This window comes from Lynx rufus, unplaced genomic scaffold (genome assembly GCF_022079265.1).
Source record: "Lynx rufus isolate CCGP_SWC_20201006 ecotype Redwood Valley unplaced genomic scaffold, mLynRuf1.p SCAF_8, whole genome shotgun sequence".
NCBI classification, from domain to species: domain Eukaryota; kingdom Metazoa; phylum Chordata; class Mammalia; order Carnivora; family Felidae; genus Lynx; species Lynx rufus.
Window position 1 is genome coordinate 25,597,550 of NW_025814896.1, and position 105,315 is coordinate 25,702,864.

At 44.1% G+C, this 105,315-nt stretch overlaps 3 protein-coding genes and 1 non-coding gene across 5 annotated transcripts; 2 read left to right on the forward strand and 2 right to left on the reverse strand.

Annotated features, from left to right (window-relative positions):
* Window positions 1-249: 249 nt before the first annotated feature.
* On the forward strand, window positions 250-27,363 carry SNTA1 (syntrophin alpha 1). Its single transcript, XM_047068704.1, has 8 exons — window positions 250-649; window positions 4,407-4,592; window positions 19,796-20,000; window positions 22,871-23,078; window positions 23,222-23,352; window positions 25,324-25,520; window positions 26,468-26,655; window positions 26,740-27,363. Exons 1-8 carry the CDS (start codon window positions 340-342, stop codon window positions 26,830-26,832), a joined length of 1,518 nt encoding a protein of 505 aa, XP_046924660.1. The 5' UTR covers window positions 250-339; the 3' UTR covers window positions 26,833-27,363.
* Window positions 27,364-32,011: 4,648 nt separating this feature from the next.
* CDK5RAP1 (CDK5 regulatory subunit associated protein 1) lies at window positions 32,012-69,295 on the forward strand. Of its 2 annotated transcripts, none has more exons than XM_047068896.1 (14): window positions 32,012-32,082; window positions 34,897-35,211; window positions 38,712-38,815; window positions 39,572-39,606; window positions 40,605-40,705; window positions 43,476-43,686; window positions 45,617-45,737; window positions 50,293-50,523; window positions 52,146-52,243; window positions 53,701-53,756; window positions 55,582-55,712; window positions 58,378-58,527; window positions 66,044-66,184; window positions 69,014-69,295. In XM_047068896.1, the coding sequence occupies exons 2-14, from the start codon at window positions 34,920-34,922 to the stop codon at window positions 69,092-69,094; spliced, it is 1,752 nt and encodes a 583-aa protein (XP_046924852.1). In that variant the 5' UTR covers window positions 32,012-32,082; window positions 34,897-34,919; the 3' UTR covers window positions 69,095-69,295. The 2 variants fall into 2 exon arrangements, with proteins under 2 accessions (XP_046924852.1, XP_046924853.1); XM_047068897.1 differs by lacking the exon at window positions 32,012-32,082 and adding an exon at window positions 37,707-37,844 and having other exon boundaries at window positions 35,144-35,211.
* On the reverse strand, window positions 63,294-63,427 carry LOC124504480 (small nucleolar RNA SNORA42/SNORA80 family). Its single transcript, XR_006960453.1, has one exon. It is a non-coding gene; the product is annotated as a small nucleolar RNA SNORA42/SNORA80 family (small nucleolar RNA).
* Window positions 69,296-81,584: 12,289 nt separating the features above from the next.
* Window positions 81,585-95,347, reverse strand: LOC124503681 (vomeromodulin-like). The gene is made up of 14 exons (XM_047068898.1): window positions 95,095-95,347; window positions 92,406-92,889; window positions 91,978-92,079; window positions 90,343-90,498; window positions 89,355-89,433; window positions 88,964-89,021; window positions 88,192-88,262; window positions 87,634-87,780; window positions 86,653-86,775; window positions 86,040-86,107; window positions 85,725-85,755; window positions 84,083-84,143; window positions 82,861-82,940; window positions 81,585-81,608 (listed from the first exon to the last, which is right to left on the reverse strand). The coding sequence occupies exons 1-14, from the start codon at window positions 95,345-95,347 to the stop codon at window positions 81,585-81,587; spliced, it is 1,737 nt and encodes a 578-aa protein (XP_046924854.1).
* Between the last annotated feature and the right edge of the window lie 9,968 nt (window positions 95,348-105,315).

Genomic DNA, 105,315 nt, shown 5'->3' on the forward strand with positions numbered 1-105,315 from the left:
CCCGCCCATCTCCCCACTCAACTGCTTCTCTCCTTACCTATTGACCCCTACCCCACCTGCACCCTTACGACCGCAACCCCGAAGTAGTCCCACACTGCATCCTTTAGATGCAGGGTGCAGCCCCAGTCCTCCAGCCAGCATGCCTGCGGCCCCGCCCCTCGCCGGTAGCCACACCCCCTGACCAGCCCCGCCCCCGAGGCTCCACCCCCAGCGGCCGGGGGTAGGGTGGCGGCTGGCCCAGCCGGGCCCCCGCTGCCCTCTGCCCTAGGCGCTCGGTCGGAGCGGGCCGGGCACTGCGGGGCTAGGCGAGCTCGGCGGCCCGGGGGCTCGGAGGCGAAGATGGCGTCAGGCAGGCGCTCCCCGCGCACCGGGCTGCTGGAACTGCGCGCCGGGGCTGGCCCGGGGGCTGGCGCCGAGAGGTGGCAGCGGGTGCTGCTCAGTCTGGCGGAGGACGCGCTGACCGTGAGCCCCGCCGACGGCGAGGTCGGCCCGGAGCCCGGCGCCCCACGGGAGCCGGAGCCCGCGCAGCTCAACGGCGCCGCCGAGCCCGGCGCGGCGCCCCCGCAACTGCCCGAGGCGCTGCTGCTCCAGCGGCGCCGCGTGACGGTGCGCAAGGCCGACGCCGGCGGGCTGGGCATCAGCATCAAAGGTGGGCGCAGGGGCACCGGGGGCACCGAGGGCACGGGGTCGCGGTGTCTGTGGGGCCGCCGAGGGCGCAGAGGTCGCGGGGGCTGGCAGCGTACGGAGGACATAGAGTTGGAAGATTTCTGTCTGGGGGCAAGGAGGGTGTCTGAGGGGACAGAGGGAACGAGGACACCTGAGCACCAAGGTCGGAGGGGTTTTGGGAGTCGGAGGCCTCCTCCGGAAGGCACAGGTGGAGGGGGTTGGGGAGCACCGAGGACAGGTGGGTGGGGAGTTCTGTGTGGAGGCATAGAGATGTCAGGGGTTGCATGGACATGAAGAATAAGAGGAGCCCCAGGGGAGCAAAGGATGGAGAAAGGGGATTGAGGCCTGGGAAGCTCCTAGGCAAGGAGGAGGAAGTCCCTGGGACACAACCAAGGTGGAGGGGAGGGGTAAGGCCCCGAATTCGGAGCACAAGGGTGGTTTGGAGACCTGGGTAGACAGGCTGGGCTCACAGACCCGGGTCCAGAAAGGATCTAGAAATCTGAGGGTCCGGGGCCCTGTGTACCTAGGTGGAGAGTCCTGACAACTGGGTTTGAGTTTCCTGATCCGGCCACCTCCACCTGGCCCAGAATTGAGAGGGGGTGGCCATAGAGTTGCCTCTCTGAGAAATCTCAGCCCCAATACAGAGAGCTTTCTTTAGGTTGCAACCAGGTTATGTTTGAGTCCTGGATCCATGTGAACTTAGACAATCACTTCCCATCTCTGAACTTTAGTTTCCTTACTATATAATGAGGATGATGATAGAGTTGTAATGATTCTCTGAGAACAGGAGTCTGAAGTACTCACCCTGTCAACACATAGTAGGTTCCTGGTTAATTTTTGGTGTTAGATGAGAGGAAAAACAGAACCCAGGAAAGACTCCCAAAGCAACTAACCATAGTGCTTAAAATCTCTGCGTACTCCCAGCCGCTGGGTTTACCATTCCTACCCATCTGCTTCTCAGGTTGCTATCTGTCTTGGGAAGGGGTGTCAGCCCTTGTATCATCTTGGATATGCACTGGTCTCTCTCCCTGGTGCTGGGTCTTATTCATTGGTGTCTCCAGACCCTTTGGCCTGGGTGTCTCCAGACCCTTGGCTGGGGATGGTAGTGACTCAGCTACCACTGTGTGCTGAAGGCTGTGCCCAATACTCTAGGTTTATGATCCGTTTCATCCCAGCAAGAAATGGTAACAAGTGGGGAGCATAATCTCCATTTTGCAGGTGAAGAAAGTGAGACTCACAAAAGTAAAACAATTTTCCCATGCTCACACAGTGAGTGACAGTGCTGGGATTTGAACTTCAATTATCAGGCCTCTAAAGTGCCGAGGGGTTTTGGTTCTTCCCCGTGGAAGGGCAGATTCCTAGGGAGCCAACCAAAGGAATCTAAAAGGGAGAAATGGGGAAGACAGAGAGTGGGCACCAGTGTTGTCCCTAAATTCCAGAATGGGAAAGGGCAACAGATCAATCCAGACATTGCACACTCAATATGTCAAAGGAGGGAAGAACTTAGAGTTAATACAGAGTTCTATTTTACAGATAGACTAGCTGAGACTTGGAGAGAGTGTGGACTTTCCAAGGTCAGGTAAAGTTACGCCCTAGCTCCATAGTTCTAGGTGGGAAGGTACTTTTAGGAGGGGTCAAGGAAAAAAAAAAAGGAAGGGTCAGGGAAAGTGTCAGCTCCATTCAGTTCTTCCTTGGTAGAGACTGAGCTCCTGTTGCCACGATAACCTCCCTTCCAGGGTCCAGACCAGCCTGGGCAGCCTAGAATGATCATAGCTTCAAACTGGACTGAAGTCCCTAGTTTCAGGTGGAGAAGAGCAGGTATAAATAGAAACCCATTCCTTTCTAGGCTTCAAGCTCTGTGCAGTGCAGTGAGCCTGTGTGGGGGTCAGGAGAGGCATTCTGGTCCTACCTTTGCCATCAATTTGTTGTGTGACCTTGAAATAATGACCTTCTTTCTATGGGCAACTAGTTCCTTGTCTTCAATATTTTGGGATGGACCGGTGATATGATATTTGAGGGCCTGCCTTGCAGTCCACCATAGGGTTAAGAGTGTTGGTTCTGGAGCCAGGAGACCTGGGTTCAAGTACTGCTCTGCGGCCACTAACTAGCTGGATGACCTTGGGCTTCTCTCCATACCTCATTTTTCCTGATAGGAAACTGAGCATGCATGTGTGATTGGGGTGTTGTAAAGATGCAGTGAGACAACAGTGAAAGCATTTAGCACAGTGCTTGGCACTTGGTATGTGGAACAAATGTGAACTATTATGACGATTCATATTTTAAAATGATATTCAAGGGGCTCCTGGGTGGCTCAGTCGGTTAAGTGTCCGACTTCAGCTCAGGTCATGATCTCACAGTTTGTGGGTTCAAGCCCCACATCGGGCTCTGTGCTGACAGCTCAGGAGCCTGGACCCTGCTTCGATTCTGTGTCTCCCTCTCTCTCTGCCCCTCCTCTGCTCACACTCTGTCTCTCTCTCTCAAAAATAAATAAACATTAAAAAAAATTTAAAAAAATAAAATAAAATGATATTCAAGAATTTATCATTCAGTAAGATGTATTAGCTTTCTTTGCACCAGAGATGCAATTTGGATAGGCTTTTGAAATCTAGACTTAAAAATTTTTATTTTATTTTATTTTATTTTATTTTATTTTATTTTATTTTATTTTATTTTATTTTATTTTAGAGAGAAAGGGGCGCCTGGGTGGCTTAGTCGGTTAAGCATCCAACTTCGGCTCAGGTCATGAACATTGTGAGTTTGAGCCCCACATCAGGCTCTGTGCTGACAACTCAGAGCCTGGAGCCTGCCTCAGAGTCTGTGTCTCCCTCTCTGTCTGCCCCTCTCCCACTGGCGCTTTGTCTCTCTTTCTCACAAATAAACATTAAAATTTTTTTTAGAGAAAAGAGAGAGTGGGCGGGGGAGAGGGGCAGAAGGAGAAAATCTTAAGCCATGCTGAGCGTGGAGACTGACGTAGGGCTCGATCCTACGACCCTGGGATCATGACCTGAGCTGTAATCAAGAGTCATATGCTCAACCAAATGAGCCATCCAGGCATTCCTGAAATCTAGACTTTAAGGCCTTGGTTTTCAGCTGGGTCCTAGATTGTCAAACTTTCTGATTGCTAAAGAGGACCTTGGGGGCCATAGCAATAGCTGACTTCTATCTTTATTCCAGATTAAGGAGTATCAGTGGGTTCCCCCATTGTAGGAAAATTACTTAAAGTCCAAAATACTTAAGAAAAAACTATTGAAGCACTTTGTAAGTTACTCAAACACTGGCAAACACCCAAAGTACCAGTGACCAAACTACCTTATGAATTTAGAAAATGATTTATTAGTGTTCCAGACTTCTAAGACTAATTTCTGAGATTCTCTTAACTCTCTCATCCCCACCTTCTTGGCACTGGGATGGGCACTGAGGTAGGCCTTCAGAGGTAATTCTGCTTTGGGGCACCTAGGTGGCTCAGTCGGTTAAGCAGTTGGCTCTTGGTTTTGGCTCAGGTCATGATCTCATGGCTCATGGGTTTGAGCCCTGCATTGGGCTGTGTGCTGACAGCATGAAGCCTGCTTGGGAATCTTTCCCTTCCTCTCTCTGCCCCTCCCCTACTCATGCTCTCTGTCTCTCTCTCCAAAGAAATAAACTTTAAAAAAAAAAAAGGAAAAGAAAGAATTTTGCTTTCGTGTGACTCTCAAGCATTGGAGCGTCTGCCTCAGTTTTTTCCTCTTTCTGTGCCTGTGCAGGGGGCCGAGAGAACAAGATGCCTATTCTCATTTCCAAGATCTTCAAGGGCCTGGCAGCTGACCAGACTGAGGCCCTCTTCGTGGGGGATGCCATCTTGTCTGTAAATGGGGAGGATCTCTCCTCTGCTACCCATGATGAGGCGGTGCAGGTCCTGAAGAAGACGGGCAAAGAGGTGGTGCTGGAGGGTAAGCACCGGGGACCCCAAGGATGTTCACTTCTTTCCTATTTCCCCCAGGCTTCAAGTGGCCGCAGCCCAGCAGTGGGGGCTGGGAGGTGGGCAGAGACGAAAACAGAGACAGAACTTGGGGACCTGCCTTGAGACAGTATGGCGTGGTGGTGGGAGAGCCGGCCCAGAGCCAGACAGACCTAGTTTTCATTTTCTCTCTCCTGTTCATTAGCTTTGTGGACTTGGACAAGTCATTTCATTTCCCTGAGCTTTAGTTTCCTCACCTGTAAAATAGGGATTTAACTTCTGGGTTATTTCTGTAACCCTTGCTGGGTTGTGTGATCAGGACAAAAGGTACATGGCAGGATCCTCCACCCAGTGAGTGAATCAGGGAAGGAGGGGGCAGGGCCTGGGGAGGAGGCAGCTAATATTCTTTCTTGAGGAAACTGGAGAGCTCCCAGCTCTAGGGTCCTTAAAACCCTGAGACCCATCCTCCCTTGGGAGAGGACTTGGCCTTTACGTTGCAGGACATCAGATCCTTCCAGCAAGGATCAGAGAGGAGTTTTGGAGGAGGGACCTTGGTGGTTCCTCTCCACTATCCCCGCACTCTGTGGTCTTGGATGAGACCTTTGTCTTCTCTGGGCCTCAGTTTCCCCATCAGTTGTTGTAAGTCTCTTGCTGTGACTGTCCCATATCTGCCTTTTGTCATCTCACTCAGGAGGTTTCTGTTTTGCTCAGCCCTTTCTTCAAACTCCCCTCTGTCAGTTCCGGAAGCCGTGGGGGCCTGAGGAATGTGTGTTTGGCTCTTGGCCCAGAACAGGCACAGGGAGATGGCGGGGGTTGATGGAGAATGCCATGGCTAGCAAAGCTGCTGAGCTGAGCCCCAAGCCTGAATCCTGATAGGTGGCCCTTGTTTTCCCAAACAGGTCTCCAAGAGGCCACAGAAACAAACAGGCTCTGGGTGATCTTTGGCATTCTTGTGGCCCTGACCTCAGTTCTTTCTCACTTTTGTTTTTATTTTTACATTTTCGATGTATCTATTTAAATGCCACTGGTGCATTTTTTAAATGTACACTTTAAAAAAAGTCAAGTCTGCAGTATTGGCCCTTGAAGCTTAAGTATAACAGTCATAGTTTAACAGCAAGGTTAAATAACAAGATCACTCATAAATGATATGGGTATAAAAGACTCCACTACCCTATGCCTCATTACTTTGGTATTTATAGCCAGTAATGCAGTTGAAACTCATCAAAATGTCATTCTTTGGTTGACTTGAGGAGCTCTTTTAGTTTCTGCTATTTGAAAGTTTAATCTGTAGATGGTAACATTTCTACTGCAGACACATTTCTAATCCACGCTGAGGTCCTCCTCATGCTTTCATCTTTGGGGTGAGAATGTCTATCTGGGCTCTCAGCATGAGTCATTCTGAGAAGATAACATCTTTGAGTGTTAGAAGCTTGAGGTATCTCCTGGCTTCAGGAGCTAATACCCAAGCCTTCTGTATAATTCTTGTACTCCATTCCTGCCTTACTAAGCCAAGAAACATTTATAGACACCTACTGTGTACCTGGTGTGCAGAGCACTGGGTCAGAAGCTAAATCAGACCCAGGTTTTCTCTTGCAGGAGCTCACTATCTGGTGGAGGAGATAAAACATAAACACTGTCTCATTCATACAAATATTTATTTATTTATTTATTTATTTATTTATTTATTTATTTATAGTTTACTTCTTTATTTTGAGAGAGAGAGAGAGAGAGAGAGAGAGAGAGCAAGAGCGCATGCAAGCGGGGAAGGGGCAGAGAGAGAGGGAGAAAGGGAATTGTAAGCAGGTTCTGCACAGGTTCCGTGCTGTCAGTGCAGAACCTGATGCGGTGCTTGAACTCACAAACCATGAGATCATGACCTGAGTCAAAATCAAGAGTTGGATGCTTAACTGACCGAGCCACCCAGGGGCCCTCATAGAAACTATTTAAAAATCAGTTTCTAAAATTCTCTCTGGGTGATAGGTACTAAGGAGGGCACTTGTTATGATGAGCACTGGGTATTATATGTAAGTGATGAATCACTAAATTCTACTCCTGAGACCAATATTACACTATATGTTAACTAATTAGAATTTAAATACAAATTTGAAAAAAAATAATAAAAATGAAAAAAAATCTGTCCGCTCTGTGATGAATCTCTGGCCTTGGGTAAGACCCTTGTTTTCTCTGGCCCTCAGTTTCCCTATCAGTTGGGATTAGACCAGATCAGAGATGATCAGTAGCTTTCATTTTGAGTGCCATCTTCCCTGGTAGCTACTGGGAGTCACGTATTTGGAAGGATTGGGACGTCTTGTCTGGGCTCAGCAGAAAGGAGCTGGAAGTGATTAACAATGTCTATCATGGATACAGTAGGGAAGAGAAGTGTACCATTCCAAGACTGGGAGTCCTCAGCTGTTAACGTTTTTTGAGACTTTTCCTGGGGTAAGATCTTTCCTTGGCAAATCTTGCCCCAGGCCTCTGGCTGGAGTTTGGCCTATCTCTTGCCCCAAATAGGATGTGGCACATAGTAGGCACTCAATAAATGTTAGTAATTACCCTCCTGTCCCATCACATTTATAGAGAATTGATATTATTTCTTCATGGAATGTTTGGTAGCATTCTCTAGGGAAGCCATCTTTATGGAAAGTTTTTTAACTGCATTTCCTGTGTTCTTAATAGGGCAATTTTGATGATCTATTTTTTCTTGAGTGAGCTTTGGTAGTTTGTGTCTTTTAAAAAATTTGTCCATTTCATCTAAGTTGTCAAATTTGTTGGCATAAATTGTTTATAATCTTCCCATATTATTCCTCCCTTTTGGATGAGAGTGTTCTCTGCTTTCTCTTTCCTTCTCCTTTTATACTAGTCTACTCAGTGGTTTTGAGGGGAATCTCAGTCTAGTGGGGTGGGGGGACAGCTGAGCAAAAATGCTAGATTACCAATGTGTCACAGGTGCTGAGATGGGAATCTGTCCATGGATCAGAGGAGACAGTGGTTACTTCTCTCTGGATAGTCAGGAAAGACTTCCTGGAGGGGCGGGGGGAATGCTGGCACTTTATGAACCATAACAGATGTGGGTATGGGGTTGGGGAAGGGCATTCCAGGCAGGGGAGCTGTGTGAACAAGACCTCAGGTCTTGTCAAGTCAATGACTTGACTTACCTGGGGAGCTGCCTGGGAAGTAATTAGCTTTATCCTGAGCCTACGGTATAAGGAAGGGAGTGGAGAAAGAGGAGAGTATCCAGACTGAGAGACTTCGGAGCCTTGAATGCCAGGCTAAAGGCATTTGGACTTCCTCTGGAAGGAAACAGAGAGCCATTAAAGGGGATTCAGCAGGAGCAGCACATGGGCAGATCTGGGTTTTAGCAGCACTAGCCTGGCACTCCCTTTGGAGGGAGGCAGAAATGGATGCAGAAAGGCAGTGAGGAAGCTGGGGCCGTGAACAGGAAGAAGATGGTGATGGTTTCACCTAAGTAGGCTTGGATAAGAGGAAGAGTCTGGAGGTTGTGGCCTTCTTGTTGTTTTTTTCCAGCTTTTTCTTATTTGAAGTCTCTTTTAAGGTGCTCTCCTAGTGCAGCATATTTGTGGAAGGATAATTCCACCCAAGGCAGAAAAGGCGTGGGGGCAGGCACTGGGGTCAAGAGTCTGAATTGCAGGGGTGACCCTAGAAGCCTGGAGGACATGAGGCAGCCAGGATGCTGGCATGTGGTTGGTCCTTGAGATCTGATGGAACTTATGGAGAAGGTAAGGGTCTGGTAGCTTCACCAGTCTGGACTCAGGGTTCCTGGGACCCTCTCTGGGCCTGTGTTCTACCTATGTTCCAGCCTAATTACTAGCCACATCGTTCAAAACTTTCCCACCCCCATCCCAGTCCTGGGGCCACATCCAAGGGGCCATGGAAAGATGGCTTTTCCTTTGGATGTGAACCTGGCGGGGCAGCTGGGCATCTTTCCTGAGGCCTGGGGTTCAATGGGTACAGAGTCCCCAGAGAACGTCCTAGAAGGACAGATGTCACTAGCAAACTCTGGGTGCCAGACTTACTTCTCTGACCTAAGTCAGGGGTTCAGCTAGGCCTCGGTAACCCTAGCCTGCCTTGTAGACCTTTTCCCCTGCTAGTTCAGGGGTTTGCACAAATGTCTTCATCTTATTCTCAGCCACAGGGATGTGTTCGCAATCGGAATCTGGGCCCAAGCTGGCAGCCAACTGTCTGCTGCTTAGAGAGGCCCATTGTGTCCACGGACCTGGAGCCTGGGCCCTTGGAGACAGGCCTGGGAACAAAGGGAGAGACAGCCAAATGCCTCCCCTCCCTCCGCCCACAGTGTGTCTGGCATGACGGGAACAGCAGTGACCCTGTGATGCCTTAAAAAATAATACTAAACGACAGGGACGTCTGGCTGGCTCAGTCGGTAGAGCATATGACTTTTGACTTTGGGGTTGTGAGTTGGGTGTAGAAATTGCTTAAATATAGGGGTGCTTGGGTGGCTCAGTCGGTTGGTTAAGCATCCGACTTCGGCTCAGGTCATAATCTCACAGCTCATGGGTTTGAGCCCCACATCCGGCTCTGTGCTGACAGCTCTGAGCCTGGAGCCAGCTTTGGATTCTGTCTCTTCATCTCTTTCTTCCCCTCTCCAGCTCATGCTCTCTCTCTCTCTCTCTCTCTCTCTCTCTCTCTCTCTCTCAAGAAAGAAAGACATTACCTAAAAATAATTTTTTTAGGGGCGCCTGGGTGGCTCAGTCGGTTGGGTGTCCGACTTCGGCTCAGGTCACGATCTCACGGTCTGTGAGTTCAAGCCCCGCGTCGGGCTCTGGGCTAATGGCTCAAAGCCTGGATCCTGCTTCCGATTTTGTGTCTCCCTCTCTCTCTGCCCCTCCCCCATTCATGCTCTGTCTCTCTCAGTCTCAAAAATAAATAAACATTAAAAAAAATTAAAAAAAATAATTTTTTTAATAAGAGGTTTTTTAAAAAATTAATTTATTTATTTTGAGAAAGAGAGAGAGAGCAAGCAGGGGAGGGGCAGAGAGAGAGGGAGGGAGAGAATCCTAAGTAGGCTCCGTGCTGTCAGCACAGAGCCTGACTCAGGCCTCGATCTCATGAACTGTGAGATCATGACCTGAGCTAAAATCAAGAGTCAAATGCTTAATCGACTGACCCACCCAGGCGTCCCAAAAATCAAATCTTTAAAAAATAATAATACTAGAGGACAGTAAAAATTAAAGTCAGTTTCAGTACTTTGTACAAAGTAGGGAAGGTACATTCCACATAACGGTCGAGTTTTAAAAGATAACAGGTGTAGGAGCGCCTGGGTGGCTTAGTTGGTTGGCATCCGACTCTTGATTTCGGCTCAGATCATGATGTCATGGTTTGTGAGATGGAGCCCTGTGTTGGGCTGTGTGCTGACAGCGTGGAGCCTTCTTGGGATCCTCTCTCACCCTCTCTCTTTGCCCCTCCTCTACTCTCTTTCTCTCTCTCTCTCTCTCAGAAATAATGAACTTAAAAAAGAATAACAGGCAGAGAGTAGCATGTCCATAAATATTCATGATAAAAGGCAGTATAGAGTAGGAATTGCTATAATTCCCATTTTACAGACAAGGTCACCAAGGTTTGTTGAGAATAAATAACTTTCTTCAGGTCGTATGACTAAGAAATTGACAGATTCAAACTGAGCTCTGTCTGGTTGCAGAAGCCAATATTGTTTCAGCCTTGGGTAATACCTGCCTTGCATGGTTATTTGCAAGATTAAAAAATAAAACACCAAGGGCAGTGCTCATAGTAGGTATTTGATCATTTAGTTTATTTGCTATTTTTAAGGATGAGACAATGCATTTGGAGTGCGTAGCACAATGTCTTTCACATGCAAACATTCAGTGAATGTCAGCCTTTATCATCTTTATATCAGCAGCAGCCATCATTACTGTTTTCTCCAGTATACTTGAAGGTCTTTCAGGGCAGGACTCATGTGTAGTTTGTCTCAGAGCCCTATGCCTGGCACACATTAGCTTTTGGCCAGTAGGGAATGATCTGTGGGGTACATCTCTGACCCTTTCTACTTTACCTTAACCATGTCAGTTTCAGTTGACTTTCCTAAATGTTTAAGATGGGGCTCAAGGCTCAAGCTGGGCTTGACTAAGTCCTGAGAATGTTGGTTATAAGTCCTTGGAACTCCTGCTGGGTCCTCCCCTGGCAGATGGGGACTTCCAAGTGTCCAGCCCCAAATTTGGCTTAATATATCACTACCGTTAAAAGAGGGATGTAATTAATGGATGCAACTAATATGAAGCTATCCTGCTTGGCTTAGCCAAATGATGCTGTGCCCCTGAGGTGCCTGAGAGATTTCTGACCTGGGAACATAGTCACGAATGGAGCCCCCGCCTAGTCCTCCCATGGCCACAAACACCTATTGTTCCAATCATTGTTCTCAAGGAAACATTTATTTGGACACACACACACACACACACACACACACACACACGCACACACACGGCTTTGGGCCATGTGACTCCTATAGATAAAACTTGGCTTAATCTCTGCCTGGATCTTGATTAAAATGCCGGTGGGGCTCTGGAGACAGGTTCTGGCCCCAATTAACTGCATGAGTCTGGCTGCTGATGGTGGTGGAAGAAATAATAATGATAATAATAGTGATGATGGTGTCTGCTTTTTATTGAGCACCTACAGTGTGCTAGGCACTGTGCTAAGTACCTTCCATATATTTTCTCATCAAATCCCCAAAACGACCTCTATGAATTAGGTTTGTTATTCATCCCACTCTGCAGATGAGAGCACTGAAACTCAAAGAGATAAAGCTGTTTTCCCGAGGTCACACAGAGATGGAATTTGAGCTCAGATCTGTTAGAGGCAAAAACTTATGTTCTTAAATATTTATACTGCACTGCAAGTCATGTTACATAAGGATCCAGACCCTTCTCATTGAACTGTTGCAGTTAGGTGAAGATGTTTTTGTGAGGGTCAAGTTTGGTGGTTGGTCCATAGTGGGCACTCAGTAAGTGCTTCTTTCTCCCACTACTAAGGTCCTGAAACCCTTTGCTTATTGAGTTGATGAGGGTTTCAACTCTGAATCCTTCTTAGATGGTTTGGGATGAGGTGCTATGTATTTTTCTTTTTAAAAATTTTTTTAAAATTTATTTTTGAGAGAGAGTGAGAGAGAGTGAGCAGGGAAGGGGCAGAGAGAGAGGGAGACACAGGATCTGAAGCAGGCTCTGCGCTGTCAGGACAGAGCCTGATATGGGGCTCGAACTCATGAATGGCAAGATCACGACCTGAGCCGAAATCAAGAGTCAGACGCTTAACCGACTGAGCCCCCCAGGCGTCCTGAGGTGGTATATTTTTTGAAGTAAACTAGATTTTAAAAAAATGTAAAAAGTGGGGCGCCTCGGGGGCTCAGTCGGTTAAGTGTCCGACTTCGGCTCAGGTCATGATCTCACGGTCTGTGTGTTTGAGCCTTTCGTTGGGCTCTGTGCTGACAGATCGGAGCCTGGAGCCTGCTTCGGATTCTGTGTCTCCCTCTCTCTCTGTCCCTTTCCCACTCACTCTCTGACTCTGTCTCTTTCTCTCTCTAAAAAATAAATAAACATTACAAAATTATAAAAAATGTAAAAAGCAATATATGCTTAAAAAAAACCCCAGGAGAATGTAAGGCAATTCTCTTTTCAAAGAGATAACCATAGTTGATATTTTCACACTTTCAGAAAGTTTCCATATTTGTTTTTATCATTTAACAAGTTGAGGAGGACATATTTCCAACTCAGTACATGTAGCTCTATCTCATTCTTTTTCTTCTTTCTTTCTTTCTTTCTTTCTTTCTTTCTTTCTTTCTTTCTTTTCTTTCTTTCTTTCTTTTGAGAGAGAGAGAGAGGGAGGGAGGGAGGAAAAGAGAGAGAGAAGGAGCAGGGAGGGTCAGAGGGAGAGGGAGAGAGAGAATCCCGAGCAGGCTCCATACCCAATGTGGAGCCTGACATGGTGCTTGATCCCATGAGCCAAAATCAGGAGCCGGACGGTCAACTGACTGAGCCACCCAGGCACCCACCCCTCTGTCTCATTCTTTTTAATGATTGGGTAATATCCCATTATTGGGATTCATATATTTATTTAGCAATTTTTTTTAAAGTAGGCTCCATATCCAGTGTAGGGCTTGAACTCATGAACCTGAGATCAAGAGTTGCATGCTCTACTGACTGAGCCAGCCATGCACCCCCATTTAACGAGTATTTACTGAACCTCTGCTCTGTGCCAGGACTCGATGGAGGCACCATGGATATAGCCATGCACAAGACTGAGCGGTCTGCTGATCAGGGAGCTCACGTCTTGTATTTAGCCACCCCTGCTCATGGACATTCAAGTTGTTCTTACCCTTTTGCCCCCAGACAGTGGTGCTGTGAGCCCTCTGTGCACCCGTGAGCATTCATATGAAGCGGGGCTCCTGCAAAGGATATTGTTAAGTCAAAGGGTTCACATGCCTTTAGGATCTTGAGAGATGGTATCCCCTGTACTGCACAAGGATGCAGTAAGGGGAGATTTTTATGCCCCAGAGTGTAGCAACTCAGGTTCTGTTGGTCAGCCCTAATGCAGGGCCTGCCAGGGGCTGGGAACTATTTATAACCTAGCCTTGCTGGACCAGCAGGACCTTAAAGGTCACTCCTTCCAGAGCCTGTTGGAACCCCATGTCCTCTCCACACCATCTTTGGTGGGCCAGTGGGCAGCCTGGACACTAATCCCCATAATACCTTACTCTGAGAGTTGTTGCATCAGTGCCCATTATATAGGTAAGGAAAATGAGGCTCAGAGAGACCTTGGGACTCGCCAATGCCACATAGCAAGTGACAGGGCCCGGATTAAAATCTTTGCCTATCATGCTTCCTGTGCCCTTCCCCTTATACAGTCATACTGAGAACAGCCGCGGAAATAATAACCACACTGCTGTTCATTGAAGACTTACTCTATGCTAATCAGGGCAAAGTGCTTTGCAGGTATGGAGTCTCAATACCCTGGGAGGTAGATATATTTTACTCCTATTTTAATGATGAAGAAATGGAAGATCTTGGATATCAAGTCACTTGTCCAGGGTCACAGAGCAACGAAGTTCAACCCAAGCCTCACTTCAGAGCCCACATTCAATGTTTTCTTTCCAGGATGAGAAGCCTCAGGCCTGTCTATATTCATTCATTTAACAAATCTCATACTTCCTGATTACCTGGTATTATATGTCAGTACCTGATTACCTGGTACTATACTAGATTCTGAGGATCCTCTAGTGAACAAGAAAATAGGTCCCTGCTCTCATGGAACTGACATTTTGGTTGGAGGAGAGAGTATAGCCTAGTAAACAATTGGATAGGCCGTGTACTTTCTGGTAGGGGCAAGTAAGTGACCACCCACTGAACAGACAAGGAACAGCTTGAGCTTAGATGGCAGGCTTCAGCCAAGACTCACAGCCAGCACATTCAGTCACAAACATTTATTGAGCACTGGGATACGTGCTGGGAATACTATGTTGAGCCAAAACAGATGTATCCCTGAAGCACATATGTTCCCTCCCAATTGTACTGGGCCAGGTGAATGGTCCTGCCCTGTCTCAGTTCCTTGTGTTTCTAGTAGAATCTTTTGGGGCCAGGGCTGGGGCCTGTCTTTTGTTGGCAGAGCAGGAAGTCCCTGGGAACTGGGGCCTCTGCAAGGGGCAGGGTGTTCTATGTATGTCTTAGCTTTCTTGGGGAGGAAAAGCCCATGTGTCACTGCTTTACCAGACTCCTGGGGCTCCTGGGCCAGGAGCTTGGCTGGGGAGGGTGTAGATACCAGCTGGGCTTATCTTTGGAGTCTCAAGAATGCTGACCACAGGGCCATCACCCCCCAGGCCACTGCTTTTGGATAGCCCCACCCTGCCTGGTCGGGTGACTCAGACAGAAATCAGAGCAGGGAGGAGGCCTCAGAGCTGGGCTATTTATGGCCATACTCTGGGGCCCCCAGCACCCCACCCCCAACTCTGGGACAAGCCAATTAGTTTGTGAAACCCAAGCCCTGCTTTGGGCACCGGCTGGTAGGCTGTCCATTTATAGTATGTTTCTGTGGGAAAGGAGAAGGAGGACCCAGTTCTGGGATGGCCCAGACGGGTGAGCAGGGGCTCTAGCAGTTTCTCTGGCTTCAAAGTTGACAAATGTTCATCTGCTGAACACGTAGCATAGGAGATCCCTGCTGGATTCTGGGGGCACAGAGATAAGTCAGATGAGGTCCCTGCCCTCACAGTGCTCCCAGCCTGGTGGGGCCCACAAACTCCCACACAGACACATAGCGGAGTGTGGTCTAGGGGTCTGCAGAGTGATGGGTGTGGTGGATCCAGAGTGGGCATCTGGAAAGGCTTCCTAGTGGGGTGACGGGACTGGGCTGCGCTGGGCTGTGGCAACTTCTCCCTCTTGAATGAACCTGTCCGGCCCTGGCATTCGTTTCTCCATTCATAGAACATTAACTCTGGGTTCAAATCAAGTCCAGCTTCTGTCCTCTAGGAGCTTCCATTTTGGTGAGAGAGACAGCCTCAACCCACAAAATCACAGCAGAGTTCTACGAAGGGCAGGGGTAGCTGATAGGTAAGAAACTCATGTTTCTTGAGTCCCCGACTTGTGCCACATGTTTTATGGCATCTCATTTAATTCTAACATCTCTCTGAAGTAGACATTGTTATTCCTCTGTTATTAACTTGCAGACAACTGAATTTCCTTGTCCGTGGTCACACAGCCAGACAGTGCTGGAGCTGGAATGCAAACTCAGAGTGCCTGCCTCTAAACTATGTACTAAGGGCATTCTGTGCAAAGGGAACTGCATTTTGAAAGGTGTGGACATTTGGAAACTCATACAGTTTCTTTGAGCTCTGAGAAGGCCAGGATGATTAGACTAGAGAGTGAGATTTGGGATGTGGCAGGAGGTAAAGCCAGGTGTAGGCAAGGCCCAGGTCCTGAAGAGTCTTGGATTTTGATGATGGGAGCCAGGGCAGGACTTTGGTCAGGGGAGGGATGTGGCTGGTTACAGTAGGGGGATATATCAGTTGTAGCCTCCCCATGTGGTGTAGGGGGCGGGAGGACTGTATCAATCAGGGTGCTTTTCTCTGCAAGTAACAGGACTCAATTCAAAGAGGTTTAAACATTGAAGGAAATGAGTTTTCTTCCAGAATACCTAAAAGCAGCATGTCTGTAGGGTAAATTAATTTAACACCTCACCATTCTTAGTGTGTTTAAGCATGCTTGTACTTAAAAAGTGACTATTGGGGCACCTAAGTGGCTCAGTTGGTTGAATGTCTGACTCTTGATTTCGGCTCAGGTCATGATCTCATGGTTTGTGAGTTCGAGCCCCATGTCGGGCTCTGAGCTGACAGTGTGGACCCTGCTTGGGATTCTCTCTCTCCCCACCCCTCTCTCTGTGTCTCTCTCAAAATAAATAAAATAGTAAATTTAAAAAATTAAAAAAAAAGTGACTATCATTGCTTTGGGACCAACTTCCCTCCCAGCAACTTTTAAAGGCTAGAGGAGAGGAAGGGAAGGGAATATACTTTCCCTCACTTCTCATTGGCCAGAATTGTATCATCTGCCTCTATCTAAACCAATCACAAGCAAGAGGGATGGAAAGATCATGATTAACTTTGACCAATCATGATTTTCTTCCTTGTTTGGGGAGAAGCCCAATCTGTAGGGCTCAGAGTTCTGTTAGCAAAGAAAGGGGGAAATGGTTTGGCTGTCAGATAGGCTGTGATGTGTCCCAGCTCTATCACCCCTTGAGACATAATCCAGTAGTCAGTCCTGGGGTAAGTCACTGCTGTAATGATGAGGATGAGTCATTGAGTCAATTTTAGTCCTAGTTCCCAACTTTCAGACCTAGTCTTGGTTCTCTCAAAAAAAAAAAAAAAAATCCTGCACTTATTTTCAACTTAACTGCTCTTCCAACCCCAATAGGGTTTGTAACTCCCTTTCATTCTCACTGCTATTTGTCTTGGATCCTGTCTGAACCTGAGGGACAGTCTTCTGTGATAGAAATAGCTTCTTATCTGTTTTTTCCAGGGAGCTGGGCCAAGAGCTGCTTCCTCACCCCTTCTTGGCTTGTCTGCTCTCAGGCAGAGCATACTGGCTGGGCTTTGACTGCAGAAGTCAGATGGCTAGCAAGTCAGATGGCCATGAGGGCATAGTAGTTGAGGGGAGAGTAATGGAAGCTTCTCAAGGGCTAGCAGGCATAGGCACCTCTTAGTGGATGAGGAGACTGCTACTCATCAGAATTGGGAAAGTGGTGTCTGGGTTGCTCAGTCTGTTGAGTGGCCGACTCTTGGTTTTGGCTTAGGTCTTGGTCTCATGGTTTGTGGGTTCAGGCCGCACATCAGGCTCTGTGCTGACAGTGTGGAGCCTGCTTGGGATTCTCTCTCCTTCTCTCTCTGCCCCTCCCCTGCTTGGTCTCTCTCTCTCAAAATAAATAAATAAACTTAAAAAAATTTGGAACAGTCCAGATACTAGGGCAAATCTACCAACTATTTCCCCTTCTTCCTTGCTAATAGAAGCCTGATTTTATTGGGTGGAAATATGCTCAGCTTCTGAGGCTGAATTGTGATTGGTCTAAGTCATGACTATTCCCTTTTTACTAATGATTGTGCTAGAAGTGGGCATGGAGCCCAGTCAGGCCAATGAGATAAAAGGCTTCATGGGAATATTTACCTCTCTGATAAGGGAGTTGTGAGGAGAAAACCTTTTACTGCCTGTCTTCTCCCTTCCTGCTTTGGGTTTTGTCATGTAAGGAATGATTGGCTTGAGCTGTGGCAGCCATCTTGTGGTCATGAGGGGAAGGCCAAGAGAATGGCACAGAGGTCTACCCTGCTTTCAATTTAATTGAGTCACTGAACCAATCCTAGATTGCCTTCCTCTAGATTTTTTTTTAATAGCATTTTATTTAATTTTTAATTATTTGTATTTTAGTAGACTCCACACCCAACATGGGGCTTGAACTCACAACCCTGAGATCATGTTCTACCAACTGAGCCAGCCAAGTGCCCCTAGATTTCTTGTTATGTGAAATTATAAATATCTTTATTTCTTAAGGCACTTTTATCATATATTCTATTATTTGCAGCCCAACTCATCTAATAAATATAACAAGAATGACCAAAATATTTATTACCAATTAGCCTTGATGGATTGGTAATGGCTGCCATAAAGCACTATGATTGATTTATGGTGTCTTCCATGAGCAAGGGACAAAGAAAGGGTAGCACAAGTGCATATGTTTACCATTCCAGTCCTACCTAGGGCCAGTCCAATACCCGGCACATGGTAGGTATTCAAGAAAACTGACTTGTTTCTGAATCTGTACTCCCACAGGCTCTTCTTAGATCAACCTTCTCATCATGTTGCCTTTCACTTGTAGCTGCATTGTTAGCGAGATCTGCCTTTTCTAAAAAGGCATTGGTCGAGGCCCCAGTCAAGACTCTTTTGGTTGCAAATATCACAAATCCTGTTGGGATGACAGTTTGACATTCTAAAGGACGAGTATCAGAAACAAGAGCGTTAACCGGTGATTGGCAGGGCCTTCCCTCTGTCTCTCAACATGCATCTCCACTAATTTTCTCTCTTATAAACCAGCTTTCTCCTCTTCACAGCAGAAGGTGGTTGTCCCCATAGCATTCAAGTTTGTTCAAGATACCAGCCGAGGATCTCTCCTACTGTCAATTTGGGTATACTAGTGTGGGTCAGGTGTTCACTCTGGTCCAGGCAGCATATCCAGAAGGGCAGGATCACATATCTGAACGTGAATTTCTGGGTTCATTGGGCAGAGAAGTAGATCAAAGCTGTTATCCTAGAACTCTGCTGTCCAGTGTGGCCACCATTAGTTCCAAATGGCTATTCGAATTTAATTTTAAACTAAGATTAAATAAAAGTAAAAATTTAGTTCCTCACCTGTACTAGCCACATTTCAAGTGCTCAATAGCCACATGTGGCTAGTGGCTACTGTATTGGACAGTGTATATATGGAACATTAACATAATCACAGAAAAATCTGTTGGACAATGCTATTTAAAATTTTTTTAACGTTTATTTATTTTTGAGATGGAGAGAGACAGAGCATGAACGGGGGAGGGTCAGAGAGAGGGAGACACAGAATCTGAAACAGGCTCCAGGCTCTGAGCTGTCAGCACAGAGTCCAACGCGGGGCTCGAACTCACGGACCATGAGATCATGACCTGAGCCGAAGTCGGCTGCTTAACCGACTGAGCCACCCAGGCACCCCTGGACGATGCTATTTTAGAAGGTGTCTACTATACTTACTCAATGATGTTTGGTCAGAGCTAAGAGCACCTATATTGGTTAGGGTACAAGTTATGCTGCTTGTTTCTTATGCTATGTTTCTTAGGTAACAGTCCAAGTCTGACATGGCATCTCCAAGGGCCAGCATACATTTGTTTCTGTTTTGTGGTCAGCCTCCCTTAGACTGTGGCTCATGTCCTCATGGTCAAGATGGTGCTTCACCAGTCTGTGTCCCAGCTAGCTCAACTCTGTCAGGGGAAAAGAGGAGGAAAGGAAGGGTATGCCCCTTTCTTTAATAGGCAGAATGTGGTAGCGGCACACATCCCTTCTGCTCTCATTCTATTGGCCAGACTAGACCACATAAGCACGTATAGCTATAAAGGAGCCTGGAAAATGAAGTCTTAAGCTGGGAGGCTATTGCTATATCGGATGACAATTGCCAGCCTATCCCACAGGACTATCTCATTCAATGCTTCCTCTTTGCAGATGAGCAGGCTGAAGAAATAGAAGCAAACAAGGGGCCTGTGGCAGAGCAGTCACATCTCCTGACTCCTGTTCAGTGCTCTTTCACTGCCTTGTTGTAGCTGTTGTCCATTCCCTTTAGGCAGTCATCCCCAAAATCCAAACGCTTCTGCTTACTTGGTTAGATTTAGTCACATGGCCACACCTAACTGCAAAGGAGGCTGGGAGCTGTGGTCTTTCTTCCAGGTGGCATGGATCTATAAACCAGGGGAAACATGAGAGCTTGGATGTTGGCATGCATCCAGTATTTTCTACCACACTGCTCTGTCAGAGACTTTGCCCTAGAGAAGGATAGTGATATTGGACATAAATTAAACCCTTATGAATTACTGACAGTTGTGATGTGTGCCACATGGGAGCCCATGTCACAACAGTAACTACTGACCTGTGCTCTGACCAGTCAAGTACATGAAAGAGGTCTCACCGTATTTCAAGAACTCTGCCGGCGGGACTTCGGTTGGCTGGGACTCGCCTCCTGCTTCACCCCTTCAGCGACAGCTGTCTTCCCCTGGCCCCCCACCCCGGGACATCAGTGATGCCAAACACATATCCTTGAAGATGGCATATGTCTCGAGGAGGTGCACCCCCACTGACCCGGAGCCCAGGTAAATCTGGGGTGGGGAGCAGCTCAGACGGATATGCCTTGGTGTTAAGTGGTGGGGCCAAGGGAAAGATAGCCCTGTGTTGCAAGTGGGCAGTACAAAGTCTGAACATAGTGGGGCTTGAGAAATGTTTGTTGAATGGATGTAAGAGTGAAGTTAAGGGGATGATGGTATGCTTTGCTTCTTTCTTCTTCCTCTGAGCAGTTCACATCTGAGAAGGAGCTTGGTCTGCGGAAGAACCCTGGGCTCCCGTCCTGGTTCTCCGTGGACTAGTCCCTTTTCCTCACTGACCTGTAGCTTCCTCACTGGGAAATAAAGTTTTCAGACCCAGTGGTCCCTTCAAGTCTCTTCTAACTCTGCTGAGGTTCTTAGATGTCTAGTAACATTCGTGTCAGGGCCATGGAAAATACCATCCTTCACATATGAGCAGCCCTTAACAGGTCACTGATGGTAAGATTGGTAACAACCAACAATATTGAGTGTTTACCATGCACATTTTAATTCAACTCTCACAGCGACCCTATGAGCAAAGTCCTATTATTTCACCCCCATTTTGTAGATGAGAACAGAGAGAGGAAGTAACCTGCCCAAGATCACACAACCAGGAAGGGATGGAACTTGCCTCATTCCAGGTAGCCCTCTCTGCTTTAGAAATTGTAGGTGCCTGAGTGATGGTGGTGGGTGAATGGAATATATGTTGATCAAGTGGGGTATGCAGTATTGGGGGTAGTGTGTATATGGCATGAGCATAAAAGGCTTGTGCTGTGGGTCCTAGTTACAGCCGGGGTCAAGGCCAGGCAGATGCCCAACATTGACCTGGAGGTTCAGCTCCAAATCTTCTAGCACTACTCGATGCCCCAGCCCCAGACTGCCCCCATGAAGCAAGAACTGGTGATTCACAGGTCACTTAAGGTGTTCCACCAAAGGGGCCTTTTGTATTGAGTGAAGGTAAGGTGGTATTAGTCCTTCCTGAGACTTACTTACATGATTAGGTTAATCGTGGTTTCCAGCCTGATCCCAGATATCACACATTTCTGTGTGTGCACATGTAGTTGACGTGTAAACGCAAAAACTTTGTGTGTATATGTACGCATTTGCATGGCTGTGGGTGTAGATTTGTGCATACGTGTTGGTGCATGTTTGTGTTAATATTCATATGTGTATGTGCATGCATGCACACGTGCTCGACCATGTGCACATATGTAATGTGTGTAACATGAATATAACTGTGGTTCCATATTGGCACAATGTTCCAGTCAAAGGAACACAATCTGGTAACCAAAATAAAAATGAAAAATATTTCAAGCTTTTACTAAGTTTTAGGATTATGTTGGGCTACAAGTATCAGAAATGCGAATCTGCAATGACTTAAATAAATGAGGGATTTATTTTTCCACATGTTTAAGAAACATGGGTCAAGAATGCCTTTGAGGAACCAGCCTTCCAGCTTCTTCCTCTGCCATTTTTATTGTGTATTTTCTTCTTGGAGGCAGAATGGTGGCTGCATGCCCAAACATGTGCCCATGTTCCAGATGGGAAGAAGGCAAAAGGGAAAGGAAATTTTCTCCTTGCATTTTGTTCTTTTGCTGCATAACAGACCATCCGAAAATTGAGTGGCTTAGAAGATAGCAGTTTATTATTTCTTACAATTCTGTAACCCGGGCTGGCTCGGCTGGCCAGTTCTTCCGCTCTATGTGGCACCTGCTGGGCCTGGAAGTACAAGATGGCCGCTTTGCCTCCATGTCTGCTGCCTCAGCTGGAACGGTTGGAACAGCTAGGGGCTGGCTGAGCATTCCTCTTTCCAGAAGTCCTTTCCACATGCCTTGTTTGTTCTATCTGGGTAGTTGGTCCCTGGGTACTTGGATTTCGTGGTGGCTCAGGAATGCCAGAATGTCACTTCTGCCACATTGTATTTGTCAAACCAAGTTACAAGGTCAAGGAGAAGAGAAATAAGCTTCACCTCTTGATGAGAAAAGTGGACTGGATGTTCAGAGAGGGATGGATTTGGTGGAGGCCATCTTTGGAGAGTAACCACCACATCTAGGGAAGCTTTACCTTCCCTTGGGAGGGGGCACCCTCCCCAGAGACTTCTGGCTGTATCTCATGGTCAGACCTGGGTCCCCTGGCCAGCCCTGGTTGCAAGGGAGGTGGGAATTCAAGTATCTTGCTTCCTCGCTCTGCAGTGGAGGGAGGCAAAGGTGAAGGGGGTTGGGTATTGTGTGAGCCATCTTTCAGATTCTGCCCTGCTTCATCTGTTACAGAAAGGCCAAAGAGGAGTGAATCTTTAATATTCCACATAACATTTTAAAATCCTTTCCCTGTCACTAGTCCTCTTGGTACCTCCCTGAAACTCTTCCCCCACACTTGTCCACAATCCCTCCTCCCTTCTTCCTCCTTCACTCCTCCAGCTCTAGCTCTTTCTGTGTAGACTGACTTGGCCTCTCAAGCCTCTCCAGTTTCTGTGCTCCCCACCCCCCCTTGCAGTATATCACTTTGCTCCTGTGCCACAAAGGAAAAGCTGGGAGCTGGGAGCTGGTCTAGCAGGAGAATCCTTCTCCTTAGAAACCAGGAGAAAAGAGTAAGATCACGAATCCTCACACAGTGATTTTGGCTCCTATCACACATGTTTGAGTATGTGTTTAATTCGTATGTATATGGTTCTGTGTATGTATGTCGTAGTCTCTTGTCCCTAGACCCCATGAAGCCCCAGTTTGGGCTGGAGCCCCAGCAGTGAGTATCGCTCCCGACTGTCTCGTGGACACCCTGTGGTTTCTCCTGGTCTTGCAGCGAATGGGGTTTCGGGCCAGATTTCAAGGTTGGGCAGCTGCAGCCTAATGGACTTGTCCTCCCCTCCGTTCTATTTGTGCCTGCAGGTATTTGGAGATCTGTTCAGCAGATGGCCAAGACACCCTCTTCCTGAGGGCCAAGGATGAGGCTAGCGCAAAGTCGTGGGCAGCTGCCATCCAGGCCCAAGTCAACGCTCTGATGCCTTGGGTCAAGGACGAGCTGCAGGCACTGCTGGCAGCCACCAGCACAGCTGGGAGCCAGGACATCAAGCAGATCGGCTGGCTGACTGAGCAGGTGCCTGCTGGGCCAGGCATCTGTCCGCTACCTCTATCTCCTCCCCTGGAGCTAACCCCATTCCCATTTATCATCTCACTCCACCCTGGCCCTCTGACCTCTCCCCTCCCTGCCCCACCTCACTGTTGCCTTGCCCCCTGCAGCTGCCCGGTGGGGGCACGGCACCTACCCTGGCCTTGCTGACCGAGAAGGAGCTGCTTCTCTACTGCCATCTACCCCAGACCCGGGAGGCTCTGAGCCAGCCAGCCCGTACTGCCCCACTCATTGCCACCAGGTATCCATGGGCAGGCAGGGGTGTATGTCTCACCCAGAGGTTGGGGGATGATGCTCTCGATGGGCCTCAGAGGTGGGGGACCCCAGCCCCACTCTGCCCTGAATTATTTCCCACGTGACCTGAAGCAAACCTCTATCTTGTCTGGGCCTCAGTTTCTTTATCTGTAAGATGGCGGTTTGCAACAGAAGGATGTGAGGTCCCACCAGTCACTCACTGATTGACACCTACTCTGCCCAACCTAGTGGAGCATAGTTCAGGGGACAGGGAGCTGATCCCAACAGTCTGCCCTCAGGGAGTATCCAGTCTGGTGGGGGAGGCTGACAGCCTTCAAGCGTGGAGGTGAAGGAACCACTTAACTCTGCCTGGCCTGATGGGGAAGGCTTTAGCTGGAGGTGATATTGAGCTGGACTTTGATGGTTGAATAGAAGTTTGCTCTTTAAGAAAGAGTGGAAGGTCATCTCACACAGAACAACATGGTCAAAAGTACAGAAGTATTAAGGGCTGGTGCATGTTCATAGATCTTTGAGTGTGCTATAGCCAGTATGTAGAATCTGTACAAGAAATGGAGAGAAATGAAACAGAGAGTTGTCAGGGCCTGATCTTACAGAACCTCTAGTCCCTGGTTAAGGAATGCTAGTTCTATCTTAAGAGTTGTGGCGGAGTGGAAGGGTTTTAGCCTGGGAGTGAGGTGACTTGGGTTGTGTTTTAGAAGACTCTCTGTGGTTGCCATGTGGAAAATTCAGTGGAGGGGGCAGGATGGAAGCTGGGAGGCTGGCGCAGTCATGCAGGAGAGATGGTGGAGGTGGGTGGAGGCAGCAGATGGAGAAGAAAGGCCGCATTTGCATTGGAAGACACACGGGTGGTAAAATTAACTGGGCTTAGTGTTTGCCAGATGGGGAGGGTGAGGGAGGTGGACAGGATGAATGGATGAATGGGGGGAGGTTGAAGTTGGGGTCCGGTGGGCAGTGGGACTAGGGGTGAGAGTGCAAAGCGGGGAGGCTGGAGCAAGATGCTCCAGTGTGTTGGGGACAGAGAGGGGCTTAGATAGGAATCTTGGGGACTTGTGGGTTTATAGTTCTGGGCTGGAAGATGGAAAACTGGGTGTCAGCAGCAGCTCTGGGGGGAGCTGAAGCTACAAGAGAGAGTGTGTGTGGAATGAGGAACTGAAGAGGGCTAAGGGCCAGAACTCTGAGGCTGTTGCCCAGAGAGGGGCAGTAAGCTGCCCAAGGTTACACAGCAAATGGGAATGAAACTGAAGGCCCAGGCCCTTGCTGCTCATGCCTTTTCCTCTGGGTGGGGCTCTGGCCTATGTGTTAGGAGCTGCCTGTCTGCCAAGGACAAGCAGGTCATGGATTGCCAAACTAATCAAGTGACTCATGAATTCAGGTCACAAGAGTTTATTTAAGATCTACTATATGCCCAGCATTGGTTTAATTGCTGAAAATAGAGTGGTGAACAAATAAGACAAAAATTCGTATCCTAGAAGATATTCTAGTGAAAGAGACAATCAAAAACCAATGGAAACAAATAAAGAATAAGTATAATTTCTGGTATCATGATGAAAAGTAAGGCTAGTGAGTGCCAGGGGTACTATTTTAGACAGGAAGTTTAGGGAGGGCTTCTCAGAGGAGACGACATTTGAGCAAAGATCTGAAAGAAGTGAGGGAGTGAGTCGTGCAGATAATCGGGGAAGAGTGTACTTGATGGAGGGAACAGCATATGCAGAAGTGCTGAGGCAAGAATGTGCTGGGTGTGTCTGAAGACACTAGTATGGCTGGAGCAGAGGGATCAAGGGGGAGGGTGGCAAGAGGTGGGCTCTTGTGAGTCAATCGGGGCCCTTCTGGAAGTCCTGTTCCCTGATTATATGGTAAAGGAGTCACAGGTCCCTTCCCAGGTCACCACCCCCTTGGCCCAGAACTATTTCCTGACTGTCTGAGGCCTTATACTTAGCCCTCTGCCCCCTGCCCCTAGGCTGGTGCACTCAGGCCCCTCCAAGGGTTCGGTGCCCTATGATGCAGAGCTCTCTTTTGCCTTGCGCACGGGCACACGTCACGGTGTGGACACTCACCTGTTCAGCGTGGAGTCACCACAGGAGCTGGCTGCCTGGACCCGCCAACTGGTGGATGGCTGTCACCGGGCTGCCGAGGGTGTGCAGGAGGTGTCTACAGGTGGGCTGGGTGGACCTGGGAGTGCCTCTCTGGTAATGAGCCTCTTACCCCCAGAGGCATTCAAACTTTCTTCTTCAGGTGCTTCAGGAGGGGCATATAAAGTGGGGTTTGGGGTCTCCACAGTCTCTTTTTTTTGGCTGTGCAGGTGCCCCGGTGGGTAGTGAGACCCTTTTCCCTGGGTTTTCTTGCCCTGGCTTTGTGATTACAGTGGTTAAGTTGTGAGAGATTGTGCCTGGAGTAGGGTTGCCAAATAAAATATAGGACACCACTTAAATGTGAATTTCAGATAAACAACAAACACCTTTTTAGCATAAGTATGTCCCAATTATCCATTGTTTATCTGAAATTCACATTTAATGGGGCAATTCTACAGGTCTCTAAGGTCTTCAAGGGCCATGCTTGGTGGGTCTACTGATACCTTTATAGGGAGGGAGGGAATGGGCCTTCTGTACATGGCAGAGTTTAAACTTTCCCTTTCCACTTTTTTTTTTTAAAGTTTATTTATTTTGAGAGAGAGAGAGAGAGAGCAAGCGCAAGTGGGGGAGGGGCAGAGAGGAGAGAGAGAATCCCAAGCAGGCCCCAAGGTGTCAGCACAGAGCCTGACATGGGGCTCAAACCCACAAACCATGAGATCATGACCTGAGCCGAAATCAAAAGTCTGATGCTTAGCCAACTGAGCCACCCAGGTGCTTCTTTCTGGTTCCACTTTTGTTGTTGCTGAAAGTGGGACTAGAAGTGGGGTATTGTTTCTCTGAGGGCCCGTTTTCTGTATTTTAGGGTGGGGGCAACTCCATGCAGGGTGAATATACAGATGACATAATAGGCAGTGAGCTTCCCATCCCTGGTGGTATTGAAGCCCCATTTTCGGAGTTGCTGGTGAGGGTTGGAGGTGGGGCTTATGGTCCCTGAGGTGCTGGCTGTGCCTGTGCCCACATGCCTCCCTGCAGCCTGCACGTGGAATGGCCGTCCCTGTACCCTCTCTGTGCACATCGACAAGGGCTTCACGCTGTGGGCGGCTGAGCCCGGTGCGGCCCGAGCTGTGCTGCTCCGGCAGCCCTTTGAGAAGCTGCAGATGTCCTCAGATGATGGTGCCAGCCTCCTTTTCCTGGACTTCGGGGGTGCTGAAGGAGAGATTGTGAGTAGAGGGTGTGGGGGGCTTTGCTCTCCTGGAGGCCAGGCCGGATGGGGCTCCTGACCCTTCTTTCCATCCACCCTGCAGCAGCTGGACCTGCATTCGTGCCCCAAAACCATGGTCTTCATCATCCACTCCTTCCTCTCGGCAAAAGTCACCCGCCTGGGGCTTTTGGCCTAGAGATCACCGGATGCACTAGCCCTGAAGAGAGGGTATCTACCACATGGCCTGACCTGGCCCTCCGCTGACTGCCTGCTCACCACTGGGCTGAGGGAAGGGAGAGGAAAGGAACAAGAGTGCAGTGTCCCAGCTTCTAAGGGAGGCTGGGATAGTCTTGGGACTGGGACCCAGACTCAGGACACAGTGGATCCTGCCTGTGATGGGGTAGCCTCCCAGGTGCCCCATCATCTCCACATCAGTGCCTTTTGCAGAGAGATATTTTGTGTACACAAAAGCCATTCCGAGCCTGGGACCTGCCCCTGTGGGGATCCTGACCCCAGACAACAACTGCCAGGCCTCCTAGAGGCCCCTAAGCCACCCTCAGAGGCCTCATCTGAAGGGAGTTCCCTGGGGTCCATGGCAAGAGAAAGAGGAGGAACCTTTCTGTTCATTTCTCCCCTCAGCTCCACCACCTTGGGGCATCTGGTTTTTCTCTTCATCCTCTCTCCTCCTTACTCTTGGATAAATAAACAGCCTGTGAGTACATAGGCAGCCTGGCCTAGTGTTTGTGGTTTGTGCCTTGGCCTCTGGACTCTTTGGTGGCTCCCACAGTCCCAAGATGGACCAGACCCAGGAGTGGGACTCCTTTCTCTGGAGGAGAGCAGACTTTAACCACAGGGCCATAAAGAAAGTCTATTTGTTATCTGTTATTGTGTGACAAATGACCCCCAAATCTAACAGCTTAAAACAGTGAATGTTTATTATTTTTCAGGTTCTGTGTATCAGGAATATGTGAAAGGCTAAGCTGGGATGTTCTTGACTCAGGGGCTTTTACGAGGTTGCAATCAAGGTATTGGCTGGGGCTGCACTCATGTGACAGCTTGACTGGGGCTACAGGACCCATTTCTGACATTGCTCACACATGTGGCTGTGGGAAGGCAGCCCCAGTTCCTCACCACCTGGGCCTAACCATAGGGCTGCTTGAGTGTGCTTATGACAATTAAATTAGCTGCATATCAAGTGCTCAGTAGCCACGTGTGGCTGGTGGCTATTGTGTTGGACTAAGCAGTTAAGACTGACAGGTCCCCATGCACAGGGAACAGAAATTCAGTAGGATCTCCCACAATCAAATGTGTGATTCAGTTTGGGCAGACATGGAAATAACAGAGGGGCCAGTGGGGACCTGACCTACTCTAGGGGTTTACAGGAGGTTTCTCTCGCAAAGAGACACGGAAGCTGGTGTTCATCTAAAGGAATATGCTAAAATTCAGCTCTTGTTGCAATAATGCTGTGGAAAAAAATACCCAGCCTCAGGGGCCACAGCCACAAGCATTTATTTTCATGCTCCTGGGGCTGCATGCTCACTGAAGTTTGACTATTATAAGCTGGGCTTGGCTGGGGGTGTCACCAGGGAAGGATAAGGGTCATTGTCCACCCGTGGCAGTGTGAAGGCTTCCTCTCTCAAAAGAACTCACACTGGGATATAGACGCTGCCACCATGGTGGGGCTCTGTGTGGCACCGGTGCCCCTGTGTCCCCTGCTCCATGGCCATATTAGGACGGGACATCTTCCCTTTGCAACTTGACAGTAAACCTGAATATTTTTCTAACTGGAGTCTTTAGATCCCAGAGTATCCAGGGACTTGTCTGTAGAGTTTAAGCATTTTCCAGGAATTCTGGTATACTTTCATAGTACTGATAGTTACCCCAAATAATCAGATCACATTCTAGGTTATCTGGAGAACCACAGTCAAAATCAAGAACCATGATACGGTTTTCGGCCTGTGTTTGCCTTTGTATTTTTGACTGAATTGGTAGCCAGCAGTCATCTAAGTAGACAGTGTGAGCTTAATTCCAGTATATCCCAAACTCCTGAAATCCAGGTTTGCTTCCATCATCCTCACCGCCCCAAGACAGCACGATGGTCCGAGACTCCACAGTCTTTGGGCAACTGCCACAGCCTCCTAAATGCTCTCCTTATTTGCCTCTTCATCCTCTTACCCCCAAAGCAGTGTATTCTCCACATGGCAGCCACTTAATAGGCAAAGAAACTGGGAATCAGCAGGGATGACTAACTTGGCCTTGACTATCATGGTAAGTGTCAGAACCTCAATGGGAACCCAGCCAGTCTGACTTTCACTTAGTTAGTCAGTGGTAAGAATAGCATTTTGGGATCAGCCTGGCCTGTGGGTGGATCCCAGTTCTGCTATGCAGTAGTTGTGTGAGCTTCAGCATGTGATCACCTTTTGTATTTTCACTTTTCTTGCCTTAAAGTGCGCTAATAATAACCTCATAGAGTTCGAGTGAGGAGTTAGAGAAGTCATTGGAGCGGGGGCTGTCAGGGCCCCCAGAGCCTTACAGTTCGGAGTGTTGGGGCCAGTGCCTTATCGACACAGGACTTTCTTCCAAATCACAGATCTCCTTGCCCAGACAGAGCTGAAGTGCTGAGGAACTAATACACATAGGAGCATCTTTCTACCATGACTGCTGGCATATAACTAGTCTAGCTTCCTCTCCTCTTGGGTGTAATAATTCTGAGGTATGTGTGCTACACGGTTTCCCAGAACTCCCCAACAGAATTAAACCCCAGATGGCCACCATGGTAACATTCTTTATTGGCCATCTCCCCTACCCTGTCTCCTTCCCTGACTACCCTGTCAATGTTTCCTGAGACCTCCTACCTGCATTCAAATCCTTGTCTCAGGGTCTGTTTTTGGAGAACCCAGACTAAAACACAACACAATAATTTATTCATTTAACAACTATTTATTAAGCTCTTCCATGAGTTAAGACTCTCTGCTAGATCTTGGGGATGTTGCAACGGACAAGACCGAACGTATCCCTGCTCTCAGGCAATGGCAAGTAAATAAATAATGCCATCATTTTGGATAGTGACAAGTACCGTGAAGAAAATGATGGGATAGTGATGGGAGCAGGTTATATGGAGTGGTCAGGGAGGGCCTCTCTGAAGAGCTGATATTTAAGCTGAGACCTGAAGAATGAGAAGGGACCAGCCAAGAAACAATTTTGGGAAAAAGCATTCCAGAAAGATAATTGTTAAGTAGATTCTGACATAAACATGTGCTTGGAGTATTTATTGAAAGGAGCAAAATAAAGTTACAGAGTTGAGGTGTAGTCAACTAGAGAGAACATGTTAGAAGTAAGTTGGGGAAGTAAAAGTAAGCAGAGGCCAGATCATGCAGGCCCTAGGACATGGTAGGAAATCTGGATTTTATTGCAATGGTAATGACAAGCTACCCAGAGTTTTCAGCAGAGGAATGGCATGATCTTTGTCAATAAAACACAAACAAACAAACAAATTCTGTTAGGCTCGGTATGGGAAGTAGTCTGTAGGCGACAAAGGCAAGGGCAGAAGCAAGGAAACTTTGCTGGCTATTGCAGTAGTTTCTGATGAGATGTTGGTGGCCTGGGCTAGAGTTGTAGCACAGGAAGTGGGTAAATTTTAGACATTTTTAAAATGTTTATTTATTTTTGAGAGTGAGAGAGTACGAGCAGGGGAGGAGAAGAAAGTGAGGCAGACACAGAATCCGAAGCAGGTTCCAGGCTGTGAGCTGTCAGCACAGAGCCTGATGTGGGGCTGGAACTCACAAACAGTGAGATCATGACCTAAGCCAAAGTCAGACGCCCAACCCACTGAGCCACCCAGGTGCCCTGAGACATTTTTGAGTTAGAGCTGGCAGGACTTGCTGACGGATTGAATCTGGAGGTTGGGGGAGAGGAAACAAAAATGGCCCATTTCAATTTCTCCTAGTGCAACTGGGAGGATGGTTGGGTCATGTACTGAGATGGGCTACCCTGGCAAGGAACAGGTTTTGGGTGAGGATGTGAGTGTGGAAATGAAGAGTTCTGTATTAAGGTAGAGTCGGTCATTAGATACCCAAGAGGACGTGTCCCTGTAGGCAGCCGAACTATGGATCTGTAACCACCCTCTCAGGGTGGGGGTTCAGGCTGGAATGGCAATGGGAAGTCTTTAACCTCTAGCACAGCGCTGTCCAATAGAAAGAGTATGTGGGCCATGTATACAAATTATTCTTTAAACATTTATTATTTTTTAAAAATATTAATTTTGGGGGAGAGTGCAAGCGGGAGAGGGGCAGACAGAGGGGGACAGAGGATCTGAAGTGGGCTCTGCCCTGACAGGCTGATGGCAGTGAGCCTGATGTGGGGCTTGAACTCACAAACTGTGAGATCATGACCTAAGTGTAAGTTGGAGGCTCAACTATTTATTTATTTTTGAGAGAAAGAGGGAGTGGGAGAGAGGGAGAGGGAGAGAGAGAGGAGGGGGAGGAGGGGCAGACAGACGGGGACAGAGGATCTGAAGCAGGTTCTGCACTGACAGCAGCAAACCCACAAACCATGAGATCATGACCTGCGCGGAAGTTAGTCGCTTAACGGACTGAGCCAATATACAATTTAAAACTTCCCAGTAGCCACAGTAAAAAAGTAAAAAGAGGGGCGCCTGGGTGGTTCAGCCGGTTAAAGGACAGACTGTCTCAGATCAAGTCATGATCTCACAGTTCCTGAGATTGAGGACTGCGTGGGGTCTGCGCTAACAGCGCGGAGGCTGCTTGGTATTCTGTCTCTCCCTCTCTCCCCCAAAATAAATAAATAAACTTAAAAAAGTAAAAAGAAACAATTTAAATTGTTTATTTAGCCCAGTATATCCCAAATATTATTTTAACACGTAATCAACATAAAAATGGTTGATATTTTGCAGTCTTTCTTCCACATCCGTTGTGTATTTTTAAAAAAAAAGTTTATTTATTTTAAGGGGTGGGGGGGCAGAGAGAGAGAGACAGAGAGAATCCCAAGCAGAGGCTATGACAGCGCAGAGCCCCATGCCGAGCTCCATCTCATCCATAGAGAGATCGTGACCTGAGCCAAAATCAAGGGTCGGATGTTTAACCCAGCGAGCCACCCAGACGCCCCTCCGGTGTATATTTTACATTTAGGGCACATTAACTCGCACTCACTCCATTCCAAGCGCTGGGTTACCGCAGGCCAGCTAGGGGCGAGCAGACAGGTCAGCACCACAGCGGTTCCCCAAGGCGGGGGGCGTAGATGTGGGGAGCCGGGAGCCACCGGGCCAGCACAGGAGGCGGCGCTTCCGGTGCACCGTCAGGGACGGAAGCCGAGGCGGACCGGAAGTCGCTTGTGCGCGCGCTCCGTGGCGGCGGAAGGCGGAGGTGGGGGTCCAGGCCGCTTGAGGGGAGCTCCTGTTGCCGGTTGCTGGGTTTTCGGGCTGCGGAAGGTGAGCGGCCGGGGCGGCGGAGGTGGCCCGTGTTTGGGGCAGGAGGGCGGCGGGGCCCCCCAGGTGCGCGGCGCTCAAAGGGAGATGGCGCGGGCCCTGGAGTCAGGCTGTCGGGGTTCGCGCCCCAGCTCCGCTGCCTGCTCGCCTATGACCTTGGGCAAGTCACCCCTCCTTGCCCCCAAGCGTTAGCCTCTTCACCTGTGAAGCGGGGCTGATAGAACCTGCTCTACGCTGCTGCTGTGAGGATTAAATACTGTAATCCGTGGGAAGGGCTAAGCACCGCGCCTGAAGCCTGGTAACCACCCAAGAAAATGTTTGGGATGTTTATCGTTTATGTTCACTTTTGTTGAAGTGAGGTTGCCGTCTTAACGTTATTGGCGACTACCAGTTTTTGAGCCCCGCCCCCCCCCAGCCCCTACATTGTGTTCTGCAGACATTTTGCTTGCGTTATCACATTTGATGCCCCCAGCATTCGAAGAGATGGGTACTATTGAGAAATGGAAGCCCTCCAAGTTTAAGAAGCACCCCAGGTGCCCAAGGTTACCTGGCTAGGCAGCATGTGGGTCAGACTACGACTCCAGAGCTCATGCTCTTAACTGTATTGCTCTGTACCTCCCAGGAAAGGGAGTGTGGGCTGCAAATGTGCAGTTATTGAAGACTTACTGTAAGCCAAGTTGGGTTTTTAATACTTCTTTAATTGTCACAACACCTCTGGGACACAGGTACTGCTTTTAATCCTTATTTTACAGATGTGGAATTGGCAGCTCAGAGATGGGAATTTGACTTGTCCAAGGTCACACAACAAGTAAGGGGCAGAAAAGAGTGACTTTAAAGCTCTCTCTAAAAGACTGCTGTTCTCTGATACTTGAATGTAGCTTAGCATTGCTCCTGCCTAAAGTGCGGGTAGCCTATATGGCAGGTGATCAAGTGAGAGAGGTCATCGGCCACATCTGCTCATTTTACATGTACGGCTCCTGCCAGGAGTCAGTTACTGAATGGGAGATGCTGAGAATGTAGAAATGAATGAGATTTGTTCCCTGCTTTTAGGAACCTGTAAGGGATGGCAGAAGTGTAAGTAGTAATTAACAGCAGAGTGTGATGAGTCTTGAGATAGAGATTAGAAGGAGGCTTCCGGAACCCAGAGGAGGACCCCAGCCTAGACTTTGAGGATACAGGCTTCTAGGAGGAAACAGATCTAAAAGCATAGGAGTTGGCTCAGTAAGTATATAGAAGATATACTGGGCAGAGAGAACAGTGTGTATAAAAGCCTAGAAGCTAGGGAAGATCAGTACAGAAATGTCTGGTATGACTGGAGTGAGGCAGTCAGGCTGGAGACCCTGAAGGGGTCTGAAGTCCGTTAAGGACATGTGGTAGAAAGAATGTCTCCATCTCATACTTTGAGTCATCTAGGTTACTTCCTGGGAGACATCCACTGTTTCTTTAAAAAAAAAAAAATTTTTTTTTAATGTTTATTTATTTTTGAAGGAAAGAGAGCGAATGGGGGAGGGACAGAGAGAGAGGGAGACACAGAATCCAAAGCAGGCTCCACGCTCTGAGCTGTCAGCACAGAGCCTGACCCAGGGCTCGAACTCACGGACAGCGAGATCATGACCTGAGCTGAAGTAGGACACTCAACCAACTGAGCCACCCAGGTGCCCGCAACCACTGTTTCTTATGCATTCTGTAGATACTATGTTCATTTATAAGTGTGTACCTTAATATTCTTGCCTTCCTTCCCCCACAGATTAAAGTACAGCATGTTATAGGTACTATTGAACACTGTGCTTCCTTGTTTTTGTTATGTATAGATTCAGCCTTACTTTCCAACAGTTGCATTTTATTCCATTGTAAGGATGTACCATGTCTTATTTAACTAGTTCCCTTTTGATGGCATTTAGATCTTTTCCATTCCTTTGCTATTAGAAACACTGCTGCATTGAATATCTTTATACATGGGGCATTTTGTACATGTAAGACTGTATCTGTAGGATAAATATCTAGGAATGGAACTGCATCTGTAGGATAAATATCTAGGAATGGAACTGCTTGGTGAAAGTGTTTGTGTAATTTTCATGGAAAGTGGCAAATCACCCTGTGTAAAGATTTGCAATATTCCATCCCCCCAGCTGTGTGTGAGAGGGCCTGGGTAGGAACTTTGAAGGCAGCAATTTGAGATTCTTGGAGGGTGGGAGGAGTCACTGATCAGACATGGTGCCTCATGTTAGATACTTACCATTTGAAGGAACTCAAAGGAAGATGCCTTCAGACAGTGGTTTTCATAGAAACAGGCATTGTAGCAAGGTGGCTAGGAGCCGCCGGCTTTGTAGTCCTATAGACCTTCATTTGAGTCCTGGCTCTGTTGCTTAGGTGGAGCTTAGGTAAGTTCCTTAGCCTCTCTATGTCTGTTTCCTCATCTCTGAATGGGGTAACAATGGTGTCTACTGTCTATTTTGCCAAGGATTGCTGTGAAGATTTAATGCATTATTACATGGAAAGCCCTTGAAACTGTTCTAGCACAAGGTGCTACTTTGTTATTTTGTCACACCATCTCATCTCTCTACCACCCTTTTGTTTTGAAAATTGCCTGGATTTGTATCTTATCTCTGGCACCCCTTTGTGTGATCTTGGGTAAGTTGCCCCAGTTTTTTTTTTTGTTTGTTTGTTTTTTGTTTTTAACCTGTAAAATAGGGATAATACTAAGAGTATTTTCTTGGGTTTTTGTGTATTAAATGTATTAATACACTGGAAGTGCTTACAGCGTTGCCCTGTGTGTCGTGTTAGTAAACATTGGTGATACCTGTTCTTCTTTTGCAGACTTTGGCTGTTGGTTTAGTGCCATGCATCCTTTACAGTGTGTCCTGCGAGCACAGAGAAGGGGCCCCTGGGCTTCTGTGTCCTGGCTGCTGCTCAGGACCTGCAGGGCACAGAGTAGTGTCCACGGCACCACATGTCCCGGTCCAGAGAGGCAGCAGGAAAATGGAGTTCGGAAGGATTTCAGCTCTAGGCTGGCTGCTGGCCCGACTTTTCAGCATTTTTTAAGAAGTGCTTTAGATCCTCAAGAGAAGCCTGATGTGGAGGACCCACCCCCCTATCTCACAGTGGATGAACTTTCTGGGAGGCAGAGAAAAGGTTGGTTTTATTTTTCTTTTCTCTTTGGACTTCTGCTTTGCTCCTTTCCAGCATTCCTGATTCTTAATTGTTCTTTTATTGCAGACCTGGCTCTGCAGGGTTAATAGTATGGGAAGGCTGCTGGCTTATGGAATTGTCAGACTTTATCAAGTAACATTAAAGAAACTCATACTTTTGGTCCATGTGACTGGGGGTGGAAGTCCTGGGGAGTCCTCTCTTTGGTTACTTTTGGAAACCCTATAGTCTCTGTTCTGATTTTTAGATCGTCTTAAGTCATAAGGCACCTTTCATTATTGGTGCTGTAGAAATTCACTTTTTATGCTTCAATAAAGGTTTTCTGAGAAACACTATACAGTCAGTTAAAATACCTTTTCCTTTTTTCTTTTTCTTTTTTCTAAAGTTTATTGGAAGAAACAGAGAGACAGAGAGACAGGGAGAGAGAGAACCAGTCGGGGAGGGGCAGAGAGAGAGGGAGACAGAGGATCCAAAGCTGGCTCTTTGCTGACCAGAGAGCCTGATGCAGGGCTTGAACTCACAAACCGCGAGATCATAACCTGAGTAGAAGTCAGACGCTTAACCAACTGAGCCACCCATGTGTCCCAAAATGCCTTTTAAAAAAAAAGTTTGAAAAAATAAAAAACAAGTTTGAAGAGACATTGAAGGGCAACCAGATCTCTCCCCCTTTGCTCTGTTTCAAAAAAAAGATTTCCTTCTATAATTCTTTTTTTTCCAAATGTTTAAATATTTGTTTGCTTGTTTATTTTGAGAGAGAGAGAGAGAGAGAGAGAGAAAGTAAGTGTGTGTGCCTGAACAGGGCAGGGGCAGAGAGAGAGAGGGAAAGAGAGAATCTCAAGCAGGCTCCATGCTGTTAGCGCAGAGCCGGATGGGGGGCTCTGTCCCACAAACTTTGAGATCATGACCTGAGCCAAATCAAGAGCTGGATGCTTAACTGAGCCATCCAGGTGCCCCTCCTTCCATAATTCTTAAAGATTTGGTTGCAATCATATAGCACAAATCATTTGTAACTTGATGTTTTCATTTGACACTTTTCTAAATACTGCAGTCTTCATAATCAAATTTTTAAAAATTGGTACAAAATATTACATTGTGCTGTACTATGATGTACCTGTTCCCTATAGTAGGACATTAGGTTGTTTCAAAAGTTTTTATAAGTAATGCTATAATATGTATCTTTGTATATGTACACACACACACACATATACATATAAGTGGGTGTATATATTCTAAGACCTTTTTTTTCAGAGTAAATATCAAGGATTTGAATTAGTAAATCAAGGAGTGTGTACATCTTATGACTCCTGCTAGGTATTTTGTAGTCTTTTTAAAATTTTTTTCTTTTTAAATGTTTACTGATTTTTGAGAGAGTGAGCACAAGTGGGGGAGGGGCAGAGAGAGAGGGAGACAGAGGATCTGAAGCAGGCTCCAAGCTGTCAACACACAGCCCAATGTAGCTCAAACCTAGGAACTGTGAGATCATTTTATTTATTTATTTATTTATTTTTTAACATTTTTATTTATTTTTGGGACACAGAGAGACAAAGCATGAACAGGGGAGGGGCAGAGAGAGAGGGAGACACAGAAGCCTGACGCGGGGCTCGAACTCACGAACCGCGAGATCGTGACCTGGCTGAAGTCGGACGCTTAACCAACTGCGCCACCCAGGCGCCCCAGAAACTGTGAGATCATGACCTGAGCCAAAGTCAGGTCATGACCTGAGCCTCAACCTGCTGAGCCACCCACACACCCACTAGTCCTCTTTTTTTAGACAAGGAAAGTGAGCCAAAGAGCATTAAAAAAAGCCCAAAACCTGATGTTTCTTTCTTTTATAAATTACTGCTCTTTTCTGTTGGTTTTCATAGGATTTTTTTGTCATCAACTTTTAACTTCATTTTGACTTTATTTGGGTCTGTGGATTAAAGATTGCCAGTGGGGATAGGGGTTGATAGAGGAATTTAGTTTGAAAGGGCTTGCCAGAGTGTGAAATTGATGTTCCTATTTTTTTTTTTAAGTTTATTTATTTATTTTGAGAGGGAGAGAGTGCAGCCAGGGGAGGGGCGGAGAAGGAGGAAGAGAGAGAGAATCCCAAGCAGGCCCCATGCTTTCTCATGAACCGTGAAATCATTACCTAAGCTGCAACCAAGGGTCCGACGCTTAACCGCTTAATGGACTGAGCCACCCAGGCACCCTTTGATGTTGTGAAAGCTTTGGGTGGCCCAGCTGGTTAAGCATCTGATTCATGATTCCAGCTCAGGTCATGATTTCACGGTTTGTGAGATTGGGACCTGTGTTGGACCCTGTGTTCACAGTGCAGAGCCTGCTTTGGATTCTCCCTCTCCCTTTTTCTCTCTGCCTCTCCTGCACACTTGCTCACATGCTTTCTGTCTCTCAAATAAATAAACATTAAAAAAGAAGCTTTATGCAAATGTGTTTTATGTCATAATACAGCCATACTTTTTTTTTTTTTTTTTTTAAAGGTTTTATTTTTAAGTAATCTCTACTTCATCGAGGGCTCTACTTCAACCTGAGGCTCAAACTTACACCTGGAGATCAAGAGTCCCATGCTCTGCTGACTGAGCCAGCCAGGTGCCACAATGCTTGCTTTCATTTGAGATGTATGTTTGTAGTTTGTAGTTTGTTTGTAGTAGGAAGTTCTCATTTTTATTTTGTGGCTTTGTGTACCCTCCTGCCATTGTTGTTATTTTCAGAGGTTGGAGAACCTTGTTTTGAGAAGGAGGAGTGTAATGGATTTAAATTTATTTTTGGGGCGCCTGGGCGGTTCACTTGGTTTAGCCTCTGACTCTTGATCTCAGCTCAGGTGTTGATCTCCGGGTTGTGAGTTCAAGCCCTGTGTTGGGCTCTACACTGGGCATAGAGCCTACTTAAAAAAATTTTTTTCGGGGCGCCTGGGTGGCGCAGTCGGTTAAGCGTCCGACTGTAGCCAGGTCACGATCTCGCGGTCCGTGAGTTCGAGCCCCGCGTCGGGCTCTGGGCTGATGGCTCAGAGCCTGGAACCTGTTTCCGATTCTGTGTCTCCCTCTCTCTCTGCCCCTCCCCCGTTCATGCTCTGTCTCTCTCTGTCCCAAAAATAAATAAACGTTGAAAAAAAAAAAAAAAAGGCATTAATTTAAAAAAAAAAAAAAATTTTTTTCCCCCTAAGTTGATAATCAACACTATCAGCTAGTCCTCCCTTTTCTGTTTTTATAACCACGTTGCCTTGATTCTCAGGTGCATGTTTCCCCTGTATTTTAAATGACATGGCCTGTAATTATGTATGTATGTATTGCAGTGTTTCTTTTGTTCTGAAAGGCTGTTGTTAATTTGGCAGTACCTCTGGCAGTTAATGGTATCTTAGAATTGAGGCAACAGGGGACTTGGATAACTGGTTGCCTCAGATGTTTCTGGGGCATTTGGGAAAGAGACCTTTTGAGACATACGGTCCCTTTTAGTCTGCCTACTGTGGAATCCTCCTCTCATTGCAGTCTACCTGGAGACCTATGGCTGTCAGATGAATGTGAATGACACAGAGATAGCCTGGTCTGTCTTACAGAAGAGTGGCTACCTGCGCACCAGGAACCTCCAAGAGGTACGTGGGTTTTCTGCTTCCCTTGCTTCCTGGGCCTGGATGAGACTGTGCATTTGTGCCAGGACTTATTTTTTTAATTTTTATTTTTTTAATGTTTATTTATTTTTGAGACAGAGAGAGACAGAGCATGAATGGGGGAGGGTCAGAGAGAGAGGGAGACACAGAATCCGAAGCAGGCTCCAGGCTCTGAGCTGTCAGCACAGAGCCCGACGCGGGGCTCAAACTCACGGACCGTGAGATCATGACCTGAGCTGAACTCGGACGCTTAACCAACTGAGCCACCCAGGCGCCCCTGTGCCAGGACTTAGATACAGCTTTAGAAACAGGGTATGGCCTGGTGAGAGTGGGTTTCCTTGAGTAAAGTGTGTAGCATGGGACTAAGGTGTATTTTTGTTCTGGTTATTTTTGAAACTTTTATGGTGGTGCTCATTTTTAGGCAAGGAACTAGGTTAAAAATGGGCTGTGAGGTGGAGGGGAACGGAGGAGTTAGTGTTTAATCTCTGAACCCAACAGAGGAGATTTAGTTGGGGAACATGAAATGATTCTGGAGCTTGATGGTGGTAATGATTGCACAATAGTGTGAATGTACTTAATGTTCCTGAACTGTACACTTAAAAATGGTTAAAATGGTAAATTTTATGTATGTTTTTACCACAGTAGTCGGAATAATAGGAAAGAAAAAGCTGTGGGTAGTGATTCTACAAGGCAGATTTCAGAGATTGTAATTTTCCCTTTTTTTCCTATTTTTCCACTCAGGCTGATGTGATCCTCCTTGTCACATGTTCTATCAGGTGGGAGTTTGTTCTTTACCTAGAGAGTGAACGTGTTTTGTGTCAGAGTTAGCAGTGCCAGGCTGGCCTACCTGTGGAGATGAGTCAGTGGACTTGCAGTTTTACAACATGGGAGATAGCAGCGATGGAACTGGGCTGACATTTGCCGAGCACGTGCTGCGTATCCTGTCTCGTGCTGAGCACTATACATACACTGATTTAATTCTCACAACCACCCTATGGGGTAGGTGCTATAATCAAACCCATTTTATAGATGAGGGGTATGTTGAGGCACCCAGCTTTTCCTAAGGTTTCTCATGCAGGTAATGGCACTTGTTTAGGATGTAGCATCATGAGGGTTAGGGTGCAGTCAGTGGCCGGGTACAGGGTTCTTCTGAACGGAGATGGGTGGCATCCATCGGAAGTAAACATATTCTGTTTCTTACTTTGTTTCTGTGTACAAGGCACATTTGTGTTAGTGTTTCCTTAGTGTTAATGGAATCCAGCATTTTTGTTGAGGGTGTTTCTGCTGTAAGACACTGAACTAGATGGCTTTGGGAGATTCAGAAATGAACCCTCCTCCATGGAGCCTTGCTTTAAGGAGCTTAGTCTGATATGGGAACTAAAGCAGAGACACAAATAGCTCTAACATCTGGCAGAAAGCACTATATAAAAAAATCAAACAATAAAAGAGAAGTTGCTAAGTATAGGGCAAAGTATAGTTATAAGGCAGTTAAAGGGCGGACAGACTGTATGAGGCTTTGTGAAGTAGATTCTGAGTTTGCCGTAAAGGCTTGTCAGGTGTGGAGATATGCAGGAAGGGTGTCATTGTGGGAATGGTGAATTGTAGCAAGTGGTGCTTCTTCAGTTGGCTCCCTGCCTGTCTTCCCTTAACTTAAAAGGTAGATAGTCCTTTAAAGGGTTGAAGTTTCTTTTGATTTTATTTCCGTTGCCCCACTCTTTTAGCTTGTGGTATAGTTGATTGTCAGTTTCAGTTATACCTCTTTTGATCTTTGTAGGGAGAAGGCTGAACAGACCATCTGGAATCGTTTACATCAGCTTAAAGCCCTGAAGACAAAACGGCTCCGCTCCCGAGTGCCTCTGAGGATTGGGATTCTAGGTATCCGGTAATTTGGAGATTTTGTGTTTTGATACTTGGGCTCCATGAAAATTAAAAAAAAATTTTTTTCTTTAATGTTTATTGATTTTTGGGGAGAGAAAGAGAGACAGTGTGCAAGCAGGGGAGGGACAGAGAGAGACGGAGACACAGAATCTGAAGCAGGCTCCAGGGTCTGGGCTGTCAGCACAAGAGCCTGATGCAAGGCTTGAACTCACAAGCTGTGAGATCATGACCTGAGCTGAAGTCAGATGCATAACCAACTGAGCCACCCAGGTGCCCTGAAATTTTTTTTCTTAAGTTTATTTGTTTATTTTGAGAGAGATAGTGCATACACGTGCAAATTGGGGAGGGGCAGAGGGGGGGTGGGGAAAGAGAGAATCCCAAGCAGGCTCTGTGCTCATGAGATCACAGGTCTCTTGAGCACAGGTCTCATGAGATCAGGTCTGAGATCATGACCTGAGCTGAGATCAAGAGTCGGAGGCTCAAGTGACGAGCACCCAGGTGCCCCTTCATGTAGCTTTGTATGCTAGGGTTTCCGTTAGATGCTGGATTCCCAGCGTTTGAAGAAATGTCATGCGTCCCATGTAACTTTTGTATTTGATGTCAAAGGCTGTAGCATGAAATAAGCTAAAGCCCATAAAAAGGGCTTTTCATAGTGCCTTGAAGTCATGGGTACTCAGAATATGGTCTGTCCTTGTTAGAGTTTAATGGGGCTGATGGTGGCAGAGTTATGGATAGGAGAGAGTTTGGCGTCTGAAGGAACAGCATGAATTTAGAGTGTAGGCACCTTTCGTCTTGACTCCTGAAGTAGAGCCAAGTGAGGATCGAGATCTGCACTGACCAGTATGGTAGCCGCTAGCCACATGTGGTTATTTAAATTTAGCTAAAATTGGGGCGCCTGGGTGGCGCAGTCGGTTAAGCGTCCGACTTCAGCCAGGTCACGATCTCGCGGTCCGTGAGTTCGAGCCCCGCGTCGGGCTCTGGGCTGATGGCTCAGAGCCTGGAGCCTGTTTCCGATTCTGTGTCTCCCTCTCTCTCTGCCCCTCCCCTGTTCATGCTCTGTCTCTCTCTGTCCCAAAAATAAATAAACGTTGAAAAAAAAAAAAATTAAAAAAAAAAAAATAAATTTAGCTAAAATTAAATAATATTAAAATTTACTTTTTCACTCTCACTAGCCACATATTGACTTCTCAGTAGTCACACTTGACTAGTGGCTACCATTTTGGACAGCACAGATAAAGAATATTTCTATTATTTGAGGAAATTCTGTTGGACAGCTCTGATCTAGATAGCTGGAAAGCATATCTCAAAAATGAATATTCTGTACCCTCTTGGTCCCAGAATATAATGTATTTAACTTTAAAATTGGCTGTCCATTGTGGAATGATTAAATTAATTCCTCTTGATGGGTCAGAACATAGTTGGAGCATATCCTGTTATACAAATTAATGTACTAAGTGACATAGGAGGATGGAAGGATTAGCTGAAATGTTTTGTTTCTTTTTTTATTTTTTATTTTTTAATGTTTATGTATTTTTGAGAGACAGAGAGAGACTGAGTGTGAGCTGGGGAGGGACAGAGAAAGAAGGTGGCACAGAATCCCAGATAGGCTCCAGGCTCTGAGCTGTCAGCATAGAACCCGATGCGGGGCTCAAACCCACGAACTGAGAGATCATGACCTGAGTTGAAGTTGGACGCTGATCTAACTAAGCCCATCCAGGTGCCCCTGAAATGTTTTGTTTCATTTCAGTTCCTTCATTATAGAAGCCCCTGGCTATATCTTTGTTAGGAATTTCAGAAATCCCCCCAATACTTTGTTTTTTATTGTGGTAAAATATAGGTAACATGAAATTTATCATTTGAGCCCTTTTTTAAAATGTACAGTTCAGTGGCTTCAAGTTTAGTCATATTGTTGTGCAACCATCACCACCATCCATTTCCAGAACTTTTTCATCTTCCCCAGCTGCAACTCTCTACCCATTAAATAACTTCCCATTTCCCTTCTCACCTTAGCGCCTGGCAACTTACCATTGTACTTTCTGCCTCTATGAATTTGATTATTCTCGGTAACTCATACAAGTGGAATCATGGAATATCTGTCCTTTTGTGAGTGGCTTATTTCATTTAGCACAATGTCTTCAAGATTCATCCATATTATAGCATATATCAGAATTTCCTTCCTTTTTTAAGGCTGAATAATATTCCATTTTATGTATACACCATATCTGTTGATGGACACTAGGGTTGCTTCCACCTTTTGGCTATTGTGAATGATACTGCTATGAACATAGGTGTATAACCAAGAATAGGTTTTTTTTTTTTTTTTTTTTTAATGTTTATTTTTGAGAGAGGGAGGGGCAGATTGAGGGAGGACAGAAGATCTAAAGTGGGCTCTGTGCTGACAGCAGTGAGCCCGATGAGAGGCTCAAACTCATGAAACCATGAGATCATGACTTCAACCGAACAAATCAAGAGTCAGACCCTTAACTGACTGAGCCACCCAGGTGCCCCTGGATGATGGTTTAATTTTTTTCTGAGCATTTAATTGATTTCTTTAGTTGCTTGCTTCCTTTGGTTTTCTCATATAGGAAGATGCAGGTTCCAGTGCTATGGAAGTACTGGGCAAATTTGGGGAATGATGATGCTAAACTCTTAAGAGAAGTTTCTGTGCCCTGGTCTCTGAATGTAGCTGGAGGTAATGTGTACTGAGAAGAAACCACGAGACCAGATGCATTTGTGAATGGGTACTTATTTTGTTTTTCTTCCTCAGGCTGCATGGCTGAGAGATTGAAGGAGGAGATCCTCAACAGGGAGAAAACGGTGGATATTTTGGCTGGTCCAGATGCCTATCGGGACCTTCCTCGGCTGCTGGCTGTTGCCGAGTCAGGTCAACAAGCTGCCAATGTGCTGCTCTCTCTGGATGAGACCTATGCTGATGTCATGCCAGTCCAGACAAGCCCCAGTGCTACATCAGCCTTCGTGTAAGACACTGCCCAAGAGACAGGGAGTGAACTTCTCCTTTCTCACTCTTAAAATAATGTTAATTTTGCTACATTAAAGCAAATTAATACATGCATATAGGACAAAACATAAAAAACAAAAAACTGATAAAGTCAGACTCCTTCACATCTCTTCTCCCCGGTCTTGTAGGCCACCTCAGAGGCAGCCATGTTAGTAGTTTCTTGTATAGTCCTTTTAGGAGTGTTCTTTCCATATCCATTCATACATGTAATATGGGATCTTTCCTACCATTCTTTCTGTATTCTAATTTTTTTTTTTTTTAATTTTTTTTTTTAACGTTTATTTATTTTTGAGACAGAGAGAGACAGAGCATGAACGGGGGAGGGGCAGAGAGAGAGGGAGACACAGAATCTGAAACAGGCTCCAGGCTCTGAGCCATCAGCACAGAGCCCGATGCGGGGCTCGAACTCACGGACCGCGAGATCGTGACCTGAGCTGAAGTCGGCCACTTAACCGACTGAGCCACCCAGGCGCCCCTGTATTCTAATTTTTTACTTAGGAAAATATTTTCAGCTTTCCTATGCCTTTTTTTCTTCCCCTGAACTTTAACTGAAAAAAAGTAGTAAAATCTGGTGACAAAATAGTTCATATTTGTTGAAGAATACGTGGAAAAGATTAAAAAAAAAACATAAAGAGGAAAGTAAGAGTCACCAATATTCCAACCACCTAATGATGAACACTGTTATCATTTTGCTATATTATTCCTGTCCTTTCCTGTGTGTGTATGCTTTGTACCTGTGTTTAGTTGTAAAAATGGGCTCTTGATGTACTTGGTTTTATAACCTTACTTTAAATGGTGAAATATTTTAATTTTATGTAATTAAATTTTCTATAACAGAGATTGGCAAATTGGCAAAAAAAAAAATTGCAGCCTGTTTTTTGTAAATGAAGTTACTGAAATATAGCCTTACCATTTGTTTATATATTATCTGTGGCTGGTTTTGCCATTACAGTAGCAGAATTGAGTAATCGTGACACAGACCGTGTGGTCTGCGAAGCCTGAAATATTTACTGTCTGTTTCTTATAGAAAGTTTGTCAACCTCTGTCATTTTAATGGCTATCCCACACTTCTTGGAAAGCTTAATAAAAACAATAGCTAACATTTATTTAACAGTTCTTCAGTGAACATCTTTGATATTCATAATTATTTCCTTAAGGTAAATTAATGTTTTCATATACAGGATGCAATTGGAAGAGAGTGATTTAACTTAGAAACCTAATAATTGGATCAGGAACGAGTGAGAACTATGAATTCCTGTTTTAAATCTGAAGTTTCTCAGGGGCGCCTGGGTGGCTCAGTCGGTTGAATGTCTAACTTCGGCTCAGGTCATGATCTCGCTGTCCATGAGTTCAAGCCCCGTGTCAGGGTCTGTGCTGACAGCTCAGAACCTGGAGCCTGCTTTGGATTCTGTGTCTCCCTCTCTCTCTGCCCCTCCCCTACTTGTGCTCTTTCTTTCTCTCTCTCTCTCTCTCTTTCTCTGTTTCTCTGCAAAAATAAAAAAAAAAAAAAGAAAAAAGAAATCTGAAGTTTTTCCTCCCCATACACACTTCATAATATATGTATTTTTCTGGTGTAGATGTAAAACGTTCAAACGTTTTCTATTTATGGGGCATACTCCTGGTACATCTGCACCCTTTCCCTCACCACTGTGCTCCCTCAGGGTAACTGCTCTATCTACCAGTTGCAATGTGGTTTATATCATGTGCTTAGATACTAGTTTTTAGAGATAAAAAATGTCTGCCTTAAAAATGTCTCAGATTGGTCCAGTGTGAATATGGTGCCAAGAGGATTCAGAGCCAAAGGATAACGTCTAGGGAGCTCTGACCTGCTCCTTGGGTGGGAGCAGGTGTCCCATTCCTCTTACTAAGTTTTGGTGCTTTTCCCCCAGGTCTATCATGCGAGGCTGTGACAATATGTGCAGCTACTGCATCGTCCCTTTCACTCGTGGCCGGGAGAGGAGTCGGCCTGTTGCTTCCATTCTAGAGGAAGTGAGGAAGCTTTCTGAGCAGGTGAAAAGTTCTGTTGGCTTTCATCTTATAAGTGTGTTTTTAGGAGAATGAGGACAACCTTTCTAGTTTTGCTTCCTGTGCTGTCTCCGAGCTGTAGAAGTTTAGAACCATACCTGGCCAGGAAGAAATACTTGGCTGAACATCTTTGATTTGCTGCCCGTGTGAAGTCTGCTTCAGAGGCAGCATAGTGGAATGGAGAGAGCATGAGTTTACAGTCAGATGACTGAGTGTGAATTCTGGCTGCACCATTCTCTGGTTTAGTGCCCTGGCACAGGTCATGTAACTATCTTCTTTTAGTTATTTATGAAAAAAAATTTCTTCTTAAGTTTTGTTCATTTATTTTGAGAGAGAGAGAAACAGAGTGTGAGTAGGGGAGAGGCAGAGAAAGGGAGAGAGAGAGAATCCCAAGCAGGCTCCACACTGTCAGTGCAGAGCCTGATGCCAGGCTCAGACTCACAAACTATGAGATCATGACCTGAGACGAAATCAGGAGTCAGATGCTTAACCCACTGAGCCACCCAGGCGCCCCCTAACTATCTTCTTTTAAACACAGTTTCTTAATCTATGAAAAGAAGATAAAATAGTAACTTTCATTCTGGGTTATTGGAAGGATTGTCCTAATTTAAATGGTTTTTTGTTTTGTTTTTAATTTTTTTTTTTTTAACATTTATTTATTTTTGAGACAGAGAGAGACAGAACATGAACAGGGGAGGGGCAGAGAGAGAGAGGGAGACACAGAATCCGAAGCAGGCTCCAGGCTCTAAGCTGTCAGCACAGAGCCCGACGCGGGGCTCGAACCCACGGACCGTGAGATCATGACCTGAGCCGAAGTCGAACGCTTAACCGACCAACCCACCCAGGCGCCCCAGTTTTATTTTGTTTTTAAAGTAATCTCCATACCCAGCATGGGGCTCAAACTCCCAACCCCAAGATCAAGAGTCACATTTTTGGGGCGCCTAGGTGGTTCAGTCGGTTAAACATCAGACTCTTGATTTTGGCTCAGGTCATGATCCCAGGGTTGTGGGATTGAGTCCCTCACATTGGGCTCCATGCTGGGCATGGAGACTGCTTAAGATTCTCTCTCTCTCTCTCTCTCTCTCTCTCTCTCTCTGTCTCTCTCTGTCACTCTTACTCTCAAATTAGAAAAGTCACATGCTCTACTGACTGAGCCCCCCCATAGTTAAAAACTTTTTTAATGTTTGTTTACTTATGTTGAGAGGGAGAGAGAGAGAACGAGAGCGCACATGCACTCGTGGGGCAGGGGGGCGTGGGGGAGGGGCAGAGAGAGAAAGGGAGAGAGAGAATCCCAAGCAGGCTCTGGGCTGTTGGCGCAGAGCCCCACATGGGGCTCAATCTCATGAATTGTGAGATCATGACCTGAGTTAAAATCAAGAGTTAAACGCTTAACTGACTGAGCCACCCAGACACCCCAGTTTAAATGCTTTTAAACTACCTGGCACTCAGTAAGTTTTCAGAGAATGCTTTATCTGTCCATTCTAGGAAACCTCCCAAATCTCTTGTTCATTTTATCACAGAGCCAGCTCACTAGTTGAGGGACAGAGAACAGATGAGGGTAGTGAATCCCATCAGAGGCCAGAGGGGAGATAATTGCTATTTTCCTGCTATTGGGAGCTTGTCTCTCCCCCAACTCTAGGCCTGGATCTGCTAGCCCTGAAAAAGAGGACAGTAGGTGGGAATATGGAGCTTTTCTTTCATTAGAGTCTCCCTGTTTCCTTACTTGCTTGGCCCGGGAACTGTGGGAGGCTAGCCTCTGCTCCAGTTTTTAGTCAGCAGTTTCTTCTTACAGTCTGGCAGTGCTCTCTTCTCATCTCCATCCCTTAGTTCTCAATTCCCTGTTTGGTCCCTGGCTGCTCTCCATACCCCACCTCTGCAAGTGCTTCCTGGTCTCCAGTTGTCTCCTTCTCCCCTTCCACCTCTCCCACCATAGCAGAACTCTTCAGGATAGAGACATTCTGTTTATTTATTTTATTTATTTATTTTTCAAATTTGTTTATTTATTTTGAGAGAGACAGAGTGTGTGAGCAGGGAAGGCAGAGAGAGAGGGAGAGAGAATCCCAAGCAGGTTCCACGTCATCAGCACAGAGCCTGACATGGGGCTCGAACTCATGAACCTCGAGATCACGACCTGAGGCGAAACCAAGAGTTGGATGCTTAACAGACTGAACCACCCAGGCGCCCTTGTTAATATCTTTTTATATGTGTGTATATTTTCTTTAGTTTTATATATATATGTTTTTATAATATAATATTAATATGTAATATTAATGTTAATTGTCTATATATAAATATATAATAATATATAATATAATAATATATATTACATATATGTAATATATAATATACATATTATAATGTATTATACATAATATATATAACAATATAACATAATATATAATATATAGTATTAATATATAATATTAATATATAATATTATTATTTAGTCATCTCTAATATTAAGGCACTCCCTTGGTCATGCCATTGTTAAACCAAATTAAAAAAAGTTACAAAGGACATTATTTGGACCGTTGTTAAAAATTTGATTTAGGGGCGCCTGGGTGGCGCAGTCGGTTAAGCGTCCGACTTCAGCCAGGTCACGATCTCACGGTCCGTGAGTTCGAGCCCCGCGTCAGGCTCTGGGCTGATGGCTCGGAGCCTGGAGCCTGTTTCCGATTCTGTGTCTCCCTCTCTCTCTGCCCCTTCCCCGTTCATGCTCTGTCTCTCTCTGTCCCAAAAATAAATAAACGTTGAAAAAAAAAAATTAAAAAAAAAAAAATTTGATTTATAGTATGTGGATATTTAGGGGCAAAAGAGCATGTTGTTTGTAACTTGTTCTCAGAAGGCTCAGAAAAATATGTGCTTGCATGTGTATGTGCAGAGAGAGGGTGTATCTGAGTGTGAGCATGTGAATGATAAGCAGATGGTGTGCAGTGTTAACCGTGAACCTGGGCAAAGAGTATATGGGAGTTCTTTTTACTATTCTTGTAATTTTTCTGTAAGTTTGAAATTGCATCAAAATAAAGTTAAAAAAATAGTCTATTTATAGCAACTTTTTTTTTTCTTAGTGAAGTTTTATAATGCAAGTTTTCAAACAGATAATTTGAAAGTCTAGTACAGTAAGTACAGTTAATAAACTTGTCATATTTGCTTTATCTTCCTGTCTTTATATATGCATAAATACCTGTTTTTTGAAACATTTCAAGGCTGAATTGTAGATATCAGGCTTCTTAACCCTGTATATTTCAGTATGCATCTTCTCAGAATAAGAGTTTTTCCATTCATAATACCATTATTACATGTAGAAAATTGAACAACTAATATTATATGATATGTAACTCATATTCAGAATTTCTCTTTTTTAAAGTTTATTTGTTTAAGTAATCTCTTCACCTAATGTGGGGCTTGAACTCACGATCCTGAGATCAAGAGTCACATGCTCTTATAACTCAGCCAACCAGATGCCCCTCAAAATTTCTTAATTGTCCAAAAATACGTATGTATGTATGTATGTATTTATTTTTAGAGAGTATGAGTGGTAGAGGGAGGGAGAGAGAGTCTTGAGCAGGCTCCAGTGTGGAGCCAGACATGGGGCTTAATCTCATAACCTTGAGATCATGACCTGAGCCAAAATCAAGAGTTGGATGCTTAATCTACTGAGCCCTCCAGGCACCCCAAGAATATCTTACTGCTTTTTTATTTTTAAACTAAGATCCAGTCAAACTTTGTGGTTTTATTTGTTGTTTTTTTATATTTTTTCATTCTCTCTTAATTTAATGTCATTTTTTTTTGTTTGCTTTAAATGATACATTAGGTTTTTGAAGAGATCAGATACATCTGGATTTGTCTGATTGCTTCTTAATGTTGTCATTTAAAATATTCCTCTGAATTCTGATAAACTGGAAGTTAAATGTAAAAGCTTAATTCAATTTAGACTAAATACTTTGGGAAGAATACTTTATGGGCAGTGATTATATAATATTCAACTGGCAGAATGGTGTCATAATTTGATTTATAGTGTTATAGATTAACCATTATTGCTGAACATTGAATTTCATCCAGGTTTTTGCTATTCTGAAAAATGCTTTGGAGATTAATTTTTATGTAAGGTTTTATATTTCTAAAAATTAAAAAGTTCTTTTAAGGTTTATTTATTTTTGAGAGAGAGAGAGAGAGAGACAGTGCAAGCAGGGGAGGGGCAGAGAGAGAGGGAGACACAGAATCCAAAATAGGCTTCAGGCTCTGAGCTGTCAGCACAGAGCCTGACGCAAGGCTCGAGCCCACGAACCATGAGATATGACCTAAGCCGTTGTTGGATGCTTAACCGATTGAGCCACCCAGGTGCTCTTGTAAAGTTTTATTCTGAAGTTCAGTTCTTCAGACAAGATGCCCAAATATGAAATTACTGGGTTAAAATACAGAGTAGAATACATTTATGAATGGCTCTAGGTGGGTTGAACTAATATCAATTAGTGATTTGGCATGAAACTACCAAAAAAGTTTTAAATTGCTTCCAATATATTCACTTTCCCTTTCTCAGGGGCTGAAAGAAGTGACGCTCCTTGGTCAGAATGTTAATAGTTTTCGGGACAGTTCAGAGGTCCAGTTCAACAATGCAGTGTCTACCAACCTCAGCCGTGGCTTCTCCACCAACTATAAACTCAAGCAAGGAGGCCTTCGTTTTGCTCACCTTCTGGATCACGTCTCCAGAGTAGATCCTGAAATGAGGATCCGTTTCACTTCTCCCCACCCCAAAGACTTTCCTGATGAGGTGAGTATCAACAGTGAACCGTGCCAAGCTGTTATCAGTATGTGTAAGCTTGCCAAAGGCTGGACCCAGTGGGATACAGCAGTCCTTGAATCTTGATCAGGGGATCTTGTGGTGTATTGCCCTTTGATTCCACCAGAGTTAAAGTCCACCAGTGTTGGGGTAGAGATAGGACTGATATATTTAAAAAAAAAAATTTATTTTTTTTGGGATTGATGTATAGTTGACACACTATATGTATATGATGTATAGTTTCAGGTGTACAACATAGTGATTTTGGCAAGTTTTATGTTATGCTGTGCTCACCGCAAGTATAGAGATAGGACTGATATTCTGGGAAGTTAAGGTCACCTGGGACCATGAGGACTCTGCGGAGAGAGGTTTTATTACAAGATTTTATGGGAAGGACAGAAAGGGAGGCAATATGTTGCAGTGGGAAACAGTCCAGACTTTGGCCTGTGACAAGATGTGAGTTAAATCCTAGCTCTTCCCTTGCTTTATTAGTAGGTATGACTGTTTCATCTTGTCCTCTTCGTCTGTAAAATGAGGTTAATAATAACCTCCTGCTTTTTGGGGGGGTTGAGAAATAGGTATATTGTATGGAAGGTATTTACCAAGTGCTTTAATTATAGCCTACATGTGAAACCTTTTTTAAAAGTTTTTAAAAAATTAAAAAACTTTTTTTTTTTTAAATAATGTTTATTTATTTTTGAGATACAGAGAGACAGAGCACAAGTCAGGGAGGGGCAGAGAGAGAGGGAGACACAGAATCCGAAATAGGCTCCAGGCTCTCAGCTGTCAGCACAGAGCCTGATGCAGGGCTCGAACTCAGGAACCACGAGTTCATGACCCGAGCCAGAGTCAGACACCCGACTGACTGAGCCACCCGGCGGCGCCCCTTAAAGTTTTTTTTATTTGGTGAAACATCTGTCTTTTTGCCCCACTGCTACTTTTTTCTCACTGGATTGTCTTCTTACTGAGTTGTAAAACTTTTTTTATGTATTCTTGATACAAATCCTTTGTCAATGTATTTTTTCAGATATTTTTTCCTCGTTCCAGTTTCTTGATGGTGTCTTTTAAAGTAGCTAATTAGTTTGGAAGTTAGATGAAACAAATACCAGTTTTCCTTTCTTGTCCATGTCAGCCCATGGCTTGAATCTGACCTCTGCTTGCTTGCTTCACTTTTTGAAAGCGGAGATGCCATCAGGGGAAATGTCTGGGACAGACAACATGGCTTGAGCAAAGGAAAGGATTTGGGTAATTCATGTGTTTGGTTTAATCAGCCTGTTAAGAGGGGCACCTGGGTGGCTTAGTCGGTTGACCATCTGACTTCAGCTCCTGTCATGATCTCACGGTTTGTGAGTTTGAGCCCCACGTTGGGCTCTGTGCTCAGAGCCTGGAGTCTGCTTTGGGTTCTGTGTCTCTGTCTCTCTTGGCCCCGCCACTGCTCACACTTTGTCTCTTTCTCCCTCAAAAATAACTAAATGTTAAAAAAAAAAAGAAAGCATTAAAGTTCTTTAAAAAAAAAAAAAGTCAGCCTATTAAGAAACAGTGGGGGTGGTATTCCTTTATGCAGGATTCTTTGGTGAGACTGTGATGACCTTTAATGTGTTCTGTTGGATCAGGTTCTGCAGCTGATTCATGAGAGAGACAACATCTGTAAACAGATCCACCTACCAGCCCAGAGTGGAAGCAGCCGTGTATTGGAGGCCATGCGGAGGGGGTCAGACTTGCTTGGGGGAGGGAGCATCCTGCACCTTTCCATGTTTTCTTAAGGACCACAGAGTGTCTAAGAACCAACATAGTGTATAGCACATAGTAGCTGCTCAGTCAATATTTGTTATATGAATAAACCCATGGACATTATAACCTGTTTCTATTTACTCCCTAAGTATAGACTAAGGACTGGATCACTCATTTGTTTAGCATGTTTTTTATTAAGTATTTACTGTGTGGCACACTCTTTGAGATATTAATCCTTTAGCTTTTAACATTAAAGTTTTTTAGGCCAGGGATGCCTGGGTGGCTCAGTTATTTAAGCTTCTGACTTAGGCTCAGGTCATGATCTCACGGTTCGTGAGTTTGAGCACCCCACCAGGGTCTGCACTGGTGGTTGGAGCCTGCTTGGGATTCTTTCTCTTCGTCTCTCTCTGCCCCTTCCCCACTTGCGTGTTCGCTCTCTCTCTCAAAATAAATAAATAAACTTAAAAAAAGTTTTTTTAAGTGTTAGAATTTAAACACGTCTCTGGTTCACTTACTTTGGGACTAATACATACTGTAGAGATAAGACTGAAAGGATAAGGTGACAAATGGCAGGCTGTGTGGAACTAGTGCTTTGCCTTGTTTTCCACATTGGCAGTTTTAGAGATCCTTTTTTTTTTTTTTTTTAAAGTTTATTTATTTTGAGAGAGTGAGTGCGTGCGCTCGGGCATGGGATGGACAGAAGGGGGGAGAGAGAGAGAGAGAGAGAGAGAGAGAGAGAAAGAGAGAGAGAGAGAGAGAAAGAGAGAGAGAGAGAATCCCAAGCAGGCTCCAGGCTCCATGCTGTTAGTGCAGAGCCCCACACAGGGCTTGATATCATGAACTATGAGGTCATGACCTGAGCCCAAACCAAGAATCAGACACTTAACCAACTAAGCCACCCAGGTGCCCCTAGAGATCCTCTTAAATATTTAATCTGTCTTCACTTATTAAATCAAAGGCTATTGGGGCGCCCAGGTGGCTCACTCAGTGAAGTGTCCAATTTCAGCTCAGGTCATGATCTCACGTTTTGTGGGTTCAAGCCCCACTTCAGGCTCTATGCTGACAGCTCAGAGCCTGGAGCCTGTTTCAAATTTTGTGTCTTCCTCTCTTTCTGCCCCTCCCCTGCTCGCGCGTGCTCTCTCTCTCTCTCTCTCAAAAATAAATAAACCTTAAAAATAAAAGGCTATTTATTTATATTTTTAAAAAGGCTATTTAAAATAATGTATGTTCTTGAACTAAAGAATCATGGGCTCTAGATTAGGTTACATTACAGGATTAGCATCAAAAGGACTGTTCTGGATACTTTAACCTACGCTTGTACTGTCCTATGTGGATAAGAAGTGATTATATGTGGTAATGCATAATGTTATCTTTTTACAGCATTCATTTAAAGAAGATTGGTTCATCTAAGCCTTTTCTTTTTGTTCCTTCTTGCAGATATTCAAGAGAAGCTTATGTGGAGTTAGTTCATCATATCAGAGAATCTATTCCAGGTACATTTAAGAAATGTATTCTGCTGAGCACATTACTGTACCAGTGACCACAATGCTTTTTTCAGATGCAGGCAATGCCTGTGGTACTACTTTAATGAAAAAAAGGGACTACCTTCTATACTTCCGTTCCTCCTCTTTATTTTTCTCTTTCTTTTATTTTACTCTTTTTTGGTTTTTTAATGGCTTGGTCTTGCTAGATATACTCAAAGGTGTCAGCTTGTGGCCTCAATGCTAAAGAGATTTCTCTCTTTTTTTATTTATTTTTACTTTATTAAAAATTTTTTTTAAATGTTTATTTATTTTGGAGATAGAGCGAGCAGGGGAGGGTCAGAGGGAGAGGGAGACAGAATCCCAAGCAGGCTCCGGGCTATCAGCACAAAGCCTGATGTGGGGCTTGAACCCACGAACTGTGAGATCATGACCTGAGCCTAAACCAAGAATCAGACACTTAACCAACTGAGCCACCCAGGCGCTCCTATTTGTTTATTTTGAGAGAGAGAGAGACCGTGTGCAAGCAGGGGAAGGAGAGAAAGAGAGACTCCCAAGCAAGGCTGCATACTGTCAGCACAGAGCCCAATGCGGGGCTCGATCTTACGAACCGTGAGATCACGACCTGAGCCGAAATCATGAGTCTGACGCCAACCAACTGAACCACCCAGATCTCCCAGAGATTTCTTTTCTACAGTATTTGTGTTTCTGAACATATGGGAGAGACCTTGTTCCTTCTTTGTTAGCTGGCAGGTATGGTCTACATTAGTTCTGATTTGGGGACAGTTGATATCTTTAAAACTGTCCTTAGAGGTAATTCCTTTCCTATTATCATAACTTCTTTTTCTCTTTTCCCTTCTAATAGAATTACTTTGTAGTAGTCTTTTAATTTAGATTTGGTTGACAATGTTTACATTTGTTTCCAAGTTTCTGATTGTTGTTAACTTGTATTATGCATAAATACTTTTCATTTTGGAGGGGCAGGATAGCGTGGAGGCTTTCTGGGCTGCAGTTTCCTCATCTATCAAATAAAGTTAATAAGGGGTACCTGTCTGCCTCATTCGGTAGAGTAAGTGACTCTTGATCTTGGGGGTCTTGAAGTCAAACCTCATGGTGGTGTGGAGTTTACTTAAAAAAAAATAGAGTTGATAGTATGTTATTGGATTGTTGGAATAATTAAATATATTAAATAGGAAAATATAGCACTTAGTACTGTTTAGTAACTAGTAGTTATTGTTTATATGGTCTTTTAAAAAAATTTTTTTTTAAGTTTATTCATTTATTTTGAGAGAGAGAGACAGCGTGAGCAGGGGAGGGGAAGAGAGAGAGAGGCCCAAGCAGGCTCTGCACTGTTGGAGCCTGATGCAGGGCTCGAACTCACGAAACCGGGAGATTATGACCTGAGCTGAAACGGAGAGTCAGACGCTTAACTGACTAAGCCACCCAGGTTCCCCTCTATGGTCTTAAATAAACTTTGTGTTAAACTAGCTTCAAAAGTATATGTTTATATGAGATATTGCAAAGTTTTCACCATTAAAAGCAGGACCAGTTTGAAAATGTGGAGTTCCTGCTGTGTCCCTAAATCCAACATGTGAAGTAAAAATATCTTATCTTGTGCTGAGGGGAATATAGACTGAGAAGCCAGGCTTTGCCATGGTAACATTGTAGTTAAGCAGGCCTTGCTCCATAGTGACTGTTCTGTCACTTGCATATGGACTGTCACTTTGTACTCCAAGGAAGGTGTACAATTGCTGTCTCTCTCTCTGTAACCCACAAGTGAAAGGCTTTTCTTGAACATAAGCTGCAGTGACATGTTGTCTTTTGTCATGTGTTGCAGGTGTGAGCCTCAGCAGCGATTTCATTGCTGGCTTTTGTGGTGAGACAGAGGAAGATCACCTCCAGACGGTGTCTTTGCTTCGGGAAGTTCAGTATAACATGGGCTTCCTCTTTGCCTACAGTATGAGACAGGTCAGCCCTGGGATGAGGGAGAAGCTACTTCTGTGCTGGCACTGACAGAATTCCTGACCGGTGTCTGGTTGATTGTAGACAACTGGGAAGAAAAGAAAGTGGCAGCAGAGCAGTCCTTGAGAAGCTACAAGGATCTTACCACTCATTCTTTTTTTTTCTAGTCAGCCTATATTATATAATTCAGCAACTTGAGATGAAAGTGGATCAGTTGTGACAATATTTGTCTTCATTAAAATATTTTAAATTATGTTTAGATCGTCTAGAATTTTAATATGAAGGGAGGGATGCCATTGTGGAGGGGGGACGCTGTTCTCTTTATAAGGGTAAAATAATTTCTCAACATGCAGAACGTTTTTGACTTACAGATGTGATTTGTCTTACAAATGCATTTTGTTGCCCTCCTAGCCATCCTCAGCTATTTTTAGTTTTCATTTTTGTAGGCCAAGTGAATCTACTGATACCACTTTAGAGTTTTTCCTGTAACACAGATTTCCAGGAAAACAAAGCAGAAGGATATAAGGAAGGAATGGGAGAGTAATGTGTATTTCTTGCAGAGAGGGGATAGTTCCGTTCTGCTGCCATTTTCTTGATGGTAGGGATGAATTTCCATGGGTCATTCCTCATCCCTCCAGTCAACTCAGGGGTGTCTTTCCTTGTGTTTGGGCTGGAGGCTGAGGAGGATGGCCGATCAGGAGGGCTGATTGATGAATGATGGAACTCATGATCTTCGCCACCACTGTCATTCAGCTGCCATCAGCCAACCTAATTCATGTCTTTTATTTTTTTTTAATTTAAAAAAAATTTTTTTTTTTTTAACGTTTATTTATTTTTGAGACAGAGAGAGACAGAGCATGAACGGGGGAGGATCAGAGAGAGGGAGACACAGAATCCGAAACAGGCTCCAGGCTCTGAGCTGTCAGCACAGAGCCCGACGCGGGGCTCGAACTCACGGACCGCGAGATCGTGACCTGAGCCAAAGTCGGCCGCCCAACCGACTGAGCCACCCAGGCGCCCCCTAATTCATGTCTTTTAAAGCCCACTGCCTAGTGTTCTGTAGGCAGTGTAAGTAGGCCATTGTATATATTTAGGTCTCTTACATAATTATTTCAGAGATGAAGCTTCAGAGTAGATGTTGGGTTCCATTTTGTTACTCTTCCATGGACATAAATATGTAAGACAAATTTTTTGTAATGCTAGAGTTGGGAAATGGGTTTTCATTGTGTGGTGGAAGCATATCTTATGGGCATTGAATACGAGTGTTTACTTTGGGATCTAATTTCTAGGTTAGGATTAAGGTTATAAAGATTGAAGTCGTCTAGTGGATGAGAGCAAGCACTCAAATTGTACCTTTCTCACTTAATAACTGTGTGATCTTGAGAAAGGTCCTTGGTCTTTTCACCTGTGAAATGAGAATAGTGCTTGGTAATGGTAAATGCACAATAGGGGCAAGTTGTTGTTAATAAGACAAAATAGAGTAAACCCATTTGCCATTTTCCTCTGTGGATTTGGTAGTTGTCTCAAAGGCCAGTTGGTTTAAATGTCCTCACTTGGATGTATAGGTTTTCCTCTTATTCCATACTTTTATCTAGCTCAGTGGTTCTCCCAACTGTGTTATATAAGCTTGCGTACATAAAACCTTAAAAAATAGGTGTATACACACACATATACACACATGTATGCATGCCATGATTTTAAACAATTTAAAGGCTTTTCAAGGATACATTTCCTTTTTTTTATAGGTACTTTTTTTTTTTTGAAATTTATTTATTTATTTTGAGAAAGAGAAAGAGAACCAGTCAGGGAGGGGCAGAGAGAGAGGGAGACAGAGGGTCTGAAGCAGGCTCTGTGTTGTGAGATGATGACCTGAGCTGAAGTTGGATGGTCAACTGACTGAGCCACCCAGGCGCCCTTAGGATAAATTTCCTTTTAAAAAATGTTTTGGACTAGGTAATATGAGCTCATTTTAAAAAATTCAAAAGCTCAAAATAGTATGCAATGAAAAGTTCTTGTTCTTCCTTCTTCCTAGGTTGCCTGGTTTTTCATTCCCTTCCCTGAAGGCCATCACTTAGGAATTTCTTCTGTAAACTTCCAGAGATATTTCATGTATTTATAAACATACTTATATGTTGATCTGTACCTTATTTTTTTTAAGAGTATGTTTTGGAAAGTAATCATATCAATACATATGGAATTATCACAGTCTTTTTACAGTAGTGCAATATTCTGTTGTGTGGATAAAGCATAATTCATTTACTAACAACCTATTGGTAAATGTTTAGGTTGCTTTGCATCTTGTGTCTTATCTATAAACAGTGCTGCTGAGTAACCTGGTACATGAGTTATTTAGTATATGTTACATTTGTCTAAAGCTTATATTTGTATCCTATAAATACATCAAGAACAATTTTGAGTCTACAATTTTCATGTGCTAAATTTAGAATTTAACCCTTACAAAAATGTGACTTTATTGCATAGTAAACTTCTTGTCTTAGAATGCTCTTAGAGCTAGAGAACCCTCCTGGTGTGGCTTGGGTTCTTGTACATATGTCTGTAACTTACAAGTGGAATGAACCTGGTCCTCTGTACCTTAAGAATGGATTCAGTGGGGGGAAAAAAGGATTCTATGAGTCCTTGGTGACCTCCATCTCTCTTTTTATTTTTATAGAAGACCAGGGCATATCACAGGCTGAAAGATGATGTTCCAGAAGAGGTGAAATTAAGGCGTTTGGAGGAACTTATTACTGTCTTTCGAGAAGAAGCAACAAAAGCTAACATGGCCTCTGTGGGTTGTACCCAGCTAGTGCTGGTGGAGGGGGTAAGGTCATATGTATATACATATATATTTTTGTGTTTTGTTTTTTAAAGTTTATTTTTGAGAGAGAAAGAGAGAAAGAAAGAGTGCATGCAGGGGAGTGGCAGAGAGAGAGAGGGAGAGAGAATCCCAAGCAGGCTCCATGCTGTCAGTGCAGGGCCAGATGCTGAGCTTGAACCATGGCCTGAGCCCAGATCAAGAGGCACACACAATGTTTTTTGTGTTTTAAAACACAATATGTCTCCCTTTTATTTAGATCATCTTTGATTTATCAGAGTTTTTGTAATTTTCAGTGTACAGGTCCTATATGTATGTATTTTGTTAGATTTATGCCTAAGTGTCTTTTTTTTTTTTAAGCTATTTGCTCCAATAGCAAATAGCTAGTTGCTATTGTATTTTTAATTTCAGATGTTCATTATATTGTACAGAAATAATTGAATTTTGTATGTTTATCTTGTATTCTGTGACCTTGCTGAACTCAATAGTTCTAGGAGTTGTTTTGGCAGTTTCTTTGGGATTTTCTACATAGGTAATCATGTTTTTATGTTTTTTTTTCCTTCCTGATATTCCAAGCTTCCTTCTTTTATCTTTTCCTGTCTGTTTAGACAGCTTTTAGACACTCTGGCAGCAGATTCTCTGGTTTTTTTCATCTTAGAATGTCTTGATTTTTCCTTCATTCTGTTTTTATTTATTTATTTATTTATTTTTGAGAGAGAGTGAGAGAGTGTGGGGGAGGGACAGAAAGAGAGAGGGGGACAGAGGATCCAAAGTGGGCTCTGTGCTAAAGTAGAGATGTGGGACTCAAACTCATGAACCATGAGATCATGACCCGAGCTGAAGTTGGCCACTTAACCGACTGAGCCACCCGGGCACCTCTCTCCTTCATTCTTAAAAGATATTTTTGTGCTTAGCAGCAGAAAGATTAAGGAAAAGTGTGTCTGCTCCATCTTTCTGGAAGCAGTATCATATGTATGTTTTCAGAATCAGTTTATCTGTAATCCTTCTTTTTTAATTTTTTAAAATGTTTATTTATTTATTTTGAGAGAGAGAGTGTATGTGCATGCATGCATGTGAGTGGGGAAAGGGCAGAGAGAGAGAGGGAGGGAGAGAATCCCAAGCAGGCTCTGCACGGTCAGCACAGAGCCTGATGCGGGGCTCAATCTTAGAAACCATGAGATCATGACTTGAGCTGAAATCAAGAGTCAGACGCTTAAGCAACTGAACTATCCAGGTGCCCCAAGATCTTATTTATTTATTTATTTTTTAAGTAATCTCTACACCCAACGTGGGGCTCACCCACAACCCTGAGATCAAAAAGTTGTATGCTCTACCAACAGAGCCAGCCAGGCTTTTTTAAAAATCACATTTTTTAAAATCACATTTTTTAAAATCACATTTTCTTAGAAGTGTACTGTATTTCAGAAAGTTTGGGGTTCCTATAGGCATCTGTGGTCAAGCTGGGGAACCTAACCGTCAAAGCACTAAACACATGGAATAAGGGGTAAGTTTGGGAGCTGACCTTTTATGAAGCTACATGCTGCAGCCATTGGAGAGGAAGGGAAGGAGAGAGATGGGCTCTTTCTGTGACTCCTAAGTCCTGGATTGAGAAGAGAGAGTCCTGTTTCATGCCTTAGGATATGGTAGCATCAAAGCCACCAATTACCTGGTATCTGTGTTTGTTAGGACTCTTTAGTAGTGAGTAACAGAAATTTCTTTAAGCCATTCAGCCTAAGCCAAAAAGAAATCTTCTTTTGTATAAGACTTCAGGGGTGTCTTGTGGAGCCCAAGGGCAGGAATACTGTAGGTGTCTAGAAAGGACTGTACCCAGTCTGGGAAGCCCTTCCGGCTTTCTTGTCTACTTAGACCAGCTTTTCCTGCTTCCTCATCTTTGTTGCAGAGTGAGTACAGCAGCTGTGTAGTTCCTATGTTTACATGTTACGGTTCTCGTTATTCATGGGTCACAGTTGTGTCTCTCAGCCCCAGCTCAGATTTCCAGGACGGGTACTTGGTCAGCTCATCTTGGGCTAGGGGATCTTCCTGTGGTCTAGACCAGCAGTTGGCTGATTGGTGATGCTGAGCTAGTGTAATACCCCAAAAGGTTTTTGCCTCACTAAATACCTTGTGATTTAGGGTGTCAGCTGTGATTCTGGAGATGTGTACATGTCTATTAAGCAGTCTACATTTTATCCAGTAAGAATTAGGTCTTGTTGTATTCCCAGCTCTCTTCACGGAGTCTGGCACAGAATAGCGTACTTATCTTTTGAATGAATGAGTAAGTACTCAAAGTTTACTATTCTGTGTCCCTGACTTCATTAGCCTTGCAGGAAACCTGTCGTAACTAAATAAATCAAAACAAGATTCTTTCTTATGCGTCCAGCATAAGCCATGACTCGGGGTTAGAGAATAAACGGATTTCAGGGCTAGCAGTTGGGAGTCTTTACTTTCTCTTAGAGGAGACTTTCTTTCCTCTAGTCCTGGCTGGTTTAAAACATCAGGTTGCTATCTCCAGAGTGGCAGAGAAGTTGATGATAACTCATGTATGCTGAGCATTTACTGTCTGCCAGGAACTGTGCACTTTATGTCGTTGGTACATTGAGTCCTACCACGGTTGTGGAGGTAGTGCTAATTATTAGTCCTTTTATGAGATGAAGAAACAGAGACTCAGAGAAGTGGAATAACTTTCTGAAGGTCATACAGCTTGTGTGGCAGAGCCAGAATTTGACTCAGGGCTATTTTGTTCCAGAACCTCTAAACAACAGCCTTCCCCCTTTTTTAATTAGGGGAATTTAAAACATATATGGGTATAGAGAGAACAGTATAATGAATGCCCACATACCCATTAACCAACCTCAACAACTGTCAATACAGTGTTAATTAATCATGGCTAATCTTTTTTCATCTTTACTGTCCCCATTGGATTATTTTCTTTTAAACCTTTTGCTTTTATTTATTTTTGTTTATTTACCTATTTGGACAGAGAAAGTGTGTGTGAGCAGGGGAGGGGCAGAGACAGAGGGAGAGAGAGAGAATTTAGCCACCCAGGTGCGCTGATTTTTTTTTTTTTAAGTTTATTTATTTATTTACTTAGAGAGACAGAGAGCCCAACCGTGAGTTGGGGAAGGGCAGAGAGAGAGGGAGTGAGAGAATCCCCAAGCAGGCTCTGTGCTGTTGGTGCAGAGCCTGACATGGGGCTTGAACCCACGGACCATGAAATCACCACAATCAAGAGTCTGAGGTCTAACCAACTGAGCCACCCAGGTGTCCCCCCTCCCCCCAATTTGGATTGTTTTGAAGCAAGTACCTTATACATCATATTATACATATACATTGTGTTTTGTCAGTAAATATTTCAGTATATATCTTTCGAAAAGAGAAGGACTCTAAGAAAAAAAACCAACATTAGGCTATTATCATATGTGAAATAATCGATAATTGTTAATATTGTCAAATATTTAGTCAGTGTTCCAATTTCCCTTTTTGTTTCATAAATGTTCTTTTATGGTTGGTTCAAATCATGGAATCATGCTGTCTTTTTAAAAATTTATTATAAAACAATCATAAGCTTACAGAAAAGTTGCAATACAGTACCAAGAATTTTTTTTCCTTGACTCATTTGTGAGTTAGTTGCTGACCCGATGATGCCCTCACCTCCTCTCTAATACTGTAATGTATCTCTCTCTCTTATAAACAGGGACATTCTCCTACATAACTATAGTGCAACCACCAGATCAGGAAATTTACCTTGTTAGATTTCTGCGATCCAGTCCCCCCACCCTGTTTAAGTTTCTCCAGTTGTCACAGAACTGCCCTTTGTAGGAAAAAGAGTTTGTTCGGTATCATATGTTGCATTAATTTCATGTCTGTCTGGTCTCCTTCAGTCTAGAAAAGTTCGTCAGTCTTTCTTTGACTTTCACAATCTTGACACTTGATGATTATAAGCCAGTTATTTATTTACTTAAGTTTTTAAATTTATTTTGAGAGAGAGAGCGAGAATGTGTATGCTCACATGAGCAGAGGAGGGGCAGAGAGAGAGGGAGAGAGAGAGAATCCCAAGCAGGCTCTGTATTGTCAGCATGGAGCCCAATGTGGGGCCCAAACTCACGAACTGTGAGATGATGTCCTAAGCTGCAATCAAGAGTTTGACGCTCAACCCACTGAGGCACCCGGGTGCCCCTATGGGCCAGTTATTTTGTAGAATATTCCTTAATTTGAGTTTGTCTGAAGTTTCCCTGTGGTAAGATTGAGGTTATGTATTTTTAGGCCGGAATGTTAGGGAAATGTGTTCTTATTTGTGTCCTGTGTGGTGTATGGTTTTGCTGGTCTCATTGCTGGTGATGTTAATTTTAAGCATCTCGTTTTGAACGTTTTGTTAAGGTTGTGTCTGCTGGGCTTGTTGACTGTAAAGGTGCTCGTTTTCCTTTTGTAACTAGTAAGTGTTTTGTAGGGAGATAGTGGGAAATCTTTTTAAATCTTACCTGACTGCCGTTTCCCTAAAGTAGTAATTAGTTTAAGAACTAAACTCCTTCCTCTGTCTTTGGTTACTGAAGAATATAGCATGACGTTGGAGTTTGATTTTCTAAGAACAGATTACCTTTTGGATTGTCTCTGGCCAATTGTTTTAACCCCAGACAGGCCATCACCTAGCATGTATAATGTAAGACCCTTAAAATAATATACTCCTATCCTTTTTTTCCCCTTTTGTGCTATCGTTGTCATAGACTTTTACTTCTGTGTCCCAAAACACATTGATATTTTTGCTTTGAATAATCAACTGTAGAGCCCCCGTCAGTGTTCACAGCCCATCAGTCAGGAGGCAGGGCAGTGGTTCAGGGCTGCGCACTCCTCTGGAGCGGGTACGCTGTGAGAGGCCCACAAAGAAGGGCCTGCCATCAGTCCATCACCGTGTACAATACTCAGTTGCTTTAAAAAAAAACTTTTTTAAAAACAAGAAAAAACTCTTTCCTGCATCCCCACTTAATTATTGCTTCTGTCGTTCTGCATTCCTTGTGTACATTCAGGTTTCTGTCTGGTATCATTATCTTTATGCTTGACAAACTTCTTTGAACATTTCTTGTAATGCACATCTTTTTGTGATGAATCCTCTCAGCTGTTGTTTGTCTGAAAAAAATGTCTTTTCACTTTAAAAAATATTTTTTCATTAGGTATGAAATTTTAAGTTGATGTTTTAAAGGTATCATTCTGTTGTTTTCTGACTTACTTGGTTCTGACAAGAAGTTTGCAATCATCCTTCTCTTTCTTCTGTGTACATAAAATTCCTTTTTTCTCTGGCTGCTTTTTAAAGATATTTACTTTATCACTGTTTTTAGAAATTTGATGTGTCTTGGCATGGCTTTCTTTGTGTTTATCCCTTTGTGTTTTCTTTGGGATTTGTTGAGGCTTCTTAGTTTGTGAATTTATAATTTTCATCAAATTTGGAAAATTTTCATCTGTTATCTTTCAGATGTATATCTTTTTAAGTTTATTTATTTATTTTGAGAGGGGAGGGGGAGCAGAGAGAGAGAGGGAGAAAGAGAATCCCAAGCAGGCTCTGTGCTGTCAGGGCAGAGCCCGATGTGGGGCTCGATCCCACAGACCATGAGATCGTGACCGGAGTCGAAACCAAGAGTCAAATGCTTAACCAGCTGAGCCACCCAGGTGCTCCTTCAGATACTTTTTCTGTACTCCTCCTGCTTCCTGCCACCCACCCCCACTGCTTCTCCTCTCCTTCCATGACTCCAGTTACATATATGGCCAACCACTTATAAAAAGGTTTTTCTGTAGGTCATTGAGGTGGTTCATTTTTTTCTGCTTTTTATACCTCTGTGCTTTGTTTTGGATAGTTTCTTTGGCTCTGTCTTCAGGTTCACTATTTTTTCCTTGGGCAGTGTGTAATCTGCTATTACCTATTGAATTTTTAATTTTAGATATTATATTTTTGGTCTGTATAAGGTCCATTTAGTTCTTTTCAAATACCTTCTATTTGTCGCCTGTATTCTTGTTTTCCTTTGAAACTTAATTTCCTTTGAATGTAATCATAAAAACTGGTTTATTATTTTTGTGATAATTCCATCATTGCTATCATTTCTTGGTCTGTTTCTTTTGATAAACTTTTCTCCTATTATAGGTAACATTTTTTGCTTATGGGCATATCCACTGATTTTTGATGGGACATTTAACATCGTGATACTAATTTTTAAGGTCTGGATTTTGTGTTGGGCTTTGTTCTGATAGGTGATTATGTTACCTGCAGTTCAGTTTGATCTTGTCAGGGCTCGATTTCAGGTTTTGTTAGGAAAGCTTTTTTATCCCAGGAATAGTTTAGACTCATTGCTAAGGGGTGGCTTTCTGGAATTAGTACTGCATGTCCCAAGGAATCAATGAGGACTGCCATTAATTGTGATTGTGATAAGTTGTGATTCCCAGCCCTGCATGAGCTCTGGAAACACATCTGCTGATGGTTCCCCAGTTACTTTTTTTGCCTGACTTTGTGGAGTTTCACTGTGATAAACATTCAGCAAAGACTAGGGATCCTTGTGCATGTTTCTATAGCTCTTTTTCTGCTTAGCTCCCTTGTCTTTAGGACTTGCTCCACAATTCCTATCTATTGCAGGCTCCCTGAACTATGATGTCTTTTTCCTAAATCCAGAGAGAGCCACTATGGTGTGCCTCAAGATCTTCCTGCCTGCTTGGCATGCCCTGGTCTGACACATGCCTTCTGGCAAAACACAAGGGTGATTGGAGGGCTCATCTCATTTGTTTTCCTTTTCTTGGCTTCACAGTCTTGCACAGTCTGTTGTTCAGTATCTGAAAATAGCGATTTCATATATTTTGTCCAGTTTCTGTTTAAGGCCAGAGAATAAATTTGATTCTTGACATTTCATCATGGCTGGAAGAGAAAAACTTGTATGTATTCTAGAAGTTAATACCATCATACTGGTTTTATTATTGTCCTGACCCTGTCTTCTGTATGTTGTGATGGAGACTCTGGCTTCATGTCTGCCTGTTCATTAATGGCAAGTAACCTAGGCCAAACAACCCCAGAACATTCCTGAGTGGTTACTATGAGACCGGATAAAGTGAAAGTCAGTTTGTTAAGTGTATCACCCATGTGTTCTTGCTTTTAGGACTATTGGAAGTCCATTCCTAAGGAAGGTAATTCTGCAATGAAAGACTGATTGAGTCATTTATTAACAGATAGTTAGCAAAATTTATGGAGTCTCTCTAGTGTGCCATGCGCTGTCCTTGTTGCTGAGCAGCAGTAAACATGTAGTCTTTTTTTTTTTTTTTTAAAGTAATCTCTACATTCAACGTGGGGTTCGAACTCAGAACCCCGAGATCAAGAGTTGCATATTCCACCAACTGAGCCAGCCAGGTGCCCCTTTGTAGTCTTAAGTGATTCCTTAAGGAATGCTCTTTGAGTAAAACCCTTAGGGTTCTGAGACAGAGAAGGTATAATTTCTGCCGTCTGAGAACTGATAACTGTGACAGATTCATAAACTCTCTTCTCTTCTTTTTGCAGCACAGTAAACGCTCTGCCACTGACCTGTGTGGCCGGAATGATGGAAACCTTAAAGTGATCTTCCCTAATGTAGAGATGGAGGATGTTTCTAACTCTGGGGTCAGGGTTAGAGCTCAGCCTGGGGACTATGTGCTGGTGAAGGTAAGGTGTCCTTTTGGGCTTTTGGCCTGCGTTGTGAGATGGATGCTGGGTTGGATAATTTGGGGGAGTGAAATTTCTTCCAGGAGAAATTTTTTTTTTTTTGTGAGAGAGTGTAAGTGAGCGAGGGGCAGAAAGAGAGAAAGAGAGAGAATCCCAGGAGGGAGAGAGAGAGAAAGAAGCAGGGCTCACCCGAAGCGGGGCTGGAACTCATGAACTGTGTGATTATGACCTGAACCAAAGTCAGATGCCTAACTGAGCCATGCAAGCACTCCCAGGAGAAATTCTTTAGTAAAATAAAAATCTCTTCTCAGTCTGAACATTGAAAGGGCACCTTGAGTTGAATTTAAGAAAAAAATAATTTTTTTAAATGTTTATTTATTTTTGAGACAGAGCATGAGCAGGGGAGGGGCAGAGAGAGAGGGAGACACAGAATCCGAAGCAGGCTCCAGGCTCTGAGCAAGCTGTTGGCACAGAGCCGGATGTGGAGCTCGAACCCATGAACCATGAGATCATGACCTGAGCGGAAGTCGGATGCTCAACTGACTGAGCCACCCAGGCGCCCTTAGAATGAATTCGTTACTACACCTTTCTTCTTTTCAAGCCCTTCCCATCCCAGTAAATGGCACACTCAGTTGCTCAAGCCAAAAATACAGGACATGTGCTAGATACTCAACTTTCCTGTACATCTGTTTCAGCTCACTTCTGGAATATATCTTAGACCTACCCATTTCTTTCCATCTCCAAGCCACCATCATTTCTTGGCTGGGAGATTTCAGTAGGCTTCTTATGATTTTTTGCTTCTGTATTTTAAAGATGAATTATTTTATTGAAGCATGTCATAAATGTAGAAAATTGCCCATATTATATACTTGATGAATTATCATAAAGTGACCCTATCCATGTAACTACCACCCAGATCAAGAAATAGAATATTTTCAGAACTTCAGAGACCCTCATGTTCCTACTAGTTACTTCTCTTCCCTACATTCTAATTTCTGATACCATTGTTCAGCTTTGCCTATTTTTTTTTAATTTTTAAAAAATACTTATTTATTTTTGGGAGACAGTACAAGCAGGGGAGGGGCAGAGGGAGAGGGAGACACAGAATCTGAAGCAGGCTCCAGGCTCTGTCTGAGCTCTGAGCTGTCAGCACAGAGGCTGATGCAAGGCTTGAACCGATGAAGCGTGGGATCATGACCTGGGCCAAAGTTGGACGTTTAACCAACTGAGCTGCCCAGACGCCCCTGCCTATTTTTAATTGTTATAAAATTGAATCATACAGCATGTAGTTTTGGTGCTTGTCTTCTTTTCCTCAGTCTTATGTTGTGCAGTACATTTGTGATTATATATATCCATGTTGTATGAATGTACCCACAATTTGCTTATGCATTGTACTGTTGATGGTCATTTTGGTTGTTTCCATTTTAGAGCTGTTATGAATCGAATTGCTGAGAATATTTCTGTACATGTGTTTTTGTGCACATATGTATTCATTTCTGATGGGTTAGAATTGCTGGGTCATAGGGTGTATGATAGAACTAGCCAAAAGTAATTGTACCCTATTGCACTCCCACCAGCAGTGCGTGAGAATTCCTAAGGCTTTAGATTCCCCACTTCCATTCTTTTTTATTTATTTTTTTATTTTTTTTAATGTTTATTTTATTTTTAAGAGAGAGACAGAGACAGAGTATGAGACAGAGTGCACAAGCAGGGGAGGGGCAGAGAGCCCCTCTGAGCACACTCAGTTGCTCAAGCCAAAAATACAAGCCCAGTGTGAGGCTCGAACTCACAAACCTTGAGACCATGACCTGAGCCAAACTCGGATGGTCAACCAACTGAGCCACCCAGGCTCCCCTCCCCACTTGCATTCTTGCCCTCCTCTAGTCTGTCTGCACTACGGTAGTCATGGTCGCTGGGGTCTTTCTAAATCAGATCACTCATTCCTCTGCTTAAGCCCTCTAGTGGCTTCTCATTGGAGCCAGCATGAAATACACCATGTCTAAGGCTTTATATGATCTGTCCCACCCACCTTTCTAACCTCATGTCCCCTCCACTCTTCTTACTCCTCTCTTCTCCAGCCTTGGTGTCCTCTTTTTTGCCCTTCAGACCAAGTTCTAGTGAGAGGCTTTGCACATGTTGTGTTGTTTGGGAGACTCTTGATTTTTACATGACTGCCATCTTTTTAACTTTCAGTTTCTCTCTGAACTGTCACCTCCTTGAGAGGCCTTCTCCTTAGGGAAGCTAAAGCAGGTTCCCTCTGCTTGCTCTTGTCAGTATTTATTACATTAGCCCATTTTATCATCATAACACTTTTCAGTGCCTGTTGTCATCTTTGTTTACATACTTGTTTTCAGTCTTCTCTTGAAATCTCCTTTGGGGCCACATGCATTCAACTCCCAGGGAGGAAAAACAGCTTTTCTCACCAAATTTGGGCCACAAATATCTTAAGGAAGAATTTGCCTGGTAAGCCTGGATCAAAGCTTGTCCCTGGGGTTAGTTAGGAGGACAGGATCTGTGATGGGCAGCCCACACCAGAAACTCATGGTTGGTGCCAGAGAAGAGCCATCTATCTCCCAAGAGAAAAGGGAGAAGTAGCAGTTTGGACCTGAACTAATTTAGACTTCTTCAATGACACATATTACCATTGCATTAGATGTTAGATATCTCTTCCTTCCAGGATTGGGGGCACATGGGAACCATGCAGTCTCTGTTGGCCTGACACCACCTCCATTAGATCTCTGTTGGTGGCCTCTCCTCTGGAGGCTCCACATTACGTCTCTCAAGTGCAGTCCTGCTTACTTTGTCTTCTCCTGACTGATTTTCTTTCAGATTACGTCCACCAGCTCTCAGACACTTAAAGGACATGTTCTCTGCAGGACCACCCTGAAGGACTCCTCAGCATATTGCTGACCTGAGTGGATGGCCTTAGAGTTGACATGGGCTGTCCTTCCTGACAGGAAGGGAGATAGGACTGGTCACTAAAGAAAGAGGTAATGACGCTCTGGAGACAAGCTGCAAGTGGTGAAGCAACTTCATGTCAAATGGAAAATGTGTCTCTTTGCTGTTATGTGAACAGCTCTTATAGTCATTAAATTTACCGCAAGTAAAGTGGTTCCTTTGTCTCTCTTCTTTTACTTCACTTTCGTCTTGGTTAGTGTTTCTGGGATTTTCCCTACAGTCTGTTCTGTGTTAAGTGTTTCCCAACCCAGTTCTTGCTGTGGATACTGCTAACCTCTCTGATTTTGTACCCTGGGCCCTAGGAGTTAGAGACTGAAGGAGGGGAAGATGGAGGGAACTCTTCAGGAAAAACTGCTCTAGATCTTTCTAATATTTCGGTTTAATGAATTGACTCAGCTGCCTATGTCCTTACTTTATTCTCATATTTTACCTGAGGATTTCCCTCATGGACCTTTTTTTTCTGCCTGTCAGTTCATTCTTTGCCCTTAGGTCTGGCATCACTTGGGTTGTTTTTGTTTTCTGATTTTTTATAGTATGATTTTATTTTATTATTTTATTATTTATTTCTTTTTGTTTTTATGTTATTTTATGTTTTTGTTTTAATTCCGTTTAGTTAACTGTTATATATAACTAATATGTTAGTTTCAGGTGTACAATATAATGAATCAACACTTATATACATTGTTCTGTGTTCATCACAAGTGTACTCCTTAATCTCCATCACCTATTTAATCCATCCCCCTACTGCTTCCCCTCTGGTAGCCATCAGTTCTCTATAATTAAGAGTCTTTTTTTTTTTTTTTTTTGATATGTCTCTCTCTTATTTTATTCCCTTTACTTGTTTTGTTCTTTAAATTCTGCCTATGAATGAAATCATACAGTGTTTGTCTTTCTTTGACTGACTTATTTCACTGAGCGTAATACTTTCTAGCTCCATCCATCTCGTTGCAAATGGCAAGATTTTATTCTTTTTTATGGCTGAACAATATTCCATTGTATGTGTATGCATGTATATATATACACATACACATACCACATCTTTATCCATTTATCAATCAATGGTTGCTTGGGCTCCTTCTGTATCTTGGCTATTATAAATAATGCTGCCTTAAACATAGGGGTGTATATATCCCTTTGAATTACTGTCCTTGTATTCTTTGGGTAAATACCTAGTAGTATAATTGCTGGATCATAAGGTAGTTATGCCTTTTTAAAGTTTTTATTTATTTATTTTGAGAGAGAAAGCATGAGCAGGGGAGGGGCAGAAAGAGAGGAGAGAGCAAGAGTCCCAAGCAGGCTCCACACTGCCAGCATGGAGCCTGATGCAGGGCTCAGACTCCTGAACTATGAGATCATGACCTGATCTGAAGTTGGACGCTTAACCAACTGAGCCACCATGCTCAGGTAGTTATATTTTTAACCCTTTTTTTAAAAGTTTATTTGAGAGAGAGCACAAGTGGAAGAGAGGCAGAGAGAGAGGGAGAGAGAGAATCCTAAACAGGCTCTGTGCTGTGAACATGGAGCCCGATGTGGGGCTCGATCTCAACGAACTGTGAGATCACGACCTGAGCTGAAATCAAGAGTCAGATGATTAACCAACTAAGCCACCCAGGCGCCCCTGTTTTTAACTTTCTGAGGAACCTCCATACTGTTGTCCACAGTGGCTGCACCAGTTTGTATTCCCACCAACAGTACATGAGTGTTCCTTTTTTTCCACATCTTCACCAACACCTGTTTCTTGATTTTAGCCATTCTGACAGTCGTGAGGTGACATTTCATTATAGTTTTGGTTTGCATTTCTCTGATGATAAGTGCTGATGAACATCTTGTGTCCATTGGTCATCTGTATGTCTTCTTTGGAAAAATGTCTATTCATGTCTTCTACCCATTTTTTAATTGGATTATTTGTTTTTTTGGGTGTTGAGTTTTATAAATTCTTTATGTATGTTGGATACTAACCCTTTATGTGTATGTCATTTGCAAATACCTTCTTTGATTCTCTAGATTGCCTTTTAGTTTTGTTGATTGTTTTCTTTGCTATGCAGAGGCTTTTTAGTTTGATGTAGCCCCAATAGTTTATTTTTGATTTTTTTTTTTTTTTAACGTTTATTTATTTTTGGGACAGAGAGAGACAGAGCATGAACGGGGGAGGGGCAGAGAGAGAGGGAGACACAGAATCGGAAACAGGCTCCAGGCTCTGAGCCATCAGCCCAGAGCCCGACGCGGGGCTCGAACTCCCGGACCGCGAGATCGTGACCTGGCTGAAGTCGGACGCTTAACCGACTGCGCCACCCAGGCGCCCCTATTTTTGATTTTGTTTCCCTTGCTTCAGGAGATATATCTAGAAAGAAGTTGCTACAGATGATGTCAAAGAAGACTGCCTGTGTTCTCTTTTAGGATTTTTATGGTTTCGAACCTCACATTTAGGTCTTTTCGTCCATTAAAAAAAGCACAACACAGAGCCTGACGTGGGGCTCAAATACACGAACCATGAGATCATGACTTGAGCCAAAGTCAGATGCTTAACCAACTGAGCCACCAAGGCGCCCCATCATCCATTTTAAATTTATATTTGTGTGTGATGTAAGAAAGTGGTCCAGTTTCATTCTTTTGCATGCTGCTGTCCAGCTTTCCCAGCACCATTTGTTGAAGACACTGTCTTTTTTCCCATTGGACGTTCTTCCTGCTTTGTCAAAGATTAATTGACCATATAGTTATGTAGTTGTGGGTTCATTTCTGGATTTCCTATTCAGTTCTATTGATCTATATGTCTATTTTTGTGCCAGTACTGTACTGTTTTGATTACTACGGCTTTGTAACATAACTTGAAGCCCAGAATTGTGATGCCTCCAGCTTTGTTTTCTTTTTCAAGGTTGCTTTGGCTATTTGGGTTGGTTGGTGGTTCCCTGCAAATTTTAGGAGTGTTTGTTTTAGCTCCGTAAAAAAAAAAAATGATGTTGGTGTTTTTTTGCCTTTTGAATTTTTTTTTTTCTTTTAGAGTTTACTTTCTATAATTTTTTTTTATAATTTACATCCAAGTGAGTTAGCACATGGTGCAACGATGATTTCAGGAATAGATTCCTTAAGCCTCTTACCTATTTAGCCCATCCCTGCTCCCACAACTCCTCCAGCAACCCTCTGTTTGTACTCTGTATTTAAGAGTCTCTTATGTTTTGTCCCCCTCCCTGTTTTTATATTATTTTTGCTTCCCTTCTGTTCATCTGTTTTGTATCTTAAAGTCCTCACATAAGTGAAGTCTTATTTGTCTTTCTCTGACTAATTTCGCTTAGCGTAATACCCTCCAGTTCTATCCACGTAGTTGTGAATGGCAAGATTTCATTCTTTTTGATTGCTGAGTAATTCTCCATTGTATGTATATACCACATCTTCTTTATCCGTTCATCCATCGATGGACATTTGGGCTCTTTCCATGCTTTGGCTGGTGTTGATAGTGCTGCTATAAACATTGGGGTGCATGTTTCCCTTGGAAACAGCATACCTGTATCCCTTGGATAAATACCTAATAGTGCAATTGCTGGGTTGTAGGGTAGTTCTATTTTTAATTTTTTGAGGAAACTCCATACTATTTTCCAGAATGGCTGCCCCAGTTTGCATTCCCACCAACAATGCAAAAGAGATCCTCTTTCTCTGCATCCTCGCCAACATCTGTTGTTGCCTGAGTTGTTAATGTTAGCCATTCTGACATGTGTGAGGTGGTATTTCATTGTGGTTTTGATTTGTATTTCCCTGATGATGAGTGATATTGAGCATGTTTTCATGCATCAGTTGGCCATCTGGATGTCTTCTTTGGAGAGGTGTCTATTCATGTCTTTTGCCCATTTCTTCACTGGATTATTTGTGTTTTGGGTATTGAGTTTGATAAGTTCTTTATAGATTTTGGATACTAACCCTTTATCTGATATATCGTTTGCAAATATCTTCTCCCATTCTGTCAGTTGCCTTTTAGTTTTGCTGATTGTTTCCTACGCTGTGAAGAAGCTTTTTATTTTGATGAGGTCCCAATAGTCCGTTTTTGCTTTGGTTTTCCTTGCCTCTGGAGATGTGTTGAGTAAGAAGTTGCTGCAGCAGAAGTCAAAGAGGTTTTTGCCTGCTTTCTCCTCGAGGATTTTGATGACTTCTGTCTTAGGTTTAGGTCTTTCATCCATTTTGAGTTTATTTTTGTGTATGGTGTAAGAAAGTGGTCCAGGGTCCTTTTTCTGCATGTCGCTGTCCAGTTTTCCCAACACCATTTGCTGAAGAGACTGTCTTTATTCCATTGGATATTCTTTCCTGCTTTGTCACAGATTAGTTGGCCATATGTTTCTGGGTCCATTTCTGGGTTCTCTGTTCTGTTCCATTGATCTGAATGTCTGTTTTTGTGCCACTGTTGGTGTTTTGATAGGGATTGCTTATGTATAGAGTGCTTAGGGTAGTAGAGACATTTAACAATCTTTGTTCTTCCAAGCCATGAACATGGAATGTCTTTCCATTTCTTTGTGTCATTCAGTTTCTTTCATCAGTGTTTTACAGTTTTCAGAGTATAGGTCTTTCACCTCTTTGGTTAGGTTTATTTCTAGGTATCTTATATTGTTTTGGTGCATTTGTAAATGGGATTGATTCCTTAATGTCTCTTTCTCCTGCTTTGTTATTGGTGTATAGAAATGCAACAGATTTCTGTATGTTGATTTTGTATCTTGCAACTTTACTGAATGCGTTCATCAGTTCTAGCAGTTTTTTGGTGGACTCTTTGGGGTTTTCTATATAGAGTATCATGTCATCTGCAAATAGTGAGAGTTTTATTTCTTACTGATGTAGATACCTTTATTTCTTCTTGTTGTCTGTTTGCTGTGGCTAGGACTTCCAGAAGTATGTTGAATAAAAGTGGCAAGAATAGATATCCTTGTCTAATTCCTGACCTCAGGGGAAAAGCTCTCAGTTTTTCCCCATTAAGGATGATATTAGCTGTGGGTTTTTCATATATGGCCTTTATTATGTTGAGGTATGTTCCCTCTAAACCTACTTTGTTAATGCTTTAATGCTTTGTGTAATGTACATTGTCAAATGCTTTTTCTACATCTATTGAAAGGATTACATGGTTCTTAAACTTTCTCTGATTGATCTGATGTGTCATATTGATTGATTTGCAAATAGTCAATCATCCTGGCAGCCCAGGAATAAATTCCACTTGATTGTGATGGATGATTTGCTTCAGGTATTGTTGAATTCAGTTTGCTAGTATTTTGTTGAGAATTTTTGCATCTGAATTCATCAGGGATATTGGCCTGTAGTTCTTTTTTTTTTTTTTTTTTTAATTTTTTTAATGTTTATTCTTTGAGAGAGAAAGAGAACACGAGCAGGGGAGGAGCAGAGAGAGGGAGACACGGAATCTGAAGCAGGCTCCAGGCTCTGAGCTGTCAGCACAGAGCCCAACACAGGGCTCAAACTCAGGAACTGTGAGATCACGACCTGAGCCGAAGTTGGATGCTTAACCAACCGAGCCGCCCAGGCACCTCTGTAGTTCTCTTTTTTAATGGTGTTTTTATCTGGTTTTGGTTTCAAAGTAATAATGCTGGCCTCATAGAATGAATTTGGATGTTTTCCTTCCTTTTCTGTTTTGGAATGGTTTGAGAAGAATAGGTATTAACTCTTCTTCAAATGTTTGGTAGAATTCGCCTATGAAGCCATCTAGTCCAGGGCTTTGGTTTGTTGGGTTTTTTGATTACTGGGTTAGTTATTACTTGGAGTTTTTGAAATGTCATTACTTATTAGTAGGCACTTAGCAGTCATTCTTGGACCATTCACTACCAACATTATGTCATTCTGTGGGTATCATGAAAAAAAACCTAAAAGATGTTAACATAGAATATTGGAGTCAGTCAAAGTAACTTGAGTAGTTATTCTTTTTTTTTTTTTTTAAGTTTATTTTTTTATTTTGAGAGAGACAGAGCAGGGAAGGGGCAGAGAGAGAAAAAGGGAAAGAGAGAATCCCAAGCAGGTTCCATGTGCAGTCAGTGTGCAGAGCCTGACACAGGGCTCAAATCCTGAAATCGTGAGATCATGACCTAGCTGAATCAAGAGTCAGTTGCTCAACCGACTGAGCCACCCAGGTGCCCCTTATTCTTCTGTGCCTTGGTTTTCTCATATGATGTAAGGCTAAAAAATGCTTATCTCAAATGAAGTTCAGTGAGATTATAACTTGTGAAGAGTTTAGCACTCCCTATGAAATAGTACTTACTACATGGGAATGATCATTGGAAGATTTTGCTTCTAAAAAAGACTGTATATTAAGGTATGTTAAGGCTTTTATTGCATGTCTGGCCATGATCTCATTTAGACCTGCGTGACAGCCTTTGGGAACTCTTCCTCAGATGCTGGTTCCGCCCAGGAAGATTGGTTTCTGCTTGTAAGGTCCATTTATGGAGGAAAACATTTGTTATGGCTCTTCACCTCAGTTCTTTATTCAAAAGGCACTTTTTAAAAAGTTTTGAAATTTGAAATTTGACATATGAAGAAGTAAAATATACATACTATAAGTAATTCAAACAATACAGTAGGTATCTATAATTGGTCAGCTTCCCTCCTGTCACTTTCTCCTAATCTAGATCCTTTTATGAAGGCCAGCACTGTCAGAAGGTAGAGGAGGGACACTAAAGTATCTTCCAAACTGAGAAGGCATTTTGACACTGGAAAATTCTATACAGTTAACACCAAGTTTTATTCAGGGTAACTTACTGATGGGATTGGGCAGGTGACAGTCTAGGTATCGCATGGCTATTCTCTGCAAAGCCTGGACTTTAGCCCACAGATTTTATAGAGCGAGGGTTTGTGCAGAAGGCATCGTGATGAGGTCAAAGTGTCTGACACTTAATAGACCTTGTGGTGCCACCTGTGTGCCAGAAAGTGGGGGAAGAAACTGTGTTATCTCTACTAGTTATATAAACAATTTTAGGGAAGACCAGAACCAGCCTTGTCACATTCCAGTCCGGGCATAGATTAACCTCTAAGGGGCCTGGGGACATGCAGCCTTCAGGGAGGTCATCACGCAGACAGGAACAAGATAGGGGCCAAAGATGGAGTCAGTATTGTCAGCACTCCTAAAAGCACTTTTTTCATTTCCTATTAAGTCTTTTCAGAAATAGTCTCTGTATATACAGTGATTAGTGTCTCTTTGTTTTTACACAATGTTTACATATAACACTATTGATAGCTTTATTGAGATAGGTGTAATTAACATACAACTAATATGCACATGTTGAATGTGTACAATTTTTTTAGTGTGTTTATTTTTGAGAGAGTGTGTGTGTGCACGCATGCACGTATGAGCAGGTGAGGGGCAGAGAGAGAGGGAGACAGAGGATCTGAAGAGGGCTCTGTGCTGACAGCAGAGAGCCTGATGCATGACTCAAACTCACAAACTGTGAGATCATGACCTGAGCTGAAGTCGGACGTTTAACCGACTGAGCCACCCAGGAGCCCCTGAAAGGGTACAATTTGATAAGTTTTAACGTATACACCCATGAAACCATCCCTAAATCAAGAGAGTATATCCATCACCTCTGAAATTTTCTCATATTTCTTTGTGGTCCGTCTCTCCAGTGATCCCTTATTCCCAAGCTACCATGGAATTTCTTCCATGTATTTTGACATGTTATATTTTTATTTCCATTAATTTCAAAATACTTTCCAATTTCCCTTTTGATTTCTTCTTTGACCCATGGGTTATTTAGAATAAGGTTCATTTACAGGGTGCCTGGGTGGCTCGGTCGGTTAAGTGTCTGACTGGCTCAGGTCATGATCTCACAGTTCATGGGTTTGAACCCCATGTTGGGCTCTGCGGTGACAGCTCAGAGCCTGGAGCCTGCTTCAGATTCTGTGTCTCCCTCTCTCTCTGCCCTCCCCCGCTCGTGCTCTCTCTCTCTGTCAAAAATAAATGTTAAAAAAAAAAAAAAGAAGAAGTTTCATTTCCACATATTTGGGGGTTTTCCTGAGATCTTTATGTTGCTGATATGTAATTTAATTCCATTGTGGTCAGAGAATATACTTTGTCTTTAATCATTTGAATTTATTGAGATTTATTTAATAGCTCAGAAGATGATCTGTCTTGGTAAATGTTCACTGTACACTGGAGAAGAATATTCTATTGTTGGGTGTAGAGTTCTATAAATGTCAGTCAGTTTAGGTTGTTATTCAAGTCTATAATATCCTTGCTTGCTTCTATCCAGTTCTTCTATCAACTGTGGAGAAGAAGGTATTGACATTTTTGAAAATTATTATGTATTTCTCTCTTTTCCCCTTGTAATTCTGTCATTTTTTGCTTCATATATTTTGAAGCTCTATCAATAGGTGAATAAACATCAAGGATTTTTATGTTCCTTTGATTAATTGACTCCTTTATCATTATGAAATGATCTTCTTTATCCTTGGTAATTTTTTTTTTTTTTTAAGGTTTTAATCTTACCTAATCTCTACACGCAGTGTGGGGCTCAAACTCACAATCCCAAGGTCAGGAGCTGCACGCTGCCCTGACTGAGCCAGCTGGACACCCCTCCCTGGTAATATTTTTTGCTTTAAAATCTACATTGTCTAATATTACCATAACCACTTTGGCTGATTTCCTCCCTTTCTCCCTTTTTTATTGAGATGTAATTCACATCCCATTAATTTCACCATTTTAAAGTATACGGTTCATTGGTTTTTAGTATATTCATAATTGTGACCATGTTTCATACTTTACTTATTACTGATGACCTTGACAGTTTTGAGGAGAACTGGTCAGATGCTTTATAGAGTGCCCCTCAGTTGGTTTGTCACATGCTTTTCTCATGATTAGACTGCAGTTACATGTTTGGGGGAGGAAGACTACAGAGATAAAGTACCGTTCTCGTCACATCATAAGTGTACATACTGTTAATATGACTTAACACTGTTCATGTTAACCTTGATCACCTGGCTTGAGGTAGTGTTTGTCAGGTTTCTTCATTGCAAAATTGCTCTCCTCCCTTTCTGCACTGTGCTCTTGGGACAAATGTCACTGTGCAGCTGAAACTTAACTAGTGGGAAGCTCTGCTCCACCTCCATGAGGGTGAAATAGCTATGTAAACCAGTTAGGGATTTTCTGCAGAGGAGATTGTCTGTTCTCCCCCCATTTATTTACTAAATTTATTTTTATCGGTATAGACTGCTGGATATTCATTTTGTACTTTGGGTTATAATCCAGTACCACTTTATTTTGTCGGTCCCATTGTTTCAGCTTTGGCAGCTCTTCCAGTTGCTCCTGTAACCCTTTGACATACTCCCATCATTGTGGTTTTCTTGAGCACTTTCTTACTTTCAGTAATTACTAAGATGCTCCGGAGTCATCTTTTATATTTTCTTTCTAGTCCTTTCTAGTCTCTAGAAATTAGCCATTTCTCCAAGGGGTCCTGATTACTTTTATAGAGAATGGTATTAGAAACCAACATCTGGGTGGTTAGTTGCTATTGTGGCTGGGAAGGTTTTTGTTTTGTATGACCTCCCAGCTCTTCTAGAGCTGAGCCTGCTGATTTTTATAGTTCTAGGTCTTAAACTCCTCTGATGGTAAGAACTCGTCAAATTCAGCCCCTCTGGTTTTCATAACCAAATATTATTGGGATTTGTCTTCCCAGTCTCCCTGTGTGGATTCCCCGTGCCTGGGATGCCTGGTGTGAGGGTCTGTTTCTCTCCCCTCTCAGCACCCACACCTTCGTCATCCCTCCCTCCCATGGACAGTCCTGCAGGTCCATTTATCTCTCCACCATTTCTCTTCCCTTCCTACCCTCCTCATTGTGGCCTCTTCTCTGCATTTAGTTGTGGTGAGTCATTCTTCCAAGTCTTTGGGTCATTTTCTGGGTTATTTACACTGATGTGGGTGTTACCTAGTTGTATCTGTGGGATGAGGTAAGCTTAGGGTTCTCCCACTCTGCCATCTTCCCTGGAAGTCTCTGTTTTGTTTAGTTTCTGTTTAGAAGTCTCTGTTCTATTTTATTTTTTTTAATGTTTATTTTCAGAGAGAGAGAGAGACAGAGCACGCGTGTGAGCGCAGCACACAGATGCCCTAGTGGGTGAGGGGCAGAGAGAGTGGGAGAGAGGGAGAATCCTAAACAGGCTCTGTGCTTTCCGCACAGAGCTCACGAGATTGTGCCCTGAGCTGAAATCAAGAGTCCAGCACCCCACCACCTGAGCCACCTAGGCATCTCTAGAAGTCTTTGTTTCAGATGGAGTTGTGGCATTTAGTACATTCACAGTTTTGTGCAACCTCTGTCTAGTTCCAAAATATTTCCATCACTCCAAAATAAAACCCCATATCCGTTAGGCAGGTATGCTTCTCAGCCACTCCCTGCCTTCCTGGTAACTACCATTTTGCATTCTGTTTCTGTGGATTTACCTACTTTAAATATTTCACATATACTGAATTGTACAATATATGATGTTTTGTGCCTGGCTTTGTTCACTGAACATAATCTTTTCAAGGTTGATCCACATTGTAGCATGTATGAATATTTCATTCCTTTTTATGACTGAAGCATATTCATTTGTGTGTGCATGCATCTGCGTGTGAGTGTGTGTATGTGTATACATACCACATTTGTTTATCCATTCATCTATAGATGAACATTTGAACATCTAAAATGTTGAGGGGCGCCTGGGTGGCTCAGTTGGTTAAGCGTCCGACTTCGGCTCAGGTCATGATCTCACGGTCCGTGAGTTCGAGCCCCGCGTCAGGCTCTGTGCTGACAGCTCAGAGCCTGGAGCCTGTTTCAGATTCTGTGTCTCCCTCTCTCTCTGACCCTCCCCCGTTCATGTTCTGTCTCTCTCTGTCTCAAAAGTAAATGTTAAAAATAAAATAAAATAAAATAAAATAAAATGTTGAGTTGTTCAGATGTTTTGGCCATTGTGAACAGTGGTGCCATGAACAGTCGTGTACAACGTTTGTTTGAATACCTGTTTTCATTTCTTTTGGACATATACCTAGGAGTGGAATTACTGAGTATATGTAAGTTTTATGTTTAACTTTTTAAGGAACAGCCAACCTGTTTTCCATAGAGATTGAACCATTCCTACTTGTAATGCATGAGGGTTACGATTTCTCCATATACTCACCAGTGGTTGAAAGGTTTTTAAGTAGGGAGCGTGTGTTTTATAAAGATATTCACTTTCTTATAATTTCATTGTTGTTTTATAAAGAGCACCCTGGCTGCCAGTTGGGGAATGGATTGTGGGTGGCAAGGGCTGAAGCAGGGAGACCAGTTGCCCTGGTGAAAGATGATGATAATGACTTGGACCAGGATGGTGGTAGAAGCAAACAGATGAGAGGTGTTCTTGAGGCAGAATCCATAGGACTTGGTCTGTTGGTGAAAGAGAGAGGAATCAAAAATGATTCCACGTGTCTGACTAGGGAACCTGAGTGGATCATATTGCCATTTACCGAGATGGGATTGACTGTGGGAAGTATGGCCTGGGGAGAAATCAAGACCTAAGGTTTGGGCAAAAGGCTGAAGGTAATAATGTGATTTGGCCTTTATTTTATGGGGTGCTGCTCCTTGCTGTGAGGTGAGTCCTGAATCTGGCCCTGCTTCCCCTATCTGTCTTTGTGTCCACAATCTGAGTTCTTTTGGTTCCAGAACAGACACTGAGCACAAGCCATAGTCTTTGCCTGGTGTAGAGATCACAGTGATGTTTCTCAGTATCCTTCTTCTTTACTTTTCTGGCATTCTTTGTACTTATTGGTCTCCTTAAAAGGAGCTTGGCTTAGTTTTCCTCTCACAGCCACTTGGCATGGTCTGTAGTTACCGAGCTGGGACCTAGATCATTTGCTGCCCTGTTCGTGGTATTGCCAGGCTCTTACCTGCTCTTTGCCATCCAACTTTTAGCATTTGGACTGTGCCTCTCACTGTTTAGCATGTGATGATGGGGGAAGTTGGATTCTAGCCCCTGTGTAATTTTCATGTTGGGCCATTAGGCAAAAAAAGCATTTGGAGTTGGAGAGGGGAGGGCAGAGATACAGGAAGAAAAATCATTGTCAGGATTGTCCCTTAGTGCACTAGATAAATGAAGTCTGCGTTTTGTTGCCTCATCATTCATACCGTTAACTTTTATGTTCCTGGTAAGTAGTTCTTTTACTAATTCTAAGCATAAGACGAAATTCCTATTTGTATGAATTGAAGACAAGTCATTTTTTTTGCACGAAAACAGGTTAATTATTAAAGAAGTGATTACAGAATACCAAAAATCCCTGGATTCTTGCTTTTCTTGCGCTTGTTAATTCAAGGTATTGTTGGTGAGATGCCAAAGAATAGTTGACATGTTCAGAACACTATTCTACGTGGCTCCTTAATGATAAATAAGGATGTCCTTGGCTCAATATTTCTTAGAGAAGTTTTAGAATGCTTTCATTCTGGAAAATTCTCTGGCATCAAGTGCTGGGTTAGTTTGCTGCCTGAAGATCGTTCTGTGAGGAGATAAGAGACAACTAGTTACATACTTTTAAATACATAAGCTGGCTGCGGGCCCAGACTGAACTACCAGTGCACCCCATCCCCCTGCCCATAGTGCTTGCTTCAAGGATGGAGATATGGAACAAGTCAGGTTAGTGGGAGCCCCGGAGGTTATTTCTGTGTCATTGTTTGAGCTATTCCAGACAGAAATGGAGAGTGAAGCTCCTGGTAGGTAGAGACCTCCATGTACAGCCCAAACAGAGCCCACCCAGAAATAGTAGAGGCAAGAGATAGATTCTGGTGTCATCGTCTAGGCCCTGCATCAGGCCACTGCTGAAGCTAGTCTCATCCCTGGATGTTCACCACTTATAATTTTATTGTTGTTGCATAAACCAGTTCTGGTTGGGCTATCATTTGTAGCTGGAACAAGTTGACATTCATCTAATCCAATCCTTTGACTCAAGACTGACTTTGGGACACTAAGTGGTATGTCGAAGGCCACTCAGAGCCATGGAGTGTAAGAGCAGGAGGTGGAAAACCAACACTGAGGCAAATGCTGATTTACTTCACTTAGTACTCTAATAATTGATTTGGCCACAGATTCGGGGAAATTTGGAGGTTAAGTAAAAACCTGAATATATAACTTCTGAGGTTTGAGCCAAAATAGAAGAATTTTCCTCAATAAGCATGTTTATCATGAATGGAGTATCTAAGGGTGATGGAGATTCTAAACTTCTTTACTCTCATATATCTTCCCTAGTTCCACCCTCATAATTTAACATTTTCCTGGTGACAGATTTAAATAAAAATCCCATTCTTTTACCTGTTTCTTAGGAAGCAAGTCCTCTTTGAAAATTTCTCTGGGTTTAGGGTTAGATAGATGGGAAGAAGGGGGAAATTTGAGTCAGGATGACAAAGAATGAGAGGCTCTAGCACACAGAAGGTGACAGTGTGGATGAATCGGGCATGTATGGTGGAGATGTTTCCAAAGAAATGTTTGAGACATATTCAGAAAAGTATGAGAGTCCTCATGGGACAGTGGATAGATTATTTGATTATATATAACCAAGAGTATCCCACTGTTAGGACTTGTGACTAAAGTAGGCAATGAATCTGCCTAGGGAAGAGTGGGGAGATTAGTTGGAGTCAGTAGGGCGGACTGGAGCAGACTGAGGCTGAGGCCTACTGGCCCCCGTCATTCCTGTGAAGATTGAAGTGCACAGTAGGCCTTTGTGCAAAAGGAAAATATTGGTATTTCTCTCTTACCAACTTAAGTACTTTAACCTTGGCATTGGTTAGAGGATTTGAGGTTAGTCCTGGAGGAACATTCCATGCCCTTATCAGTTCTGAAATAAAGAGAAAATGTGATATGAGTTGAAAGAAACAATGGCCAGGCTGGGTTGTTTTAGCCACAGCCAGCTGGAGGGATCTCTGGTTAGTGCACGGCTCTAGGAGAAATCTCTCCCTTGCCCATTCAATGGACAGATTTCAGACATAGTCTCTTAGTCTTGTGTGTGTATGAGGGTGAGTTTACAAAGATCAGAAAAGACCTTAGAATGAACTGGAAACCAAGTGGGTATTCTATGCACAGATAATTGATACTAAGAGACATATAGGCATGTCTGCCTTCACTAGCTGAAGAAGAAGACCCTGCTGTTTTGGTGTCATTTGCACGATTTTGAACCCCTTTAGAGTTCACCACAAATATGTACAGATAGCATTTTGTACCATCATCTTGGTGGTTATGAAGTTTATGATCTCAGTCTCAAGTTTCTCCAACTCCAGCATCTGTGTGACTAGGTGATCCAGGTCCATTTTCCTCCAAGTGGTAAGATGACCCCTACGGAGCTAGATTTCATTAGGACCCGTAGAAGAGGCATTTAGATTTAATTTTCATGTTTTGCCATCTCAAGATGCTGAAGTCCCTATCTGAAAACTAAGAAGTGATTTTCAGTCCAGATGGTGATTGGATGATACTGTGCTCAGTGCCATGGACTGTTCTGTAATGTGGTTTTGCACCCTTGTCCCTTTCTTATGACTCTAAGTGTTTACATTATTGTTTTTTTAATAGATATTTTTAATTTTTTTAGTGTTTATTTCTTTTGAGAGAGAGTGCATGCAAGTGGGGGGAGGGGCAGAGAGAGGAGAGGCTCTGTGCTGATGGCATGGGGCTCAATCTCATGAACCGTGAGATCATGACATAAGCCAAAAACAAGAGTTGGACACCCAACCAACTGAGCTACCCAGGCGCCCTTTAACTAATTAATTAATTTTATTTTTTGAGAGAGAGTGTGCAAGTGGGGGAAGAGCTCAGGTAGAGGGAGGGAGAGAATCTTAAGCAGGTTCCACACACAGCACAGAGCCTGATGTGGGGTTTGATCTCACGACCATGTGAGATCATGACATGAGCTGAAATCAGGAGTTGGGCGCTTAACCAACTGACTGAGCCACGCAGGTGCTCCTAAGTGTTTAAATTAATTCCACATACCATTAAGGGCAGACAAAAATTTCTTCAGAACCTCAAGCAATATATCTTGCACTTCTGCTTCCTGGAAGAGATGGGAGGAGCATTTTTATCAGTACATCTTGGGTGCCTCTCATATGTGGGTTTTTTCCTAGTGTAAGAAATCTATTACTGGACAAGGCTATATGGGGAGGTGGATGTTGGTCAATCTCTCAGGCTTCTTCGTTGGGGGTTTTCCAAAGCCCTTCAGTAGGTTTTGATGCCTTAGGTGGCTCCTTGAACAAATGTTTATGGGGTCATATTACGTTCTAGACACTGCTGTAGGCTCAGTGGTGCAGCTGCATACTTTCAAGACAAAGGTTGAATTCAGTATTGGGAAGGACTGATTGTTGCTGAGCCTGCCTCCTTTGCATTCCCTCCAAGGGCCTCCCAGATCTGCTTCTCTCTGCTGGCACTCTGCTTACCTTTCCCCTCTTCGAAAGGCCTATGATTCTGTGATGCCTACCTTTGGCACATTCTGTTTCCTCTATCCTGTACACACTTTGGGTCTGTGCTAACTTCTGCTCCTTCTTCAAGGTTAAGTTCAGGCATCTTCTCAGGGAACCTACTGTCTGCCTTCTAGTTGGTGCTGTCTCTACTCTGTCATTTTTATGCTACACTGACAACTTTCTGCATAAATGTCTGTGACCCCTGTCAGGTGCGTAGTTACATGAGGCTAGGGACCATGCCTTCTACATTCCTTCCCCTGCATGGAACCTGGCATGCTACATAGCAGCCCAGAGGTAAAGATGAGATGAAGAATCACTGGACTTGCGATACCTCCCAGAGTCTGCCTCTCAACTGACTCCTTATTGTCTCAGGGCTGACATGAGATGCACACGGTCCCCGTAGTCACCCATAGTCATAAGGTTGCTCACTTCAGGGTGCCCATTGTATGCCTCCACCCAGTGTGTGGCTCCTAGGCTCTTAATGATTTAGCTGATTTATTTATGATTTTCAGCTGTCTCTGTTTTCCTACTTAAATTTGAGGGTCACTCTTAGAATCAGGGACCTCATCACTATTTCATGTTGTATTCTAGGGCTGGGGACATTGTGGTGTTCCCTGAACATTTGTTGAATGAAGGCATGAACATGTACAAGAACAAATATCTTAAATGAGGGTGTGGTTGGTGAACCTCCTGGGAATTTCCTGGAACCTGTTCCCTGGGCCCTGCCCTCTCTCTCCCCCCTTCTCACCTCCCAGGCTTTCATCTGGTGATTCCTGTGCTCACTCGGGATTACTGATGGGAACTACCAATGGGAAGGGTGAGGCTGGGTATATTTGTGAGCAACTCTCATGAACCCAGGCAAGATTAGAATCTAGATCACCTTTTCATTCTTCCAGTGGACTCCAGGACTTCCTTGTGTGTCAGAATCACCCACAACACTAAAAAATCAGGGATTTAGGCCTTCCTTAAGTCACTGACTGAATGTGGGATTCTAGTCATGGCTTTGGGAACTAGCTTGAAGAACTCTCCAGAGAGGGTAAAGGTTTGGAACCTGCTCCACATTGCATCTGTGATCTAGTCTGTGTGACCTTTTCCTTTCCAGAGTCCCTGTGTCACTGAGCATCTGGCATTAAAATAATTTCTCACATACAGATATTTTGAAAATTGAATCGACTTACAGCCTCAGGTGGTGTCACCTTGTCTTCAGAGCTGTCAGGAAACAAGTACAAGGAAAAATTATTTTCACATAAAAAATATTAACCAATGCTAGAGTTTAGGTATTAGTTCACTTCTCAAAGCCACTTATAAAATGTCAAATACAGAGGATAAAGCAATTTTAAGGTGAGTAAAACTCCATTTTGGCTTCCCTGTAATTATGCAGGTATTTCCTAAGGGCCTTTTCCGTTATTTTTCTCATGTGATTTGAATTGGGTTCTTGATATTTATTTTTATACTGACAAATGTCAAGAGGACTTTGTAGTTATGGACAGTACCTCATAATCTTGAAGTCTGGTATCAATTTGTCTTTTGAAATCTTGCTGTCATGGGAGATGATTGAGGTCTGCATTAATATAAAACAAATATGCATTAAAAATAATACCTTGAGGGGGACCTGGGTGGCTCAGTTGGTTAAGCATCCGACTTCGGCTCAGGTCATGATCTCGTGGTCTGTGAGTTCAAGCCCCGTGTCGGGCTCTGTGCTGACAGTTCAGAGCCTGGAGCCTGCTTCAGATTCTGTGTCTCCCTCTTTCTGCCCCTCCCCCACTTGTGCTCTGTCTCTCTCGGTCTCTCAAAAATGAATAAATGTAAAAAAAAAAAAAAACAACCTTGACCTGATTAGTCAGTGAATGTATCACATTGTGATATGGCCAACAAGATCACAGGTAAGGACTGGAGTGGAGACTCCCTGGTCGCAGGAGACAGCCTGTTTATCTCTTCTGCCCTAGGGGCTGAGCCCACCAGCCACCCTTGTCATAGGGGTACCCAGGCACTTGGGCCCTCGGGGATTTGGCCCCCTCCACTCCAGACCGCTCTTTTTTCCGTGTAACTTGTGCTCCTGTTAGTTCCTCCTCACAGCTCAGTCCTGATTTGTTACTCAGTACTCACCCTTTCCACGGTAGTAAAATTCTCACCATCCTTTTCCACGGTAATCCACAAGGTGACTTGGAGTTGGTTGCCTGACTTGAAGGAGTAGGCTATTTTGGTGATGCTTGCAGCCAGGTTATTCATCTGTTGTGAAGAAGTCATCATTTAGAGTATGGAGAAGAAGGAGGACTGCAGAATGGTGCCTTATGAGATACCTGTGCATCATTCAGTTCATTTATTCAGATATTTATTGGCTCTCTAGTATGAGTCGGTCACCTAGGTGGGTACTGGCACAGTGGGTGTGACCACAGCAGATAGGGTCTAATTCCAGATATTTTCCTATATCTCATTTCCTTTCTCAGAAGGACAGTAGGTCATTTAACACATAAAATTTTGCTTTTCTGTTACCCCTCATCCAGCTTAAACCCATTTCTTTCTATGCTCTTTTGGCAGACCACTCTGCACTTAATCATTTTGGAGACCCTGTTAAGGAAACATTGTACATTGCTGAAACAGAGCCTGGCCATAGAAAGTTCTCCATGATTATTATTTTCTCGTTATTATTGCCTCTATTCCTTCTATCACCCTTGGGGCCAGAAGCAAACGAATACCTCAGATGTCGATAAATCCACTCTCTTGCTCATACTGTGACTGTTGGTAAAGTACTTCTCTCACTTTGGTTTTCTGTAAAATGGGGACAAGAATCCCTACCTCCTGGTGCCATTGTCAGGATGAAATGACACCTGGCTTTGTACTTGGTTTGAAGCAGGAACTCAGAAGACATTTATCCTCCTCTGCCCCTGCTCTCTGCTCTCCTTCGGTGTCAACAAATATCCATTTATATGATCATCATTAAGGGAAAAGCTGTATCCCACAGCATTTCCTCTTATTTACCTCTGGAAGAATGTTCTGGAACCCACTGCATTTTTACCTTTCTCTCAAGAGTTTGACAGACTAGGCTTAAGCAAAGAGGAGAATGGTGTCAGGGTAGATGAGGCTTACCTTGGTGGAGCTCTGCTTGACACTCAGTGTGATGATAACGGTGAGTAATTTATGGGACAGAGTTAGGGAAATGTTGGCATTTCTAGGATCTGGTGGAAGGGGACTTCCAGGTACAGGGACTATATATTTGTTAAAGAAGGCTTTAGCCTAGAGAAAGAAAAGCAGAAAAATCCCTGTTGTCATGTGAGACTAACATCAGTTTCTATGTCTTTGGAGCCTGGCTGAGATGTTGAGGAGTGAAGTGGCCCCCATGAGGACTGCAGTGGACCCCCCCCCCAGCCTCCGTGTTGGGGGTCTGTAGGAAGTGGTGGGGTTTGTGGAGATTAGAGAGTAGAAACCTTTTGTAAAGGAGGAAGCACTGCTCTTGTCCAGCTGATTAGCCCTGATGCAGTCCAACTTAGGGCCATCAGACCTCTGATTGTCTAAGAGAAGCCATAAGTCCTCATTTTTGAGGTGAATTCCCCTATTTAAGTGTTCTTGAAGTAGCATATATTTCATGAATTCAGGGATGTCTGCAGCCCTCCTATGGAATCCGTTGTAAGCACAAAGAACACTTACACAGTAGAAGACTGAAAGACCTTGTGCAGAAGTCCTGGAACTTTTAACGTTGTACTTGAACAAGTCAGTAGCTGCAGGTGAGAGGAAAGAGAACATCTGGAGACCCCCGTAACCCCCGGGCTCTTGGTGGCTCTACCCTCCAGATGGGGGACCAGTGTGGACACCTCCCTGTTTCTCAGTCTGAGGCAGAAAGCTGCTGCCCTACTGTGTTTTCCAGTTTCGGGGAGGAAGGCAGCATGAGGGCTTGGCCCTCTCCTTCTTGTGCCAAAACCACAAATGAGAGAGAGAAGCTTGTTGCCAAGGTGCCAGTTTCATCTACTCTGGGACTGGAGAAATGTTACCAGTTTCCTGCTTTGGCTGTCCTGGCAGCTGCTGTCCCACTATGTCCTATCATTCCTGTCTCCCGGATATGTTTGAGGACACTGGAGGGAATTTTTGCTTCTCAGCTTCCCTGGCATGAGGCCTGGAATCCTCCTTGCTCTGACTCTGCACACATGTGTGCTTGGCAAACCATTTAGGTGGCGGGGCTGCCACAGAGACTTCTAAGGGGCTCTTTGCCCTGCTCTGTCCTGGAGAATGTGTCATAGTGGTTCAGGGAAGCCAGTAAGTTACCACATGTTCTGCCTTGAGGTGCTGAGGAGGGTCTGTGTGCCTGGAGGCTCAAGGTATTGTAGCTCACGGCCGCCCACTCTCCTGTCTGTCATCTGGTGAGATCCCCAAGGAGTCCTCCATTGACCCATGACCCCCAGGGAGCTCTGGTGTTTGTACTCACAGTTCTTGCATTTGCTGAAATCACTGAGATCAATGTCACACGATTCTACTTCTTGAAGCTGTGAAATCACCACCAATGAGCTTTGCCAAGGAAGTGCAGCAGGCCTGTCCTCCTCCCCTTCAGCCCAGCTCATCTTCCCCTCCTCCCCATCCTCTTCCCCTTCTCCCTGTTTCTTGGGCTTCTCTATGGCAGAACTTACACTCTCCCTCTCCTAGTGTGAGGCATTATCCTGTCCTGCTGCTGGGGTCTTTTGGGCCAGAATAGCTCTAAACTTGGGACTCCTGAAGGCCTGATGTCTCCTTTTGGAGTCTCGCCCAGCATCAGGACCAAATCGCTTTCCCCCAGTGACCTAGACCTCTGAGGTGGTGCCCTCCTTTTTCCCAACACTTACCTTCTCTTTCATAGCTACTGTCAACACTTGAGAAACGATTTGGTCCAAAGGCAGAGGCACTGGCAAAGTATTTGTGACCCTGGGAAAGATATGTGGAGGACTATGTGATTCTTGCATTTCTGGATTTTGCCCAGGCATTGGAGAAAACCCATCTATTCATGAAACAGCTGCATGATGTCCTGCTTCTTAATTTGTACCAACACCCGAGCGCTTTTGTCTACAGTTTCAGTCATTAAGGAAGATACTACAAGGATCCCTGGGAAAATTACCAATGCCTGACATCTGACCCAGCAATCCCATGTAGAGGGATTTATTCTTCAGACACTCGTTCATGTTAGTGAACAGACCTGTCTGGGACCTTACTAGTTGGAGTTGGGTACAAAAGTTAACAGTTGAAAAACACAACTATTCCTTGATAAGGGACTATTAAATTACAGTGCATCTTCATAATGGAATACTAGGCCATAAAAAATGAAGAAGCTATTTATATATTGATGCAACAGATTCCAAGCTATTTTTTAAGTGAGGCAATCAGAGTCCAGAAAGGTGTATATGGTATTCACCCCTTTCTGTGTGTGTATACACACACACAACTGTGCACATGCAAATAGTGTCTCTGAAAGCCAATGGAAGAGACTAGATCCTTTGGTTGTTTCCAGGGAGGAGTATTAGCCAGCTGGTATACATGGGTGGGAGGAAGACTTTTCATTGTATGGCTTTTTGTATCTTTTGGATTTTGATTTAGGTGAATGTATTGCTTAAGCAAAAAGAACAAAATACAAAGAGTATGCTTAGCAGAATGCAGGCAGAGTGAGAGAAGGTTGTTTTGAAATGTGCTGGGCGTTCCCAAGCAAAGACCCCTGACTGGGACTCCCAATTACTGATCATTCAAACCATTGGATTGGCCAAACTCCACCCTAAGGGTGGTATCAACGGGGACATTCTGGCACATACGGATATAGAAAATGAGAAAAATGGTCTCACGTACGTTTCCACTACTTGAAGGGTCACTTTCTTGAACTTGATGTCCTTGTCCTGGACTTGGAGGTTGATGCATTGGCTATTGTTCGTGGAAATGCCAATTTTCAGAGTTATATCGCTGTGTACTTGATATCCCAGTAGGCTGACTACAGGTCCTGCTAGGCTGTGGAGAATAAGATGTAGGTGAAACCAGGCCTAGCTCCAGGATGTCACTCAGGCCAAGCAATAGGCATTTTGGGAGTAAGCCTCATGTGTTTGTCTAGATTATTTGAGAGAGGGAAAGTTTGGTGCTCTTCAAGTGAGCATGCCTCAAGGTTGGCCTTCTCTTACACAGGATTAGATCCTGGTTCACGGGAGGCATTTATAAAATCACTCTCCTCACCAGCCTTCAAGAAGTCTTCTTTTGGGGCATCTGGGTGGCTTAGTCAGTGAAGCGTTTGACTTCGGCTCAGGCCATGATCTCGCAGTTCATGGGTTCGAGCCCTACATCAGGCTCTGTGCTGACCGCTCAGAGCCTGGAGACTACTTCGGATTCTGTGTCTCCCTCTCTTTCTGCCCCTCCCCTACTCTGTCTGTCTCTCTCTCAAAAATAAACATTAAAAAAAAAAAAATGAAGTCTTTTGTTGGTGGCACGAGGCCGACTTGTAATGAGAAGCTCGTTACAAGTTCACTTTTGTGCCCAGCATCCCCAGCTGTGTGTTGTGTGGGTTACAGCATAAGAAAAACCCACCATTTACCAAAACCAGGCCTCATTAAAGTCAGATGTTCTCGAGAAGACAAATGGCCCTTCCTGCTACTGCTAACTGTAGTGGTCACAAACATGGGCTCTGGAGGCAGAATGCCTGGGTTTGAACCCTGTCAGCTGTATGTAACTGGTTTTGGTAGTCTAAACTGGTTTCCTAGTGTAGAAATAGGACTGCTTTTCTGATGAGGTTGTCAGAAGGGTTCAGTGAGTTCAGAGCGCCTCAGTTAAGTGCTTGGCTGGAGTTTGCTCGGTGAAAGGTTTTAGTGCCATGTGTGTGATAGTTCAAGAAGCTGCCTTCTCCCCAGTGTAGGTTGCCTGTCCTCATGTCTTCCTGTGTGCCTTGGACCTACACTGCTAACCTGTTCTCCCCCACCTGTTGATGTTCACTGAGGACAGGGACTGCCATTACTCCTGTGCCCAGCACAACATGTGGTATAGAGATGTGTATTAATTACCCATTAGGTGGATGACTGATGCATGCATTTTAATCATCTCTGTCCACCCCTGCCCCCAAATGCCTGGGACAGTGTTTGTAGAGTGGGCTGATTCTTCTTGGAGGGTCCAGATTATTTGGAGCCTGCATTTCCCATAATACCAGTGTATATGTCATTTTCTGTGGTTTTTCTCTTCACTGCCCATGTATAAAATTGTGCAGATTTCACATGGAGATCTGGATTTCTGGCTGTGCTTACACTATTTGAGGATGGGGCTTCATGGGGTCATTCTCCTGCATTGGTCCTTTGGGGCAGAAGAGACAGGCAGCTATTCCTGGTGCCCAGTTTGCCCCACCCTCAATCATCCAACCTTATTCTGTGTTGCCTCTGCCTGGCCCTTGGACTCTGGCTCTTAAGTCCCCAGGCTAACTGTCTTGGCTGACTGATTTGGAAACAGGCTCACCCTTTTCCACCTATGAAGGCGGTAGTTGTGGTAGAGACGAGGATCCCATCACCTGTCATGGTTGATGTCATACTCTCCACAGTCACTTCTTGAACATTTAATCTGCAAAGTGACAGCATCATGGGTCAGTCCTGGCTCCACAAATCAGCCTGGGCAGCAGGAGAGGTACCCCTGAAGCAGCCATTTAACAATTTACCAACCCATCCATTCCCAGGACTCCCTGGCTCCCTTACCCACTCTGCTCTTTAAGCTGAAGAAATCTTGGTCGTATTTCCCTCTGAAAGGGCACCCTTTCAGCACAGAACTAGAATATTGCTTCATGAAAATGTGGTTGTCCCTTTCCATGGTATTGTTGGAGGTTGAACTTCAGTGTCCCCAAACAGCAGCTCTCTTCTTGTGTCAGACCTTAGGATCAAGGAAGCACTTACCCCAGTAAGAGTTCTGCTAGGTCAGCATTTCTCAGCAGGTCTGTGACTGCATCACTAACACCTACTGGCACTAGACTGTTCAGCACACCCTCGGTGGATTCTGTGAGCTTGCCGGCTTGGTTAACGATATCATTCAGAGGCTGGGGGAGATTTGGGAGGTCAAGGGTGTTGACAAGTCCTTTTACAGGATTCTTCTCTGCACCAGTGGGTAGTAGTCTGCCCAGAGTCTCTTGGATATTGAGGGCATTAGTGGCTGTTGAGAGCAATGACAGTGGGAGCTTTGGGGACTGGCCACCACTTTCCTTGCCCAGGATACCACCAAGAACATCACTTCCAGGTATGTTGAGGGATGAAGTGAGGTCTAACACAGACAGTAGGTTGGAGTTAGACAATGTAGATATCACTGTCCCAAGCACACCAGCTAGATCTATCTCCTCACACATCAGCATCTTCTCGATCTGTGGGGGCAGCGTGGCGTTCAGATCTGAAAAGGGTCAAGAGACATGATCTTGCTGTTGGGTGTCCAACTGATTCAACCAGAGGAACCTTCCCAGCCGGAGAGCCAGCACCTCTGAATTGTTAGGCCCTTAGCTACTGTATATCATGCCTTCTGGATATATCACTCCCTCCCACTGCCCACCACAGGACAGCCTGGTGATACAGAGATAACCTGTCCCCTGTTAAGAGTTAACATTTGTTAGCCACCTACCTGAGGCCAGCCTAGTGTTGAGTATGTTACTCTAAAGTGGTTTGAGCATGGAATGAAAGAATTTAGTTTAGCTCTGGAGCCCAGTAGTCCCAAGTATATAAGGTCTAGACACTTCCTTGAAGTCCAAGTGGCCTGGGGCAGAGTATTCTCTTTCCTGAGCCTCAGTCTCTGCACCTGTCTAGGAGTGATAGAACCTGCAGCATGGGTTGTTGGGCACAGGACAAATGTTGAGCTGATTTTAAGTACTCAGTAAGGTTGAGGTGGCTGGCGAAGAGGTAGTGGAGCTCACAGACCTGGACTCCTCTGTTCTCCATCTGTGTGACTCTGTGCGAGTCTCTTCTCTTCTCTAGGCCTCGTTTTCCCCTTGTGGGTCATCGGGAGGTCTTGCCACCTTTGACAAGCTGCCCATACTAAGAGACCTCCTGCATCAGCACTGATCCTCCAGCATTTTTATCATCAGGGTGGAGGAGATGCTCACCCTGTCTTTGCCTTCACACTGGAGACAAGCAGGGCAGGGAGAAGTGGAATCCCAGAAGATGGTGGGCAAGGAGAGAGGGTCAAGAGCCAACTTGGAGAACTGTGAAGTCACAGGGGTCCTATCCTATCCTGCTCTCAGTGGCCTGAGAAAGGAACTCAGAAGAGGAGCTATTACATCTGGCTGGTGGTCAACCCTGTCTATCTCAGCAAAGAGCTTAATTGGGCCAAAGGACAACATTCCTATTCCAGAATAGGAATAGCCGCATGTCACAACATATAGAGAAGTGGCGAGGGAAAAATAATCAGGCCAGAGGTCTCCTCCAGGGGGAGGAGGAGAAAGGGGGAGAGGGAGGCAGCCCTGCAGGAGCCTTGGGGCCCTTAGCCCTATGGCTGGGTTTTATTCCTTAAACTCAGTTGTGAGTACAAGAGTATTTGCTATATGTATATATATATGTGTGTGTGTGTGTGTGTGTGTGTGTGTGTGTGTGTGTATGTATATATATATTTTATGTCTGACAAAATTAACAACCACCACCACCACCACCAAATCACTGTTTGTTGGGTATACAACTGTTACTTTTTTCTTTTGTACCACTGTCTGAACTTTTCTATATATTTCAACTCTTTTGTCATAAGGCAGAGTGGTGGGCAGAGTGGAGGAAATGTTCCTAAAGAGGCAAAGCAGTGGATGTGTGAGCTGTGGGGCTGGGTACCATGATCACTAGGCAGCCACCAATTTTCCCTCTGTCACCCTGTCCTTTCATCCTGGAAGGCTGGCTGCAGAAGGCTGTTGCAGGGAGCTTTGTGGACTTTCCTATTGGCCTTCATTTGCTCAAGAGTCCTACTCCCTTCTTGGTCCCCAAAGAGAGTCACTTCTTTGCCAAGCCTTGTAATTCCTGAGCTCCTCTGCTCTCTGGCCCTAAGAGACTGCCAGAGGACAGAATTCCACATCTCTTTAAGGAGGAGGCTGAGACTCAAGAAGGGTGTGAGAAGGGCGTTTGGAAAGAGCAAATCTGGTCAGGGGGTTTGGTAGTGGACTTGGATCTCCCATTTCTTGGCTCTTTGTCAACCAGGTTGATGCTTTAAGTACGTGTGGGTGTTTGGGATGAGCTGTGGGGCCCAGCATTGGAAGCCATGAGAGGTCCTGGCAGTGTGCAGGTGATAAGGGTCACATAAAAGGCAGGTAGCCATTTGACTGGATCCAAGAGTTCCCTTCTCCAGGGTTGCTTTGACCAGTCCTTCCCCATGTGTGGACTACAGACAGGTAGCTTCAACATCATCTTGGAGCTTATTAGAAAACCAGGTTTTCATGCCCTCTGCAGTATTGATGTATCACAATGTGTGGGAGTGGAGCCCAGGCAGCTGTTTTGTTAACAAACTCCCAAGGTGATTTTGATGCCTTCTCCTTATTGGAGGTGTAATCAGCTTTTGGGCTTGGAAATGAGAAGTGTGTGTGAGTGGGTGGAAAGTCAAAGGTGAGCAGGTGAAACAAATTTTACTTACATTCTTCGAGTTTGCTGCTAGACATGAAGTACCTGGCCACTGGTAGACACCTGCCTCCTGGGGTCCTAGTTGGATGTTTCTTAGATGGAGAATCTTTTGGGGCACTTCTGAACAGTGGCAGATTGAGAGGGGCTTTTTTGGTGACCTCAAGGGCTAATTGAGGGAGATTTCCCAGCAGCAAAGATGGATTCTGCAGGTCAAGTGCTCTTGCCTGGACGGTCAGCGTGAAGACCAGGGCCCAGAGGGTCAGCATCTTGGTGACTGATATCTGCAAAAGCAAGTTATTTTAGAGACCACGCTCCCAATGGATCATAGGGGTGCCACTATGTTTGTATTAGACATGCACCTACAAGGGCCCTCGCTCTTGTGGAAAGGTTCCACTCACATTTTTGACATTCTAGTCTGTATATTGTATTGATCAGACAGTGTTCCATCATATGGCAAAGTCTTGTTTTCTCCTACTTCTTTTTCAGCTCTGCATGAAGATATCCACAGGCTGGTGGCAGTCTTTGAGTACAGGCCAAGCCCTGCCAATAGCCTTACCTCTATGGTCCACATCCTCCTGCCAGGTTTCCTTTTCTCAAATGCCCTTGGAGCCATCTCAGTTACCAACTGGGGAATTCAAGAATTTTGAATGATCCAGCTACAAAGGTTATTGCTCTAATGGTGGTCAAGGTCTCTCCCAGCTTTTGATCAACTAATATAAAGCACTGTCCTTGTTGGTATGAGCTTTCCATGTGCCAGTCCCTTTGTGGAGAGTAAGCGGACATTAGCTGCTCTAAGCTCTCTACACAACCCTGAGAAGGAGGGTCTATCTTTATTTTATAGATGGTGAAACTTGTGGTACAGAGCAGGCAATATGCTTGCCTGTGCCCACTGGCCAGCTTCCAGCTGCTAGTTTTGCCCAATAAGAATGAAATCACCCAATGAATCAGACCCGAGCTTGGCACCCTCCACCCATTTGGTCATTGGGCTGTCTTGGCATTTCAGCTCAGTGTGCAGAGGCCAGAACCATCTTTATGTCAGTATGACCATCTCAGGCCCTCTCTTGTCTTTTTAATTTTTTTTTTTTCAACGTTTATTTATTTTTGGGACAGAGAGAGACAGAGCATGAACGGGGGAGGGGCAGAGAGAGAGGGAGACACAGAATCGGAAACAGGCTCCAGGCTCTGAGCCATCAGCCCAGAGCCCGACGCGGGGCTCGAACTCACGGACCGTGAGATCGTGACCTGGCTGAAGTCGGACGCTTAACCGACTGCGCCACCCAGGCGCCCCTCTCTTGTCTTTTTAAAGCCTGTTCCCATGTTCTGGGAGAGCATTAGCGTGGTCTAGTGGTGGCATTGGACCATCCTCATTATTGTGTTGGTGGCTGGCACACAGGAGGCTCCTCTGTGTGTGGATCAATGATCAAGTTAACCCATTTCCCACTTTCTGTAGCCTCTTCTATTGTAGGGCACTGGGTGGTCCTAACGACCATGGGGCATGTGGCTTCTTTTTCTTGGCCAGGGTTGAGCAGCCATAACTGTTGTGAATGTGTAAACTTACAAGTCCTGACTTTACCTCTCTTTGTTGGGATATGTATCCATACATATCTATGTATAGAGTACTGGTCCGTGTGCTAATTATTTCATCCACAACATCTTTTATAATTTTCTCAGCAAATCTAGACACTCGATAATATTATTACCCCATTTCCAGCTGAGGGGCCTTAGCTTCAGCAAGAAGGCAGAGAGCTGGGTCCACCCAGGCAGAAAACCCATGTTTGACTCTGAGCTCAGTTGTGTGACCCAGTGGTGATTGTTTCCCTTCTCTGGCTGTCACATTCCTCCCTTACAATGATTCTCTCAAGTCTTTCTCTCTCTAATGTTTAAGGTAATACAGAGGTTTGTGTCTTGGGGTATGTTCTGTCAGTAAAGCCAGTAGACTCTGGAGTTCCTCCCTGCATTTCTTACCTAATCAAGTTTTATAAAATAAGGCTTATCAACCTCTGCTCTTGCCATGCATAGGCATTGTCCAAATCAAGTTGCCTGCCATTTATCAAGACTGAGGAGAATTGGGCACCTGGGTGGCTTAGTCGGTTAAGCTTCTTGACTCTTGATTTCGGCTCAGGTCATGATCTCACAGTTTGTGAGATTGAGCCCTGTATTGGGGTCTGTGCTGACAGCATGGAGCCTACCTACTTGGGATTCTCTCTCTTCCTCTTTCTCTGCCCCTCCCCTGCTTGCACTCTCTCCTCCCCTCTCTCAAAATAAAGAAATAAACTTAAAAAAAGAAAAAAAAATAACTGAGAAGAACTGCTATTGATGAAATGTTGGGAAAGACATAATGGGAAGCCAGTGACATCTTTCATATGGGACAAGTTAGACTTTAGGAGAAAACTCATCACATTTTCATTACTTTTCTCATTTTACCCTTACCTGTGAGGAATTTAGTGTAAAGGTGACTTTAAGTGTTCTGTGAGGGAAAAAATAATAAAATTCTCTGCCTGTGACTGAATTTGTGGCAGCATTATTAGATGTTGTCTTGAATGGAATCATTAAAAAATCTCAGGAAAGATCCCCCATTTTAAAAATTAATTAATTAATTAATTTAATTAAAAAAAATTTTTTTTTTCAACGTTTATTTATTTTTGGGACAGAGAGAGACAGAGCATGAACGGGGGAGGGGCAGAGAGAGAGGGAGACACAGAATCGGAAACAGGCTCCAGGCTCTGAGCCATCAGCCCAGAGCCTGACGCGGGGCTCGAACTCACGGACCGCGAGATCGTGACCTGGCTGAAGTCGGACGCCCAACCGACTGCGCCACCCAGGCGCCCCAATTAATTAATTTTTAAATTTATATCCAAGTTAGTTAGCATATCGTGAAGCAATGATTTCAGGAGTAGATTCCTTAATGCCCCTTACCCATTTAGCCCATCCCCCCTCCCACAACCCCTCCAGTAACCCTGTTTGTTCTCCATATTTATTAATCTCTTCTGATTTGTCCCCCTCCCTGTTTTTATATTATTTTTGCTTCCCTTCCCTTGTGTTCATCTGTTTTGTATCTTAAAGTCCTCATATGAGTGAAGTCATATGATATTTGTCTTTCTCTGACTAATTTTGCTTAGCACAATACCCTCTAGTTCCATCCACATACTTGGAAATGGCAAGATTTCATTCTTTTTGATTGCTGAGTAATACTCCATTATGTGTATGTATCTATGTGTATGTATGTGTGTGTGTATACACACACACATACATACACATACATACATGCATGTCATCTTTATCCATTCATCTGTTGATGGACATTTAAGATCCTCCCTTTTTTAAAAAAGATTTTATTTTTAAGTAATCTCTATACCCAATGTGGGACTTAAACTCACAACTCCAAGAACTGAGCCAGCCAGGTACCCCAAGAGATCCCCATTTTTAAAAGAAGTTACATACCAGGAAATTGTTAACGCCTACCACTCTAGGTACAGTGCTGTGCATTTCAGTAGGGAGGGGCATTGCTAAAGAGATTCTAAATGCAAAACCCTAAGTAGGTCTCTTTTCTTAAACTGTCCTATGCTTGTTTCTGCCTCAGAGTTTTGAATTTCTCTTTCATGAAGTTTTAAAACTATTTATTTTGAGAGAGAGAGTGAGAGCAGGAAGGACAGAGAGAGAGAGAGAGAGAGAGAGAGAATTCTAAGCAGGTTCCTCACTGTCAATGCAGAGCTGGACATGGGGCTCCATCCCACAAACCGTGAGATCATGACCTGAGCTGAAATCGAGAGTTGGACACGTAACCAACTGAGCCACCCAGGCACCCCTCTTTCGTGAATTTTGATGTAGCAAGTTCTTACCTTGTCCAACACTGATGGGTCGATGTTGATGGGAGAACGTTTTTGGAAGCTGCCTCCCCTCCTGCTCTTGCTTGTGAACTGTCAGAGGAAAGCTACATCTCATTTTATAGACCAGTGTCTCTCGCAGAAGTTGTCAGACATGCAGGGACGTGATCCAAGTGTGCTGATAAGGGTGGCATGATATAGGCTGACTTCCAAGATCAACACCTGCTAATGGTTGTGACATTTGTCAGCGTCTTTCTGAGAGATGTTCAAGGTGCTTGGAACTTTTTTGGAGATGCAGCCAGGCCAAGTATCTGTTCCTTCCTTATTTTAAACCTTCACAAGCCTGTTATCTTTGAGTCAGGTGGGTACTGGGTGAATGGCAAGAGTAGAGGGGTGTTTAAGGCTGGCAGGTGCCAACCCAGTGAGAGTCCTTTATGGTGCCAGTGCCATGCCCTGGCCATGGTTGGCACTCAGCATTGACCGGTGCTAGGGTGGGGATCTGAGGGAGAGGGGATGGGATCCCTCCGGAAAGGGTGTTTACGGACAGACTTCTGGTCAAGTGACATTTTATATGAGATGTGTGCAGTTAGAAGCATCCAAACTTGCAAAGATTTCAGGGAGAAGTGATGGAAGTAGGAAGGTTGGAATATACACAGTGTCTGCAGTGGGTGAGAGCATGAAGGCATGTCTGGGGGATTTTAGGCATGGGAGTTATAAAATTTGCTCAGTCCCCTTTCCTTTCCCTAATCACACTTGGAATGAAACTTGAATAGTGGTGCTCATTTGTATTCAAGAATTCTAGGCTCTTTCTCATCTGTCATCTCATTTAATGGCTCCTAAAACTTTAGAGACTGTTCTCTGGGCCTCTGGCCTCTATTTCAGAGAAAGCCCAGTCATCTGTTAGGTTCCTACCACTTGAAATTTTGTGATTTTGTACATCCTATGTGATCAGCCTGTGGTGTTACTACAGCTTTACAGTGCAAGAGTATAGGAGAGGGAGATAATTTTGACTAAGGGGTTGGTTAGTCAGAATCATCTCCTGCCTCTCTCTACCTGAAGCTTAGTCCAGAATTATTCCGGATCCCTGCCCTGAAGCAAGCTCAGCACGTTTGCTGTAGGGCCCTCTTCAACCCCGTGGGAGTTCCCATACTGTGAATCTCAGCTATAGTTTCATTTGCCAAATGTTCCATTTGGGGCTTTGCTGAAATGTCAAATGCAAAAAACAAATGACAGTTGACCTTTTCTCAAAAGGCAGAACATAGAGTTTTATATATGATAAGTAGAAGACAAAACCCAGCTGCCTTGGGTCTTATTTTTCTTGGGCATCTGAGGGAAATGGAGTCATCTTTTAGGCAAAAATTGTGACATCGGTTGGTGGATGTGGCCCTTGATTTTACTTCCTCTAGTGGTTCTCTGGACCCAATGAATGACTCCAACTCCAGGGGTTGGGAAAGGGCACATCCCGGATGCAGCCCCTGATGGCCCTTGGGGCCTCCCCATTCTTTGTCTTTCTCTCCTCCAACCTTTGGAGGTGGGGCAGTCATTGGATTCTGCTAATCCACAATCTATGGGAAGCTCTTTCACTCACTGTGGCTTATCACACTGGGCAAAGGGCCTGCTTGTTCCCAAGCCCTAAGTGATTTGACCTGCTGACTCTTGAAAGACAGGACCCTTTCAAGGCTGGCCAAGGCTTGGCTGAGATCACAATTGCAGATGATAAGGCAGGTACTAATTCTTAATGGCCTCTGTGTGAGGATGTCTTCATAGATGTGGCTGAGCTGTGCATGTCCTGCTGACGGGCATCAGGATTTTGACCTTTCACAGGTGTTTCTTTAGTGATATACACACACCTGTGCACACATTTATATGCTTGTCTAAGTTTTTCTGATCCCTGGAACTCATTGGTCTTGCCTCAGTTTTCTGCTCTGGTATAATCAATCTCAGATCTTGGCCAATAACAGGAATTCACAGGGACCTCCTGCAGGGAACTTGTATCCCTGCATACTCTTAAGTTGCTTGTAAAATTTGGGTCAGTTTTCATTTCTTAGGATACATGTCTCTTATGAGATTTTCAGTGGGCTTTGTGAGTTATCAAAGGCAAAGAATCATTGTTTTAGGAGGCGACAAGGTTTTTGTGTACAGGCTTTGGGTGTGAGTCGTGGTTCAGCTACCTACTGGTGTTTGGTCCAACTTTTCTGTGTCTTAGTTTCCTCATCCATAAAGTAGGGATAGTATTATACCTATATAGGATTGTCATGAGGGTTAAGCGAGATGAAATATGTTACAAGATTAGCATCAAACTTAGCATATGTGAGTATTCCATAATTTACTATCATCACCATCATCATGACTTTTTTACTATTGCATCGGCCATTTTCAGTTTTTTTCACCCACCTCTCTCTCAGGTTTTATATAATTTCCCTAGATTTCCCCTAGATTTTGGCAACTATTCATACCTTGTTTGCAACAAGAAAATATGTATTTTTTTTATTGTTTCTTTACAAAAAAAAAAGATCCTTTATAGTGCTTTTACCAAAATAAGGGCAGATATAGAGGTGTTTTAATGTTACTCTGAGTTTTCATTTTTTGGTGGAAGGATAGAGTTTTCTTGATACATTCTACTGCAACTGTATTTGTGAATATACCTTGTCACAAATGCATAAGAGGTTTCAAAAGACTAAGTATTTACCTCCAGGACACATTTGCTAATGTCTGTGTGTTGACTCTGTTCTTTGTTTTACCCAGTTGCTCCACAGGTGGCACTGTCCAGTGTCAGGCCTGTGGTCTCCACTTTGTAGGCCAGAGTTGAGTGTATCTATGCTGAGGAGGAGCTTTTCAGTATCCCCAGGGGGGCAAGTAGCTGACAGGCACCTTGTCTTTGCTGCTCTCCCTCTGAGCACCTGTCACGACTTTGCCATCACTGGCTATACATTGCTGCTAGTAGGCATCCTATTCTGGAAGTGCAATAATTTGACTCCACATATAGCTGCAGGTGTCACTATGGTGACATTTGCCCATGGATTCAGCCAGCTTGGGTTTTACACTAGGGGGCATTAGGTTGGCCTGAGAAAGAGAGAAGGGTCATGTCATGGAAATCACACTGAACCTTGAGTCATAGGCTGTGACCACAACCACCAAACCCCTAACTAGTGCGCACTCAGAAAATACTTTCTGCCCTTACGACGACCTGTTACCGCCATCATCAACAGCAGCATCACCACCATCACCCATGTCTCCATTTAGAGATGAAGAAGCTGTGGCTCAGAAGTTAAGTGACTTTTCCACAGAAGTGACAGGTTGGGCTTCAAGCCCAGGATGTGCCTGAAGCCAAAGCCTTGACTTAGGACATGTCATTTATCTTCTTTTCCCTTAGCCCATGAGATTCTTGAGGGCTGGGGCACGTCTTACTTACCTTGTACATTTTTTGTCCCCACTCAGTGGGTAGTAAATGTTGGACAAATTAATGAATGAACAAATGAATGGGCCAACTTCTCAGTTTCTCTGTTTGTCAAATAGGCTAACATGTCCTTGCCTTCGGTTATGTAATGGCTATAGGAATCAGATTAGAAAGTGGCTCTGAGTGTTTAAAGTGACAGCCATACATGAGGCCAGAGTTCCTTCCGTCTTCAGCCCTCCTTTCTCCTATCTCTACTCCTTTTCAGACTGGCGTTGGGCAGATATGGGCTCCCTCAGGTGGTCAGTTTGGATGGGCTCAGGATGAATCCTCTGACTTCTCATGCTAAAACAGTCGCTGGGTTTAGCTGGATTTCCTCCCGAGACTCTATGGATCTGTAGCTTTGAAGCTCTGGTTCAGCCTCTTTTTTTCTTAAAAATATATGACGTAATTCAGATCACATAGCTCTCTTGCTTAATACTCATCAATAATTCACTGTTGCACACTGTAACACCTTTATTTTTGGCCCTGGTTTGGATCCTGTCCGCCTCTGTCTGGTTTGACTCCTGTCTGCCTCTCTAACACTTCTTGCTACTCCCTTTAGCCACACTGGCTTTCTTTCAGTTTGTTGGGTGTACCTAGCTTGTTCCCATCTCAGGACCTTTGTACATTCTGGTCCCATGGCCTAGATCCCTTTCCTCCACATTTTGCTTAACTTACTCATCCTGCAGGTCTCAGCTCATATATCTTCTCCAAGAAGCCTTCTCTGACACCTCATTGAAATCAGACTGCCCCGGCATTATGCTCTCTCCTAGTACCCCCCTGTAGGTTTCCTCTTAGCCATAACTGGAATTTGCAGTTATGTGTCTCTTTGTTGGCTGAATTGTTGAATGTCATCTCTCTCACAAGTGTCATGAGGCATAAACCATTCTTGCTTTGTTTTGCTCACATGGCAGAGTAGATGCTTGATACCCTATTTATTGAATGAATGTGAACATTTTTTCCCCTAATGATAAAAGTCAACCATGTTCATCATAAAATGTTTGGAAAAGATATTAAGAAGAAAATGAAAAGCATTTGCAATCCTACCAACTCAAGCCATCTGAAAATCACAACCAACATTTTGAATTACTTTATATATATTCACATCTGGGATCTAAATGTTCTTGTGAGCATATTCTTTTGACACCAGATGCTCTTTAAAAGCATGACTTTAGGGCCTTCTGGCATCCAACTTCAGCTCAGGTCATGATCTCACGGTTTGTGAGTTCGAGCCCCACATTGGGCTCTCTGTTGTCAACATAGAGCCTTCTTTGGATCCTCTGTCTCCCTCTCTCTCTGCACCTCCCCCAGTCATGTTCTCAATCTCTCTAAAAAATAAATAAACATAAAAAAAATAAAAGTGTGACTTTAATGGCTATGCAATATTTCTTACTAAGAATTCATCATAAAAAATAAATCGTCTATTGTTGGACATGTAGCCTGTTCCCAAAATTTCATCACAAAACCAATGCTGTGGCAACAAGTCTTGCCCTTAAATCTTTCTCTGAATCTCTGAGGATTTCTTTAGAAAATCTCCAGAAGTGGGAATTTATCATATGCATTTCAAAGAATATGAATATTTTCAAGTTTCCTGATCCATGAGAGATCTGGCTTGCTCTTGCCAAACTCAAACATTTGGGTTTCTTGTGGGGGGACGGTGAGTGTCATTTAGTGAAATATCTGAATTATAAATGTACACTAGAATGAAGAGCAGTTTGACTCCATCTACCATCTCAAACTAGGTTTTGTTTGCTTAAGGCATCACCTAGAAGAGCTCTTTGCTCTAACACATAAGGGTTATTTCTCCATGGAATATATCTTTATGCAAATGGAAATCTGAAGTCCTTGGCCCTACCTGCTGTCTGGTTTCCAGCGGTGGTGTGTCCTCAGATGTGAGCAGGGTCTGGGTTAGTACTGATGGGTTCATTCATCTACCATACATCCTTCCTTTCCTTCTCTCCTCTCTCTTCCTTCCTTCCCTCCCTCCCTCCCTCCTTTCCTTCCTTTCCTTCCTTCCTCTCTCCTCCTTCCTTCCCTCCCTCCTTTCCTTCCTTCATTCCTTCCTTCCTCCCTCCCTTCCTTCCATCCATCCATCCATCCTTCCATGTATTCCTCAAATATTTGTTAAGCACCTACTATGTACCAAGCTCAGGAATGCATCAATAAGCCATGGTCTCTCGCCTCATAATTTGTAGTCGGAGAGACAGACACAGAACAAGCAAACAGACCATTCAATTAAATAATGACAAGTTGTGTTAAGTGTTTTGAAAGAAATGAAGGTTTGAGATGGGAGTGGTGGAGGGCCTCTCAGATGAGATGATTTCTAAGTTGATCTAAAGGATGAGAAGAAACCATCCCATGCAGGGTGGGGTGAAGATGGAGAGAGAATGGCTTGCGCAAGCCTGTGGTAGGGAGCAATCTGGTGGGGAGCAAGTCAAGGCCAGTGTGACTGACTAGGGAGGGGTGGGGGCGGTGGGAAGACAACTGGAGACCACCGGAGGCAGAGGCTGGGGGCTGTGGTGAAGATGATGGATGGGAGGCTGTTAGAGGGTTTTAACCAGGGAGTGACATGATTCGGGTTATCTTCTGAAGTCTCTTCTGGCTGCTACGTGGGGTCTAGCCTGGAGGCACAGAGTGGAAGCAGAGAGACCAGGGAGAAGGCAGTTGGAATTATCCAGGTGAGAGATGGTGGATGCCTTATCCAATGTGGTATTGTAGGTGGATTTGAGAGTGATTTACAAAGTAGGACAACAGGACTGGACTGGGTGTTGGGTTATGTGTGGAGCAGGCAGAGCCCTCACCTGGGGGATAGTGCTGCCTCTTTGCAGGTGGGGAAGTGTGAGAGCCTTTTGTGTCCTTCCTTCTGGGCTCCTTTATTTCTTCTGGTGAATTTCCCTGCATTCATTTTGTTAAGTAATCTCTACACCCAACATGGAGCTCGAACTCACAACCCGGAGATCTAGAGGGGAGCAGC

What these genes read in the sequence shown, in the direction of transcription:
- SNTA1 (XM_047068704.1), top strand. Translation starts at nt 340, where the DNA reads ATGGCGTCAGGCAGGCGCTCCCCGCGCACCGGGCTGCTGGAACTGCGC. An exon ending in CAAAGAGGTGGTGCTGGAGG is followed by an intron (nt 4,593 to 19,795) that starts GTAAGCACCGGG and finishes TGCTCTGACCAG; the next exon opens with TCAAGTACATGAAAGAGGTC. An exon ending in CCCACTGACCCGGAGCCCAG is followed by an intron (nt 20,001 to 22,870) that starts GTAAATCTGGGG and finishes TTGTGCCTGCAG; the next exon opens with GTATTTGGAGATCTGTTCAG.
- CDK5RAP1 (XM_047068896.1), top strand. Translation starts at nt 34,920, where the DNA reads ATGCATCCTTTACAGTGTGTCCTGCGAGCACAGAGAAGGGGCCCCTGG. An exon ending in TGAGGAAGCTTTCTGAGCAG is followed by an intron (nt 45,738 to 50,292) that starts GTGAAAAGTTCT and finishes TCCCTTTCTCAG; the next exon opens with GGGCTGAAAGAAGTGACGCT. An exon ending in GGGACTATGTGCTGGTGAAG is followed by an intron (nt 66,185 to 69,013) that starts GTAAGGTGTCCT and finishes ATTTTCTTTCAG; the next exon opens with ATTACGTCCACCAGCTCTCA.
- LOC124503681 (XM_047068898.1), bottom strand. Translation starts at nt 95,347, where the DNA reads ATGCTGACCCTCTGGGCCCTGGTCTTCACGCTGACCGTCCAGGCAAGA. An exon ending in TCAAGCAGAGCTCCACCAAG is followed by an intron (nt 86,776 to 87,633) that starts GTAAGCCTCATC and finishes TCTTCACAACAG; the next exon opens with ATGAATAACCTGGCTGCAAG. An exon ending in AGGTGACACCACCTGAGGCT is followed by an intron (nt 84,144 to 85,724) that starts GTAAGTCGATTC and finishes CATCTCTTCCAG; the next exon opens with GAAGCAGAAGTGCAAGATAT.